Raw genomic sequence first — 144179 nt, 5'->3', positions numbered from 1 at the left:
CTTACTTCTCAAAGAAGTTGAATTGCCATCAAAAAGCCTATTCCACTGTGGAGAAAGAGGCTTTGGCCTTGGTCCTGGCAGTCCAGCATTTCGAAGTTTTCTTTCCAGTGTGGGTGGTCCTGTAGTGGTCTATTCTGATCACAGTCCATTGACATTCTTAGCAAAATTTCAGGTGGCAAATTCCAGAGTATTCCGATGGAGTTTGATCTTGCAGCCATATAACCTTGTAGTTCGGCATGTGGCTGGCAAAGACAATGTGCTGGCAGATGCTTTATCCCATCTGTGATGGGGTAGTTGCCTCTCTGGGGGGTATAGAGCTGAGCTCCCCTTCTTGGAGTAATGTTTTCCTGGTTTTTTCTTCTCTGTGTGGTCTGGGTTGAGCGCAGACTCCCTAGGCCAGGGGTTCAGCGTGAAACCCAGGGGCAATATTGTGCCTTTTACTAGGATGGTGGCCATTGTCTTGCTGGGACTCATGGCTATTATATTCTTTGTGTATTGTGGTGGGGTGCATGTTTCTTTTTTTGATGTGTAGTGTTTGTGAAATATAAAAAAGGGATAAAACAAAAAAAGTCAAATATAGTAAAATCCTTACATACTGTATGCTTACAACGATTAGAAAAGAAAAAAATAATAATTTGTGGGTGTTATGGAATTATTTGTGGTTTTTCTTTTCTTTTTAAGGGGGGGAGGACTGTTACACTGTTTTTTATGCCCACGTGCTAATAAGCGGGGCACCTGGGACCTGTGTGCCTGTCAGGAAAAGCTTACCTACCCCCATTTCTTTGTCCAGGCTGTTTTTGTTTCCATGGGTGCCTGCCGTGCTTTTAGAAAACTACCTCAAACAAACTAAACTAAACTTGAAAACAAAAAGACGGTGGAGCTCTTTGCCGGTAGAGCGGCGGCTTGGGCTGGCCTGGTGAGCTTACAAAGGACCTAGCGAAGGTAAGTCCCGGTTTTCCTTCCAGTTTCACCATTCCAGGCCAGCTGCCTTCTCTTGTAATCAAAGGTTATACCCCTAGACAAACATGACCGCAACATTGGGGAAGTGAAAACTCTTGAGCACCTATGCCAGAACTACCATTGGTATGGAATGGGTGAGGATGTCCGTCTGTTTGTAAGGAGATGCCAGCACTGCAATGCATGCAAAGCTACAGGACCGGTGAAACGAGCCCAGCTGCAAAGCTACCAAGCTGGAGCACCTCTGGACCGTCTCCACTTAGACATCCTTGGGCCATTCCCAGTATCCAACTCTGGAAACATTCTTGTTAAAATTGACCAATTTACTTTATGAGTCGAAGCCTTTTCTGTTCCTGACCAAGAGACAGAAACAACAGCCAGGAAGCTTGTGTATGACTTTATTGCTCGATTTGGAGTCCCCCTCGAGTTGCACACTGACCAGGTTGCAATTTTGAGAGTTCCCTGTTTCAGAGTGTATGCAAGCTTCTGCAGATCACAAAGATGAGGACCACCCCTTACCACCCTGCCTCTAATGGACAGGTGGAGCAGTTCAACAGAACCTTACTCCAGATGATCCGGTGCTACGTGAATCAAAACTAAAAGAACTGGGACGAGCACCTGCCACTACTCACCTCAGCCTACTGCAGCTCCTGGCATGCAGTCACAGGGTTCACATCTAACAGGCTCATGCTTGGCCGAGAAGTTCACCAACCACAGGATATCCAGTCTGGGGCTGCAGAACTCAAGTCTGACCGAGTGGAGGTAACAGATTTCCTTTACAACCTGGAAGAAGGACTCAATGAGGTGCAAAACACCGTGAGAGAGCATCTCCGCACTGCACAAGAACGTCAGAAGAAGATGTATCATGTTTGAGCACAAGGACATTCCTACAGTGTTGCAGATTTGGTGTATGTGAAGGATGACACCAAAAGGAAGGGACTAAGCCCCAAGCTTCAGGCACCTTGGAAGGACCCCTTTATTGTTTCCGCATGCCGTGGTCCTGTCCTCTACGAGATTCAAGGGTTGAAGTGCAGCAAGATAATGCATCATGATCGGCTGAAACCATATGATGGTGAAGTGGTTCCTGCTTGGATCCGACATCAAAGGAGCCGAGTGCTGCAGCAGTGCCAAGATCCAGCTGCACAGCTACCTGAGGAGGATGTCTCGTTGGTACCAGAGCTGCCACTACAAAGAGACAGTGATGGGGATCCAGCAGAGGAAAGAGCTTCTCAAGAGTCACTCAATCAAGAGGAAACGCCTTAGCCCAAAGCTTCAAGGTGTCAGCAGGGAAAAAGACAAGGGATCAAAGACATTCCAGATAAGACTGTTAAAACATCCAGTGGATGTGTAATTCATAAGCCAGAGAGGGTCAGGAACTAGTTGCCAAAAGAGAGATTGTTTAGTTAATCTGCAGATTTGTTCATTTATATAAATTTAAGTTAAGGGTTTACATTAAAATGTTTGAACAAAAGAGAGTAATTACAGAGAAAAGAGAGATGTGTTTTGCTGCCATTTAGCTACATGTGTTTTGAGTTGCCAAAACTGTGATGTAAGCTGACAGTGATAACTTAGTTCCTAGACATGTTCATTTGAGTCACCTGTACTGAAGAGACTCAGTACTCCTGGAGGGGTGTAGTGTAAGGCAGTTCACATAAGTTTGTCCTCTCTTTCCCTCCCCTTGCAAAATGTGTTGCTTGTTTGAATGAAGCATGTTGATTGGGCAGGAGCGTGACACGATCACGCAGAAGGGATGTAGCGAGATTCCACCAGTTAGTTAAGATTGAACGATGGTGCTCATGACTCATCGCATGGACAGTGCTAGCTAGCTGTTCTGTGCCCAAGTCAGAGACCGCAACCTGGTATAACTGCCTTCATTGATGTGTACGGCTGTAAGTTCTGTACCCACCCGCCGAAGTTCAGATAAGTCCACAAAGGGAAGATTCCTTGTCGTGTGAAGTGATTTCCATCCACACCATCCAGATGAGCAGCATAGCTCACTTCAGGTCCAAGCACAACAGTACTTTTCTATTGCGCTGGAGGAAAGCACAGACATCAAAGATACTGCCCAGCTACTTATATTCATTCAAGGGATCATTATCTTAAGCATTCTTCTTAAGATGTCTTCAACGTCCTTCAACGTCTGCAAAAAGATGCTGCAGATGTTCTACCAGTCTGTGGTTTCCAGTGCCATCTTCTACGCGGTGGTGTGCTGGAGGTGTGGTCTGAAAGCTGGGGATGCAAACAGACTGAACAAGGTCATCAGGAAAGCCAGCTCTGTCATAGGTGGCAGAATTGAGCTGGACTTACTAGGGGCGCTGGCGGAGAGAAGGATGCTTAACAAGCTGGTGAGCATCATAAACAACACCTCCCATCCTCTCCATGATGGGCTTGTGAAGATGAAGAGCACCTTCAGTGGCAGGCTGATCTCCCCAAAATGTTCCACTGAGAGGCACAGAAGGTCTTTTCTGCTTGCATCCATCAAACTATACAACTCTTCCCCTCTCTGCTGCAACATGCGATTGACTGGCACCTGATGCCCTGTGCTGCCCCCCCCCCCCCCCCCCCCCCCCCCCCCCCCCCCACACACACACACACATAATCTTTGCACATGGGACAATAACTGTTCTCTAGCCATCTGGTCAGGATTTGCACTATGCAGTTATCATTGTTTTGCATATTGTACAACAATAACTGTTTTTCTACTGCACTTCATACTGTATAATAGCAATAACCTCACCCTTGTTTATTCTTGTTTCATAATCATTTTATACTATGTATATAATCATAGCACAACCATGATAACTTCTCCATCTCACTATTCTCATTTATTTATTATATGACAGCTACAGAAGTACTGCACAACGCATAATTGCACAAACTTCTTTCTATTTGTTGTTTCTCAGGAACAACCTCTTGGACCCCCATCAGTCAGGTTTCAGAGCTGGACACTCAAAAGAAACCGCACTCCTGGCCGTGACAGAGGCTCTCCACACTGCTAGAGCCTCCGGCTTGTCATCTGCCCTCATCCTCCTCGACCTCTCCGCTGCTTTCAACACAGTAAACCACCAGACACTATTATCAAAGCTGTCTGAGATGGGCATCTCTGGAACCGCCCTCTCCTGGTTCACGTCCTACCTGACCGGTAGATCCTCCCAGATCTACTGGAAAGGCTCCACCTCTGCACCCACCCCCCTCACTACAGGAGTTCCACAGGGTTCAGTACTGGGACCCCTACTCTTCTCAATTTATATCAACTCTCTTGGCTCAGTTATCAAATCACATGGCTTCTCCTATCACTGCTATGCTGACGACATCCAACTCTTTTTCTCTTTCCCTCCCTCTACCTCCCAGGTCAACGAAAGAATCTGTGCATGCCTGGCTGACATCTCCAAATGGATGACATCCCACCATCTGAAGCTGAACCTCAGTAAAACGGAACTGCTCTTCATCCCATCCGGCCCTTCCCCCCTGCATGACCTCTCCATCACCGTCGATGGCACCACAATACCATCCTCTCAATCAGCAAAGAGCTTGGGCGTCATCCTTGACAGTAACCTGGACTTCAAGGAGTACATTGCTCGCACGTCACAGGCCTGCCAATTCCTCCTCCACAACATCAGGAGGATTCGTCCGTTCCTGACAACATACGCGACGCAGCTCCTTATCCAGGCCACAGTTCTCCCTCGACTGGACTACTGCAACGCCTTCCTCGCAGGCCTCCCAGCCTGCACCACCCAGCCTCTCCAGCTCATCCAGAATGCAGCTGCCCGACTGATCTTCAACCTCCCCAAATTCTCCCCTGCTGAAATCCCTCCACTGGCTTCCTGTCGCTGCCAGGATCAGATTCAAGCCCCTGACCCTGGCCTTCTCTGCAATCAACAGGACAGCCCCTGCCTACCTCCAAGAACTCATCCAGCCCTACACACCAGCCCGACCCCTGCGCTCAGCAGCAACTGGACGCCTCGCTCCTTGCATGGTCAAGGCAGGAGGTGCTCGTTCTGCCAGACATCGGCGTTTCACCTACATTGCTCCCCAGTGGTGGAACGAACTCCCTGTCTCACTACGGACAGCTTCTTCACCCCATTCCTTCAGACGGGGCCTGAAGACGCACCTCTTCAGACTCTACCTGGACTAACCCAGTACACAATTGCCCCCCCCCCCCCGCTGTGCTTTTTAAATTGTTTCTTGTTGCTGCCTTTACCCTGACGTTCATTGCGCCGTTTGAAGTTGTTGAAGTTTGCTCTTTGAAGGTGTATCGTATTAGTTGCCCTATAGGCTGTAATTGTACAAATCTGACAGTACTGTGTCCTCAAACAGACCTTGCTCTCAGCTGAGAACTGTCTCATTGTGGAACTGTACACATCCTGTCCCCGTACTGTCGCTATACTTGCTGTATGCACTTTTGTAAGTCGCTTTGGATAAAAGTGTCTGCTAAATAAATAAATGTAAATGTAAATGTATTTTATACCTCTCTATTTATTTTATTCAATTTATTCTTTTGTTGTTTTTGATGTGTGTCGGACGGTGCAGTTGTGACACTCAAATTTCCTTCAGGATTAATAAAGTATTTCTTATTCTTATTCTTAAGTTTCTTAAATTGAACTGTCCATAAATTGTGTTATATGACACAATGTATTAATTCATAATAAATATAAATATAATAAATATTAAATATCTGAAGATAAATATCTGTAAATATTAAAATGAGATAATTGTAAAACAGCTCATGTCCATGTATATAATGTAATGTATTTAGGCTGGCAAATAGGCTACTGTAATCTGTCATGTGTATCAAATTCATGTCATTTAACATAACAGCACTATGCGTTTCATGTTTCATTTCAATGGTCCAATGTGTGGTCCTCGGCTTACTTTATCAAAGTAAGTACGGCCCTCTGGAAAAAATGTTGCCCACCCCTGATTTAAGGCATATAGTGGAACTCAGGTTGAAACCGTTGTAATGAGGGACAATTATTATCGAAGGAACATATAGAAAAGGTGTTCTCCCACGTGAGTTATAAGTTTTCCAAAGTTTATTTTAAGATGGAATTCAAAGAGTATACTTTAATTTACCACGTTATGATCAAGAAGTTAGAAGACTTACTGTTCTCCTTTTGGTAACAAGCGGCCAGTGAGGTATGTTTCGCAATTTATTAGCACAAACGCTAATTAGTAGGGCGGTAAATGCAAATTGAATTACTGTTAATGCTAGATAGCTGAATGAGGCAAATGTGTGAATGGATTAGCCACATACTTAACAAGTCATTGTTTGATACATTGATCAGCCTGGGCAAAGCCAAGGAAGTCTGGTGCTCAGGCTGATTGGCTTATCTTTAGACAGTTAAGGAATAAATGTACTCTCTTGTCTCTTATTAGGAAGGCCAAATCTGAGTTTTATCATACGTAACTACAGAAAACTTAAACAATCCACAGAGATTCTGGAAAACTATTAAATCTTTCTCAGCCTGTGATAACTCTAATAATCTACCCTCCTCTATAATGAAGGACTCTGTTACTGTGTCTGATAGGTCTGAAATGTTGAACAGTTTTAATGAGCATTTTATGTCCTCTGGGTTTTTATTTGCTTCTGTCATGACTTCTCCTGTTGTGGAACCTGAGATCTGTGTTGACAATGCTGCTTGTGTTGATCAAACATTTTGTTTTACTCTGATTTCTGTTGCTGAGGCTCACAAAACCCTAAAGCACTTGAACCCTCACAAACCGGCTGGCCCGGATCACCTGGAACCAGGTTTCCTAAAATTAGCAGCAGAACCTCTGACACATCTTTTCAATCTTACTTTGGTTTCTAATAAAATCCCTAAGGTCTGTAAGGCTGCTTATGTTCTCCCCCTGTTAAAAGGGGGAGATCCTACACTGTTGAATAATTACAGACCAATCTCAAAACTGTCGGTTTTTTTAAAGGTTCTGGAAACACTTCAGGTTCCAGGCGGGTTTATTGAAACGAATGACACAAGCGAAATCAAAAACTCGCAGGGTCGAGACCAGGAAGGCAGGCGATCAGGCAACAGGACAAAGCGGCAGGCAGGCGGGCGAGAGAGCGAGAGCGAGAGCGAGAGCGAGAGCGAGAGCGAGAGAGAGAGAGCGAGAGAGAGAGAGAGAGAGAGAGAGAGTGAGAGAGAGAGAGTGAGAGAGAGAGAGAGAGTGAGAGAAACCGGCGGGGACGAAACAGGCAAAAAACACACTGAGACAAACTAGCAAACAAGACAGACACAAGCAGGGTAGAAATAGGGCTGGGCTGATGAGGGGATTGGAAACAGGTGTGTGGGCAGGCAGGTGGAACTGATCAGGAGGGTGGAGACAGGGCGGAGAGCAGGGCAGGGCTGGAACACAAGGAAAAACAAATAAAAGCACATGGACAGGGAAAAAAAAAACACCACAGCTAGGGAGGCGGAGTACTGACAATAAGTTGGTTTGTCAACTACCTTACAGAGAGGACTCAGTGTGTACAGTTTGATGGCCTTACATCTGACATACTTACAATTAGTAAGGAAGTCCCATGGGGTTCAGTTCTGGGTCCACTTTTATTTACAATTTATATTAATTGTTTGGGATCAAATGTAAATAATGCAAATTTCCATTTCTATGCTGATGACACTGTTATTTATTGCTGTGCTTTCACTTTAAAAAGCTCTGGAGTACCTGCAAGCTGCTTTTAATTTAGTGCAGGCTCAGCTTTGTCAACTGAAGCTTGTCTTAAATCCAGATAAAACCAAAATCATGTTTTTTTCAAACTCCAGAAGAATGCTTGTAAATAGGAGCATTGTAACTTTTCAAGGTAAAGAAATTGAAGCTGTTACCACTTACAAATATTTGGAAATTTTAATTGATGATCGCCTTTCTTTTAAGCCTCATATTCAACACCTGGTTCAAACGCTTAAGTTAAAACGTGGGTTTTATTTTAACAACAATGCCCGTTCTTGATTATGGTGATTTGTTATACACGAATGCCTCAAGTCATATGTTGGATACTGTTTATCATGGGGCTTTGAGGTTCATTAATAATTGTAGAGTCCTCACTCATCATTGTACATTATATTGCAAAGTCAACTGGCCTGCTCTGTCTATATGAAGACTTAGTCATTAGCATGTTTTTATCTACAAGGCCATTTTAGGAAAACTTTCAGTTGAGTATTGTTTATAGGATATGGTTGAGGAAGCGAACACAAGAAGCTCAAGTACGCAGACCTTGCAGAGGAGGCAAGACAAAAGGGCTGGAAAAACGCATGTGTTTCCAGTTGAAGTGGGCTGCAGGGGGTTTGTAGCTATTTCGACCACCAGGCTACTGAAACAAATGGAAGCATGATGATGCACCCTATGGCAGGCGCCCTTCCGAAGCTGCAGAGAGAAGCAGCAACTGGCTATGGCTTAAAAGAAAGGATAACATCTGGGCTGCATGCTGACCAACAGCAAAAGGGGTAAAAGCAGAGGGGGGTGATCTGTGGCCACAAGGTTTGCCGTTGAGCCCTCTGGAGATGTTGTGGGCTCGTCAACGAAGCATCAAGGAAAGAGGGTGCCCACCATGATGACCCCAATTATGTTTTTACCCCTGATCCCCCCACTCAACACCTTAAGACTGCCAATTACTCAGGGATTTTAACATCTAGTCCTATCTGCTCTGTATAAGTTACATAAATGCTGTTAAGTTAAAGTGAATTGATCGCATTTAAGGTGTGTAAGGAAGTACAATGAGAGTTTATTTTTTGCATTTTATTTTTCATGTATTTTATTTCCCATATCTTTATTTTGTAGTTGTCACGGCATCGTGAGTTGAATGGTGATCATTACAGTGAGCCTTTCAATAAACTGCCAGTCAACTAAGAACACTTTTGCTTGTGAAATTACTGAAGGGAGCTACAGACTATGAGATTGTATGAACTCTGGAAAGACCAAGACAGAAATCTGACCAGTGATGTATGACTCAGTAATGGTAATGGGTTAACTGAAATAAATTGCTGAATTTTGCAGTACATTAAGGAGGTGATAGATAAATTTTACCACAAAGTATGCTTGATACATACTTAGCAGCTATTGGTTTGGGGGTGGGATTGGTGGATGTAGCTGGCTTTCTGTGTGTATTTCATTATTAGGTATATAAATACGTGTATATGATATATATGAATTTTATATATCTGCACTTCACTTGAGCATAAAAAATGCGACCAAAAACATAAATCAAATGATGATCAAATGAAGTCCCATCAATATGGGAGCTACACAAGAACACCCCCCCCCCCCCCCCCCCCCCCGAACACACACACACACACACTTTTTTTTTCCTGTAACTCGGAGTCTGACATCATATTAACCTTGTTCCTCATACAGAAAATGCCCACCAAGTACTGTTAAAATGGCAGGTGGAAAAAAATACAATGTTCATACAAGCATTGTGTCTAAAGCAGGGGTCTCCAACCTTTTTTCATCTGAGAGCTACTTTGAAAACATGAAAGTGCCCGAGAGCTACTCATGTCTTATATTACTCACACTTAGTCACATAATGTATTAAAACACTCACATTAACCAGCTGAATTAAGCTACTTAAGCTATTTTGTATATACATGTATGAAATGTCAGTATCCAAACCTCACATTTTGGATCAAAACTACCTTAAACTCACATCAATAGCATGTCAAATGTACGTTCTGTTCAATGTGTTAAGCTCACTGTAGCAAACGGCGAAAGCAATCACCCCAGCCAGTCTCAAACTCGGGTCTACTGGATATCAAACTGCAGCTTTGATCTTGACACCAGTGAGTAGGCTGGTTGGCGTTGTACTCAGAACGCGTACTCAACCGCAGTGACAGCACACTGTCAATATAATATATCAAAACTTAAATTCACATCAAAGTCATAGAAAACATTACTACGTGTTTATGACATGAGATGTCAGACAAATTTGGTGATCATTGGCAGCTATTTTGGAACATTAAGCCACGTTAAGCCTTTTCCTTATAACGGGCGTCAATAGAGAGGAAAATGCTTAATGTAAGATAACGTCCATACCCAGGATTTCGGTTTTTTTGACAGGTGAAAGTGTTTATGACAAGACATGTCCGAGAGAAATTTGGTGATGATTGATCGCTGTTTTGGAACATTAAGTCACATTAAGCCTTTTCACGTTAAGAGCTTTAGAATATGTCTGAAGTGGCGCTGAACGGTGCATCTTTTACCGACTGAAACGCTGGTACCGCAGATGAGGAACACACATACACACTTGTCCTTCACATTCATGGAAAAAAAAAAACTCGTGTTCCCATTCCTCATAGAAATAGCATGTTTTTTTGGCCTGGCCACTTTCTTTGTTCATCATAAGTCTGGCTATTTTATAAGCTAAACTGGCTTGCTAACACCACCAAATTCCTTGCTTTAGCTCAGTAGCTACCTCAGTAGCTATCCTACAGGGTAACTAACGTGACGACGTGTTGGCAAACTTGACAGTAGCCTAAATTATTTGATTGACAGGCGATATCATTTTGTGTTGGAGGGGGGTGGGACATCTGTGTATTTGATTGGATTGAAATGGGAAAAGGTTTCCAGGGTGCATTTATTTGGTGTCGGATTTTTTGTACATAATCTTTGAACCTTTTGGCGAGCTACTCAACAACAAGCAGCGTGCTACCGGTAGCTCGCGAGTAGGGTTGCCACGTTGCCGGTGTCACGTACAATTCTTCCCAGCGTAAAATTTTTCCAGGGCATTTCTGATTCCGTCGCTCGCCACACGACGTGAACACCTGTTTAATGCCTGGGAATTCCAGGTTAGGGGCTTTATCACACCATTTAGTTAACAACTAACAAACCTACATCCATAAACTTTATACTTCTTCTATTATTTTGCTCTATTTTTGTATGTCTCCTTTTAATTCTATGTTCTCTTTTGTATCACTTAATGCTAGGGGTTTACAAGATTCTATGAAAAGGAAATCAACCTTCTTGTTTCTTAAAAATGAAAAAGCACAATGCTATCTTCTTCAAGAAACTCACAGTAATGACACAGATGGAAAGTTTTGGTCAAACCAGTGGGGAGACAAAATATTTTTTAGCCATGGTACAAATAGGTCAGCAGGGGTTGCTATACTCTTAAATGGCTTCCCTGGGAAGGTAGTCGCCACTAAGAAGGATTCTTTTGGTCACTGGATAATTTGTGTGTTTTAATTTAATGATAATTTTCTGATCTTAGGGAATATATATGGATATAATAACCACAACCAAAACAGAAATTTGATTACTGAATTGACAAATATTGTAATAGATTTATATCAAAGGTACCCAACTTGTGACATTATTTTTGGAGGAGATTTTAATATGGTGATGGACGAATGGCTTGAAAGATGTCCTTCAAGGTTTCAGGGACATCATTACAATCCTATTTTGTTTGAATTTTGTAGTGTGTTCAAATTGAGAGATGTATGGCGCGCTCTAAACCCAGATGCCCAAATTTTCACTTGGTTTAAACCAGATGGTTCAGTTAAATCTAGGTTAGATTTCTGGCTTGTGTCAGAAATTAGGCCTAGCCTGGAGACAACCTCCACAGTTTCCACTGCACCTCTAACAGATCACTGCTTGATTAAACTTACTTTGACACCCACGAATGCATGTCAAAGGAATAAAGGTTATTGGAAATTCAACTCAAGCCTTCTTAAACATGATCCATTCTGTCAGAAAATTCTAACAACAATCAGAGATGTAACTAAAGATTCCTCTTTTACAAATTATAGGGATAAATGGAAATACTTAAAATTGTTGAGCTAGTAAACAAAAGGAAACGGAAATTGTGAAAGAAATTAACAATGTTTGCTATAAACCTTTATTAAACGGAGATGACAAACAAAAACTAATCCTTTTGCACTCTTTACTAGACAACATTTACATTAATAAGACCAAAGGAGCGTATATCAGATCAAGAGCGAAATGGATACAGGAGGGGGAAAGGAGTTCAGCATATTTCTGTAGACTGGAGAAAAGGAGACAAGAACGGAATACCATCAAGACGTTGTTAGTTGATAACCAGGAATGTTCTAAGGAAGGAATTCTAAGGAAATTTTCCAGTTCTGCAGCAAATTGTATTCTTCCTCTTATTCACATACAGCTGCTGAGGCTTTCTTTGAGTCTATTAAAGAACGGATCCCTAGAGTGGATGAGTGCTTCAGAAATATATGTGATGCAGAAATCAGAATGGATGAAGTAGAAAAAGCCTTGAAATGTTTATCTTTAGATAAAATCTCCAGGTTCAGATGGCTTAACAAGCAACTTTTATAGGCACTTCTGGGAACATTTGAAAGGTCTTTTATTTAATATGTTAAAAGAAATTTCTGAAACCCTTATTCTACCAACTACAATGAAGCAAGGAACCATCACCATTCCCAAACCTGGTAAAGACCCAAAATTAATTGACAATCTTAGACCTATAACTCTACTTAATAATGATTATAAATATATAACGCAAATAGATTAAAAACTGGTATCACGCAAATTATTACAGACACACAATCGGGTTTCATAAAAGGACAATCAATTCACAACAACATACGACTTGTACTTGACTTAATTGACTACAATTACTTAATTGAAGAAGGCGACTTTATTATTATTTGTTTCTAGATTTCTTTAAGCATTTGATACGATTGAGCACAAATTTATGTTTCGCACCTTAGAGTTATTCGGATTTGGTGAACATTTTTTTAAATATAGTTAAATTATTTTATAAGGATAGTAATAGTACAGTCTTACTACCACAAGGTGCATCTCCAAGATTTTCAGTTGATAAAGGTATTAAACAAAGTTGTCCCATCTCTCCTTTACTCTTTATTGCTGCAGCAGAAATGCTTTCCATTTTTGTTAAAAATTCAGATTTTGAAAAATTGACAGTGTTAGGCAAACAACTAACAATCAGCCAACTGGCTGATGACACAGCCATATTTATGAAAAATAGTAACCAAATTCAAAAAATCCTTGAAACAATAGATTTCTTTTCTAAGGCATCTGGCTTAAAATTAAACCTTAAAAAATGTGAATTACTACCTATTCACAATTCCACTCTAACAACAATTCATAACATCCCTGTTAAGGCAGCTGTTAAATACCTAGGCATACACATTACTAAGGATAAGGACTCCTTAAATAACCTTAACATTTGGAATAATCTGGATAAATGTAAATCTCATCTAAATTCTTGGTCTCAAAGAGACATCTCTATCATAGCTCGTATTTTTCTAACAAAAATGGAGTGCATTTCCTGATTCATCTACCCAGCTTACTCTTTATCACTTCCCAAAAATGCAATAAAAGCCATAAACCAGGCTAATTTCAATTATATCTGGAAAGGGAAAACACACTATGTAAAGAAAGGCACTATGATCCAAGTATATGAGGGAGGTGGACTTAAGGCTATTAATATTGAGTGCATTAATGTCACTATTAAGATAAACTGGTTAAGATCATGTCTAAAACATGGAAAAAGCTTTTGGTTTCATATTCTCAATGAAATTTTTATGAAACTAGGAGGCATCAGTTTCCTTCTTACATGCGACTATGACCTAAAAAAGCTCCCTGTCAAATTATCCTTGTTTCATCAACAGGTTTTGCTATATTGGAGAATGATATACAAACATAACTTTAGTCCCCACAATACCCCACTATGGAACTGCAGATATGTGTTACATATAAATAAATCCATATTTTTACAAAATTGGCTAGAAATAGGAATATGGTCTGTGATGCATTTATTGGATAATACAGGAAACATTCTACCATTTGAGGATGTGCGTTCTAAATTTAACCTAGCTGACAAAAATCAGTATAACAAGGTTGTCAATGCAATCCCTCAAGCTGTAATTGTGATGGCATCTAATTTGTCAAAATAATGTAAACCCAAATCTCCCCTCACTTTTGGTGAATGGTCACAACTTCATTAACTCAAGACTACATAACTTCACTATTTGGCAAACCTTTACTAAAGAATTGTATCCGTTCTCCTCATCCAGCAATTCAATTCTAAAATTATTCTCTAAAGAAGATGCTGAAAGCCTAAGATCGAAATTTTTCAGATTTCCTATTGCACCAAAAGCGTAAGAGATTCACTTTAAGATTCTCAATGAAATATACCCCTCTGCTGATTTTTTAAGAAGTTATTTTGGTTTTGATCACAATAATTGCTCATTCTGTGATAAACATATTGAAACTACAGAGCACTTATTTTATGACTGTATTTTTGCTCATGCTTTTTGGGATGATTTGCATTATTGGCTGTCCAGATATATATAAATTTTCTCTGATTTAACAAAGGAAAATGTTATATTTGGTACAATTGTGAAAGATCCCTTGCGTGATCTGGCAATCAATTCCATAATCATTTTAGGAATGTTTTTTATAAAAATAGATTCCTGAAGTCAAGACCTAACTTTTATGTTTTTCATAAAGAACTGTGTCTTTTTTTTCATCCCTGAAATATATGAAGAAAAAGTGCTGAAAAATGCTGTGGAGCTTTCCAAGTTAGTAGAGGACCTTAACCTTACAGAGAGCCCCTAGCACTATTCTCACATTGCGATACTCCCCACGGAGTTTCCTTGTTTATGTTTGTGTCTTAAGTTTATTTATATTTATTTCATTTAAATTCACTTATGTACTTTTATTGTTTATTGTTTTTTTCCTCTCGATTTTATTTTATTATACTATATAGCTTGTCTGTTGCTTGTCAAATTTGTACTGTAAATTCTGTCTTCAATAAAAAAAAGGTTTCCTTCTACTGCTATTCTGTTTTCTTCCTGGTTATGTTCATACACCCAATCCTGTGCCCGTCAACAGGTAAAAACGGGTAAAACACAGCGACGATTGGCCATGTCTATACTTTTATTTGATTGGTAGCGGAAATACGAAAGCTTACCTTATTGCCTAGCAACTGCCCCGGCTGTCGGTCTGCCGCGAGCATTCACATCCACGACCCCACCGTGAGTTCAGTTGCCAGCTAGAGGAACGTTATTATACATCTTTTTTTAACTTTCTATTTATTTTGTCGGTTTTGTGAAATGGGGCGAGAGACGGACGAGGAGGACCACAAAACAAAATCGGACGAGCCACCAGCGTCAAAGAAAAAACGATTTACAATGTACAACTCAGACTGGTCGAAAAGAGAAAACTTTTCTGAATGAGTAGGCCTAAGGCCCACCCAAGGAGAACCGTTCTCCGCTGCCTGTGTTTTGTGTCGGTAACGGCTTTTCTGTTTGGTGCTGAGAGAGCTCACCTATTGGTTGTTGACAATGTTAACGTCAATACCCTCTGTCAGTTCTTGTTTTTCTTGCAGGCCTATTCACGCTCCTTTCTGCTTCCTTGCTACTTTTTATGTTTTTGCTTGGACGGCGGTCAAAATTTAAAGGTTTCTACACTGATGCCCTCTTGTGGTAAACTATAGTATAGTATTACAAATAAAATATCTGTGTAGTGACAAGACGTTACACTCCATAAACAGTATATGTTTTATATTGAAAAAAAATGTTCCTAACAGGATCATTATACCTCGTCAGTCAACACAGCAGGAATACAGAACACAGCCAAACAACCACAACCGTTTCTACACTGCTCTCCTTTTGGGTGTGACGTGGAAAGGGATTTATTTTACACCTCTAGCATCCAGTTGGGAAAGCGTCACTGAAAGACATAAATCCACAGCAGTACCTCCCAAACCTGTCTTTTTAAGCAAAACTGTTTTTATCTCAACATGTAAAAAAGTGCTGTATAACCAATTACATTTGGAAAGTGACATCGTCAGACTGAGCAGCTTGTAGTAATTAAGAAGTTGTTGTTCTTTGTATTTCAAAGAGGACAAACAGGTAACGTCTTTCTTTCCGAGGGACTACTGGACTACTTAAACGGCTCGATCTGCACTCCAGGTCGATAGGCGGCAGTAGTGCACCTGAAAGTTGTATCAGACCGCTAGTAATCGTCATCACAAGGAGAAAACGTTCCGCTGTGACTGACGGAGTGGAAGATGGCGGAATACTTGGCGTCCATTTTCGGTACAGAGAAAGATAAGTGAGTAAATGTTTGTGTGTATTTATGATCTCAGAGTGCAGAACGACCAGTCGTTCACCCTTACTGTGTAGTATTTCCCTAAAGTGATGTTGAGAGGAGTCGATAATTTACTGCGCGCGGGGTTTTCTGGCCAGTCCATTTACTTACTCTGGAAGCCAGTGCGCTTGAATGGGGATGAATTGTGACATGTGCGCGAAGTTAGCTTGTTAGGCGGCTGAGAGTCTCCTGAAAACCACAACGTATGTCCCCTATTTTCTGTGCAGTAAAGCATTTTTATTTTTACGGGATTGGTTATACTGATACAAAATATAGTTTAATTTGGCGGGCAGAAACCTTCGGCAACAAGCTAGGTAGGTGACACAGCTAACACGCTATCCAGCTGTTAGCGCGCAAGCTACGAGGTGAAACCGCTGTTGGCCTGTGGATCCATTGTTTGGAAAGTAGCTGGCAAGATACCATTATGTAGCTGTCTGACGGCAAGCCTTTGTTACACTGTCTTTTGTGGAAAAAAATGCCTAGCTGGTTAATTGTTGTTTGTAACTTTGTCAGAATAGAAATTTTACAAGGAAATTCATGATGCAAATTGATAGTCATGTAGCAGCCTAGTTAATTGATAAATTTGATAAATTGTTTAGCAAGCTATGTACATAAGTAAGCTAAATCTATCTGTCTTAGCAAACAACAACCGTGGGCATTGGCGTGGCGGCGGCGGCCTGGGCAGCTGCCGACTTTACTGTCCATTTAAGATATTGGATGTGGGGATATTTCATATCAGTCATTTTAGTAATTTAGTCATTAAGGATCTTCACGATTGTACTTAAAATTCTGAGACATTATCACAAATAAGGTGTACGCATTGCTATTTTGAAGCAATTCTTACCCCACCCACTGCCCTAACCAGTACGTCAAAAACTGAAGGTGATCGAAGGGTAATGTGAAGCGGGAGAATTTGTCTAAAATTAATCAAGTCTGTCTTAGCTAGGGCGATGCTTTTGTCCAGGAAAAAGTAGCTCGGGCTGTTAGCCGGTAACCCCTTTGCCAGTAGCTGCAGTTGTCTTTCTGCACATATGTCACCACCCCTGCTCATTTAAACACAGCTTTTTTTTTTTAATTTTGTCTTTCAACAGAGTCAACTGTTCTTTCTACTTTAAAATTGGAGCTTGTCGCCATGGAGACCGGTGTTCCAGGTTGCACAATAAGCCAACTTTCAGTCAGGTAGGTGTTCATAAGCACAGCACAGTGTCTTTGGGAAACTATTGAGCTGTACTGTACTGGCTGAAAGAAATGAAGATATTGTGTGAGAAACAAATTTCATATAACCACATTTGTGATTGCTGTGTTGATACAATTTTACAAATGATGTCACAATTTTTTTGGTTATGTGTTTTTCAGGAAGATAAGTAATTGATTCACAAGAAGACTTTTATATTGTGGACACAAGTTTCAAAGAAAGTTGTTTTTAGTCCAAGTAGTTAAGTATTAAATATTTTTAATTATCATGAAATTATTGGAAGAAGTGGATAATTTCATGACATAATTTATTTGGAGCTCCCAGACACTCTAAAATCTGCCCACACTGGTAAAAGTGTATAATACGTATATATCACATTAATAGTCACCCCAGTAGAATCACTTGTTGACACCTCAGGGTAATGCCACTGTTTTCTGACACATTATTTCTTTGCTCTAATTGACCTGTATTCTGCCAGTTGAAATGCAACTCTTTGCATCTCACAGTGAACATGTCCCACGTGAGGGGTAAATGGATTTCCATTGTTTGACAAATGCATGCATATTTTCTCTCTGTCTCTGTGCTAACTGTGAATTTGGTCTGTTACTGCAGTGTTCATACTTGGTTGAAGATATTTAAAGTGTACATGCTGTGAAATTGACTGTTTCCTCCCAGAACACGCTTTTTATACAGTGCATTTGTCAGGTCAGCTGTTTATAGGCCTTAATGTCCAGCGCAATAGCAAAGTGCAAGTACACATCAAAAAATCTTTAAGTTCACTAGTAATGCTGCTGTCATAGCCCAGAAGTTTTCTGGTTCCATTCCCCAGTGGGCCTCTGCTGTATGCTTACGAAAGGGTCTCAACCTTGCTTCAGCAAATATGCAGCTGGATAACTGTAAATGATAGAAATCATTATGGATAAGAGCTTCTGCTAAATAAGTGTAATGTAATGTCTTAAAATGGCCACTAGCAATTAATATTGTGCTGTATTATTTAATGAGAGCAGGTAACCTTAGAAACAGAATGCTGTAAGGTCGTGATCCAGGGATGAATGGTGGTTGAATGCTGCCTGTTGTAGCTTTAACAGAAGTAGGTCATGTTCTGCCTGTGTACTGAAAGCCTTGTCTCTGCTCTGCTGTGTGGGCATGATGACCAAGAGGTAGAATTAGGAAATGATACATTTATGAAATTGGAAAAATAGCCAGTACCACTGATGGTCAGTCACATTTTAATACAAATCCTGAGATTAAGATGTACAAGTCAAATAAAGCATCTCTTTACAGTGCAGTTGTGACAAATACAAAGCCCTGGAAACTGTAGAACACATTTGATGTTCATGCATGGGAACAGATAGCATGCTCATAGATGAAAGCTACACAGATAAGAATGGTACCATATCATGGCAGTGTTCCTGATGAGAGGGAGATGCTACTGTTCAGCCAGTATGCCAGGTCTTGGCAAGAGTTCACATTTTATAGTGACAATTTGGGATGTGTCTGCTATTTGCTCTTCCTAAAACTAAAACTATCAGAGCATTCATACCAGTTGTTGCAAGAGCTTTGGTTCCAAGGCAGAAAATGGTCAGTTCTGATATCCGTGTCTGTGGTAATGTTCTTTATTGCTGTCAGTCATAGAGAGAGCTGAATTCTCTAGTGCCAGGGGTCTTTTTTCTGACACACCTGAATGTTTCCCAGCTGCTGCTCTATTGTGGGCCTGTTTCTTGGCACCATTTGTCCTCTCTGATTGCCCTGTGTTATAGACCACTGGAGGGTGAAGAGAAATAATTAGACCTCTGACCTTCTGTTCTGTTTCCTTTGAACTGCTGCCCATGCTCTCAAAAAACCAAAACAAAAAAAAAAACACAAATCTTCAGAGGATTCTTCAGCTGAAAAACTTATTGACGTCAGGGGATAAAATATTTTTGATAGAAAGATTAACCGTTGAGAGCCACAGTCTTTATGGTGGCTGACTTTTCTGTTAGAAACACAGCATTATGGACAATGTCCATATGTGTAAATTTTTAATTAATTTTAATGTGTATAAATGAACCCACTCAACAATATGTAGGAGCTGGGAATGTTTTTAAAACTGAGTTGAAATTGGGGTTATTTTAAATTATAAAAGCATCTGTTACATGTGTGTTGTAAAAATAAGAGCCAACCATTTGTGGTGTGTTAAGATTCACTAAAGCCAGCTTTTATCCAGGCAATATGCCATGCTGTTGCACTTCCCAGCAGCAGGCTGCAGTACTGAGGCTGTGTGGGAAAAAGAGATGTTTTGCTTTTGCTATGTTTTTCCCAGATATACTCTGGCGCCAGTTAGCATCCCTCTCTTAAGTTAAAACCAGTGTGCTCCACACTTTAATACATAGCTGAGCCTTCCTGACTTTATGTACCTAAGAAACACAACAGTGGTTGTTCTGTTGGTGGGGGGAGAGTTTAAATCACGCCCTTTGTGCTGTTTTGAGAAGTTTATCCACCAGCTTTGTCACTTTCTGAAACACACAAACAGAAATAGACTTCCTTGCATTGTACACTGCGTAATGTTGCGTGTTGTCCTGTGTTAGGCTGGCCAGCCTTGCTGCTATTTTTCCCACCCTCCACAGATTCTAGGTTCTAGGTCCTGGGATATATTGGATATTTTAATGTTTTTATTTTTTAGTTTTTTTTCTTCTTTATTTAATATGAAACATCTCGAGCGAGAAGACCCAAATGATCGGCTGCTGCCGGCGCGGGGTGAACTGAGCCCTACTTAGCAGTGGAGCCACTGGGGAATTTCATTTGATTTTTATTATTTTTCCCTCTGCAGACCATCTTGATTCAAAACATCTACCGTAATCCCCAAAACAGTGCACAGACGGCCGACGGCTCTCACTGTAAGTCCCAGAATTCGAGAAATCTCTTAGACATAGGGGTACAGAAATCCCTGTTTTCCTCCCCCAGAATGTAGGTTTACGTAAGAGCTGGGATCCGGCAGAATTTTGTGGGCCTGCCTCAGCCCTGGTAGTAGGGGACCCCAACACCTCAGTACATCACACATGCAGAACCCCCCCACCAAAAAAATGATTCCAGTTCCTCTAATGAACAGACTGACCGCAACAGCTATTAAAGCACTTTGCCTTATGAACCGATTTTCTGTTAACTGGATTCTTGTTTTGAAAGATCACCATCTCCCCAGTTTAGTTCAATCTTTGTTTTCATGTGCAGTGAAAGATCTGCTGGCTCCTGCACTGTAGCCATGAAGCAGTGGGATTTATCAGCAAATTTTCATTATTTTGTTGTTGCTCTCAACTGGCTGAAACGCAAAATGCAGTATGGCATTTCTGAGCAGCATGTCAGCTGTTTTAAATACATTCCGGTTAGATCCTCTAATTTATAAGAAATGCTGGGCTTGAAACATTTTAAAAACATTTTCGAATTTTTGTTTCTCAGATTCCTGAATATCACTGTTCATGGAGTCCTTCATTGTATTAGCAGAGTTATTCTTTAGATATGTGCTGTATATTGTTACCGTTTGTTGTTTAGTCCTGACTGCGCTTGTTACCTAAGCTCATTTTCAGCAGCTAGCTTCACTGGTAGATTCACAGTGGCAGCTTCGCGCACACAACACCATGCTTACTCTCTCCCTGACAGTGGGTTCAGCCTTTCATATTTTAAACACGTTTAGGAGAGTGCCGTGGCCTCCACGGTGATGGCTCATGCAGAGAACCAGTCAGCTGTTTGAAAAAAGGTGGCTTCCGCATTCAGTTGGCGTAATTTTTTCCAAAAGCATTGGTGAGACCAGAAAGCATACTGGCAGCCCTGTTTAACTCAGCACAGACCTCTGCAGTCTGCCTTCGTTCTGGCTTTTCGCAGACTTAAAAGGAAGGGACTGCAGATAGTCAGTGTGTAGTTGTTGAACCCGGCTCGCCCCTGTTCGGGACTAGCTTTCCATCCAGTTGAGTCGTGTGAGACGTACCTGACTGTTGAGCCCCATCTAGCAGAGCTGAAACACTGCCACTCACTGCCGCACAGGTAAGTTGCGCCGTTTATGGGCAAGGCTTTCTCTGGCCACCTTGTCTAACCCTGTAAGAATGTGTCTCTAGTCTCCCATGAGGACCTCAGAATAAAAGCGTAGCTCTGTCCCCTCAAGGCTCACACTTCAGAAGTGAGAGCCTGGCAGCAGCATATATGACCAGCAGTGGAGGCAAGACCTGTCCAGTCATCTTCTAGTTAAGTGTGATTTCTGAGTTCCTCATGATGACAGCTCCCGGGGGCCGAGGGCCAGACCTGTGGATTCTTCTAAACTTTCTCTTTTCAGCACTTTGGCGCCCTGCTTGGCTTTCCCAGGGAGTCTGACGTCCTGGTAACGTAGTCTTGCTGCCTTTTCAGTTGTCTAAAAAGGATTTGATCACAAAAAATGTACATTTTCTATTTCAGACCATTGCCCTCTTGAACATTTACCGTAACCCTCAAAACACTGCCCAGTCCGCAGACGGTTTACGCTGTAAGTGCCCTCCCGTTTGCAGGATCCTACGCCATTTGACTGTCATGCTGGGTTTCATTATTGTGCCATATGCCAACAGCACCGTGTGGGTGCTGGTTTGTCTGATTCTGACCATTCTAAACCATGTGGCCATTTATGCTATGTTCACACCGTCAGTCCAAATCCGATTTATGTGCATATGTGATTGGAATCCGATCATATGTAGCAAGTCTGAACAGCCAAAAATCACAAGATCAGATTTTTACAAATCCGTTTCAAACCACATATGTGGTATGTATGTGGTTTGAAATACGATTCAAATCACATTTTTGCAAATCCATTTAGGTCTGACTGCTTTGACTGGATTTCAGGTATTTTTTTTACGTCTGACTTTTGACGCCACGTAAAGTTCACGTGTACATAACGTACAGGAAACATGGAGGGACCCATTGATGAGTGATACCGATGGTGACGGCTGCACGAAATAAAGCGGAGCAGGCAAGCCTCCTTCGTCTCTGATGCTGTCTCATTATTTAAAACTTGCGCCACGGCTCTACATTGCCATGTTGTATTCTGATCAGATTCTGATCAGATATGCAAAAAAATTGGATTTGGACTGACAGTGCAAATATAGCATTAGACTGGTCAGCACATAGATATGATTTTATACACAGCACTTTTTTGGGGAGGGGGGGGGGTTAAACTGATGGGGTGAAGACTTGATCTCTATTTAATGTGTCGCAGTCTTAGGGTTTTGCCATGCACAGCGCAGTCATAAGTGAAAGAATACACAGTGGAACATTTCCCATTTAACCTGGCAGGGTGTTTAGTCTTTGTGCATTTCGCCTGTGTGTCAATATCTACACCTGAAGAACTACTGTAGCATAGTGCTGCTAATAGGTGTTAGCTTGGAGGATGGGGCATCTTCATGGCCAGAGATTTTGGGGAAGATCACCATGATGATCTTTTTTTGAATGGACATTGTTGTGTAAACCTGAAAAGAGACATTCCACTGTGATTCACACTTTCATGACTAAGAGGCACGGTTTCAATCCACAAGGGGATGTTCTCCACGGGGCCCTCTTCCTCTGTGTGTATTTAGCTGTGGCATAATGCTGGGTTTGATGGCCTCTAAGTGCATGAATAAACATGCTGTGCGGCCTTGGTATGTTAGAATCCATGTCAAACCCAGTTTTAATGAACTATTTAGAAGAGGCTGACGTTATTGTGATTTTGTTTCCTTTGTCCTCCACTTTAATGCATGAAAGGAAATTGGGCGAGGGGTGCAAGGAGTGCAGGCACCCCCATTGAGAGCACCCCCATGTGGCAGGCACTTAAACAGTTGTGACATTTTACTCTTTAACAGCAGTGATCTGTACTTACTGTATGCACTTTTGTAAGTCGCTTTGGATAAAAGTGTCTGCTAAATAAATAAATGTAAATGTAAATCTGTTTCACAGAAAGCAGCTTCCTGTTTGTAAATGCAAGTTTAATGGGAGAGCTCCCATGTCTCCATGCCGGTCTCATATTGTGCATCCTGCTCTGAGGGAAATGGCCTCCTTGTTCTCCTCTTGTTCTGGATCTCATGGATGTTAGACCAAGGTGCTTTATTTTGGGGTAGAATGGCTTTGTCATTGCAGATGGTCCATCCACACCACCAGAAGATTTATTTTTGTGTAATATTGATATCTGCAACCCTTGTGTACTATACTGTGGGAAATTTATATCAGAAAAACTAGATGCTCATTTTTGCAGTGTGTGTATGTGAAGTGAACACATGTTTGTATAGCAAACTGGAGTAGATTTTCAGTCATTGGTTGGTTCTCTCCTTTCTGTTGCTAGGCGCGGTCAGTGATGTGGAGATGCAAGAGCACTACGACGAGTTCTTCGAGGTAAGCACAGCATGACATCACCAGCCAACATCCCGATTCTGTTCATAAATATGTGTTTGTGCCTATACGGGTGTGAGTGGGTGTGGTTCTCCTCCACTGTAGAGCCGGCATTGACCCTGTGGTGTTTACCTAAAGGGCAACATTGGGATGTCCACAGCTGCCATCAGCTACTCAGGGTCAACACCCTGATAAAGATGTCTTTCATTTGCTTTACCTACATCCCTTTTCCTATAGCATTCCACTGGTCTCCAGGAAAAGGAACTGGCATGATTCTGAATGTTCCAGAATGCTGTTGCCATTGTGCTGTCCCTGTATATTGACATGTCTGTCTGCCCCTGTTTGCAGGAGGTCTTCACAGAGATGGAGGAGAAGTATGGAGAGGTGGAAGAAATGAATGTGTGTGATAACCTGGGGGATCACCTTGTGGGGAATGTGTATGTGAAGGTGAATGTCCTGGGTGCTTTTTTTACACAGTGGGGGGCTGGGGGGAGGGTTAGTATGTGCCAAAAATGTTATTTTGGGATGTAGCTCGGGTGCAACCAGTTTTGTTACACTGTAGAACACTTGCAAATGGTTACGTATAGAATCACATTCAGTAATAGAAAGTAATTTCATGGCCTTTCCAGGAATTTGTCTAACTTAGTCTCTGTCCACATCAATTTCACAAATGTGTAGCCCATCATGATGAGATCTTTGGAAAAATGGTTGTTTGTTATGGAGGAGGAGTTGTGTTGGTCAAAGCTGTAGTTTAAAGGTGCCATTATGGGGCAGGAGTGTTGTGTAGTGGGAAGGGGCACGGTTCATAACTGAAAGGTTACGGCTCCAATTCCCTGCTAGGGTACTGCTTATGCACTCTTGGGCAAGATACCTAACTCAGAATTGCCTCAGTAAATATCCAGCTGTATAAATGGATAACATGTAAAAATTGTAACCTATAGTCTCTGTGGCCAATAAATGGCAATAATGTCATCACTCAGTGCACAGGCAGGGAGGAGCTAGGTGCTCTTTAAGCCAGGGCTCAGCATAATGGCAAACGCTTAATGTCAAAAAGTAATGTATACCGATACTCTAACTCCGTCACCTCACTTCTCTTCCTCTGCAGTTTCGGCGTGAGGAAGACGCTGAGAAAGCGGTCATGGACCTCAACAACCGCTGGTTCAACGGACAGCCCATCCATGCAGAGCTCTCACCCGTCACCGACTTCCGGGAGGCTTGCTGTCGCCAGTATGAGATGGGGTCAGTGCCTCACCCTCACGCTCTGTGGCTGGGTCTCGTTTTGGGCAGGGACCAGGAGAGAGCTACCCCAGCAGAATTCCATGGTTCTGATTCCTGTCCTTTAACGTGGGTGGGAGTGCATTGTGATCATATCCCCACCTGTGCAGTGCTGCGCTCTAGGACAACAACATGCCACAGAGGGGTTGGGGCTAGCTGCATAAAAGGCTTGTATTTTCAGCTGTGGGTAGCACCTGCAGTTCCAGATAGTGAGAAATAATGGCCCATGGAATTTTGGTTAACGGCAAGATGCAGTTTCACTTTAATGGTGGAATGTTTGCCAGAGGGGCAGGGTGCAGGGCTGGCTGTGCTGTCCAGCAGGTCCTGCACCAGCGCAGGGATTCCTGGTAATTTTCCACTGGCTGGTGTGTTTGATTTGGCAAGGCTTCTGTCCCCTGCTTAGTGCAGTGGCAGAGTGCATTGAACAACCCTTGAATGCCAGTGTGTTTCACACTATTGGCCTGCACAGGTTTAGAGGCTGAAGCTCTTCACACACACTGCTGCAGCACTGAGAGACCAGCTCCCTTTTGTATAGCAAGAATGGGCTATAAAAGGAGAATTTAAAGCCCTATTCATCTGTGTGACATGGTAGCTGGGTGGATGAGGAAGCCCATGTCTACAGCAGGACTACACCAGTATGCTTGCTTCAGAGGGTGTTTCTGGTGGCCAGTCCCAAAATGCTATTTACGTCATTCACTCACTGAGCCATAAAAGGACATTAACACAAGTGGCTGGTAGGGGCGTCCCCTGATCAAATGTTGCCTCTCTCTTTGGTCTCGGATGTACTTCGGTTTGTGAGTAAGTAATCTGTAATCGTTTGGAGGAGCAAATACAACCTTTGAGATCTGTATTTTTTGAGTGAGTCTTCTGTTATATATATATTCCCAAATCTTAGGAAATGAAATATATAGACACCTGAATATTTTTGGAAGTTAACATGGACATAGAAATCCGGTATACAGCAAATGTCTGTCTAGGAGAGAGGGCCAGAGTCTAAACTTGAGATTTGGTCATATGAATGTTTGAGAGGTATTGAACATGAATTTGAATGAAGCTTACTGGAACACCCGCAAAGAGCCATATACATGCACTATGCAATTAGAATGTGCAGTAACCCTGGAGGTCCATATCTAACCTCTAAGACAGGGGTGTCCAAACCTCTCCTGGAGGGCCACTTGTCTTGCATGTTTTAGATCTCTCCCTGCTCCAACACAGCTGATTCAAATGATCAGTTTGTTATTCAGTAGCTTCAGGAGTTCGTAACGAATTGATCATTTGAATCAGCTGTGAGGTTTGGACACCCCTGCTCTAAGATGATGTCAGGTACAAGAAATGCTTATTTCCATTATGATGTTCAATGATACGTACAGGTTTAGAAAGTCTGAGAAAAGTCAGATGATGTCTAGTTGTCAGCTTGGAGTTGATTTATACTACTGTCTGAGGTTTCGAGAAGGGTCTGGGACATGTCCTATCAGTGGAGGTGGAAGTGACTTAACGTGTGACGTGTTTTTTCCGGTGTTTTTCATTGGCCAGTCGTGTTCTGAGGCTTGAGACACTCGGTTTGCCTCATAATAGCCAATATTTTCAATGTTTGGACCTTACAAATGCATAAGGCAAACAACATTGCTAGGCTACCAATAGCCATTGCTAGGCTAGCGACTATGCTCCTTTTCCCCAAATTAACCGATAAAAACATTGGAGACTATCCTTCTTGTCTAGCCAGCAACTATATGAGACATGACATGGCTAGTCAGGCTGTCAATAGAAATTAAGCACAATTACTCTTCATTTTCGATTAAAAACATTGAAAATATCGGCTATTACGAGGCAAACCAAGAGTCTCGAGCCTCAGAACACGACTGACCAATGAAAAACATGGAAAAAACACGTCACATTACGTCACTTCCACCTCCACTGGTAGGACATGTCCAACCAGTGGAGCCTGCAGCCAGACTCTATTGGAGGTTTCTGCACCAATGTCGAGTGTCTGATTGCAGTATCTTATCTGTCCACAGGGAGTGCACTCGAGGTGGATTCTGTAACTTCATGCACCTGAAGCCCATCTCTCGTGAGCTTCGCAGGGAGCTTTATGGAAGGCGCCGTAAAAGGTAAGTCCTCTGTCCGGCACCAGACTTACCATATGGCCATATTCTCCCCAGCATGTCCACCCAAGCAGGATGGGTTCTTCTCTGGATGGGATGTGTCCTGAGTAGATGTGTCTGTTATGCTCTTTGGTAATTTAAGTTGTAATATGTTAGTGTGTTTATGTAATGGGAGCTATAACTTTTGCTGTCTGGAAAAGGTACAGTTCCTTTGGCTTTGTACACTGTGTGACCTTGTGAAGTCTAATCATACACTAAGTAAATTGCTTTGGTAGGGCTAATAAACAGGTGTTAGGACAGTTGTAGTTGACATGAAAATTTCACAATTTTGTTGTCTGTTGTGCTGCAATGTTAGACTTTAGTTATTGAAATGGGGTCATCCACATTGCTGTGCACAATGTTGTGTGACTACAGTCTGTCAGTTTGCTCAGTCCATATTACCTTTGGTAGCACAAACACCCCTGAATAAACCCTTTTAAGAAACGTTTGCATCCAGCATGACTTGTACATTAACCCTGTGCTGCATTTGAAATGGCTTTCTGCATACTGCTCCACGGTCCTTGAATCAGGCACATTCAACATAGCAGAGAGGTCAAAGAAAACCATGACATCATGCTATTGATAACAGCAGGTGACGTGTGGGCTTTTCGGGGTGTCAGTATGTGTGTGTGTTAACTACTCTTTCTGTTCTCTCTCCCCTAGGCATCGTTCACGCTCGCGCTCCCGTGACCGCCGCTCTCGCTCCCGGGACAGAGGTCGAGGCAGCGGTCGGGACCGCGAGAGGCGGCGGTCGAGGGACCGCGAACGTTCTGGCCGATTCTGAGCTGAACCAGGTCTCTCCCTCCATTGTCCTCCCGTCCCATGTGTAGAGTTGTCTCATAAAGACCATAATGTGATTGAAATGTTCCAGTTGTTACCTTTACTCTTTTTGCCTTTTTTAAAAGAAAAGAATACAAAGAAAAAGCTTGCTTTCTCAATAAAAAATAACTTTATACTGACTTTGTAGTCTTTTTTGTTTTGCTTTAATGTCAAAAAGTACTCTCCATGATTAAGCATTTTGCTGTAGTGTACCAAAGGGTGTTGTAAATCTTGCAACTGAGCCACTTCTGTTAGCCGTTGATCCTGCTAGCCTGAAAATATGTATTTTTTTAGTAACTGTAGTGTTTCACGTCAGCAAAATGCCTGATATATGAGTGTTTCAATTATGGAGTGAATTCTGGCCAGTCTCAGAGAAATGAAAGTATTGACTTTGGGCCCAACTGAGAGTAGGGCTAAATTAGCGCTGTCCCAGATGCTTAAGGCAGCTCACACCATATACAGAGCTCTTGTTTTCATCTCTGATCTAAGCGGTAAAAGAAGAACCCAGGATGCATGCACTTTGGCAAGGCTGTTTTCTATTGCGACATAATCTTTAATCACAGAAAAAGTCTCAGGATATTTTTGGAGAAAATTTAACACAGGCCATATTTGCATTTGCTATCAGTTTTTGAAAACATCTAATACCACCCAGCTATAACTCAAGTTCATCAGTGTCTGAGGTAGTAAAGGCTCGTACAAGAGCTTATACAGCATTTAAATTTGGACATTACACTGAACGTCCAAGGTGCTGTTGGGCTCCGGATTGGAGAAAAATAGCTAGCGTGTTATAAAAGCCAGCTTCACAGCTTATCTACTTAAACTACTGTAACACACAGACGAATATGCAGACAGTCAGTGATAACATTTGTAGTAGGCCAAGAAGCCTCTATGATTTCACTCCACTTCACTTACTTTACATGCTGCAGAAACCGAAGCAATTTTGATACGCGGTGCTATTCATTCCGCTTATCAGGTTTGTGCATCATATGTAGAGGGTAAGTAATCCAGGTAATTTTTCTTCAGTTAGTGGACACTCCAACCCTGTGCGACGTACGAGATGCGAGTATGCTCACATTCTTTCTGCCAGTTCAGAGAAAATCTGGAAACACGTTTAATATGTTGCAAAAGCCAATTCATCGCTCGTCTTTGATGACGCTACCCTGCGCAGATTCTCAGACGCACTGCCATCCGCTTTACTCTGCCCATAACCTAAGGTGTTGTCGAAGACGGCTATTGTGTGGGTATATTTTTATCACATGATAATGCATAAAAGGATTGCATCGTGGCAGGTACTTTGGTGTTCTCCAGTGTAATTTTGGAGGCTATTTAGTTCAGAAAAGCCCTGTAAAATTATCCAATAATGATAAAGGCTGAACAATCGCAAAAAGCTTTTTTTTTTACTTCGTTTTTCCATGGGTCAGTTAGAGTAGAGCTAGTAGCTGCTACAAGCAAAAAGTAAACAGATTCGAGGCGCTCACGGGTTTGTGTCGGCGTGTCAGGTTTTACTTGACCCAAATCGCCATGTCATTCTGATGCGTCTATCTAATGAATAGGAATATGCTGAGTCACGTCCCAGGTGGAACATTCGGGTGCATTCTGTGCTGTGACCAGCCATGGTTGAGGTTACGCCAAGATTCTCAGACCGAATGGGGATTGATTACCAGTAGTATTAGCTAGCCAGCCCGTTAACACAATATTGCGTTTTTGTATGATTACCATTAACATATATCATAAAGAACATTTCAAGCTCTCTTGTGGGACATTTCAAAGGCTCTTGGAGGCCCTCTGGTGGCCACGGGAGCCCTAAGCAGGCGCTTAGTTTGCGTATGCGTCGGGCCAGCCCTGCCTATCTGTTGAACCGGTCCGTTCACTAACTGTGGGACAGGAGCGCTTCCGAATGACATTTTGTATCAGCTAAACGTTATCGAGCTAGCTAGCTAATTAGCTAGCGTTAGCTAATGTACTCTAATGTTAGCTAGCTAGTAAGCTAGGCTTGCTAACTAACGCTCACTGTTGTCAAGCGCTAATTATAACAGGCTACTACATTGTATGGTTTACTATTTGACAAAAATGATTCAGGAAGAGCCTGCGGTGGGGGTGGGGCAAATCAAAATCTGCTTCGGGCCCCCTAAAGGCTTGGGCCGGCCCTGATTGATTAACTCAGTTTTAAACCAAACAATTCCACTATTTTTCCTAGACAAAATAATTTATAAATAAAATGTAAAAACTCAATGTTTTTCCGTATAGCGTACACGTGTTTACTGTAAGGTGTAGTATGAAAAAATGACTGAATAATGATTGGGCTATTAAAATGCACTATTGTAAACAGCAACCTCTTTTGCTAGCTAAACCACATTTCACCCAAAGGCATCTAGGTTTCGGGCTGCATTTGATCCCCGCCCTCCTTCCTTGATATCACAAGGTGACGAGAAAGACTGGATGTGTTCCCGGGTTGAGTTTGGACAAGGCGAGGCCGGTATGTGACAAGTTGAGACAAGCTGAATCAGTCTGCCTTGTGGCACTTGATAATTGTCTGTAGAATCTTCTAAGTTAGCTAAACTCAAAATAGGGGACTTAAGTTGCTATAGCCCCGGCCCGTTCCGTAGAGTAACAGGGAGAACGTTTTAAACGGATGCCAATGCCTTGGTTTCGTGCGAAACATTCCATGTAATTGTACAAAACGATTGAGTAAGTCCACTAGTGACAAATCTACTTCCACACGGTTTATAACGAGGCATCTCAAATCATTAACAGTAAGGAATGAAACTCAAGTAGTAGCAACAAGGGATGCGTTTGCGTTTTTGGAAAAAATAGGACTGTTTGCACATAATCATTATGAAAGTAATACGTAACAGTGATACCCGAATAATTGTAAAGCTTTTCCATCGACTAGGAGGTCGTCAACAACTATTAGTTAGACCCTCGCAGGGGAAGTCGTGGCCCATGAAAATGTTTCTATGTAATGTTTACCATGTGGGAATATGTCCGTTCTGCACAAACTTCAGTTCAGTGCAGGGCGGAGAGAAAAAGAAGGCTTGCTCGAATTCTGACCTCTCATTGGCGAAGAGAGTGAAACAGACGCCCTCACTGCGGCCAATCAGTGTTCACACCAAACATGGCTTACTCCACAATGATTGGTCAGTCTCCTCCCTCTTACACACATGTGAGCGCTGGCAGAGCTTGTACGAAGCATATTCATCCCAAAGCTACTCCACAACAGTACTTGGAACACGTTGCATCGTATTAGCCGCAGTTTCCTATTAACAGGTAAGTGAGAATTGACTCTGTACTTGAAACACATCGAGTCCTATGGTGCTAATCACATATGATTCCAGGGTAGCAGGTATCGACTTGAGAAAAAACAGTGCGCCTCTTTCTTTCCTGCGCTACCAGTATGCCGGTAAAAGAAGACTTTGATGAAAGAACCTATGATTTTAAGAACTGGCTGTCATTATCAAGATAATGCTACCAGGCTGAAATGCAAAATGGAAATGGTACCGAGCTAATTTTAGTGACTGGGATCGGATAACACGAAGCCAGTCGCTACACTGACATAAGCCTCGAATGAACATGATGAAATAGATTGTACGTCACAGCATCACCACTAGCAGGGTCGGCACGCAGATTAGACATGTGGTATTTCACCATGCCGCTAGCTATTAGTAGCCTAATATAACAGCTATTCATATGAAACCTATATAAACCATCACATGTAGTACCAATGGTATTTGATTATTTGAAAGATCATATGAAGATGTTTGATGCCATATCTAGTCGCTTACCTGGCTGGCTAAATGGGTTATTTTTAATTGGCATGTTAGCTGTCTGATTATTCTTGGTAGCGGTTAGATCTCTACCTAGCAAGCTCCCTTTTAGCTACAGAGCGAGCTACATCATCAAATCGGGCATCTAGGGTAAATACAATATAGCGTTCAGCCAATGGATTAAGACTGAGAGCTCCATTTTAGCGATTTATGTGTAATTGTTTACATGTAGCTCGGTAGAACCAATGAGCTATTTTATTATCATCCATAGCTACCACTATGCAACAGGCTAATCAAGTTTAGTCTTGATTTCACATTGTATATGGATATTATGGGCTGGCTAACTAACCTGTCAGTTTGGTTAGAGAAGTGGCGAATATGTTGATAGAGTGGCTCAGCTAGCTTTCGCCTTTGAAAGGGAAAAGGGGAAGTGTAACTGCGTTTCCGTACAAACGCCAAGCACGAATTCTTAATTTCTGCTCTTTCTTTGGTGGCTGTTTGTTTTGTACCTACTCGGTCAAGCTTTGGTATTAACAGTACTCGACAGTCTACGCGAATGTTCAGGTTTTTTGTCTCCTATCATGGTCGGGTTTAACCTAATTACGCCAGAGGCTTCAATTGTTCAGAAGGACTGGTTAATTGATCGGCTTATTCTGAAGTGTGTCGCTAGCTGATTGGATATGATGCAAAGGGTACGTGTACGTCGTACTAGTGTGGGAAGTGTAGGCAGCTAGCTAACTATACGTAAACATTGCACTTGGTTGCGGGTATATTTCCGTCGGTTAGTTTTCATAAGAATTTTCCAGGTGGGAGAATGCTGTACAGATGATCACACAGCATGTGTTAAAGCGATTATGGCAGTCTTTGTTAAATGTCTGCTCTCCCGGCCTCTGTCACCGCCCCCGGACGCAGATAACACATCGAGTTATCAGGGGTTTTTTTTTCCTCAGTCCTGGAGTCAGCACTAGTGGTGGGCAGTTCGATTCATTTTAGTGGACCGTACAGTCCGAGAAACTGAACCGGGTTTTTGAGTTTTGATTTTTTTTGCACTTCCGGTACGTTTCCTCACTCGTTTCTTCAGCTTACGGCGCTCGCTGAAGCTGTACGTTAATGCTAAAGGCCGTGTACAAATCTAATGTTAATAAAATAATTACTCAAACTTTGCATAATTTCAATAAAGCTATTTATTTCTTCTTTGCTAAGTTCCCTTTATATTTAATGTGTTTCATGTACATTTACATATATATTTATTCAAGTTGTAAATATGTATTTAAAATATCATTGTGCTTATTTTTGTTTCTACATTTAGTTCATACTAAATTCTATTTATATATTGTATTCAATTTTATGTGCATTATTTTATTCAAGCTATTTTATTTTGTATTGTTTGTTAATTCAAGTAGGCCTAATAAACTCATTTTGTTCTGATGTCATTGTTTTGCAAGAACTTTTTACCGTTTTGAGCCTATCCAGTGATTGAAAATGAATTGGATCCGTTATTTAGACAGACCTAGATAAAAACGTTCGGCTTTTCGTCATGCCACAGCCTGGATTTTATGAGGCGAAACAGACCAATTGACCACATCAGTTAAGCATACAATTCGATTTCATTATGCAACAGCCTGTGCGTCTTTAAGCCTCGTAAATCCTTGTTTTCGATCGGGCAAACAAAGTATCTGTGCGCCAATTAAGTTTGAAAAACACAACAACACGAATAGTTAAGATATGTATAGTGTTTAATTCTGGAATATTAAAAGAAGTGCATGTCAATTGAATTGATTTTATTGTTTGTGATTAACTACACAAAAGTTTCTATTTTTCACACAAAAGCAAGCCTGCGTGCCTTTTAGCCTCTTAATTCCTTGATTCCGAACAGTCAAGGAAAGTATCTGCTGGCTAGGCCCTATGGGATACTGAAATTGTTGTATCCACTGAATTGACTGAACCAGAGCCGTTGTTTTTTTTTCTACCGCTCTGCACAGAACAACCCTTTTGTTTGTAATACAAAGATTAAAAATAATTACTTAACTAGGGTAAATGTAAACACTTGTCAAGTTAGTAAGATAATTAGTCTATTTTCTTAACGAGGTGGATGTTACTGCCACCTATTTTTTGGGCACATTATTCCACACTTTCTTGCTCTTTGTTGATTGTTATTAGCCAATTGCTGTGCGCACTGCGTACCGATTGCATGCAGTTGACTGGGAGCATCTGAATTATTGTCGTTCACAACGGTAGTGGCGAGAGCATCAAAATTCGGTTTGGCTGCCCTGCCAACAACGCTGTCGAAGTGGACGTTCTGACGTAGATGAAATAGGCGTTCGGAATATCTGCGTGAAGTTGGCACCCCAAGTATTTAAAAAGTTCGAAATGGTATTACTGTTCGTTTGTGCTACGTTTGTGCCGTAAAAATTTTCGTTTGTGCTGCATTGGTTTTTTAGATATAAACATTGCATCTTTTGGCGATGACGTCACCCAGCACCCCAAGCTTCTCCGAATTGCTCCAAAATGGTCTCGTTCGTTTGTGCTACGTTTGTGCCGTAAAGATTTTCGTTTGTGCTGCTATGGATTTGTAGATATAAACATTATATTTTTGGGCGATGAGGTCACCCAGCACCCCAACCTTGTCCGAATTGCTCCTAAATGGTCACGTTAGTTTCTGCTACGTTTGTGCTGGTTTGCGCCATGATAATTTTCGTTCGTGCGGTCATGCTTTGGATAAACGCTGTACTTCATGGCAAGAATTTTGTGACAACTTCCAGAACGCTGCTTTCTCCATAACGAAGAAAGTGGCTTCTACTGTGCAACGTTTTGCTGGTTGGTGCCCTGAAAAAACTTACATTACATTATTTCCTGATAGGCCTATGTGAGATACAGGATATTTCATGTCATGTAATATTTAATATGTTTAATAAACATAAGCCATACGTGTGTGGTCCTGCAGGTGTACTGGTAATCTTGAATGTCTGTAGACACCGCCCCATTTCATTTTTTTCCTGTACTGTATTTTAACTGCTCTATTTGAGTGTAGAACGCACGAGACCACCTGTGGGTATTTAAGCTGTGGGAACGCGCTGTGTTCTTCAGTTGGCAGTTAACATGAACTGAAGTAAAAAAAAAAAATCAGCCGACCCACAAATATTTGTTCATTCATTCTTTCAGGTGGGTAGATATCACCATAACCACTGCTACACTGTATTATTAGCGTACGTCGTCTGGGTAGTGAAACTGTTACTGTCATGTAGCTCGTTGTTATTACTATTATCGTTTCTATAGCAGAAACGTTAAAATGTTACCGATATGCGTATGGTAGCTTGCTAGCCACTAGCTTGCCATTTACGTTGTCACACCTGGGATCAAAACGAGTAGGAGTGAGTCAGATGTAAGGTTTGCCTGGCTCCACGGATACCAATTCAATGACAATAATCCAATAACAGGCTGTTTTTATGTTACTTACAAGGCCTGAGTTGCATTTGCTAAAAACATAGCAGCACGAACAAATATGTTTAGCCTACGGCACAAACGTCGGGGTACTGGTGACATCACAGACCATAAAATATAATGTTTAGCCTATGTCTTTAAAAAAAATGAAAACATAGCAGCGTAAACAAAACATACAAACGTATAGTTAGTTAGCTAGCTATCTATTTTGGACAATTTGTGAATCATTATACACCTACCCTTACGTTTTACAACATAATTAGCTCTCTCTGAGCCGATTAGGCCTACAACTTTGTCCAGGTTCTAGTGCTGCACGAGCTGCGTTATTCGCGTCAAATCTGAGCTACTGACTAGATGTAAGTAACTTAAAAAGTAGTACAAATATCAGACAGACACCTTTAAGTTATATATAAAGCGCATTTATTTTTGTGTGTTTTATTGCCAGCGTTAATGTATTATTTTTACCTAACGTTAATGACACAACGTTAATTACCTTGACGGCTACTATGTAACTAACGTTAACCAGCTAATTAGCAAATGCAGCTCAGGCCTTGTAAGTAATTAGCTGGCTTAAAAAATAGCTACAAGTGCTTGTCATTGTCAAGTGTTGGATATTTCCAAATAGCGCTGCAACGTAAGTTTACTGGGATCCCGTGTAATGTTATTGCTCTTGGCATTGAAGCGCTCTGTGTAGGTGTTACGCATATGGAGTGTGAGATGACTCCACAGGTGACATATTTTTAATAGGTGGATTCTGAAAGAATGAATGAACAAATATTTGTGGGTGGGCTGATTTTTTTTTTTATTTATTTTTTTTTTTTTTTACTTCAGTTCATGTTAACTGCCAACTGAAGAACACATTGCATCAAAAATGCATTTAAAAGCTTACCTTTAAGACACTACTTGGTCTATGATTTAAAAAATCAAACTTCTCTATTTTGTTTTTCATTTAACAAAAACAGTGATAAAACAGTTTATTCTTCAACATTCAAACAAAAACTTTGAATAAAACAAAGACTTTCTTTGCAGCAAGAGAGAGAGAGACAGACAGAGATAGAGAGAGAGAAAAAGAAAACTGGTGACTGGCAAGTGACTCACAGGAGCAATACATACAGAGCCATTCAGATTTGCTCTAATTCTTCTCCTCCCTATTCAAACTTGGCATTTTTTTTCTCTTAAGGCCTCACCTATTCCTTAATGAGTGAGAGAGAGAGAGACCAACAGTGAGACAGAGAAAGTGAGAGAAGAGACAGAAAAAGATAAAGGCAAAAAAGAGGGAAAGAATGAGTGAGAACCAGGTGAGAGGATTGCCATTTTCACAAGCAGTGAAATTTGTCACATAGGTTTAAACAAAAATTTAGAATAAAACAAAGACTTCCTTTACATCTGAAAATCATCCAGGTCTTCTGATTCATTTTTCTACATTTTTAGGTTTTTTTTTAGAAACAGCAGCATGTTTACATTTTTCCCCTTCAGTCGGTTTCTCCGTTGGCTTATCAGTTCTCCCATCTTGGAAAAAACTCCCTCTGCGGGGACAGAGGAAGCAACGATGCCCAAGTATTTTCGCTGCAAGTCTACTTAGGGATGGGAAAGTTTGTTCATGCTCTTTCCACCAGTGTAACGGGTCTTGGTCTCGGAGAATTACCCTTTCCTCTAAGTAGCGACGCATCTCAATGAGCGCATCAGTGCCTGCTGAGCGGTACTGTTGGGCTGACAGAGCTTGAGTGTCAAAATGCGACCATAACCCTCCTTTTGCTGTGGATGTGGTAGAGCTTGATGTAAGTACAGAAGACACTGGGGAGGCAGAACTTGGCACAGACATGGAGGCAGTGCATGGTGCTTGTGACATAGGCTCATGAATTTCTTGCATTTCTGTCAGAATTTGTCTTTTTACATTTTCCACGTTGTCTTGGCTGTGAAATGCAAGGTTTTTAAAACGGATGTCTAGGAATGTGCAAGCAGCAAGACTGTGAAACGTCTCAATGCCACGGAATCACCGTTGGCACTGCTATAACGGTTCTCTGGAAAGTGTGTTTCCTTGACACTCCGTGGCTGCAGCTGCTCTCAAAAGTAGAGACGCAAGAGGGATCACCTTCGACATGGACACATATTTTGCTGCAGAAGTTTCTCGTGTTGCCTCTTCGAACGGTCTCAGGGCCTCAAAGGTTGGCTGGATCAAGTCCAGCTCTTCAGTGCTTAAGCAGAGGGCATTCTTTCCAAGTACACAAAGTGCGGTGACGACTGCTTCCCTCTGCTCCTGAAGTCTGTCCAACATATAGAATGCAGAATTCCACCTTGGTTCTGCTGACTGAGCCAGTTTATGCTCTGCCACGTTCAGCTGCTTCTGTATGTCTGTGAGTTTCTGCATGGCTTTCGTGCTGTGGTGGAAAAATGATACAATGCTACTGCATTTTTCCAAGAGCTGAACAATTGCAGGGACAGCTTTAATGGCATCTTTGACTACCAATTTCAAGGTATGGGCGAAGCAGGGGTAGTGCATCCACCCAGCGTTGTGTACCGCAGAGACATTGGGACCATTGTCTGTGACAGCTGCTAGCACCTGAGTTATGCCCCATTCATCTGTGATTTTTTTTAGCTCTAAACTAACTACTTCTAAAAGAAATTCTTCCATTTGCCAGTTGTCAACAAAATGACATGTTACAGCCAAATCGGCCTCTGTGGACCTCGATGTCCACATATCTGTGGTCAGAACCACGCTGTTCGCATGCTGTGTCTTCACAAGTGCAATGAAACCCCTGTCCTCTGCAACTGAAATAGGCTGGAGGTCCTTGCATATCATCTCTCCAAGGCGTCTTGTAATAAGTATGGCTCTTGGAGAGCTATGCTACATGTAGTTTAATCTTTGTGCCACTAAGCCTTTCATAAAAGCTTAAATAGGCCTAGGCCTAGTTTCACCAAGTAGCCACAGACAGTTAGAATAGGCCTACTTAATGACACATTTTGAATGAAACTACAGTCATTCCAAAATCTCTTAATATCCACCATTAGATAAAATTGATAAAAGTGTGCTAATGATGACTTATAAAAGAGTAATATTCATTGTAGATGGCCTTTTCTCTTCAGATATCAGCAAGACGTGGCTTTAAAACATATTTGTTTTTCTTTTTGAAAATGTGTCCTATATAGGCCTATAGCTTCACATAGCCTACATCTAACAGTAGCCTAAAGCCTACTGACTGCAAAACATGGGCTTATATGTAGGCCTAAACTAATCTACGCCAATACCATGACTAGGGTTTCATACAATACATATCCTGCATTTTTCCTTAGTTTACATTATCAGTAATATTTTTTTAAAAGCACAGTACTGCCTGTTGTAGCAACTCAAGCATTAAGCAGTAGTGGTGTTCAAAATGATTCTTTTTAGTGATTCGGTTCCTTTAGTTCCGTTCAATAAAATGATTGGAATCTTTGACTCACCGATTTGTTCATTCCCATATCCGGTTGGGCAGCCTACAAATCTGTAAATAGTTTTATTGCTTTTTAAAAATTACTCCATTATTAGCCTACTCTGCGGCAAAACAGTACGTGTGAAACCAAATGTCAGTGAAATTAATAATTAAATTGTAATATTCATTATGTGACCTGCACCATGCTATTTAAACAATCATGCAGCCGTAAAGTATACTTCGTCTTTAGGAAGGTGATAGAACCCCACATTTTAACATGTATAACAGCCTAAGTACATGTCATTTGCTAAAACTAAAAAAAAAGCACTGAGGAAAAAAGAGCCACGCTTATATCCGAAGCGAAAAACTTGCGTAGGCTTATGCATCACATTTATGTTTTGTTTTGTAGCCTACTATGTTGATTTGTCAGCATTTAGTAATAAGGACTTTATTCACATTAAAGGGAAATGTGATGTCAACATTAAATAAATTGTAGCCTACATAAAATTGCAGTTAAGATATGATAAACAAGAACTGTGATACATTATCTGCACCTAAAATATGCTGCTGTTAAAAATGTAAATATAAAATAATATTCCAAGTAGTTCAGCAAAATAATATTTAATAATATTTTTAATTCCTATAATAATGTCATGGAAGTGCTCTGATTCCTTTTGCATCATCACAGTCAATGTCGGATGTAGCCCAAGCTTGTTATACTGAGAACTAGTGATTCTGGCAACACGTAGTCACCAGATCTTCATAGTCAGTGACTCTTTTGAAGGGAACGGAACTGGTGCACTGGGAACTTGTCAGCATAGTCAGTGAATTTTTGGAGTCTGAAGGAACTGTTGTACTAAGAACCTGTCAACAGTTCATCAGGTCAGTAGGGGGAGTGTAGAGTCTTCGTAGTCACCTGATCTTTGGTATTGTCCCACATCGTCAGCTGTGCCGAGATGGCCAGTGGGAGGTGATTCGAGTGTTTTAGCATTTCAGCCATTGGCTAGTTGTCGTCATGAACGCACTGCTGATACAGTTTTGTGATAGGCTGCTTCATGGACAGACCGCATAGCTAATATCCACTGGAGGGAGAGTTATAGCTGCTATGCCAGTTAATCAGTGCGCATGTTTGCAAAGAGGAAGGAATGAATCTTTTAGACTAGTGATTTAGTACACTCAGTTCACCTCAAAGATTTGTTCAAAAAGATTTGTTCGTTCATGAACTGCACATCACTATTAAGGAGTTAATTTTACATCAGAAGTGAAATCACTTAAATAGCTAACCAGTAAACCTATATAGTTAAGTTGTACGCAGCGGCAAGTTTTTTGGAACAAACGGAAGCAGCACCTGCTAACTCGGGGTTCTGGTATCGGGCCAAGTGTGTGGCAAAAGGTATTTTATTGTCTGCACTGGAAGCGGCCCGATTCGTAAGCATGTGGTATACCACACTCGGGCCACATTCAAGCCGAGTGTTCAGGCCAGATCTGGACCTAGATTCAAAGCCAGAGTTTGGCTGAGTCGGGTGGCTGTAATCGAGCTGCATTCGGCCCGCGTATTTTTTGCTACTTGGGAATCTTTCAAATGTGAAGGTAAGAAATCGATCGATGAAGGAAAGAAATGAGCAATTACATGTTTGGGAACAAAATAAACTAATTAAAAGCCATTTGCGTTAGGGGTCGACCAATATGGTTTTTTTCAGGGCTGATACCAGTATAAATTATTAGTAATTAAGGAGACCGATATTTGGAACTGATGTACATTTGCAGTAAAATGAAAATCTTGGTGTCAAATTTTAGAATAACACAAACTCCAACACAAAACTTCATTGAAATGCCTTTAAGCATATGTTTAATTTAAAGAGAACTTTTCAACGTTGTCTTAAAACAAAAAGTGCAGGGAGCTCCCAGCAACATTTCTTATAAAGTTAACTGAAAATTTCAATAAAAAATAAATAATTAAATAAACAAAATAGATGCAGTTCCATTACGTCTAAAGTCTCTAATAACAATATCCTGCACTTCTCTACAAGAAACAGAGTCAGAGACAGGTTCAGGACACACTTCAGTAACGTTACAAGTAGGGATGGGCATTTCAAGCAAAAATACTATTCGATATTCACTGGGAACTATTCGACCATTCTTCGAAGACCCCCCCCAATTGCACTGGCACCAACGTTACTCAAAGATAGATCTATCGCTACATAAATAAACTCTATTATCTTGTTATAGTTAACTGTATATCACTGCAACAACGTGCATTATTTGGGCATTTTCAGTGTAACTGGGAAACTGGGCATGGTTGTCATAATAGATATAGATCATAAGATTGTGGTGTTTTTGCAACTTCAGCATAGAGGATTGTGATGTTGCAACTTCGGCAATATCTGCTGCCTTACCTTTGAAACACAGCTCTGCTTGCTCACCGCAGCTGCTTCAGTCTGCAAATGCGTTCTTCTGTGCCCGTCTGTGGTACAGTAGTCTTCAGTGTTGATAGACTATTACTCATGACGTGTAACCAATCAGATAGCGCTGTGGACGGGACATTGCTCGAGACCACAGAGTGGTGATTACAGACATAGAGAGATGGCTGCATCAGAGCCAAAGTAGCGCATTTTAAAATTAATTTATTTTATCGGATATCAGATTAAAAAAAAATAATGATGCCGATAATCGTAAAAATGCTAAATATCGGATCCGATAATTGGCCAGGCAGATAATCGGTCGACCTCTAATTTGTGTGATGTGACTTTTGTATTGATGCTAAGTACTAAGTCAGATTTTAACATGCAGTTTATACAACACATTTACTAGTCTTGGTCTTTAATTAACATAACGTTAATTTGTGTGTAGCCTACATTAATTGTCAACCTCTCCTCCATTGTGCTTTGGAAATAATGTTTGGTGGGAACAAAAGTTTACATGGTTGTGTTCTCTAGAATTCTCTAGAGCGGAGCACTTCTATTCCGATTGATTCCCACCGAACCGCGTCAAAGCTCATTACCATAAAGTGGCCTGGACTTCAACTTTATTCTGACGCCCACACCGCCCAAGACGCGCCACCAACGGTCATTGCTGCTGCTCGCTGCCGAGAGACACTGGCTCACATGAATGAATGACTTCCAGTCGCTTTGACGCCCTCGCCGCTCCTGGTGTGAACCTAGGGTTAGAAAAAAAAGAATGACTCAGCTGGTGAACCGGTACAAACAACTCACTAAAAAGAGTCGTTCAAAAAGAATGACTCGTTCGCGAACTGTACACCACTAATCAGCACCTCTCCCAGTTTGTCTGGTAGAATTGTACATCTTTAAAGGAAGTATGAACCACATTTGTTTGAGTATAAACTGAGATGTCTTGGATGAAATTATTAGTTCTTCTTGTGCCTTTTACTCCATGAACCTGGTATTTTACTTTTTCCATTCAACATGGAAACAGTGGGATTGTTGGATTTAGCTTTAGGGATTTCTGTGTGTTGTGCAAGGGGAAGTGGTAGCAGGTGAACATGATTCTGGTATTCCAGATTTACTGAACAAATCTCTGTAGTAGATAGTAGATTAAAACTCGCCTAAAGGAGCCGAGTTGGCAAGAGTTGGCAGTATTGACCCATTATGATGAACTTTGTTGCATTTATGTAACCCAAGCATGTATCAAGTACAGCAGTAAATGGCATGTTTGATATCTGATGCAGCAAAATGACACTAATACTGGAAACATATTTTATGATATAGCAATCATTTGTTCTCATGGAAATGTTTAAAAATTAAGAGGTTGATGCTTGTCACTCAGGCTATCAGGCTGTGGTTGTTGTTTGCATTCAGAAATAACAGCACCAAGGAGGATGGTCAATTTGTTTTTATCAGATGAGACATGAACATGTGCACTTTGAATGAAACATTTGTGGAGCAGGACCTCTCGCTTTGCTGGAGAAGAGCAGCTCTACCTTGGGCCATTGTAGCTCACTGTATGAACACAGCCTGATGTGTCTGTGTCAGCCAGGCTCCAGTCAGTGTGTACTGCCCCTACCAGTCTCCCTTAGTTTTCTGTCTGCCTGTTTTGCGGGCATGCTTCAGATCTGGAATGGTTCTTCCATCCTCAGAACGCTGTCAACCAAAGTTGACCACAGATATCAAAACCCTCTGGTTAGAACTGAGAACAATGTGGGAAGTTACCAGTAGGCATGTGCAGAGAGCCCAGTATTTGTATTTGTATCTGTATTTGTTGAGGCAGCAAAATTATCTGTATTTGTATTTGTATTCGAATAAAAGTGGAAATAGGTGTAACAATCCTGTTTTGTTGTTGTTTTTATTATACTTCTAATTTTAGGATGTTAAAGTGTTAATATAAGTGTTCTTGAGCCTGTCAAACTATAGATCTTGCTGTCTCAATCCATGTTAAGTAGGGTTGGGCCGATGGATGATGCCATCGTCCATCGCCGATGGCTGACAGATATCACAGCGCACCCTGCCACACACACACTATAATTCCAGTGTCTCTGCTATAATGTAGAAAAATATATCTATTACTTATTTGTGGGGATTTCCCGGGGATCAACTTGAGCCGTAGAACTGATTCATTGCATCATAGGCACAACCATTGTGGAAAGCTTTCTTTTCTGCAGGTCAACACTGGGGCACATAGTTCTCAGAGATGTGTGGAATCCTCTGCTTGTTATAAACTGTTAAGACACAATTGATCCAAATGATCTCTTTGGTCTAGGTGTACTTGTTAATTTCAGTTCAATCCTAGAAAACCAGTAGGATCTGAACTGGACTGCATGCAGCCCTGCTTCAGCCCTCACAGCAGTGACACCCATCCCATGCCTTCGAGCCTGTGTCTTTGCTTGAAGAAGGCTCGAGGCTGTGTCTGGGTGGGGTGTAGCTGCACGTATACCGAGCCCCTTTAACCTCTTTTCCATTATTAGAAATGGAATGCACAGGAAGTAACACTTATGGCCTACTTTTTCCTGGTCTTGCCCTACTCAAGTGTAGCATAGTGGTTAAGGAGCAGGACTCGTAACCGAAAGGTTGCCGGTTCGATTCCCGCTGGGGCACTGCTGCTATACCCTTGGGCAAGGTACTTAACCCACAATTGCCTCAGTAAATATCCAGCTGTATAAATGGATAACATTGTAAAGAACTGTAACCTATGTAAGTCGCTTTGGATAAAAGCGTCTGCTAAATGAATAAATGTAAATGTACAGTGAGTCAGGCTTAAAGGGAGTACCAGGTCCTGTAGTGGTGAGAGGGCCATTTAGCTCATTCTAGTTTCAGTAACACCTCTGCTGCCATGGTGAGATGCTCCCACTGGTGTGCAGCATAGCTGCCCCCCCCTTATGTAGATAATCTGCAGCTGGGGTGACATGTGAACCACCTGCTGTCACACTGTCTCCCCACTCATAGGACCCATTTGGCATCTGGAGGATCGTGTTGCAGACGTCTGCTGACTGATTTTACATGTAAATAACTGTCAATAGTAGTCATGGACAAATTAGATGTAAGAGTTCTGGGAGCAGCAGTAGCAGAAGTAGTGGGAATGGCAGAAAGGCTAATTGCAGGGAAATCCTGTTGTTATTCTATTGGCACAGTGTGGGCTCCAGCAGTTTCATCGTGCTCAGGATTATTCCATGACCACTCAGCCAAGCTTGCTCTGATTTTTCAGAGACATTCTTAAATGGCTGCTTCGGTCTGGAATGAATATAATGGGTAAGTTAGCCTGTCTCTTGTCAGATACCTCTAAGCATACACTTGGGCGGGGACAGCATGCTGTCCCAAAAGGGGGTTTGGGTGCTTTTTCGCGTAGAAAAACGCAAAGGAGGTACATTCTTAAATTGTTGGCCTGTATCCATCATATCTGGAGGCAAGCCAGCATCCAATCCTGTGGAGCTGAGACTGGTCTTAGGGCTTTGAGTGAGACTGGGTTATGTGTGGGTCATGGACCATGTTAAAATGCCACAAAATGTCCATGATGGTTTGGATTTTCCTGAAATTCAGTCCATAGAAAGGTCCTTTGGAGGAAGGATGTTTGCTATATTTGACTTTCATATATAAAAGGCTTCTTCTTCACCAAATTCTGAAATACAGTCTCAGGGTTCCAAATAAATACCTGCCAGGTAGCAACAGATTTTCTCTTTGGTGGCATGCAAGGATGCTAGCCACTCTGGTATGTGAGTTTTTGCATTAATAAATATATAAAATGATCATGGCTTAAACACAAGCTGCCCAAACACACACCCTTTTCAGCAAGAGTTAAAACACAATACTGTTTGGTACTATTACTAGCTAGGTAGTTAGCTATGGGGTGCCAAATGTAACAGACCTTTTTTTCATGGACAGAATGCCTTCTGTGCTACGAAACGCATAAATTCATTACAAAACCATATAGCATCGTAAAATCTTTTGTCCACGAAAAACACAAACTCATTAGCATTGTGTCCATGAAATATTGAAAAGGCATTCCGTCCATGAAAGCAAAGGCTGCTGGAACTTTCATAGACATCAATGTTTTGCTTTCGCAGACAGAATGCCTTCTGTGCTAGAAAACGCATAAATTCCTTACGAATCCATTTAACACTGTAACGCGTAAAACCACGAAAAACACAAATGCGTTAGCATTGTGTCCACGAAATACTGATGTCTACGAAAGTTCAAGCAGCCTTTGTTTTCGTGGACGGAATGCCTTCTGTAACTGCGGAGTCTTGAAATATATTGTGCTAAATCCCTTTCGTGCACATCATACTTTCAGTAATATAGCAAAACAGTTAAGTGAACAAAATGAACATTCGATGGCACGGAATGATGATAGTATAGCGCATTCTGCATTTCGTGCCACAGCAGCATAAATGCTGGCCTAGGACATTTGGTACGTGGACAGAATTACTTTTGTCTACAAAATGAGTTTCTTTTGTCCACATAGTGCGAAGTGCATTCCACCTTTTGTCCACAAAATGAAAAACACAATGGTCAATTCAGTGCACAAGAGAAATTTTCCGTTTTGTTTTCTGTGCACGAAAGTATGTGCTCTCTTCAATAATTCGTGGACACAATGCTAACGTGTTTGTGTTTTTCGTGGACAAGAGGCGTTACGGTGTTATATGGTTTTGTAATGAATTTATGCATTTCGTAGCACAAAAGGCATTCTGTCCACGAAAAAAGGTCTGTACATTTGGGGCCCCATAGCTAACTACCTAGCTAGTAATAGTACCAAACAGTATTGTGTTTTAACTCTTGCTTTTAGCTGTAATATCATCTTTCTGGCTAGCTAGGTAATTACCTGGACTCTTTGTAGCTTGTCTAACATTTTGGTTCTGATGGAATTGATTTTCAAGTGCTTAATAAACTACCACATAAAGAAAGATTAATATAAATTATCAATGAGTTTGAATTAAAATTGGTAGTAAATAACATAATAATTGAAGATGAAAAGAAAGGCGTTTGACTATGGAGCACTTTTAGGAATAAAAAGTATTGCTTGTTTTGGAAGATAACTGAAGAAAGTCATGGTTAGTTGATCCACAGTAATACCCCAACTTAAAATAAATGACAAGCTGTTTGATGCAGAATTTCAAAGAGAACTGTCTATTTTGAATATACATTTTTCAGTGACCTGGTCTGTGAATTTAAGATAAGTTGAAGTAAATAACAGTTGTGGTGTTGTGCAACAGCTCTGTACAATTCTAGTATATTTGAAAAATGCAATAAATTATTTTGGCTCATGAAAAATTCAACTTGCTGTTTTCATGTACAGAGAGGGAGCCACTTAGTGCTGATCACAGTGGAGTTCAGCATATCCCCCTTGCATACAATGTGTCTTAATTGAAAAAGTCTCTGGGATTCCACTCTGAAACCTGCTGCATCTGCACAATACAGTCCTTACTACAACAACAATGTTAAAAGTAGAGGTGCACCAATCCACTTTTTTTCAGTTCTGATCCAATTCCGATACCTGAATTTGGATATCTGCCGATACCGATACAGATCCGATACCAGAGCTCTTTTTTCTTGAATATTATTATTATCATTATTGTTGTTGGTATTATGTGTAAGGTTACATGAGGCTGTAGGAAACCACACAGCACTTCTTATTAAAAGAGCAAAAAATATACAAAAATGCATTAAATTTAAATGTATTCCAAAGCAATTTATTTGAACTGTAGTTTAACCCTTTCGCACGTAACTCATTCTTTATGCTATGTAGTGCGCGTGTTACGTTACATGGTTCATAGTGTTTTCATTAGCGTTATTAAGCTTCTCATAGTTTTCAGTTAGCATTTGATATACATTTTTAATGTTGAATTGCTAATTGCTTGAATTGCTTTTAATGCCAAAATTAGCTAGAATTTTAGAATTCTAGTTTTCTGATTGCACCAGTTTTAGCATACGCGCTAAACAGTTAATCACACTGGTATGACTGTATGTGCGAAAGGGTTAAATGCTCAAAAATATGTTCCCATGACTGTTGCATTTGACTATGTTAATGTCGTCAAAATCATCACTGAAACACATGCCAATGGATTTTCTGATTGGCAGATAGTATATATGAAAAAAAGGAAGGAATAGTCGAAACTTCATATTGAACAGCCAAATCCGATTTGACTGACAGATCGGGTACAGCCGTAGTATTATACGATGCAGCACAACTTCCACCTCTCAATGTGGCTTTGCATGCATTACAAGTTGCAGTCTTGCTTTTCTGTGGTTCGGGACTAAAATATCTCCGAACTAAGGACATGTTTAGTTGATAGCCAACTGTTAACATTACTAGCTCAGTTGCAGACTAATCCAGCACTCCGCCTGTGCATCTAACTCATAGAATTTTGGGAGAAAAAAAAAATATGTGGACTACTGGATATCTTTGTAGAACCGTTTAATTACGAATTAATTAATTTGTGCTACAGCATTTTGGCTATGGGCTTAAAATTGCATTATTAGGCAACATATATATGATTCATAAAAACATCATAGTATGGAATCTGGATCCTGATACCTTTGTCGTACCAGCATTCAAAAATATTCTTGCCAACACTTTTGTCTGCTAAAAATGCCAGTAATTTGGAATAGAAATGGAATAGAAAGATGCCTTAAATGTGTTGGGGGAATATATGCAACCCAAGGTGACTCGTTCTCCATACAAGTATCCTGTAACCAAAACGTATCTCCCCTCAGAGTCTTTAATATGTTTCTCTATTGTAAAGGGTAGCCTTTTATGAAACAGAATTGCTACTCCTTGGCTCCTGGAGTTGAAGGAGGAATGTAAGACTTGGCCAACCCAATCTCTTCTCAATTTTAAATTCTCAATATCAAATAGGTGAGTCTCCTGTAAGAATGTGATCTGCACCCTTTCCTTTTTAAGTAATGACAAAATTTTACACCTCTTAATTGCACTCTTAATTCCCTTAAGTTCCACATAACCATTTTGGTGACACTCATCTGAAGTATATTATTGTATGTAAAGCAATAGCAATAACGTAAATATAGCCTTGGTGTACATGCAAGTCTGTAGACACGATCGTATCACAGATACGTGGACAAATAACGTAGAAAAACACCCCAAGGGTATTACTAAGGCATGTGATGCCAAGAGTGGTCATCGCCAGGGAGAGATCAAAAACAACTAAAATTCTCCCCATCCCCCCCGCTCGCATATCTAACAGAAAAAAATGCTGATGGTTCAGTTCCGCTAAACATAGCACCAGGACTGCAAAGAAATAAAGATGAGCAAATAGCAAGCTAAGTTCTATATAAGATAGAGTAGCTTAGCATGTCAACAGAAAACACATTGAGTAGCTCAGATTTGGCACCACGGAAGTTAGCCTGCATATGAACTTATGCTTAACGCAAATTAGTCTATTGCCTAGCGTACATGGATTACAATACTGAAATCATAATAGGCCACTGAAAGATTACACTTTACACTGAAAGTCATCTATCCCAAAACGATCACAGTTAGCTTAGTTAGCTCATCGGGTTAGCCCAATGTGTCCAGAAAATGTTGTGCGTCCTCTGCTCTGTCAAATTTTTGTTCAGTCCCTTCATCTCACACGATGAAGTTGGCAGGGAAGCGCATTACGAACTTAATGTTCTTATCCATATCATTAAACGAATGTTGCTTCTCTCTGACCGCAGTGGATAGATCATGTTGAAAATATGTGACCCTGCACGCTCTATGTTCCGTTTCTTCGCAGCTGACAGAATCCTCAGCTCGTCTCTCGGATTGTGGACCTTGATAAACGGCGGCCGCGGCTGGTTGCTCCTCTGCCCAAGTCCCCGATGTGCTTGGTCAATCTTGAAGCACCCCTTTGTAGTGGTTAAACCTGAGCAGAGTTGGCAGCCAGGTCTCAAAGAACTGAATGGGGCGGTCGCCCTCTACACCTTCCTCTAGCCGAGTATTCTGATGTCTCGTCTGCTTTGGTTTTCAGCGTTATCTAACTGTTCCACCATAGGCACTTGCTTCTTCTCCTGTGGGGAAGCATAGTGGTTAAGGAGGAGGACTCGTGACTGAAAGGTTGCTGGTTCAATTCCCCAACTGGGGCACTGCTGTTGTACCCTTGGGCAAGGTACTTAACCCTGAATTGGCTCAGTAAAATATCCAGTTGTATAAATGGATAACATTGCAAGTCGCTCTGGATAAGAGCATCTGCTAAATGCCAATAATGTAATAATGTAATGTAATCTCACTGAGGTGATGTTCAAGGGTAGCTATGTGATCCTCCACAGTGGGGACATGCTGTTCTGTTTTGTCAGCAAATTTAGACTTTTTGCTCCATGACATCCATTTCCCGTACCATAGCAGACATGTCCAAAGAGCCAGCTTCCATTGTGCTAATGTTAGCTGGTGTAGCTGATGCCATTGAAGTGTGGTCAGTTATTTTTGGCTGAGTTTGTCTATGTTTTTCCTTCTGTGACAGACCCCCAGGCAAGTTGTTATGTTGATAATAAATTATTGGAAATGAAATTAGGCATTCTGAGCTGATTAAAGTATATAAAATAATATAACACTGCAAAAAATCCAAATCTCACCAAGCATATTTGTCTCTTTTCAAGTCAAAATATCTCTTTACACTTAATATAAGACACAGTCACCAAACAAGCAAAATTTCCTTGAGCTACAAGGACTTGTTTTTAGACGGTGCATGTTGAATATCTTGTTTGGTGAAACTGTCTTGAAAACATCTTACTTTGAGTGGTATATCAAATTAAGCAAGCCTTTTTGACAAGTCAGAAGGTTTTTAAACTGCATGACACAAAAACACTTCCTAATACCAGTTAAAAATGGATCAAAATTAGTTTTTTCCCACCTAATTTTAAGATCCCTTTCAAGAAATCTTAACAAGTGTATTTCCACTAGTTCCATTGGCAGATTTTTTCACTTATTACTAGCAAAAAACACCTTGTATTAATTATTTTATTTCTTATTTTTGAAGGGCTGTTTTTTGCAGTGAAGGGACTGGGAGCTCTGCAAAAACACAGCCCTCAGCCAGCCATCCTCTCATGACCCCCCCTCCAGAGGACCTTTCTATGTACTAAATTTCAGGAAGATGACATTTTTTGGGGGGCACAGCAGGTTCTGTAGAGCCACTGAGCGGGAAAGAACATTTCTGTGTCAACTTTCCTAGATTTCTGCGAAGACTGCTTTGGGGGCGTAAACTGATATGACAGCACTGTTCTTCTAGAATGGGCTGGGAAGCTTCTGTTACTCTCTTTGTGGTCGTGTGACTGAGGGATTCTTCACTGGCTTTTTAGAGTGTAATACATGGGTCTGCTCATGTTTCTCTACACTGGGTAGCAATAAGCACCCACCCATGGTCTGAGGCTATGCCTTAAAAAGACAAGTCTGTTTATGGGTATGTACTCAACCTACTGTCACATGAGGAATTGCTAAACAGTAGGTACACTCTTGTATGTGGGGGCAGAAGTCTACTGTTCCATTAGTTTGATGCTTTTTAGTCTTTTGGATTGGTGACTTTTAAATGCAAACATCTGTTGTGAACTGGAAAGTAATTAGTTATTCATGTCATCATACCACATAGCTGCTGTTTGCTCTGTGCTGATAGCACTGCAACAAAGCAGGTACCACAATGTGTGTGATGTGGGCCCTGTGTAGAGAATGCTGAAAGGCCACAAACCACCCTGGCAGGAATGCCAGTGCCCAATCCTTTGTCATCACTCAGCGGCTTAGTATTGCTTGATAAGAGTTCTGCATTGAAGCTGCAACAGGAGGATCAATCGCGCAGCTGCTGACCCTTTGTGTGAGCATGCAGTGCAGTGTTAGCCTTTAGCGGTTGTGGGGTTTGTGAGAGGCAAGCAGTAAGGGCCTGACCAGGTTTGACCTTTAGGTGTATGGGGGGGATGGGCTCCTGACACCTGGCGCTGCGGCTCAGAGCTGCATGGGACAACTGCCAGGAAGAGGAGAGCCAAACCATAGTGCAGAGGTGACTGCTCCTGTTGATGCTCCTCAACTTTTAGCTGGGAGGTGTTTAGCAGTAGCACTAGTGCTCAGGCGGTCAGCCAGAGGAATACATCAGTAATCAGGCATTCAGTCAGATGTTGTGAGATGTCAGTGGGGCTTTGATGCAGGAGGTTTTAAGGTGTCTGTCGGTTGTCTCTGGGATTTCTGTCAGAGTGAAGGCTTGCACAACAGGAAGGACTTTCCTTGCTTGGTCTACATGCAAGACCCGCAGAGAGAGCAGAGATACAGAGTTACACCATTCCCATCACTGAAACATGGGAAGGGCCCTTCCTCTTTTATCCTTCCCAGGTGCCAAGATAGGTACCAGGTATGCAGTGTCACCTGTTTGTGTGACTGATTATCTGTTATCTTTTTCCCAGCTTCCTATGGAATTTCATAGAGTGCCTTCACTCAGAACAGCACACTGCTGATCAGGCAAAGCTGACACTATCCAATATTTTATCACACTGTGGATATCTGTGCACTTTGAAATGTATTGTATAACTATTTTTAAGGGGTTACATTACTGCATGGGCTTCTTGAGAAAGTCATGTAAGCTGAAGAGGTGACTGTTCTCAATTATGAAACATTAAGTAAATGTTAGTCCATAATGAATGTTGCTGCCAAACAGTGAGACATGACCACGTGATGTAATGCATGCAGGGGCCTCATAGGGCTGAAGCCTGTTTAAATGCCATCACACAAGAGGCACCAGAGTGAGTCGTGTAAAATGGAGATAATCGATGGAGGGTGCTTCTTTTGTTCACATTTGCACGCTGTTCGCCTGCATTCGGGCTGACATGGTTGTTACAGTTCTACTGGGGGAGATACAGAGCTTACTGAAGAGTGCTTGGCATACTGTAGTGCACACATGAACTTGTGAGGGGGCACCCATGTGTAAACCCACCTCAGTCTGACCATGACAAACCTCTCAGTTTTGCAGTCATGCAGGAAATGGAGGGGTAACCAGAAATATGATTTGTCCTCAGAAATCGCTTGCTGAGGAAAAACATCCTATCTGAGCTGGACAGTACAAATTTAAAGGAATGGGTGAGATCAGTAAATGGATGCAAATGGATGGGTCAGTGCATGGAAGCTAAATACGTCCTACTATGGTGCTGAACTTTTAAATGTAAGCATTGGCCTTAGTTATAAATGTTTACTAGCAGTCCAGTATATTATATTATATTATTTATGTTAGAGATGTCCGGATACCACTTTTTCACTTCCGATACCGATACCGCAGCTTTGGCTATCTGCCAATACTGACATCAGTCCTTTGTTTTACTCTTGTACAAATAATAATAATAAAAAAAAATATATGGAAGCACTTTGCTCATGATGGCCAATTAGCCACCTAAAAACATCTCACTGAAATGGAGAAACAAATACTTCCCCAGTATATGGTCCACAACAACAGTAGGTTATGAAAGACTGCCACAGTGCAGCTATGTGCAAATCACAGTAGTCAAAATTCAATTCAATTCAATTTTATTTGTATAGCGCTTTTTACAACACAAGTTGTCACAAAGCAGCTTTACATTGATCCCAGGCCTGAGACCCCCTGAGAGCAAGCCTAAGGCAACGGTGGCAAGGAAAAACTCCCTATCAGGAAGAAACCTTGAGCAGAACCCAGCTCAGAGGGGGAGCCCATCTGCTTCTGGCTGGCACTGGGCAGATAGAATTAGAGAGAGTCTTAAAGTTGTACAATGTACTTTAAGACATTTGAATTTGATAGACAGTAGTAATTAACGACATAGTAATTATAAAATTTATCCTATAATGTCTGGTTGTTGGCACGCAGTTGGCTTGATGGGCAGGGCAGCGAGGTAGCAGGACTGTCCGTTTCTTGGCACACAGTTGGCTTGATGGGCAGGGCAGCGAGGTAACAGGACTGGAAATCGGGGTGTGACGCTTGGGCTACAGCTCCAGGCAGGAGCCCAGAGCAGGGATAGGAAACAAATAGAGAACAGTGATTAGTGGATTTTAAGTGTGGGAATGGAAACAAAAGGCATCAAGGCAAAGGGGGGAACAGAGGGGGGTAGAGGGATGCATGTGCGTAATAGGGAGATGTCCCGGCAGATAAGGTCTATGGTAGCATACCTAGGGGACGAGAGGCAAGGGGCCAGCACAATCATGAGGGTGACCCTAAGGCAGTCAACACCACACCACAGCCGGATCAGCTGAACACAGAGTACCCAGGCCGTGATGTAGTGACAGCAATGACCATTTAGTCCACCAGAGACTCTATGATCAATGTCAGCACCATGCCGTGTCCCTCAACTAAAGGATTTGAAATAAAGATATGTTTTTAGCCTAGACTTAAAGGTGGAGAGAGAGTCTGCTCCAAGAACCTCGGTGGGTAGATTGTTCCACAAAAGAGAGGCTCGGTACGAAAAGGCTCTACCGCTTATAGTACTTTTACCCACTCTTGGAACAATAAGAAGTCCCGCGCTTTGGGAACGTAGAGATCGTTTTGGAGTATATGGGCGGAGAAGGTCCTTAAGATAAGGAGGGGCAAGCCCATTTAAAGCTTTAAATGTAAGGAGAAGTATTTTGAAATCAATGCGGTATTTGATAGGTAGCCAATGGAGAGAGGTTAATACTGGGGTGATGTGCTCAAAGAGCTTTGTTCTGGTTAGAATACGAGCAGCTGCATTTTGAACCAGCTGAAGGGGCTTTAGGGAGGCATATGCACATCCTGACAAGAGGGCATTACAGTAGTCCAATCTGGATGTAACAAAAGCGTGGATTAGATTTTCAGCGTCGTGTATTGACAGAATTTTCCTGATTTTGGCAATATTCCTCAAATGAAAGAAAGCAGTCCTGGAGGTGTTTTTTATATGGGTGTCAAAAGAGACCTCAGGATCAATCATGACACCAAGGTCTTTGATGGTTGCACTTGAGGCCAGTGAGACACCATCAAGATTTAATGTAATATTGGTGAGTTTGCTCCTGACAGACTTTGGGCTGATAACCAATATTTCTGTTTTGTCCGAATTTAGGAGGAGGAAAGTATGGGCCATCCATGTCTTTATGTCTTTGAAGCAGGCTTCCATATTTGATATTTTCAGGGAGACATCAGGTTTGGCCGATATGTATAATTGGGTATCATCTGCATAGCAGTGGAAATTAATGCCATGTTTACGAATGATATTTCCAAGAGGGACCATATATAACGAAAAGAGCAAAGGTCCAAGCACGGATCCTTGTGGTATTCCATGTCTTACTCTGGAGAGTTTGGAGGACTTATTGTTGATGAAGACAAAGTGATGTTGCTCTGAAAGATAAGACCTGAACCATGATAGAGCCTTTCCACTTATGCCAATAAGGTTCTCAAGTCGGTCTAATAGAATAAGATGATCAATAGTATCGAAGGCTTAGGTCTAGGAGCACAAATAGGGAGATACAGCCATAGCTGTACAACTGTACAGCTGTCTAAATCCAGACTGAAAGACTTCCAGAATATTATTGGACTGTAAGAAGGAGCAGAGTTGCTTTGTTACAACTTTTTCTAAGATTTTCGAAAGAAATGGGAGATTTGAGATGGGCCTGTAGTTCGACAGGTCATTCGGGTCTAGAGTGGGCTTCTTCAAAATGGGCTTGATGACTGCTAGCTTGAAGGACTGAGGTACATGTCCGAACGTAGGGGAGGCATTTATAAGATTTAGCAACGGAGTGCCAATTTCAGGTAGCAGCTGTTTTTAAGAGTCTAGTTGGAATGGGGTCTAGTAGGCAGGTAGCATTTTTATACGAATTAATTAGGGACACCACTCAGACAGCCAGCGATTTAGTGACGATAATCTGCTGTAGATCTCGTCACCGTGCCACATAGGGATGGGACCAGAGAAAGTTACTGAGTCCGACATATGTTTTGCGAGTTTACACACCAATTTAATCGTTAACTTGGTTATTTCTGATTGTCTCATACAGACATCGTTTGCGTTGACATGAATAATGATTTTTGAGAATTTACTTTTACCTTTACCTCTAGCCAGCACTTTCAGATTTGCTTCTATGTCAGATGCTCTGCCCCGGGAATGCAATTAACTATGGTCGCTGGTGTCTCTATGTTCATGTTTCTCAAAATGGAATCACCAATTAGCAGGGCTCTTTTAACAGGTTTCTCAGTTGGTGTGTTACTGAGGCGGGAGAACCTGTTTGAAACGTGAACAGGTGGTTGGTGGTGCACCGTAGGCTTGTGTTTTCGTCTATTTTCCCGAACCGTAATCCACTTGCCTTGCTGCAAAGGCTCTTCCGGGACTGAGCTAGGGGAGCAGCTATCTGACGCATCCGGTGCCGTGAAAGATTCAATAAACTCCTCGCTAGCCTTAATCTTGTATAAGGTGCAGATGTGTGCGTCTAATTCTGCTATCTTCACTGTCAGCCTAGCATTTAACTCACATTTGCACAGGTGAAATTAGCGCTACCGGCGGAGAAGGAGTAACTATACATATTACACACCATGCAGGGGAGACAGCGAGAGGGAGGAGAGCTGAGAACAGGTGAGACAGAAGAATTGGGAGAAGTGTAGGTAGCAGCCATTATCTCAGAGATTACTTACGTCTTTAATTTCCTTCTTTAGATAAGCGTTGTAGTTCGTGTTGTAATTTCCTGTTTAGCTGTAACTTTTCTTATTGGAAACCACAAACACTCCGTTTGGGTCCTGGCTGGGTCCTAGCCGGTCGGCGTCTGGAGTTCAGGAAGTGCGTAGCAGGAAACAGGCAGGCAGGAAAATGGCACTGTAAAACATAAATAAATATGTATAACATTCCAAATAAATATCATAATAACAACAAGGTTCGAGGTGCTCAATTAAGTGTCAAAACCCCACATTTTCTACCACCATAAGGGTTGGTCGTCCAGGACACGAACTAGTTTCTCCGTTATTGATTTCGCCTTGTTGATGTCTGGGGGGAGTTTCTCTCGACTTTTTATTGATTCCAGCAATGTCTGCTGTAGGGGCGTTTTGCACTTCTTTGCAACCGTTGTTTGCAAAAATTCCTGTTGTTGGTCCGTGTGGTGTTTTTCCAAATTCTTAATTAAGTTTGTGGTGTTCAACCGACCAACAGCGCTGCCACCCCTTGAAACATTTGCGTTGAAAATTTTGCATTCAACTGTTGGATTTTTTGCCTCTTTAAGGTTGAAATACTTCCACACCGCTGACATGACTGTTCTACAGGTAGCTAACTCTCATGCTCATGTGACTAATTGGCTACTACTATTGTTATCATGTGACACACTGCGCATATCAGACCATATTTTTTTCTCCCCTCTGATATCCAATTCAGTGTTCTGGGCCAGTATCATCCCGATATCAATGTCATGGATCAGATCGGGACATCCCTAATTTATATTTAGTGAGAATTAATTTGCATTATTTCGCTCCCAGATTTACTGCTTCTTCCCATTTGACAGATGCAGTGTTCATGATTTATAAAATATTTGAACTCCATTCTGGCCATTTCTTTCCAGAGGTCTAAAGATGCTAAATCAATGGACATTGTTCAAAACAAATGGCTTGCACATCATCTTGCTCAGTTGGCAGTGCTAAAACATTTAGGATTGTGATTTGTGTTTTTTTTTTTTTTTTTTTTTTTGCCAGTGACAGCCTTAGACCACCACCTCTGTGTGAGCTAGTCAGCTTTTTATGAACTGAAAGAAGGATTCATTTAATCTTGGTAGGAACAACTGTTCTTTGTTAAAATTTCAATTTGAGAAAGATGTTACAACAGTTGCATACTGAATTCAAAATCAACCCATGCAATACCATAGTTTAAGATTAGCCCAACCTTAACTGGGTCATGTGTCTGTGTTAGAGACCTTGTGTGAGACCTCACTCTTGTCCTTCCTTGTTGTTCAGATGAGAACATTCTCCAGAAGCTTGTGTTTTTGGTTTACTCGCTCTTCAGTGTGCTGCTTTAGCCCCCAGACATGCTTGTCTTGACAGTGTAACATGTACACGCTGTACTCCCATAAAAAGCTTAAAGTAAAAATAAGTGTTACTGTGTGTCTAGCGGTTACTATAGGGAAATGCAGCATGGAGCAGCCAGCTGTGCAGGACTCAGGCCAGGGTTTCCACCTGCAGGAGTAATGCAGTAACTCCCTGACCTCTAACCTCTGACCCTGTCCACAGCACAGGTGAGCCATGCCTTCAGTTCCCTCCAGCACTGAGACCAGCAGCCTGGCCCTCCCTTGCCCCCATGCTGCAAAGATCCGCTCCAGTCTCCTAAATGGGGAGGAGAACAGCAAAATCCGGCCAACTCCCATCCAGATGAACGGGGATGAGAGCAATGTGGAGAGGAAGTGGATCCGTCCAGACCTTCCCAGCAAGTGCACCTGGAGACTGGGGATGTCCCTCACAGATTCTCCGCACACCCACCCTGAAAGGTGAGGCCCCCCCATACCACACCCACCTCCTGCTTCCTGCGTCCCTTCATGTCCACTGTGAAATGTAACCTGGTAATGCCCTGACAGGTCCACATCCCACACTGTGCGTTCTCTATGGCTATGGGCAGGAGGGACACTCCTCTATCCAATCAGAAATGTGTACAAATCACACTGCCAGCGTCTGCCCATTAAAGCCAAGTGTCAGCTTTCAGAACGACACTCTGGAACAGGTCTGTGGGTTTGGATCAGCATGTCATGGTGAAGTGTTGGTCTCACCAGCATTCAGCCATGCAGTAGACGCTACCATCAGCAGGAAGGCATGGGCGAAATCCTCTCCTGTTACCACTTGTACGTTGCCTGAAGTCTCACTCAATCACTATGCTGATTGCATAATGTATTGCCTGCACACCTAAAGATGTATAACCCCAGGTAACCTGCAGGGCCTGCCTCATGTCAACATGCCAGGCCTGTCTTCACCCCTTTCACATCCATCTCTTTGTAACCTCCACAAGGAGGCTGGGCTGATGGGACGTCACTGTTGGCATTTTCTTAAAAGCCGGTAGTCTTCATGTCTTGCCCCTTCATTTCCTGTTTTTAGCAGCCTTTATTGATTTGTTAGCTGGACAGAGTCTGTGAATGTTGCTTACTCCTGTAATTTTTCCAGTACATAGATAGCATTGGCTTCATTCCAAACACCTCAAAGCCAAAAACACACCACATATGTGTAGTATAACTGTGGCACAGAGCCAGTCAGAATTACAGCATTACAAATAATGGCTACACATGCAGTACAGACTGTTCACATGCTTGGTTGGCTAGGGGTGTGGACATGTTTTTACTCTTCTGGCTGTTGTGTGCAGTGCCATTTCTACCCTCCCTCTGACAGGACAAAACCCCCCAACATCCTGCCCAACATCCTCAGGAAGATTGGGGACACCCCACTGGTCCGCATGAACAAGATCCCCAAGGCCTTTGGGCTGAAGTGTGAGCTGCGTAAGTCTCACCCTGCGCCTGTGTCTGTCCCCCAGTGTCCCTCTCCTGCCTGTGTCTGCCCCCATGTCTGGGAGAAAGGTTGAGAAAGATGAGAGGCAGGACCCGGTTAGATGCAGTTAGATAGACCCTGGCCCATGCCTGCCACCAAACACATGTCCTCTCCTGCAGTTCTCTAGATTGATGAGCAAAATCTGGCAGTGTGACTGTGACAGCCGCATGTCTGAAGATCTCCATGCTGGGGCTGTGACCTTTACTATAAGCTCTGTCAGCCAGAAGGGCCTCTCTGCACACTCAACCCAATTAGTCAGCAGGGGGGTGGGGGCACGCTCTCCCCAATTACTCCCCCTCAGGAGTCAGAAAGTTACAGATGAGACTTATGTGAAGAAAGACTCTAGCTGAACCTGAAAGCCTTTCATTGTTTGCCAGGAGACTTAATCCTCCCAGCTTTGGTTAGGAAATAGCAGGGGGTGTGGTGGTGCATTGGTCATGGGTTTGGTATCCCTGGCCACTTCCAGAACAGCAAGTTGGGCAGAGGGAGAGGGGAACAGAATTGCAGACAGTGCACAGAGCCAGATGGGTTTGCAAACGCTGGCCCAGGCTTTCCCAAGTTGCCTCACAAGCTGCCTTCACACACACAGTCCTTCCACCTCCACATTGCAGCTTGATGCTTGAACTTATGGTCTGGTGCCTGTGACCATTCAGTACTGCAACATGTTTCCAGTGCCAAACATTCAGTTTCTGTTCCTTGCATGGGCTGTGATGTTAGTCCAGTTGATGAGCACATAATTGCATGATGTAGCTGTCACAGGCAGACCTCATAGCATTCACATATTGACCATATGGTGCTACACTGTCCTCACCTCTTGTAGTAGAGAGGTGAGAGTTGTAGAGAGGTGTCTCTCTGAGAAAGGTCCGGTGTGTCACATGGGATAGTGGCAGCAGCACTCGGTTTTAATGAGCACTTGAGCATGTTAATTCTTTTAAACTCAAACACTCATTGGTTCCAGTGGCTTAGGAGGGCCACAAACCATTCCCTCCAGAGATGTCTAGAGATTCACTTCAATCTGATTGTTTCTTTATTGTCTGAGTCTAGAGGATTTGAACGGTTTTGTGCCAAATGGTTGCAGTGTGTGAAATGGCATGTCTCAAACTGACCTCGCTGAATACTGACTGCTCTCCCAGCCGGCTGTGAGTTTCATTGGTTTAGCTTTCTAAAGCTAAACCAATCACAGTTTATGCTTCCTTGGAGCAATACTAGCTGAATCTGGTTCTGTTGTATTTACTGTGGTAATTCCACCAACCAAACCTGTACTGCAAAGCCTTTATTTCTCACAGTTTTTTAAGGATCCTTTACCTGTTCAGGATGGAGGCTACTTTTATGTCTGCCATTGTCATAGTTATCACTAGGCAGGGTAATGCTATGTTTTAAGGATTTCTTTAGGATGGTAGAATTCATGCTGTAGTGGGCAGTGTGAACACAGAGGAGCAGTCTATCTCTCTCTCTTCCTCTCTGTCACTCTCCCTCTTTTGCTCTCTCCTTTCATCTCATTCTATCCCTCTCTCCCTCTTTCTCTCTATCTCTCTCCCTCTATCTCTCTATTGCCCTCCCTTTCTCTCCATTTTGTTCCCTCTGTCTCTCCCTCACTCTTGGCTCCATTAGTTTCATAAAATCATGTAGTGTTGCCAGAGCATTGTATACATAAAGCTGTAACACCAGCCCTCCTTCTGTCAGAGTAAAACAGGACGAGTTAAAAAAAAAAAATACTGTATACATGTTAAACAGAAAAGTAAGGTTCTCCTTTATATGAGCTGAATGTGTTGTCTCTCCTGCCTGTGTGTGCAGTGGCCAAGTGTGAGTTCTTTAACGCGGGCGGTAGCGTGAAGGACCGGATCAGTCTGCGCATGGTGGAGGATGCGGAGAGATCCGGAATCCTCAAGCCTGGTGACACCATCATCGAACCCACATCCGGCAACACGGGTAGGTGCGTGTGCCTGTGTGCTTGTATGCCTGTGCGCATGTGTGCGAGCGTGTGCTATATGTACGGTGGTCTTTCGCAAAGACTACAGTCCTCTTTTTGCCATCCTCTCCAAGTGAGGCATACTCACACTAGGCCCAGTTGCCTTGTACTGTGCCTGAGCGCGATTATCCCCCTTCCCCACTTCCTCGCTGGCCTGCGCTCACATTGTGCTTAATGTTCCGGGCCCGAGCACGCTTACGTCATCACGATGCAAACTTTTTGTGTTGAAGAAAAGCGCTCTCGCACAGCACAGTGGAGTTCATAATTGTACTTACTTTGTGGCTTATTTGGAGTTGCTTTGGACGCGGTGACACACGGCCCTCTCACATGCCTTATAGATTTATTGATTATGCAATGCAGCGATTTTCAGTTAATCGTGCTGCACATATTATGAAGATTTTTACGGAGGCAGCTGACGTTTCAGTCATTATGCTAAGGGACAGGTCAATATTTTGTGTCAGATTACAGTAGCCTAATCGCAATAATGTTAGCTAATATTAACCAGTTAGGGCTACTACTTGTGTGTGCTCTACTGCCATCATTACAACAACAAACATCTTCTATTACTACTTGGATAGTACACTTTTCAATTCATTTGAGAATATTTGGGTTAATAACGGGTCTGGTTCTCACCTTATTGATGAACGTGAATTGTAGTCGGCGAGTAAAGCTCCAAATTCCTCCCTCAACATCAGCTGCCTCCGTAAAAATCTTCTTATATGTGCAGCACAATTAACTGAAAGTCGCTGCGTTGCATAATTGATGCTAACTAGCTGGGGAGCTAACGTTAGCTATCTAGTGATAGATTTGACAAACATAGGTAGTTAGCTAACAGGCTACCTATCTGAACGATTGGTGAAGACTAGCTACTTAAACAGGTTGGCTGCTTCATTTGTGATACTCTGACTAAGCCCCTGACAACAGTAATGCTTACATCGCCACATAAAGTATGGATAGTTTTGTTTCGCTTGCTAGTAATCAAGCTAATGTGGGGATCCACAGAGTTCTTTTTAGGTATAGATCTACAGAACTTACCAATCAAAGATCATTTTGCCAGCCAGCTTGTTATATTTAAGGAAGTCAGCTAGCTAAGTAAATGATGGTTTAACACAATAACTGCCAGACAGTTCTGGAACACTGACCCCCTACAGTGCCAAGCCAATATGGCCACCAACATTCTAAGTGAGAAAATGAACCTGAGAAAAAAGACAACTTCTAATAAAACAATGTATTTATCTTTCTACAGTCTAACAACATCAGTATGCAAAACTGCATGTATGAAGAGACGTGTACCTCCAATTCTAGCCACATTATTCCAGTATTCTGTGACGTAAAAAAGCCAAAAAAGGATATCTCATTTATAAAAGGTATTTCCAACAATGACTAACAAGATGAAGAAGGGGAATACACATAAGTAAAATCATTACAAATATTTATTTACTGTGCTTGAAAGTATTATTCTTTCATTACAGATGGCTTTAAAAGCACTGGCACAATGATTAACTTATCAGATAGAAAATATAAGTACTGTTCAAGTGCTAGTAAGTTAGCATGGAGTGAACATTCAGATAATTGTCAGTTAAAAGTGACAATGGTATGAATGTAAACATAATAACATAAATAACAAATACACCGCAAGTAAACAAAAGTACATATAAATGCAAATTCAGTAGTTATATATTCAAAGAGTAAGTGCAATATACAGTAGTGCATAAATAACTTATGTAAACATATACAGTTTGTATAATTGTTTGTATAGATTTGTGAAAAATGAACAATAACTGGAATTAATACTCAGAGTGAGCAGACTGGGAAATCTGAGAAATTAGGAGTGGCTCATAGATTGTAAAGATAAAAAATAACTATGATCTATGATCATTTGTATAGATTTGTAAAAACAAATAATAGATACAGCTTCCTGCCATTTGTGTAATTTTGAAAAAGTGAACAATAAACAACATCTCATTACTTGTATAAAATAAACAAACAACCACTGGTCATTTCTATAGACAACAGACACACTCTGGTCATTTGTATAGATTTGTAAAAATGAACAACAAACAACATCTCATCACTTGTATAGATTTGTAAAAATGAACAACCATTGTAACAATATTGGCTGAAAAAAAAACATTTGATTGAAAACAACAAAAAAACAACATTTGATTGGAGCTTAGCTATTATAAACTTCATCAACAACATCAACAGTCAACTTATTTTGTGTGTGTGTGTGTGTGTGTGTGTACACGCATGCATGTGCCTGTATGACGTGCATGCATATGCCTGCAGACTTCATGCTTTCCCTCGCAGATGACTGAATAGGCCAGCAGACAGTTGGAGAGGCCAGTGACAGCAATCTAAAGAGGATAGACAAAGAAAATGTCATTCTTACGGCAGAGATTACCTTACTATTCAATATATCATCATCCAATACAGAAAACATTATAAACTTTCAAACCAAAATAAATGGAAAAAGTGAAACCAATCACTGTTTGTAGACCATCTTGGTGTGGTACAGCTCAAAGCATGTGGTGGGGCACAGGGCAGGTTTGTCTGGGCAGGTCTCGCAGAACAAAGACGTCTGTTTCCTTCCATTCTTCCCTTCACTGGTCCTCTTCCTAGAAGAGCAGATTTGCAGTCTGGCTTAGATGCCGAGTTCTGCCCCATGAAGTGTCGCCCCACCAGACGTTCAGGTATTACTGCCATGTCAAGTGATGGCACTTGTACATCCTCCCTCTGCAAAAGCCCCTCCACCACTTTCTTCCTGAAATCCACAGCATCCAGTGGATTACCACACTCCTGGTACACAATAAAAGCATTCACTAAGGCCACTTCTTTCACATGGTGGTAGGGCGTGTCTTCAAAAATCTGAGCGTTTTTTAAACGCCGTCGCCGGCGTCTTTTTCTGCAGCTCAGGGCGTTTTTTTTTTTTTTTTCAGTTGAAAAAAGTTCAACTTCTCAGAAAAAAATGCCCTACGTCAAGAGCCTTTTTGACAGCTGACCAATCACAGGCGGAGATGGAGAAGGTAGCGGTGGAGAAGTTAATTGTGCCAGTTTATGAGCACAGTGAACTGCACAACATGACAGTTAAACGGTATCATAACATTCATCATAAAGATGCCATTTGGAGTCAAATCAGATGGATCATAGGAGTTTCTGGAAAGTGTTTGTGTTTACTGCTTGTCGTTAGCAAAACTAGCCTGTTACCTAACGTTAGCTCTGCAACGATGTATAGCCAGCTAGATTGCTAAAAACATGCTACTGTACATGCTACTGTTATTATGGCAACAAAAGACGCTCTCAACTGCTTTTTGGAAAAAAACGCTGCTGGCTTTTTTTTTTTTTTACTTGAAAAAATGCTCTGGCCAGTGTTTTTCATCAAAAAAGACGTTACGTGTGAACACAGCCTAAGGCTGCAGATAGGACATTTCAACAAGGTAGGACAAAACGACAGAACACACACAATAATTTATGAAAATCAAATCAAAGTTATGAAATGGTCCTACTGATCGTTACCAAGCCTTCTCTTTTTGGGAAGGGGGGATTTGCAAATAGGCAAATACAGTTACTTTGACAATTTATACAATTTAGTTATTTTACACTGACTTAACTAACGTTTGACTTATCAAAATATGCTTCCTATCGCTAACGTTACTGTTTCTATAACACATCAAAATTATGTGAAAGTTGATTCATTTTTTGACAAGGTAGCAATAGTTTGTAGACTACGCTATAAATTCCTGCGACCAGTAGCAAAATCTGATAAGGACGCAAAAAATGGCAGAACACCACTCCCTTTCTTTCTCTCGGAGGAACAGTATAGAAACATACAATACAATTGTGCATCTAGGATACTGAATAATTTAAAAAACGATAGAATTAAATTTTAAAAACTTTAATTTAAAAAAAAAAAACTTGCTTAATACATTCAGACAGAAAATCATCTTGCGACCCCTCCCATTTTTTTGGTGACCCCCCGAGGGGTTGCGCTCCCCAGCTTAAGAACCGATGGTCTAGTAGGTCTGACTCATCTCAGCACAGGAAAGGCACTGTAGTGGTTCAGACTGATCTGACCCCTGCTGGTGCACTCTTAAGCACACTGTTGTTCCCTCTGTTGCAGGCATTGGTCTGGCCCTGGCTGCCGCTGTAAAGGGCTACCGCTGCATCATCGTCATGCCAGAGAAGATGAGCATGGAGAAGGTGAGGGCACTGATGCCACAGGACCCACCCAGGCCGGGGATCCCTTATTTCTCTGTGCGCCTCTCAACGTGCAATGTTGTGCATGTCCCCCAGGTGGATGTCCTGCGCGCTCTGGGTGCAGAGATTGTCAGGACCCCCACCAGCGCCCGCTTCGACTCCCCTGAGTCCCACGTGGGCGTGGCCTGGAGGCTGAAGAACGAGATCCCCAACTCACACATCCTGGACCAGTACCGCAATCCCAGCAACCCCCTGGCCCACTACGACACCACGGCCGAGGAGATCCTGGAGCAGTGTGATGGTGACAAGGCCCCCGCTCCATCCACCCACTGCCCCGTTTTAGGGGTGTCTCCGTCTGTCCATCCATTTATCTGTCTGCTTGTATCTGCCTCTTTTCTCTCACTCTTTCTTTTGGTCTCTCTCTCTCTGTCTGTCAGTGTGCTTAAAGACTGTTCCCTTCTGTAAAGGAACTTGTGGGTGTAGGACCCCCTTCTCACAGTGTCGTCTTTGTCCCCGTCAGGTAAAGTGGACATGCTAGTGGCTGGTGCTGGCACTGGGGGCACGATCACTGGTATCGCCCGCAAACTCAAGGAGAGATGCCCCAACATCAAGGTGCGTCCCACTGAGCCCTAACTTGACTGAACACACTCAGTATAAGACCTGCGGGTCTGTAATTTAGTATGAGTCAGTGTGAATCTGCAGTTTAAATGGGGTGCTGGATTTGGACCTCAGCTCCTAAGCAAGGCAGGCCAGAGTGGTCTAGCTGCCTAACCCCCCCAGAGAGGCTGAGAGAACAACTATGTTTCCGCCATGTTGATTGAAGGCTAACATAAGACTGCAGGGTAGGGCTCAGTTATGTACTAACCATTGCAGATTATTGGAGTTGACCCCGAGGGATCAATTCTGGCAGAACCGGAGGAGCTGAACAAGACCGATAAGACCCAGTATGAGGTGGAGGGCATTGGTTACGACTTCATCCCAACTGTGCTGGATAGATCTGTGAGTCACCTCTTTGTCATAAAGAAAATCAGACACACCTGGGCCATATCTGTTTCTGTAGCGAGCTGCCTCAGATGGCAGCATTTTAAGGCACCAGGAGTCTGTCAGCCATTTTAAGTCACGTCCAGTTTTGAAGGTGTCTTAAAATGCTGCCTTCTAAGGTACCTGCTTTTGGGTGAATTTGAAGTACATAACTGATGGTTACTTCAAAAAGAAGGCAATCCCAGAAAGCATTGTGGGTCACACAAAACTTCCAGAGTATTTTTTATTTTTTTTTTATTTTTGAATATACAGCAGCTTAGGTGAGACACAAGGGAGAGTCTGCTGATAATGTTTTTAAATGTGTATAATGTTTTGAAGGCAATAATAAAAATGAATCTGATTTACCTTGAGTAGATGTTGGCAGTGGTATTGGCGTTAGCTAGTCGATTATAACTAACTAAAGGGTTCCAGGAATATTTATTTATTTTATATTTATAAAATATTCCAGCAATTTTTATTTTAGCTATTTTATTTTTATTTCAGTACCAGCAGCTGGAGGTAAGAACTTATTCCTCAGAGCAAAGATTAGGTCAGCTGGTCAGCTAGTTAGCCAGCTGTCTAGGTATTGTTCTCATTTATGCAACTACTCAATGGAAAACATATTGATTAGTAATATTCTCTCAGGCTGTCAAACACCTGAAGTTGTGTAGTGCAAGGTAGGTCTCCTGCATGCTGCACAAACTTAAGATGAAGTAGGTGTTGATGTACACCTTGCCTTGAAGAAGTGTCCACATTTGTAGTCTATTTCAGTTTTATGACCTGCTGATCCTCCCTTAGAAGGCAGCTGCCTCTGCAGGCATCAAGGCAGTTGGCAGCTCACTTTCCAAGTAGATACATCCACAGACCTCCCGGCCATAAGCTTGCACATACGAGACATAAAGATATCCCACTACAAATAGAAATGATGTGCTCATGAAATAATCCATCATTTATTATGCCTGTCTCATAAGTTTGGTAGTCTGAGTGGCTTTCTGATTAGCCTTTGCTTACTGCATGACTGTGAGCAGAAACTCAGAGCTGATGTGTTTGTGTGTCTGTCAGGTGGTGGACAGCTGGTACAAGTCCAACGACGAGGAGTCCTTTGCCATGTCGCGCATGCTGATCAGGGAGGAGGGACTCCTCTGTGGTTCGTTATCCAACCAACACACACCTGGCACCTGTCTGTCACCCAGTACAGCCGCAGTGTAGACACAGGAGAAGGCTGGTTTGGGACATGGGGACAGCTGTAGGAGCTGAGGAACGTTTAAGAGGAGCCGAGGGATGGTGGGGAGGGGTGTGTGAGCGGGGGCAAGACATGTGACTGGTGAGCGGGAAACATGACTGGTGGGTGGTGTATGTGATTACAGGGGGTGGAGTTGTGCAAGGTGATGTCAGGACAGTGGCTTTGTGTGACCACGTGTGACTGTGTGTCTGTCCTCTCCTGTGCCAGGTGGCAGCTCAGGCACAGCCATGGCGGCAGCAGTGAAGGTGGCCAAGGAGCTGACAGAGGGCCAGCGCTGTGTGGTTATCCTGCCTGACTCCATCCGCAACTACATGTAAGCACCTCTGGTTTGGTCCTGTCCAAATGAAACCCAGGCTGTGTGTGAGAGGGATTCTGGGTGCTTGTGGGCCGCTGTGGAGTGCTGTTCAGGTTCCCCTTAAGGAGAGCATTCCAGCCGCAGACTGCACAGGTTCTAAGCCCTCTGCTGTGTCTCGACTCCTCAGGTCCAAGTTCCTGAGTGACAAGTGGATGTTCCAGAAAGGCTTTCTGAGGGAAGAGGACCTCATGGTGTCAAAGCCCTGGTGAGTGAGTGAGTGAGTGACTCGCTCAAAAACATCAATTAAACAAATTGATACAACCATTACATTACATTACATTATGTCATTTAGCAGATGCTCTTACCCAGAGCGACTTCCAAATAAGTGCATCACAATTCTGAGTAGTTATTGAAAAGTACTACAAGAGGTCAGTAAAATACTGAGTTAAGTGCTAAACTAGTGTCAAGTGTAGGGCTGGCCGATATAGCTGTCGCGATGTAGCGAATAGCTATTTTTAGCGCAATAACAACTATCCCCTTATGTGGCGTTAGGTTTTTCCCGTATTTTTTTCCCGTTAGTCATACCTGATGTGGGGGCACACCTCCAAAGTTCAGTGAAATGCTTCCGGGGCAGAAAAATATCACTTGTATCTATATGTTGGTTAACTTGCCTATTCGCTTTGAAAAACACATAGCATATGTTTTCACTAGGGTTGTCAAAATAGTGCATTAATTTAGATGAATTAATTATAGAAAGAATAACACGTCAAAAAAATTAACGCCCCTTATTAATGCCCCTTGACCCCATATGTCACTGTGCATTTAAGCATTTATCATACCCAGCTGTGGGCTAGCTAGGTTCTTTCAAATTGGAAAACTGGAGGTATGCTCCCGCATCAGGTATGGCTGTTATTGCGCCAAAAATAGCTATTCGATATATCGCGGCGGCTGTATTGCCCAGCCCTAGTAGAGTGCTTTTTTTAATAGAAAATAGGGATAGGATAGGTAGAGAGGAAGGTAGACTAGAGATAAATCTTGAACAGATGAGTTTTCATCTTTCTCTTGAAGACACCCAGGGAGTCGGTTCTACGAATCTCAGCAGGAAGCTCATTCCACCAGTGGAGCAAGTACTGAGAAGAGGCAGGTTCGAGAGATGCTGCCCTTGTATTTCGGGACACAGAGGTGACCCGAGGTAGCAGAGCACAGTGCTCTTACTGGCTTGTAGGCCTTGATCATATCCCGTACATTTACATTTATTTATTTAGCAGACGCTTTTATCCAAAGCGACGTACAAAAGTGCATACAGTAAGTATAGCGACAGTACGGGGACAGGATGTGTACAGTTCCACAATGAGACAGTAGTTCTCAGCCGAGAGCAAAGTCTGTTTGAGGACGCAGTACTAGCCAATTTAGACAACTACAGGGTATAGGGCAACTAACAAGATCCAAATTCAAAACAGTGCGATGAGTGCCAAAAACAAAAACACAGCAATTTTTAACAGCACTGATCCAGATGGGGAGCTGAAAGATGACAGCAGACAGGAGTTGGTAAGTGAGCGGTCGGGGGGGTGGGGGGGGGGGGGGGGGTTGTGTGATAGGTCAGTCCAGGTAGAGTCTGAAGAGATGTGTTTAGACCAAGTCTGAAGGATTGGAGTGATGGAGCTGTCTATAGCGGAACGAGGAGTTCGTTCCACCACTGGGGAGCGATGGAGGAGAAGCGTTGTTGCCTTGCAGAGTGAGAACCTCCCGCTTTGTCTGTGCGAGGAGCAAGACGTCTAGTTGCTGCTGAGCGTAGGGGCCAGGCAAGTGTGTTGGGCTGGATGAGGTCTTGGAGATAGGTAGGGGCTGTCCTGTTGACTGCAGAGAAGGCTAGGATCAGTGTTTTGAATCTGATCCTGGCTGCAACAGGAAGCCAGTGGAGGGATTTAAGCAGGGGAGTAACATGGGGGGTTGAAGATTAGTTGGGTAGCTGCATTCTGAATGAGCTGCAGAGGCTGGGTGGTGCAGACTGGGAGGCCTGCGAGGAGAGTTGCAGTAGTCCAGGCAAGAGAGCACTGTGGTCTGGACAAGGAGCTGTGTGGCATATGTTGTCAGGAACGGACGAATCCTACTGATGTTGTGGAGGAGGAATCGGCAGCCCCGTGATGTGCGATCAGTGTACTCCTTGAAGTGTAGGTTGTTGTCGAGGATGACGCTCAAGCTCTTTGCTGATTGAGAGGATGGTATTGTGGTGCCATCAACGGTGATGGAGAGGTCTGGCGAGGGTTCAGCTTCAGATGGTGGGATGTCATCCATTTGGAGATGTCAGTCAGGCATGTGAAAATCCTTTCATTGACCTGGGGGGTAAAGGGAGGGAAAGACAAAAAGAGTTGGATGTCATCAGCATAACAGTGATAGGAGAAACCGTGTGATTTGATAACTGCGGTGTTTCCCACACATAGACTTTACTCGTGCGGGCCGCCCAGGTATATTAGCGGCCGCCAAAGTATATTTGGCGACCCATTTCAGCATTTTTTAATTAAATTTTTTTTATCCGTCCGAGAACGCCATACATGATCGATTATTTTCTACTGCTCTGCGCTGACCTTTCCGAGTGTAACCAATGATTTTATAGTGCGACGTACTGGAACATGGGCGGGGCAACACCGGTGCTAAATATAAACATTGAATCGGACAAACTGGAGAAGCTTATACTATGTGTGTCAGGCTTTTCGGAGTTGTATGACACCACTTTTGAAGTGGGACCACTGTTATGGCCCGGTCTAGGGTCAGACTGTAACAGGGATAAAAGGGGAGACCAAAGTCGCGAACATCGGGAAAGTAACAAAATTTATTACATAAACATAAAAAAAACATAAAGTGGGTGACAGGGAACACAAACTCAGGAGTCGACAAAGCCAAAATAACACATAAAACACACTCTAACTAACGAGAGAGGGAAACTAACTGACCTAACACAAAATAAGTCTCAAAACAAAAAGATACAGTAAAACTTCCCTTTCTCCCTTCCTAACGAAACACAGAAGGGGGCAGCGACAAGTGGTTTCTTCTCTTACGCGGACTGAGCCTCTTTGAAGGGAGCGGGCCGGCCAGGAAATGATGAAAGGCTCTAATCACGGGCGAGGGGAGGAGACACCCAATGAAGGACACACCTCGGGGAAGGGATGAGACGGACCTGGGGAAAACGTAAAACGACGCAACACACGCAGCCGGAACAAAAATACATACATTGGGAAAACGAATGAATACACAAACGACCATGGTCGTAACAACCACGACCTTGCTTAAAAAAAAAACGATGCATGGCACAAAGTTAGCATCGACATGGGGCTACCAGGTTTGTAGATTAGGCTGTAATAATTTATAGTTAATAGCTACATACCCGGCATACTCAGAAGCTTGCCACGTCCCTGGTTATTAGCTAGCTAGCTGCTACCTAGCTTAGTTGTTCTGTCAAAGTGCCAAATCCAAACGTGAGTTTATAGTATTAACGTTACAGAGCTACAAAAAACTCGATAGCTAGCTAGTGTATTAGTATCCTTGTAAGCACACATACATCTCCGAGATGTCTATGCGATGTATGCCGATAGATCTGAAGAGGTATTTAAAAGAGCGTTTGCTCATCTGGAAGACGTCTCTGAGTGTTGTAAAAAAACACATTATATTTCTGGTCAAGACTTTTGAGCTCTGAACCTTGGCTACACATGGGTGATTAAAGCATTCAGAAATTTCATGTGGTTTGACTACTAAAGTGTTTGGACTGACACTATTTTTTCAAAGCCAGTGGCCTACACAATGAATATTGATGAGGTAGGTGTTAATAGTCCCCTCCCCATTGTCAAAGGTAATGGCCCATCAGTCTGGAATGTCATTGTTCCCCCCACACCCATCAGTTTGGAAAGTCAGTGTGAAATGTAAGAAAATAAGAGGCAATAAAAGCCTTTTTACAGTTTATTGAAAATGCCGTGTTCAAACCCATGAATAAAAATTTGGATATTCACATGTGGATAATGCTGTCTCAAATGAGTAATCATGTTCGACGTACTGCCAGCAACGTATCCAATTTCAATTTAACATTTTGATAAAGCTGCCTTCATCTTATCCACTTGTCTTTGCCCATTGCTACTGTAGTTCACTGGAAAACCGAAATATTCCCAAACAGGAGACCTGAAGGTTAGGTGATGGGAGTGTCCTCAAGCTCTGGCTTTGCGGTTGCCATATTTACAAGGCTGCATCACTGAACTTGTGCTAATTCAGTTGCTAAGTTATGGCTCCATTATGGAATCGGAGAGGAAACTGAGTTTTTTTTTTTTTTTTTTTTAGTTCCGCACACAGAAACATAGAAGAGAGGGCACACTGTATCTTGTTAAGTATCACTTTATTCGCTAACATTTCCGTTGACTGACCACCAGGGCATAAAAAAAGTTAGGCACGTAACGTGCGTGGTTAAAGCTAGACTATATTCACTTGGATCACAACGCGCACCAAACCGAACATCCTGTACCAAACGGTATGGTACAAATACGTGTACTGTTACACCCCTATTAAATAGAATGATAATATTGTGATTTATTTTGTTAATTGTGAAATGAAAAATGAGTTTTGTTACATTAGTAATGTAATAAGAGCTCCACAGGCTGCACCTGCAGTGGTGGTGGGAGGGGGGTGTGGCGGTTCCATCTTCCAGAACCGTGACACGAGACCGTGGTCGTTTGTATCGCGGTTTCAGTTTCAGTTTCAGAACCGTTACACCCCTAGTCATTAAGTCATTAAGATTACTTAGGCCCTCAGTTACCATGGGATTACAGAAACCACTATGAATTAAAGAAATGTTAGAAAATTAATCTGATCTGAATTTTGAAACATTTCTTCCCTTACCCTCCCTCTAAATATATCAATAAACATTAGGATATGATTGCTCTTGACTATCAGACAGGTTTAAAAACATAATAATAATAAAAAAAACAAGTCAAAGCAATAAACAACAGCAATACACTCTTTAACCAAGGTAACGTTAGCCTAAAATATGTCAACAAGGCAGGTAACGCTAGCTGTTCACACTAATCCTCAAATAGTACCAAATTTTACTTAAAAAAAAAAAAACACGTTGATGTAACTACATACACATGTCGTTGTGCTATATAAATATTGTAAATCAATGCATTTATTGACTATTAATTACCAAAAATCACAGTTCTGTCTCTCTGTATTTATGCATTCAAATTGCCCACCAAGAACTTCCTGGAACTATCTGAAGTCTACGTGAATCACGTGACGATCAAGCATTTTGGACTTCCGTTGACGCGACTCTCTCTCTACATGGCTCTGGTAGCTACAAGACTCTATAAGAAAGATTAAGATTAGATGTCAGATGCACTGACAAACAGTGCCATCTTTGTACACACTAAAGAGTTACACTTCTCCTGTGGGTAGATGGAGGGGAGGGTTGGGGGTTAGATCTGTGAAATATATTATGTGGAATTAATAAAAATATTCAATAAATCAAAACATTGTGTTAAAGGTCACACGTATTTGTTGTTTGTCACGTGTAGTAGACCATTTCTGTGCTGGCAAGTAATACCGGCCTTTTCCGCCAGCTACCACCACAAGTATATTTCAGACCTGTGGGAAACACTGAAGTGAGCCAAGTGAGTTGATGTAAATTGAGAAAAGTAGGGGCCCCAGTACTGAACCCTGTTGTGAGAGGGGTGGGTGCAGAGGTGGAACCTTTCCAGTAGATCTGGGAGGATCTACCAGTCAGGTAGAACTTGAACCAAGAGAGGGCGGTCCCAGAGATACCCATCTCTGACAGCTTTGAGATTAGCATTTGGTGGTTGACTGTGTTAAAAGCAGCAGAGAGATCAAGGCGGATGATGACGGATGACAGGTTGGAGGCTCTAGCGGTGTGGAGAGCCTCTGTCACTGCCAGGAGTGCAGTTTCTATTGAGTGGCCAGCTCTGAAATCTGACTGGTGGGTCCAGGAGGTTGTTTCTGAGAAGAAAAGGGGACAGTTGATTAAGTACTGCATGTTCCAGGGTTTTGAATAGAAATGAGAGGAGAGATACCGGTCGGTAGTTCATAATATCTGATGGGTCAGTGGATGGTTTCTTCAGGAGTGGAGTAACCAGAGCTTTCTTGAGGTGTGTGGGGACAATACCACAGATTAGTGAGGTGTTGATAATTGAAGAAATAAATGGGGCGATCTCACCGGATATAGATTGGAGCAGAGTAGAGGGGATGGGGTTGTTAGTCCACTCCCGGAGGCATGGAGCAGAAGTTCCACAAGTATAAGATTTAGTTCTTTTTTATACAGTTACAGTAGGTACATTTATGTATGGGTTACAATGACCAGAGGGGGTGCTGCTTTTGATTGGTTTCGTGGAGCTGTGCATTGCTAAACAGCTCCCCCTCTAATTGGGTCTCTCCTGAACCTAGTAACCTAATTGTCTCCGTAGGGTTCAAACTTCGGAGTCCATAAAGTCCATATATGGTCATGGGGAACCCCGTGTTCCGCAGACTGTTACCATCAAGAGGTGCTGTTTGGCTCCGGTCGGGTGTAGTGGCATCGCTTTGTATTCTAATACACATCGCTTGTCTCCATCATTTGTATTCTAATACACATTGCTTGCATTCCACGGAACTGTCTCCTAACAGGGTCCAGAAAGCAGGTTGTGGCATGGTGGTCTGAGAAAAGTTGAAGCACATCCCAATCGTTGAGCAGCATGAAAGAGGACAGGTGGTTGATGCAGTTGGTTGCAGGGTGATGTTGAGGGAGTGAGGGAGTCCTGGATGCTGGTCACCTTTTCCTCAAAGTAAACCCTAAAATCATTGGCAGAGAGGAGAGAGGGGGAGGGGAGGAGCAGAGAGGAGGGTGGAGAGGTGGAGAAAAGTTTTCATGGGTTAGTTATGTTAGAATTAATTTTGCATTGGAAGAATGAGAACTTAGCTGATCTTGTTGCAGTTGTGAATGCTGTTAGTAGAGAGTGATTGGTAGCAGAGGATCTGGATTTTATCCACTTCCTCTCGGCAGCTCGCAGCGCAGTCCTGTCTGAGTTAGTCAGCCATGGACAGGAGGGTGACAGTCGTGATGAACTGGAGACAGTTGGGCAGAGTGCATCTAAAGATTGAGAGAGACGTGTTAAAGACTGATGTAGTAGACTCAGCAGGCATGATGGAGAAGGAGAGAAGGGGAGGGAGAGTAGAGAGAAGGGAGGGAGCTCAGAAGAGTGTCAAGCTCCTCAATGAAGAGGCCGAGGGGACCTGGAGGACGGTAAAGAACAACAATGGTGAGTTTTAGAGGATGAGGTACAGATAAGACATGGAATTCAAATGAGTTAATGGAGAGAGTATGGAGGGGCAGGGGGGAGTATCACCAGGATGGAGAGAAGCAGGCCCGTGCCCCCTCCTCTGCCTGAGGCCCGTGGAGTGTGAGAGAAGAAGTATGAGGAGGACAGGGCAGCAGTGATGGCGGTGTTGTCCGGGGGGATCTAGGTCTCAGCGAGGGCACTTTAACTCTTTGATGCATACAATCACACAAGTATGATGATTCTAATAGTCCCTGCAACATATGTCTGCATTAAAACATTCTTGTTTATATTCATTAGTGGTTTCTATTGGAACAATTTTAACTTTCATGCAAAAAGGGGGAAATCGCAACCAAGTTAAATAAAAAAAAAAAAAACTATTTTGCTGCATATTTTGCAGATAACCGTTGTTTGTTCAACATCTCCCTTGCAATACCAGGGCTCCAATACTTTTCCACTGGTAACACTGGTGGTACCAACTTTTTCAGTTAGTCATACCAGCACATGATTTGGTTGCACCCTTTTTTTTTGGTACAGCATGGTATTAATCAATGACCTTGCATGTTGATGAATAGTTGTCTTAATTTGCATACCCTAGTTTTGCATTGATGTAAAGATTGACAGTGACTCGAGACTTGATATTTGCAAAATATTTTAATCTGAACATTAAGGCTTTTCACACTGCACTAAGGATAGCCCTGGGCTAAGAGTTGACCCTGGGATAATTTAGCCCCTTTTCACACACATTGTTAAACCAGGGCTAACCTAAGCCCAGGACTATATGATTCACACTGCACTTCTACTAGCCCTGGGTTAAATGTCCGGTGGAACTTGTGACTAATATTTGTATTCTAGAATGACGCGTGACTACTCTTTAACAGCAAGCAGCAACGTTAAAATGTCGCCATTATCAAGGCTTTATGTGAGAGTGGTGCTGAACCCCTAAAGCTTTTGTTTGAGTTGTTCCGTTGTCCTCGGCATAGCTTCACTGACAGATGGTGGAAAACTTCTCTGTTGCGGCATGTTCCATCTAGTTTGTCTTGAACGGACTTTTCCGACCACAAACTCAGGAGCAATGCTGTTTCCGCCTCCGACCAATTTGATCTTTTTTAAGTCTTTTCCGGACATATTATTGTTGTTTTAAGTTAGCTAGCTTGCTCTAACTACCCAGCAAACTTGCTCAACCTGCGTTGTATAGAATACTCTATCCCAACCACGGTCTGCTTTCTGTCAGCACAAGACTCACAGGATGGTGTAGTTTATTTAGCTGCATAAAGGGTCAGCAATCACAATGTTTGGGGATGGCATAAGACAGTCTGGTCCTCCTAAATGAAAGACATTTAAATGTACTGGATGTAATTATATCATATTAAAATTTTCGCCATGACAGCGTGCTTCGCGGTCAGTTGACAAAACAAAAGTAAATAAAAGTTACAATTTAAGTTAATTGGTCACAAAAACGCGAGTTCTAGTGCAGTTTATGCATATTACTTCTAACGAATGATATAGGCCTACAGAACATGCCATATGATGATAATATGATTTTAATAGGCTAACTTTTATTGCGGACCCGCTATTTGCCTGACCTACCCACAGCAGTCTCTCTTCCTGCTGCAGATTATTCACAATACATTTCCTACAGCACATAACGAATACAAAATAAAAGTTGCTGAACCCATTTATGCAGGACTTAACATTTAATATGTGAACTGATTAACCCCATTACACTAGGTAGGCTACGTCTGAATGTTGCCGGTTTTGGTTAGTAGTAGTTGTAATGACGTGACGAAGAAGTCGTGAGTTTGGACAACAAAAACGTGACGCAAGGTCCATTGTTTACTTTAGCCCCGTGTTTAGTCAATTTTCAGGGGATAACCCCGCAAACTCGGGGCTAACCCTGCTCCGTAGCAGGGCCAGCAAGCCCTAGGCTAAAGTCGGGGTTATCCCACTTTGGAATGTGCCAGGATTGTGCCAGTGTGAAGGCTTTCTTAGCCTGGGGCTAACAGCTCCCTTAGCCTGGGGCTAAGAAGGTTCTAAGAATGCTTTTAGCCCTGGGCTAAGTGCAGTGTGAAGAGCCTAATTGTTTCCCTCGTATGAGCAAAAGAAGTGAAACGCCAAAGCGAGTTTATACGTGCTGAGTTCGGAAACAGTAATGGAAGATGGAGGCAGATGAATTGGTTCCGAAAAGAAACAGCACTGCATCCATTGTCTGGCAGCGGTCTGGGTATCCAGGACTCCAGACTGCGACCAAAATGGTTGCATATGCGACCATTTTTTGAGACTGTGTGAGTTAAAATTTCACGTGGTCTCGTTCGCGCGAGCGCATGATGATTAGGTTGTTTTGGTGCTCCTCCAGCACGGGTACTGCATTAGCCATTGTGGTTGAAAGTAGTACTTTTTCTTCTTCACTGGCTCATTTGGTCTATCCTTGCCTGCACCTGCACTCTCATCATCAATTGTGTCTGAGTTGGGACTAGGGATGGGCGGATCGATACCAAAATATCGATATTTTGATCCTGATGGTTCAGTTTTAAGGATCGATCCTCATATTAAAAAAACACTCTGATTTCATTAATTTAATTTAATAGTATTTTTGCTTATTTTTTGAATGGTTAGTTTGGATAGGAACTACTTTTCCTTCCGCTTTCTCACTCAGCTCCCAACAACGTCTGTAATAAGGCACACACAGAAACAGACTCAGTCACTCAGCCCCAGAGCCGGTTGCAGAATGGCAGAATGTAAACGGAGCCTCGTGTGGAGTTATTTTGATATGGTAAATAGCAATGATTCGAAATGTAGCATATGTGACAAAATGGTCAGATATTGTGGCAATACCACAAATCTCATGAAACATTTAAAAAATTGCCACCCAAAAGAGCATAACCAGTTACAGTAGAAACGACGAGAGGTGGAGAAAATGCAGGCAGATACCCCCACTTCATTGAGTTCTTTAGCAGAGGCATTTCAGAAAGGCAGGAATTATCCAGGTTACCGGTGATAATAAAATTGTTAACCATGTAAAATGTAAGTAGGATATTGATGTGCAGGATATGTATTGTATGAAACCCTAGTCATGGTATTGGTGTAGATTAGTTTAGGCCTACATATAAACCCATGTTTTGCAGTCAGTAGGCTTTAGGCTACTGTTAGATGTAGGCTATGTGAAGCTATAGGACACATTTTCAAAAAGAAAAACAAATATGTTTTAAAGCCACGTCTTGCTGATATCTGAAGAGAAAAGGCCATCTACAATGAATATTACTCTTTTATAAGTCATCATTAGCACACTTTTATCAATTTTATCTAATGGTGGATATTAAGAGATTTTGGAATGACTGTAGTTTCATTCAAAATGTGTCATTAAGTAGGCCTATTCTAACTGTCTGTGGCTACTTGGTGAAACTAGGCCTAGGCCTATTTAAGCTTTTATGAAAGGCTTAGTGGCACATAAAGATTAAACTACATGTAGCATAGCTCTCCAAGAGCCATACTTATTACAAGACGCCTTGGAGAGATGATATGCAAGGACCTCCAGCCTATTTCAGTTGCAGAGGACAGGGGTTTCATTGCACTTGTGAAGACACAGCATGCGAACAGCGTGGTTCTGACCACAGATATGTGGACATCGAGGTCCACAGAGGCCGATTTGGCTGTAACATGTCATTTTGTTGACAACTGGCAAATGGAAGAATTTCTTTTAGAAGTAGTTAGTTTAGAGCTAAAAAGAATCACAGATGAATGGGGCATAACTCAGGTGCTAGCAGCTGTCACAGACAATGGTCCCAATGTTGTCTCTGCGGTACACAGCGCTGGGTGGACGCACTACCCCTGTTTCACCCATACCTTGAAATTGGTAGTCAAAGATGCCATTAAAGCTGTCCCTGCAATTGTTCAGCTCTTGGAAAAATGCAGTAGCATTGTATCATTTTTCCACCACGGCATGAAAGCCACGCAGAAACTCACAGACATACAGAAGCGGCTGAACGTGGCAGAGCATAAACTGGTTCAGTCAGTAGAACCAAGGTGGAATTCTGCATTCTATCTGTTGGACAGACTTCAGGAGCAGAGGGAAGCAGTCGTCACCGCACTTTGTGTACTTGGAAAGAATGCCCTCTGCTTAAGCACTGAAGAGCTGGACTTGATCCAGCCAACCATTGAGGCCCTGAGACCGTTCGAAGAGGCAACACGAGAAACTTCTGCAGCAAAATATGTGTCCATGTTGAAGGTGATCTCTCTTGCGTCTCTACTTTTGAGAGCAGCTGCAGCCACGGAGTGTCAAGGAAACACACTTTACAGAGAACCGTTACAACAGTGCCAACGGTGATTCCGTGGCATTGAGATGTTTCAGTCTTGCTGCTTGCACATTCCTAGACATCCGTTTTAAAAACCTTGCGTTTCACAGCCAAGACAACGTGGAAAATGTAAAAAGACAAATTCTGACAGAAATGCAAGAAATTCATGAGCCTATGTCACAAGCACCATTCACTGCCTCCACGTCTGTGCCAAGTTCTGCCTCCCCAGTGTCTTCTGTACTTACATCAAGCTCTACCACATCCACAGCAAAAGGAGGGTTATGGTTGCATTTTGACACTCAAGCTCTGTCAGCCCAACAGTACCGCTCAGCAGGCACTGATGCGCTCATTGAGATACGTTGCTACTTAGAGGAAAGGGTAATTCTCCGAGACCAAGACCCGTTACACTGGTGGAAAGAGCATGAACAAACTCCCATCCCTAAGTAGACTTGCAGCAAAATACTTGGGCATCGTTGCTTCCTCTGTCCCCGCAGAGGGAGTTTTTTCCAAGACGGGAGAACTGATAAGCTAACAGAGAAACCGACTGAAGGGGAAAAATGTAAACATGCTGCTGTTTCTAAACAAAAACCTAAAAATGTAGAAAAATAAATCAGAAGACCTGGATGTTTTTCAGATGTAAAGTCTTTGTTTTATTCTAAATTTTTGTTTGAACCTATGTGACGAATTTCACTGCTTGTGAAAATGGCAATCCTCTCACCTGGTTCTCACTCATTCTTTCCCTCTTTTTTGTCTTTATCTTTTTCTGTCTCTTTTCTCATTTTCTCTATCTCAATGTTGGTCTCTCTCTCTCTCTCTCTCTCTCTCTCTCTCTCTCTCTCTCTCTCTCTCTCTCTCTCTCACTCATTAAGGAATAGGTGAGGCCTAGGTGAGGAGAAAAAAATGCCAAGTTTGAATAGGGAGGGGAAGAATTCGAGCAAATCTGAATGGCTCTGTATGTATTGTTCCTGTGAGTCACTTGCCCGTCACCAATTTTCTCTCTCTCTCTCTCTCTCTCTCTCTCTCTTTCTCTCTCTCTCTGTCTGTCTCTCTCTCTCTCTCTCTCTCTCTCAAATTCAAATTCAAATGAGCTTTATTGGCATGACAAAAACTCCATTTGTATTGCCAAAGCATTTCTACATACATTAAAACAAACAAACAACAAATACAGAAGTGTGTGTGTGGTGTGAGTGTGTGTGTGTGTGTGTGTATTTATTTCTTGAAGTGTTTTACCGATGGAGTGACTCTCTTTCTCTGTGGCAGGCATCCACATACCTAGCTGCGACTCTGGCACTATCTTGTTCCTCTCCTAGTAATATTCTTAGAACCATACTGCCCTCAAACTTCTCAAAGTCTGGGTAGATGGTTTTGAATTCAGGAAAGAATTCCTTCCGGATATCTTTGAATTTGCAGCATTCACTCAGGAAGTGGAGCTCTGTTTCTATCATGCCCTGGCTGCAATGGGTACATAGTCTCTCTTCTGTGGGCAGCCAGGTTTGCCTGTGTCTGCCTCTTTCAATAGCCAGGTTATGGTTGCTTAGTCTGTACCTGGTCAAGGTTTTCCTTTGTTTTGTATTAGACACTGTGGACAGGTAGTCTGCTACAGTGTATTCTCTGTTTAGGGCCAAATAGCATTGAAGTTTACTTTGACTTTTTGTTGTTTCAATCCAATATGTCAGATACTTTTCTTTTTGTGTTTTTATAATTTGGTTAGGCCAAATTGTTTGTGCGAGGGTGGCATAGTCCTGAGGCTGATTGTTAGTTGTATTAGTCTGGTTATTCTTGTTTGTCGTATTAGTTTGTGTGAGCCTCAAGACTAGCTGGCAGAAGGGACTTATTTTTGTGCTCATCTCTTGGCTTTTCAGGGCTTTAAAACAATAAGCGTTGGGGTCACTTGATTTGAGATGTTTCCAGAATTAAATGGCTCATTTCACAATTTTAATTGATAGGGGATAGTGGCCTAATTCAGCCCTGCATGCATTGTTAGGTGTGCTCCTCTGTACTTTGAGGATACACTTACAGAACTCTGCATGCAGGGTTTCAACTGGGTGTTTGTCCCATTTTTCAAACCCATTGTACATGAGTGGACCCCACACTTCACTGCCGTATATTTTGAGCCAGATTCTAATTGGTATGTCAAATTGGATAGATTTTTTAATGGTATAGAAAGTCCTTCTTGCTTTCTCTTTCAAGTCATTCACGGCCAGGTTAAAGTTACCGGTTGTAGTAATCTTCAGCCCAAGGTATGTGTAATTTTTTGCATGTTTGATTGTATTTGAACCAAGGGTGAATTTTTTTCCCTGACGTCTGGATTTTTTCTGAAATGTTAGTATTTTTGTTTTTTGGGGGTTAATAGTCAGGGCCCAGATCTGACAGAATTTGTGCAAGAGATTTAGGTTCTGCTGTAGACCCTCTTCTGTTGGAGACAGCAGGACCAAGTCGTCTGCAAAAAGAAGGAATTTAATTTCAGAGTCATTTAATGAGAGACCAGGTACTGCTGACTGCTCGAGTCTTTTTGCCAACTCATTAATATAAATATTGAAGAGGGTCGGTGATAGTGGGCAGCCCTGTCTCACACCCCGTTCTTGAGTGAAGAATTCTGTTTGTTTCCAATTTTAATTGCACATTTGTTTTTTGAGTACATTGATTTTATTATGTTATATGTTTTCCCCCCTACACCGGTTTCAATAAGTTTAAAGAATAATCCATCATGCCAAATTGAATCAAAGGCCTTTTGAAAATCTACAAAGCAGGCGAATATTTTGGCTTTATTTTGGTTTACATATTTGTCAATTAGGGTGTGTAAGGTGAAAATGTGATCTGATGTTCTGCATTTAGGTAAAAAACCAATTTGACTTCTACTCGAGGCATTGTGTTCGATAAGGAAGTTTATAATTCTGTTGTTCAAAATGCTACAAAATAATTTCCCCAGGTTACTGCTCACACAGATGCCTCGGTAGTTGTTGGGGTCGAATCTGTCTCCGCTTTTGAAAAGGGGTGTAATGAGTCCTTTGTTCCAGACATCAGGGAAGTATCCGACACTCAGAATCAAGTTGAACAGTTTTAGAATAGTTTTATTCTAAAGTTTTATTAGTTTAGAATAGTGTTTTTGAGCATTTCGTTGAGAATGCCATCAGGCCCGCTTGCCTGTTTTGGTTGCAGGTCTTGGATTTTTTCTAATAATTCTTTTTCTGTTATTAGGTAATCTAAAGGGTTTTGATATTCCTTAATTGTCTTTTCCATATTGATCATTTTTTCGTATATTTGCATTTGTTCTGAGTTCATGTTATATTTACCATACAAGTTTTCAAAGTGGCCTTTCCATATTTCTCCGTTTTGTATGGCAAGTTCCTCATGTTGCTTTTTATTCAGTGTATTCCAATTATTCCAGAAGTTGTTTGAGTTTATAGATTCTTCAATTGTTTTTAATTGATTTTGAGTGAACTGTTCTCTCTTCCTTCTGAGTGTGCTTTTATATTTTTTAAGCTCATTGTAATAAGTAAGGCGTAAATCAGGGTCGTTGGGTTGTCTGTGCTTTTGGTTTGATAGTGGCCTAAGGTTATTTCTCATAATTTTGCAATCCCTATCAAACCATTTTTCCTTTTCTTGGCTATTCTTATGAGTTCTTTTTGTTGTTTTAAGATTAGAAATTGATGCCAAGTAATGGAAAATGTTACTTATGTTTTTGACAGCATGATTTACGCCTTCTTTACTATGGGGGTGAGTATTAATTAAAAACTTTTCTATCAGTGAACTGACTTGGGGCTGGCAGATTGCTCTCAGGTAGTTTTCTTTGCTGTTTTCGGCCCATCTGTATTTTTCTCTGATGTTACAGAGCTTGCTGGGCCTTGTGAGTGTGTTAGTATTTTTTGTTATTTTAAAATAAACAGTAATTTGACTATGGTCTGATAGAGGTGTTAGTGGTTTTACCGTGAATGCTTTGAAAGTGAATGGGTCCAGATCTGTAATCATATAATCAACTGTTGAGCAGCCAAGTGATGAGCTGTAGGTATATCTCCCAAAGGAGTCCCCTCGCACCCTGCCATTGAGCAGGTACAGACCGAGGCTTTTGCAGAGCTCAATAAGTGATTTGCCACTTTTGTTTATAAGTTTGTCAGAGGTATTACAGGCAAAGTTGACCAGGTCTTGTGTATAACTGCTGCCAAATATGTGGCTGTTGCCTTCATCTGAATTGTAGTCAGGTAGGGATCCTGTCCTTGCATTTAAGTCTCCGCAGATCAATACTTTTCTCTGGGCCTGGAAGTGGTTGATCTGACTGTGGAGATTATCAAAGATCTCCTCATTGTAGTAGGGATGTCATTTTCTGTCTGTGTTAGTTTTTTCTTGATTTTTAGCCAGATATGTGATTTTTTGATTGTAGTGATGTATTTCGCTATTTCTGTTTTGAACCAAATAATTATGCCCCCTGAATCTCTTCCACGTGTGACCTTTGGATGTTTCTTGGATGAAATTGCTACTTCGCAGTATCCTGTGGGACAGAGAGTCACTTCACCAGTTCTACACCATGTCTCTTGAAGGATTATTATATCCATGTTCTTCATGTTTTTCCTAAATTCCAGGGCTTTAGTTTTATAACCAAAGCTGGATGAATGAATGCCCTGGATATTCCATGCTGTAATCATTAAAGATTTCATTGTATACAAGGATTTAACAAAATTTAACAAGCTTCAGGAACTCTACAATGAACAAAACCCATACTGAATTCTTTCTTTGAAATCCTTTTTTTTTTTTTTAAAAAAAAAAAAATATATATTTTTCAATATTTTCACTATATTGTTGTGTTATTGTTATACCTTTGTATTGGTCAAAATCATGAATTATTGTAATTAGACATCATGAGTTACTCACAACTAGTCCATCAGTCGTGCGCATATGATGCCAAGTAGGTCTCTGATCTCTTCCAGTTTAGTATTGCTGGTGCTGTTTGTTTTACTGAGCACTGCAGCGTAGCTAGGCTGCCCCTGCTGCTCCGGCTTGCCGAGAGGTATCTTGAGGGCTGGTCGCCGGCCTGCCAGGGGGCTGGGGTGGTTACCCTGGCGTCCTGATGTTGGTGGATGCTGGTGTTCTTAATGCAGATGTCGAGGATAGCCAATATGATGCTGGAGTGGTGGCGTGGGGTGCCCATTCGGGTGCGCGGGGTGCCTCTGATGCCTTGTAGGGCGACGGGATGAGGGATACTGGAGCTTTTGATGTCTGTGTCGGGTTGCAGGGTTATGGGGCACTCCACATTGGGGACCAGAGTGTAGCTTGGGCATAGGATGGTGGTTGTGGTGGGATGGTATGTTTTGGCAGGGTGAGGGGCCATGGATGTTTTCTTTATGAGAATTTGGCCAAGGGCAACATCTTTTAGTGTTTTGGCGAATACATTGACAGTGTCTTTGCGGAGGTGCACGTGGTCGTGTAGGCTGTGGAGGCCAAGCCTGGGGTGGTGTGCCAGGTGGACGTTCGGCATGAGGGCACATCCACGGGAGATGGTTGCATTCACCTTCTCTATGGTGTCTAGGTGGATGTCAGTTCTGGGCAAGATGGTGGAAATGACTATCTTGGACATGGGGAATGTCTCTGTTGCTTTCATTGCCACTCTTATAACAGACTCTGCCACACGCTCTTGTTGTGTGATTATTTGTCCCCACATGTATGATGATGTGGCTTGGTTCTCCTAGAAGTTTGTTGTCTGGTTGCAGAAGCGCGTCATCTGTTTTTGGGCACCAAACCTTTGTTGCTTTTAGGCCAGGAAACAGCTGCTGTTCATTTATGAACTTCCCGTTGGAATCAATTAGGATGACAATGTCTGTAGTTCTCTCTCTCACTATCTCTGCCTGTCTCTCTCTCTCTCTCTCTCTGTCTCTGTCTCTGTCTCTCTTGCTGCAAAGAAAGTCTTATTTTATTAAGTCTGTTTTATTCAAAGCTTTTGTTTGAATGTTGAAGGATAAACAGTTTTATCACTGTTTTTGTTAAATGAAAAACAAAATAGAGAAGTTTGATTTTTTTAATCATAGACCAAGTAGTGTCTTAAATGCATTTAAAAGCTTACTTTTTTGATGCAATTTCATCATAGAAATTACAAGTATTTCCTGGATTTGTGTACACAACAAGACTTTAAAAAATATCGGTATCGGTATTGGGATACTAGCCCTAGTATTACTTGGTATTGGATCGAAACAAAAATCACTGGTATCGCCCATCCCTAGTCGGGACCTCTCGTTGGCTCCCCCTCTCCACCAGCCTCCTCCCCTCTCTCTTCATTTTGTTTTTTTGTAACCCTTTCGCGCGTACGGTCACACCGGTGTGATTAGCTGTTTAGCGCATATGCTAAAACCAGTGTGATTAGAACACGAGATTGGGGAAAAATAATAGCTAATTCTAGCTTTGAGGAAACAGCGATTAAAAAGTAAAGTTAAAAAGTATAGTAAATGCGGTGTTGAAAACTATGAGAAGCTTAATAACGCTAATGAAAACATAACAAACCATGTAATGTAATGCGCACTACATATCAAGTTACATGTGAAAGGGTTAAAATAATCAGCTATAGACTGCCTCATCTTTGGAACGCAGTAACAGCTAAATGGATTGTTTTACGCATTTCATCATCAGTGCGCGTGTACAGGCAGAGAGAGTGCAGGTAGGGAGAGAGACCAACTGAGCCAGTGAAGAAGAAAAAGTACTACTTTCAACCACAATGGCTAATGCAGTACCCGTGCTGGAGGAGCACCAAAACAACCTAATCATCATGCGCTAGCACGAATGAGACCACGTGAAATTTTAACTCACACACTCTCAAAAAATGGTCGCATATGCAACCATTTTGGTCACAGTCTGGAGCCCTGGATACCCAGATCGCTGCCAGACAATGGATGCAGTGCTGTTTCTTTTCGGAACCAATTCATCCGCCTCCATCTTCCATTACTGTTTCCGAACTCGGCACGTATAAACTTGCTTTGGCGGTTCACTTCTTTCGCTCTCTCCAGGCTCTTTTCCTGTTCCCTCCAGATACAAAAACACACGTCTCAACTATATACGTCACACACACATGCCCAGGAGAGTGGTCTGTATGGGCGGGCATTGTGTGTGACGTATGTATGTGAGTTTTTTCTTTTTCTGTCTGTGAGAGGGAGAGAGCCATAGAGGATAGCAAAAGAAGCGAAACGCCAAAGCGAGTCTCATGCCAACGGCTTAAAAAAATTACCTGACAAACGATGTTCACAATATTGTCATTTACTACATCCCACGTAGAACAAGCCGCAATACATAGAGTATATTCGATATATCACCCACTCCTACAAACAACTATATACAATTCTGAAAGCGATACACTTATCCTTGTCCTACACGAAGATGCCGCAATGCCAACTAGATGTACACCCATTTAAGGGACTGACCCATTAAGTCCCTTAAAGGTTAGTAACAAGGTCTTTACCTTGATCCTTGCTGCATCCGATAACCAGTGGAGGGATTCAAAGAGATGTGTCACATGGGCCTGCTTGGGGAGGTCGAGCGTCAGTCAGGCTGCTGCATTCTGGATAAGCTGCAGTGGTCAGATGGTGTATGCCGGGAGGCCAGCAAGCAGCAGGTTGCAGTATTCCAGACATGACAGGATGAGAGCCTGGATCACGACTTGGGCTGTGTATGTGGAAAGGTGTGGTCTGATCTTCCTGCTATTGAACAAAAGAAATCTGCAGATCCTGGTTGTGGTTGCAATATGCTCCCTGAAAGAGATTGCTGTCCAAGGTTACCCCTGGGTTTTTTGCAGCTGTAGCTGCCATCATCTTTGCATTGTCAACACAAATTGAGAGGTTCCTCCGAGGAGACATATTTGCTAGGACATAGACAATCTTGGACATCTCGGTCTTGTCAATGTTCAGTTTGAGCTGTTGCTTGTTCATCCAACCCAAGATATCAGTGAGACATGCTGATATTTGAGGAGTGATGTCCACCTCGAGAGGGAAGGAAGTATATGCATTCAAAAAGTATTCAGACCCCTTCACTTTTTTCACATTTTGTTATGTTGCAGCCTTATGCTGAGGTTCTGAGTGCTCTGGAGCAGGTTTTCATTAAGGATATCTCTGTATCTCCGTTCTGTTTGCTCCGTTCAGCTTTCCCTTAACCCTGACCAGTCTCCCAGTCCCTGCTGCTGAAAAACACCCCCATAGCATGATGCTGCCACCACCATGCTTCACCACAGGGATGGTATTGCACTGGGGATGAGCAGTACCTGGTTTCCTCCAGACATGACGCATAGAATTGAGGCCAAGACACCAGATAATCTTGTTTCTCACGGTCTGAGAGTCCTTTAGGTGCTTTTTGCAAACTCTAAGCGAGCTTTCATATGTCATATGGAGTGTTGCTGTGATGGTTGTCCTTCTAGAAGTTTCTCCCATCTCTCACATAGGATCTCTGGAGCTCAGCTAGAGTGACCATCGGGTTCTTGGTCAACTCTCTTACCAAGGCCCTTCTCCCCGATCGCTCAGTTTGGCCAGGCAGCCAGCTTTAGAAAAAGTTCTAGTTGTTCCAAACTTCTTCCATTTAAGAATTATGGAGGCCGCTGTGCTCTTGGTAACCTTCAGTGCAGCAGAATTTTTTTGTAGCCTTCCCTAGATCTGTGCCTCGACACAATCCTGTCTCTGAGCTCTGCAGGCAGTTCCTTTGACCTCATGGCTTGGTTTTTGGTCTGATATGCATTGTGTTACGGGTATGCCACATGACGTCAGGAAAAGGGTGCACTGAAGTAGGGGTTAGGGGTCACGTAACGTCAGGGTCACGGGTGCACGAACTTGTGCACCTCAGGTAATTTAAACGTCTATGGCGGCAAGCACAGTCGTCGGGGAATTTGAGTGAGTACCAGCGTGGTATATTGTGCGAATTTAGTTGTTTTCTAACTTCATGTTTAAGAGCAGTTTTATGTATAAAGTTCATGAGATGGTGGTGCATTTTTTTGTCGAGTTTATTTTCTAGGTTGGTTTTGTTGTTTTGGGTAGGACGGTGGAGCCGGTCCGACGGTCTATTGCAGACTGGCCGGTCCCCACTGTTTTATTTCACTCTTTTGCGCACCGATCTCCAGATCTCCATTTTTTCTTTACTCCACATTACCTTCTTCCCTCTTTCAAACCACTCTTTCTAAAACTCCTGTGCACTGCTATCTCTCCAACTATCTGTTCTCTGATCCGTATGAATACTGTTCAGCCAGTTCAACTGCGAAGCACTCGCCGCTGCATCTTCTGCCCGGCTGGATCAAACACGGAAGAGTGAGTAGCCGGGTTGTTGTATTATTATGTGCGGAGTATTTGTCCTGCCAACTGCCCTGTGACTGCCTGTAGTCACCTTTGGCAGGAGTCTGGCCGTAACAATTGTCAGCGGAGAGACCTTATATAGACAGGTGTGTGCCTTTCCAAATCATGTCCAATCAATGGAATTCACCACAGGTAGACTCCAATCAAGGTGTAGATACATCTCAAAGATGATCAAGAGAAATGGGATGCACCTGAGCTAAATTTCAAGTGTCATAGCAAAGGGGTCTGAATGCTTATGTCAAAGTGATTTTTAGTTTCAGTTTTTTATTTTTAATAAATTTGCAAAAATGTTTAAAATCCTGTTTTCACTTTGTCATTATGTGGTACTGAGTGTAGATTGAGGGAAAAAAATAATTTAAATGATTTTAGCAGAAGGCTGCAACATAACAAAGTGTGAAAAAGTGAAGGGTCCTGAATACTCTCTGAGTGCACTATAAACAGCTGTGTATCATCTGCATATGAATGATACAACAGGCCATGTGCTGTTATGACCTCTCCAAGTGTTCTGGTGTAGAGAGAGAACAAGAGTGGTCCCAGCACTGATCCCTGTAGAAGATCTGTCTTCAGGAACTAGGGCAAGGAGGTGGAGCCCTGCCGGGAGACCTGGTAGGAGCAACCTCTGACGTAGGAGAAGAACCATTCTAGGGTCGTCCCAGTGATTCCCAGGATCTGGTGGTTGACCGTGTCAAAGGCAGCTGACAGATCTAGGAAGATAAGAACAGAAGAGAGAGATGCTGCTTTTGCAGCTTGAAGTGCATTAGTGATAGCAATTAGGGCAGTTTCAGTAGAGTGAACAGCCAGATTGGTTAGGGTCACGTGAATTGTTAACAGTGGAAAAAGTGGGAGATTTGACGAAACACAGCACGTTCTAGTGCCTTAGAGAGGTTTGGGAGTAGGGAGACCGGTCTATAGTTATTGGCTAGTGAAGGGTTCAGAGTGAGTTTTTTAATTAGTGGGTGGACCCTTGCCTGCTTAAGGGACAATGCCAGAGGTTAGTGATGAGTTAATTACATGAGAGAAGTATGGTAGGATAATAGGTGCAATTTCTTGGAGGAGAGATTTTGGTATGGGGTGTAAGCACTAGTTCATGCGCTGAAATCAGACTGTGGATGTCAGATTCAGAGAGAGATTTGAATTCAGAAAATAGGCTAGAGCTTGGGGGTGATTTCAGGAGAGCCTGTTGCTCTGGGATTTGGTTGAGGGATGAACGGATCTTATCTACTTTCTCCTCAAAGAAATGACGAAAATCTTCTGCAGTGATCGTAGTGACAGGTGGGGGTTGAAGAGGGGAGAGGAGAGAGGAGAAGGTTTGGAAAAGCTTACCTTGGTCATTGGCTGCACTCTGAAACTTCTCTTGGAAATACTTGAACTTGGCTGAAGCTGTAGCAGCAAAGTCCACTAGGAGAGATCTATAAACTGCTTCATTTTTACAACCAGCAAAACAATATATGTTCAATATGTTCATTATTGGCAAGATGAAATTAAACTAATAAAAGTTAGAGTGCTATGTAACCCTAGAAAGAGATTTTACTCATCAGGGTAAAAGAGCAGGCAAAAAAGCACATTTTAACAATGTACTGACTCACTGACCAAAGTCTGCCAGTTGAAACAGGGCACCAAGAAAAATAGATGACTGCCCAATGAAAATGGGTTGTGCAAACAGTGTAAAGCAAGAGAAGTAGAAACAGAAGAACACCTCCTGCTCTCCTGCCCAAAATATAAATCAATTAGAGATACACACCTCCCAAAATTACACAAAATACACGTCATGACGCAACTGTGGAAAAAATTTAAATCTTCCCTTGAAAAGGCAAGGGACAAAACTTAATCCATTTCAAAATCTTCCTGTCCTGGTAAATGGATGAGCTGTTGGTGTTATTCTTGTTGTTCTTGTTAATGATGATATTAATAGTACTATAGTTATTGCTGTTAATTTGTGCTTAACTTTTCATTATTTCTTTATTGTAGTTTTTGTTATCCATCATTATTACTCGTTTTTCATTTCTATGTCCCTCATTTCAGTGTCATCCAATATAGAAGTGCTTTAGCAACACAGAAATTCTGTCATGCCAATAAAATTAGTTTGAATTTAAAATTGAGTTTGAGAGAGAGAGAGAGAGAGAGAGAGAGAGAGAGAGAGAGAGAGAGAGAGAGAGAGAGAGAGAGAGAGAGAGAGAGAGAGAGAGAGAGAGAGAGAGAGAGAGAGAGAGAGAGAGAGAGAGAGAGAGAGAGAGAGAGAGAGAGAGAGAGAGAGAGAGAGAGAGAGAGAGTGTGTGTGTGTGTGTGTGTGACTGACAGATTGTTTTTGTGTGTGTGTTTGTGAGGGAGAGAGAGAAGTGCAGGGCAAGTCAGTGTGAGTGTGGGTGTGAGAGAGACTATAAGTTTGAGAAACTGGGGCTGTCACATGGGCTATCTGTACACTGACTGGATATGGTTTCAGGTTGTGTATAAATGGCTGTGTACCATCGGTTTCACTCCCAGGTGGTGGAACCGGACCCTCCAGGGCCTGAAACTGTCGGCTCCACTGACCGTGCTGCCCACGGTCACCATCAAGAGGACTATCACCATCCTGAAGGACAAGGCCTTTGACCAGGCGCCGGTCGTTGATGAGTCAGGGTGGGTCCCCCGGAAGTGCTACACCCATGACAATGCCTTCTTCGGTCACCATGCACATACCTGTATTCAGACAGCATTTGTCTTTGCGACTTTCAGGATTTATTTCTCAACGATTTGGGTGACGTGTGATAGGAGTGCAGTGGGTGTGTATGGTAAGAAGTGCAGTGGAGGTGTGTAGTGATGTGCTAAAGAGCACCACAGAGGTGTGCAATTGAGATGTGCACTAGTGTCAGGGCTCCAGTTGGTACACGTTTTTGTACCGTTGAGTTAAATTCCTTCAGTAAATATCCATCCGAATAGAAGGATTACATGTGAATTATGCAAAATACTCTGGATGAGAGTGTCTGCTAAGCAAGATATTAATACCAAAATATTTTAATGTAACATAATCATTTGCAGTAGTACAGTTTACAGGGCAACAGGCCTGTGTCTGGCATTAATGCTCCCTTTCCCTGCAGGCTGATTCTGGGCATGGTCACCCTGGGGAACATGCTTTCCTGTGTGTTGGCAGGGAAGGTGAAACCCTCTGACCCTGTTAGCAAGGTCCTCTACAAGCAGTTCAAACAGGTGAATTCTCTGACTGCACCCTGAGCATTCCTTGACCACACACAGCTCAGACAGACAGTAGATGACATTAGTATTTTTCAGTGCACAGGGGTTGGGGTGGTAGTCCTGTAATGTGAGACACACACACAGGTTTTTTCATGTGTGTTCCCAGGCCCTGGTACACATTGACCTTGGCACCAGCTGCTCTTTTGTGTTTTGGTGTGGGGAAATGGCTCCTTCAGCCATCTGTTTACTGCAGACGTGGGCTGCCTTGAGCCTCGGAAAGCCCGCAGCTAGCTGGCAGCAGTCTGGAGGGGCCACCTGCAGTCCCTCACAGTTCATGTACTGCAGCTTTTACAGCGCTTTATTGAGTCTCATCAGTGCAGTCATCTTGACCTTCTGCTGTGGTGGGAAACATGGCCCTCAAAGTGCCATGGGCTGTGGTCAAAGTATGGCCTTCATTAGAGATGGCAGGGTGACTGGCTCCTCAGTATTGGGTTAATTGTGTATTTCAGTGGATTTAACTTGTGATTGGATGCCTTCAGTCAAAGAAACCCAATATTATTGAAATGGTTGATTGATTGTTTGCTGCATGATGTCCTGCTAAAGCTCTTGCACACAGTTTGGAGTCACTGTTATAATACCTTTTCCTGTTTGTTTTGGGCAGCAGCCACTTGACTGAGGTGTAGCTCCAGAGGCACAGGGAGAAATGTGGAAGCATTCCTACTGGTAGATTAACCTCTTGCTTTCCTTTTCCACTCAGGTTCACCTCACAGACAATCTGGGAAAACTGTCCCGCATCCTGGAGACAGACCACTTCGCCCTGGTCGTACATGAGCAGATTCAGTGTGAGTCTTCTGCTTCCCCTCTGGCCCTTCTTTCTCTCTCCTCTCACTGTCCTCTTTGATTCTCTCTTCGCTTTGCACTTTCTCTCCTTGCTGTCACAATTTTTCTCTCTCACCCCCCGGAAAGAAGGCGCTCAGGACAGTACTGAAAAACCAAATGACATACTATTCCATTTACCATGTGGCCATCAGGTGTGTTGCAGTAGACTTGCAGATACAGTCCTCCCTGGTTCAAGGTTCTTGGCTGAAGAGTGAAGCTGTGTTCCTGAGGGAAAATCCCCCTGTCTGAGATCTCTGGGCCCCTAGTTGTCTCTCTGTAGAGCTCCGACATGAGTTTATTTCCACAACATTATTACATCAGTTTGACCCAGCCACTTATTAACCATCTGACAGAAGGAGATTTGATAAGTGATTAATGGTTGAAATGTGGAATAAATAATGTGCTTTCACATGGCCTTGAAAAGCTGGTCCAGGTGTCTGACACTCTGGCATACTGCTTGTTTAGTGGAACATGTGTTTGCCAAGCTTATGTGGTGGTGGCAGCGAGAAGTGGTTGTTCAGAGATGGTGACACTATCCAGTCTGTGGGGCTTTGTTTCCTTCCCTTTCTCCATCCTTTCCCTCTCTCCCTCTCTCCCCCCTTTTTCTCCCCTCCATCTCTTATTTTCCCTCTCTACCTCTCTCCTCCTCACCCTCCCTCTCCCTCTCTGGTCCTGCTCTATTCCCTCCCATGTCATTCTGCCCCTGGTCTTGTTTGTGTTTCTGGATTCTTGCTCCCTCCTTTCTCCGTCCCCTTGCGTAACCCTTCCTCTTCTCCACCCTGCAGACCTGACCGATGGCTCCCCATGCCTAAAGCAGATGGTTTTTGGAGTGGTGACAGCCATCGACCTGCTCAACTATGTCACCGCGAGGGAGAGAGAGCGGTCCCTGTCCGAGTGCACTGATGATTCATAACCATTTTGGGTGTGGCTGGGCATGTGACTGCTGTCACAGAGAGTCGGACTTCACGCCAATTCAGATACACCATTAGGAACAGCAGCACAGAGAGTGACGATCACATCACAAGGGCCATAGGAATCTGGAATGAGGAACTGGGACTGGGTGAGAGGTTTGTCTTCTAGACATTAACTTTCCCCTGGTTTGATTTGCCTTCTTGTATTTGATCATTTACTGCTTTGACTATGACTACCTGTGTGGAAACTGCTCAAATTGGCTTGAAAGAAATTTTCAATTCATACACTTTTTCATTGTCAAGTCTTGGAAGATGAAATTAATGACCAAGAGTAATAACCTATATTTACTGGGGAGTTTGACAGAAATTTTTTAATTGTACAAAAATGGTTTTAATTTGATATTATTATTATTATTATTATTATTATTATTATTTTGCAATCAAAAATGCCAAAGCAATTTTACTTTTGAGCTTTAAACATTATTAATCATGATTATTGCATGGCGTTGTGCTGAGTCATTTAAAACAGAGGATTAACAGAATGTGGAGAATAGTGATTTTTACATCAGTAATTAAAACAGTTAATGAATCGCTGGTTAATCCACTGCAGCTGTTCCTGTAAAATTGGTTCCATTTTTGTCAGATTTGTATTACACTTGTGATGAGACTGTCAGCATATTTATGTAAGCTATCATTTTTTGTTGCAGCTAATTATCTTTTTTTTTTAGTAATAAAATCTTTTTGCAGTCAAATATTTAGAAAACACAGTGAATGAAAATAATTGCTTAAAGTAGCTCTGTCAGCCTTGGCCTGTATGTAGCTGCTTAAATATATGTAAATAAACTGCAGCTACAGTAGTTTTTTCTCAGGATTGTTAGTGACTGAAGAGCTAAAGAGCTGTAGGCAGTGGCGGTGCCTGAGTCACCTCTCATTGCAGGATTGAAAAGAGGGGGTGGGATGTATTATCTCCAGGCCTTCAGTCTTTGACCAGTAGGGCTGTGTGGCAGTGCTTGGCAGCAGCCTGTTCACCTGTTGAAACGACCCATTCCTTGGGTGGCTGAACTTCAGACTAGCGCAAGCAGCTTTGAACTACAGGTGAGATGTAGATGCATCCATAATTAGCAGGGCTGCATTACCAAACTTCAGTGTGATCATCTGGAGTTTTTTAACTGTTAAATGTTTGACATCCATGGTTTCTCTGTTCCTTGCTGAGTGATTGAATCTGTTCTTCTAACAGTATGCACTGTTATTATATGCAATGTTTAAATTCTCAAAAGCAACATGAGTTCATTGCTTTTCAGCTACACTTCTAATGAACATTTAAAGGCTACATTTTTACTGTAATATTTAGGTATGCCATTTGTAGCACTGCTCTGGTAACATGGACACTGCAAATATTTGATCAGTTAGCGTGTTCAGAATATTTTTCTCTCTCGTTTGTGTCAATTTAGTGCCCTCTACTCTCTGTAATAAAACAGCGAATGCAGTGCTTCCTGTCAAAACAGTAATTTGTCTAATTAAAATGTCTCCATGTAAAAGTACATTACAGTATGTTAAAAACCTTGCGTCATGCGCCAGCAAGAGACAGGACTTTATGCTGATCTTCAGTCGCTTCCATGGAGACCTCCAACTGGCATGTGTCTAGTCACAGGCCTCTCATAGGCAACCACTGTATCTGAAATATGAGCCACATCACAGCTTACTGCTTGGAATTCTGGGAGAGGGGACTGGCCCTGGAGACCCCATTTTAGTTTTTGTTGTTGTGGGACAAACAAGAGTGAATTTAAGAGATGGCACTCTGAGCAGGACAAGGTTTAGAAACAAGCTTTGTTTGGCTGAACCAAACACCCAAGCAAGACTTGTGTTGGGTATTTTCTTGTATTGAAACAAGATATAAAGTTGTACTTTTAGTTGGACAAGGTTATTTAAAATAGGGGTTGCCAGGTCTGCACAGATGGTCTTTTATACAGGCCCTTCTGTTGGGGGGCGGGGGGGGAGGCTTGGGTTTATGTAGCTATTTTTTCTATTTACTGTACTTTGTTTGTTTAAATCATAATGTGACAGTGAATGAGATTCCACAGTAGTAACTGAGACAATGGTGGATACATGTGCACATGCAGAAATATTCTGTCTGAAACATCACTTGTGATTGTGTGTACAAAACATCAGTGGAATGAGTGCATTCCATAACCATTTCTGTCTGTGTACTTATTTATCCTTGCTTGGGTTATTAGTGCTGTTGACTTGATTCTCTTATTTCATTTATTTTGGAGCATTGTAATGTAGGAAAAAATAAAATCAAATAAAGGCTTGTTTTCTGATTACAATACATGTGCCATTGTCATTAAGTGTGATGTATCTTGTGTGTGACAGATTCAGGTATTATGGTTAGTCCCTTGACCAATAAAGAACACCACAGTCCCAGTGGTCATTTATTGGTTTTATGCAGGGGGTAGACTAAACAATGGAGAAGTTAAATGAAAACCGACTTTTTTTGGACATCACATCAATAAAAAAGGAGTCCACATGTTTCATATCAGTGTCTACTAATTAGGAGCCAAGCACCGAAGGTGCTAGGCACCTATTGTAATTGTTAGAATTTTTCACTATTATACTTTCTCCTCTGGGAGTCTATGGCAGCCCATAGAACCCCTTGGTGGATTTTTATGAAATTTGGCACATTGATAGAGGACAGTCCAAAGTATCCAGGCCTCAAATTTGGGGTCAATCCATCCATCTCTGTAGCGCCAACAACAGGCCAAACTTCAAGGTACGTTTTTGCTTATAACTTTTCAACCGTTTGTCCTAGAGTTGTGATATTTTTTCCCCTGAATCTGAATCCTTGGGTCATGACGATTCGAATGCACCCATTGGCGTTAAAGTCCGCCATATTGGATTTTCCGCCATTTTGAATTTTTTGAAAAACCTACTTTTGCAAACTAGTCCTAGGCCGTTGATCCTATTACCACCAAATTTGGTACATATAATCTACAGATGGGTGTGACCAACAGTTATTCAAAGAATTTTGCTAGGGCAAACTATGTGTCATCCAATGTATTTCCATGCCAAAGTCACCAAAACAGGACGTGAGCCATATGTCAGTAATGCTTAGTTGGAGTCACACCAAAATTGGTATATTTTATTGCCAGGGGGAATATTGGGTACCCACCAAGTTTCAAGAAATTTGGCCATATGGGGGCGCTATACCAGAAAAACAGAGAAAAAAATTCAAATGCCTATAGCTTTGGAACCAAAGCAGATGTTTCAACCAAATTTCTTGTGCATCATCACAGTGACGGACCCTAGCTTGGAAAACATGAAACCTATGTGATGGCCATTTTGTTTTTCGGCCATCTTGGTATTATCATTTTTTCAATGGTTTTCTATGGCAGGCCATAGAAGCCCTAGGTGGATGTTGGTGGAATCTGGCACCCTCATAGAGCACAGTCCAAGGTATCCAGGCACCAAATTTAGAGTCAATCCATCAATCCCTGTAGTGCCACCAACAGGCCAAATTTCTGAACACATTTTTGCTTATTACTTCTGAACCGTTTGTCCTAGAGTTGTGATCCACTGATTTCCACTGAATCCCTGGGTGATGATGAATTGAATAGACTCATCCACTGTAATGGATTTTTGAAAAAAAAAATCATTTTCAATTTTTCAAAAAACCTACTTTTGCAAACTAGTCCTAGACCGTTGATCCCCAAATTTGGTCCATATCATCTACAGAGGGTTCTTAAATTATTCAAAGAATTTTGCTAGGGCAAATGATACGGCCGTTGTCGTCCAATGAAATTCCATGGTGAAGACACCAAAACAGGAAGTGAGCCATATCTCAGCAATGCTTTGTTGGAGTGATGCCAAACTTGGTACACTTTGTTGGTATTAGCAACACTGGGTATGCACCAAGTTTCATGAAATTTAGCCACTTGGGGCGCTATATCATTAAAATACCCATTACTCTGGCAGAAAAGCAGATATCTCAACTAAATTTCTTGTGCTTCATCAAAGTTACGGATCCTATCTGGGAACTTATGAAACCTCCACATCAGCCATTTTGTGTTTCATCCATCTTTGATTTTGTCAAAAACACATTTAACCACCTCCTCCTAGAGTTATGGCACTATGGGGTTTTGTGTATTACCTCTTTGGGCCATTGTCTTTAACAGTTGTTAAAGAATAGTTGCCAGGTTGAACAATGTGGCCGCAGTGTACCCACAACTTCGCCTGTGAAGTCGCCATAAAGGAAGAGTGTAGGAAGAGAGAGGAAGAGAGAAATCTCTGTAATGCTTTTGTTCATTGGCATAAAAGTCGATACACATGCTTACAATTAGGCCTGGGTGCCAGACAGCAAGTTTAGTGAAATTTGGCCACTTTGGGGTGCTATACTGAAAAACAGGTTTAAACACCCATGTGTCCATGTACTTAGTTTTAAATGACATTTTGTTCTAATGGACATCACAAGGCACAGACCACACAAAGAAAAGCAGATATTGCGACAATTTTTTTTGTAGGTCATTACATCATTACATATCAGGTCCTAACAGGAAAATGAACACATAGTTCAATGTCAAAATGGCATGGCTGCTAAGATACAATCAGTTTGTAGCACTTAAAGTAGGCACATCTCCTGCACCTTTTGACCTATTGCCACAACTAATACACTAAATACTGTTGAAGAAACACTTGGACTTTCCATATTGGCCTGAATGTTAGACAGTGTTTTTTTTCTACTTCAGAAATTACATCTGAAAAGCGGGGTTGTCTTACATGGGAGGACTAGACTTTTTAATGTCATTATACATTAAGAACAGCAGATGGTACCATTTATCTGAGATTGTTGAGTGGTATTAGAAATCCTAGTAGACTAGTTTTTTATTTTTATTTAAATGTGGTAATTTCATCTAATAGATGTAGAAAAATATATCAGAGTACCTTGTTTTATTCAGTGTACTTTATTAAATTGATTTCAGATTGAGATTTCCTTTATTGTCATTTGATCATGCACTTGCGTACAATCAAGAATGAAATGCGGTTTCTCCTATATCAACAGTGTATATAAATTACAAAGAGGATTAAAACAACATATATCCATAAACAATACACTCAGTTTTGTAAACATTTGGAGGGGAATAGCAGCATGACTCTATGGCGGCATGTCTTTATGGTATAGTTGGAGGGGAATAGCAGCATGTACTGTCAATAAATGATTTTTTTTTTTTTTGTCTGTACAAAAAATGCCAGGTGCAGCATGAAATGGATTACACTAGTGGAGAATAGTGTCTGTCTGGTCCTATGGGGGGATTAATGGTTCACATTGCCCATAGATGTGAGTGTAAGAATGGGTGTCAATGTGTCTGTTCACCCTGTGATGGACTGGTGTCTTGTTCAGGGGTTGCTCTGAGTAGTTGTCTACCTGGTGGCCCTGAGGTGCTTGGCCCCCTCTTTGCTGCTTGCAGCTATATTTACCAATATGTTCCTGCTGTAAAAGCAACATGAGAGATTTTACAGATATTGAATGAGTTCAGGTAGTTGGTGTCTGAATAACAGATGCGTCAGTCACAGAAATAGCTAAATTAATGTGTCCAGGGGAACAGACAGCATATGCCAAATGGAAAGGAACAGTGGTCTCAAGTCTTAGCTCACTGACAGGGACAGACAGGTGCTAAAAACCCCACAAAATAACAGCCTCAAAAATGATCACAGAAATGAACCAACACCTCCGTGACCCAGTCTCAACAAAAACTGTACACAATGAACATAACAAAGCTGATATCTATGGCAAGACTGCCATTCATAAATCACTTACAACCAAGGCCAGTGCACAAGAAAGCGTAACCTAGTATAATGAGAACGAAACCCGGACCTCTGAGCAGTGCAAGAAAATAATATGGTCTGAGTTGTCTTTTTCTCTTTTTTTTTCTTCATCTGGATGGGTTAATGTTTGGAAAAGCCAAAGGGAGCCATCACCCCACATTACCCATTCCCAACTGTTAAACATGGTAGTGGGTCTTTTATGGCATGGAGAGCCATCTCCTAGGAGTCATTGGGTTTGATCTACCTGATGAACTGATCTCATTTTAGGTGATGTGCAAACATTGTGTACTCAAGATCTTTTCCAATGCAATAACCAGATTATGGGGCGCCAAATGTAACAGACCTTTTTTCGTGGACAGAATGCCTTCTGTGCTACGAAACACATAAATTCATTATGAAACCGTATAACACCGTAACACCTTTTGTCCATGAAAAACACAAATGCGAAATATTGAAGAGAGCACATACTTTCGTGCACAGAAAACAAAACGGATAATTCCTTTAGTGCACTGAATTGACCGTTGTGCTTTTCACTTTGTGGACAAAAGGTGGAATGCACTTCGCACTATGCAGACAAAAGAAACTCATTTTGTAGACAAAAGTACCACATTGAAGAACTCTGGGTTAAGTGAATTATCACTTCTAATCAGCAATCGTAGGATTCATTCATGCTCCTTAGATGCCAGGTTAGGGTTACACACTAATTTTCTATCATGGTCTATGCACCCCCTAAAGTAGCCTTGGCCACCCCTGGCCACCCCATGTATAAAACTCTAGTTCCCCCACTGAATGGACCAATATCCCACTAGAAACACTTCAGAACTTGTATAAGTTGTATGAATTCAAGAGAACAACTGAAGCTTTTCTGAAAACAAAGCATGGCCCAATGATCCTATATTGTTTCCTATATTTTGTTTACCCCCTGTAAATAGCCTACATGTACAGTACTCTAAGCCAGTGTTTCTCAATCCTACTCCTGGAGGCCCACTCTCCTGCATATCTTCTATCTATCGATCCTTGCTCTAAACACACCTGATTAGTGTGATTAACATGCTCTTGATTAAATCAGGTGTGCTCAGCTAATCAAACGTGCCACTGATGAGTTTAGTCAGGTAGGTAGAGCAGGGAAAGATGGAAAATGTGCGGAGCAGGGGTGTAGCGAAGGGCGAGAGCAGTCACCCCACCCAGCCTCGAACCCAGGTCTACAGGGTACCAAACTGCAGCTTTTGACCGCAACGCCAAAGAGTCAGGCTCGTTGGTATGGCAGTCAGAGCTCATACTCAACTGTAGTGATAGCACTCTGTCACAAGGGGGCCCCCAGGAGCAGGATTGAGACTCAGTGCTCTAGTCTAAGCCACAGAAGAATAAGTAATTATAGCCTTTCACCTCTAGAGGGCAATAAAAGCACAATGATTTGCCTTTATTGAGAAGGAAATGAATGTTCCATGTTATTTTCAGAATTCTGCAAAATGGTTTCATCCATGCAAGTAAAACTTTAGTAAAGTTATGCAGGGAATGAGTGTTACTAATTTTATTGTTACCAGTGTTACTACTTTTAAATGCATTTATCTGATGTTAAATTGGAGCATGTATTTTTAAAACTTGTATCAGCAGAACAGTTAATCAATTAAGGTTGATTAACTGCACCTACACCTCAGTTGGCCTTCTCTGTAAATAGTAAGTGCCTCTTCTGTATTTTATTTGTGTCACAGGGCCCTTATAAGCGAGATGATAAGGTCCGTTTTACACGTTACCTCTGAGAAAGCTGAGTCCCCTCTTATCATTCAGACTGCCACGGACGTGACATAATGACTCATGAAACATATCTTTCCACACATATTTCAGCAAGTTTATCTCAACACCCTTTTGCAAGGGGTCATGAAGTTGCATATGGCTTTTTATGGTATGTTTCTTTGACTCCATCTGGGAAAAGCGCATTGTAAAACCCTCGGTGTCACTTCAATTTTAAAGGGCACTACATATCAGTTGAAAGGGAGATTGATCACAAGACTACAGGTTTAAGGCCTGATTTTGCTCCTGCTGCTGGAGCCAGCTGTCCCCTGAACAAGAGATTCTTGTTTGGATAATCTCAATGGGAATTACCAGTTGCTAGAAAATAAAGCACAATTGAATGGTATTGAGTAGAATACCTTCTCACAGGTGCTTCAGTTGCATATCCAGCTGCATGAATGAATGATTTGTAGGCTATGGAACTTGCACTGGATAAGGATGCCTGCTCATTTAGTAAGAAATAATAAGACATTTTATCTCACTGGATCTCCTTATCATTAGCTGTTCACAGTACAATGTGCACTCTACTTGCATGCTTTCAAAACCATGTATTTTATTGCAGTCCTCCAACTTTTTGATCCTTAGGCAACTTTGCAATCATAACAATCAATGAAAACAGCTCTTGGCAACACTCAGCCCTGCCACTTTCCCTCAAAAATGGCATTTGAGTACCATGCTGTCATAATCACTAACTCTTGCAAACAGCACATCAGGGCTTCTTGGGAGCTTTCTTGATTAATTAGACTCCTCAGCTCTATCCCAGCAGATGAAATGCCTGTGATTTATGATTTCAATATCCATTTACAAAGCCTTCAGTTGTATGGCTTCTTATCAATACTTCGCATATTCAGTTTTAGTCTGGGACAGACCTCCCCTACATAGGCAGGCAGCCATCTTGATCTCATATTCACTCGAAGCTGCGCCACTGGCTGCCTTGACCCCACTTCTGCTCTCAGGTCATTACTTTGCCCTCATCTCGCTCCCTCTCTTACCAGGGTCTGTCTCATCACCTCCTACGCTGAAGGTCATATTCCATTGTAATATGCAAACATATGCAAAAATATCAACCAGCTTTAGTCCTCTGACACATTTGATGTTGTTGCTGATGTTTTTGTTATGGCTGTCTGTTTACGTCCTGCACTGTTTGAACTGTGCTATTAAGTTATGCTATTTTTATGTACAATCAATATATCAACCAAGCTATTGAGTTAAATTGTTTTACTTTATGTATTTGCTCTAAATATCAACTGCACTATTGAGTAATGCTATTTTATTTTATGTATGTATGTATAGCAGAAAAGTATATGCATTCATAGACAAATGACCTGATGTGCTGTCAGGTAAAACAGCATTAAAATGTTTGTGCTTATGCTAAGCCATGTGATCACACTGGTTTTGATACAACTGTCCATCTGGTCTGCGTGGTAACTCTGGCTAAACTGGCCACAAGTGGTTTTTTCACCTCTCATACCTTTCTGAATGTTGCTACCGGGTATCTCAGCCTTTGCTGAGATACTTCAAGGGTCTTCCTTGGGCTCCTCCTCCTTTCCCTACTCAGACATTTCCATGGATTCTCTTACTATCTCTATGCAGATGATGCACAGCTCTTTCTCTCATCTCCACCACTGACAAGCATGTTGCCTCATGTGTCAAGACATGACTCAATGATTTTATTTAATCTGATGATCAACAAAGTGCTCAACATGCCAGCCACTAATCACCACTATACAATCTCCCCAGACTAACGAGAAACTGAGGGTAGTGCTGGTATTATCCTGTCCTTAGACAATATTGCAGCAGTAGAGACTTGGAGCTTCAGGATCCTGCTATACAACATCCGCAAAACTCACCAATTTCTCAGTAACACTTCAGCACAACTCTTGGTCTAGGCCCTAGGGCTTTCCAGACCAAGCTGTAATTCTCTTCTAGCTGGCCTCCCAGTATGCCCTAGCAGACCTCTACAACTGATTCAAAACACAGTAACTTGACTGATCTACTGGCAAACAAAACACTGTCATGCTACACCTTTCCCCAACTCTCTACAGTGGCTACCTGCATTGGCATGGATAAAATTGAAAACTCTGGTTCTAGCTTACCAAGAAGTAATAAGAGCAATACCTGGATACTATCTATCATTACCACACTCGTGCTATCTCCCTGTCTGATCTGGGGGACATTAGAGTCTCTCCAGATCTGCATATTGTCTCTGCTGGAGGAGGTGGCTCATTGTGCAGGGATAATACTACTGTCAGCACATCAAGCTGTTGTTGATGTCCATCCATAAGGTTTCCTGGACAATACTACTGTGTGTAGCATGAAGCTGCCTGTAGCAGGGCTCTAAGAAAGTACATTACAATACCATGGGGTACAGTGTACACCACAACTGTTGAAACTCACTCAAGCCAGTATTATATTTAATAAAGTCATATATAATGTAGCATGGTTCACAGTAAGCTATTTTTCACATGTCAAGGGCACACATTACACTGTGCAATCATGGCAGAGCCCTCACAGCTTCATTCAGTAGTATCGTTGAGGTGATGGAGTAGCATGTCAGAAGTGACAGCTCTGTCTTCCATTATCTGACGCATTGACAAAAACTCACACCAGGGCCTGTCCCCCCAGACCCGCTGACAGGGCTGAAATTTGGCCAGCGCAGTGCCACCCCCCCAGTGCTTCCACAATACCACTGGTGCATTCCCCGCCCTGGTCGGGCCTGTTTGTGCTGCACCCTGGATCTCCGGGCTGGAAAAAGGGCCGCGCTGTGGCTTTTTCCATAAGCCTCCTCTCTCAACCCTGTAAAAGCCAAACAGGATTACATTAATGCAGTTGACATCAGGCATGCGCACAGGTCAGTGGACAGAGAGGTTTCTGGGGCGAGGCGGGGCTGCATGGGGTATCTGGGGTCAGGCTCAGAATGGACTGCCAAGGAGGTGCAGGGTGCAGTCCTCCTTGAGGGCACCATTTCCCTATGATTGACCCCAGATCACACTACCCCTCCTGTGCACTTTACAGATCATATAAAATGTGGCAATGACAAACCACATGACTGGACATCTTTGCTGCATTTTTGCTGAAAGGAATAAAATGTGAGAATTAAAAGCAAAACCATGGCTGATACTGAATGAAATTTGCAAATAAGGGCCAAATAGCCCCATGAACAGCTTCACAGATCAGTGGATTTTATGCTGAGTGTAGAGAGTTTAACATGCATGATATGGATACAGAAAATCCAATGTTGGATATAGAAAGCAGAAGCACAAGTTGGGCCGAATTGTACCAGATTGCACCAGAGCAAGCCAGAACCGAGGCTTTCACAAATGACATGACAATCAAACTTTGCCAGACTCATAAGCTAGAGATACAAGAATAACCTAAAAACTCTCACCTCAGAATAAAAGCAGAGAAACTCTGGTGGGAGGAAATAAGCTTTCCTCCCATCCCTCACAGGAAGAACAACAAATGCGGACAGCCTTCTGTTCAGCCTGGTCATATTCCCCAGCTTTGCCCCCGTCCACCACTGCTGCTGTGTTTCAGGCATTCCTCTCCTCTCCTAAAACTCTGCCCCCTCTGGGTTCTCAGCCCTGATCACCGGTGTCCCCCTCATTGGCACAGTGCCAGCTAGCTTCCCCTGGGCATCCCCATGTGCTGCAGCACAAGGGGAATCTTTGTGTTCCTGCACTCTTCATTGTGTTGAGTATTTATATGTTTAGCAAAATGGCTGCTTCTAGAAGGACAAACACATGTGTTACACACAATCCTAGCTGACCACTGCATTGGTCTGGATAAGATCACTTGTAATGCAGCAAATGATAGAACAATGTATTGGGTGACTTGCATATTGTTATGTAGGTATAGCAGCGGATTTAATAAGAATATAAGTGAGATAAATTAAAAGCTATGGTTGCTACCTGGCTAAAGTGACTAATTAGGTCCATTCCTCTCTTAAAAAAGCCTCCTGGGAGTTGAATTAATGGCCTTACATCCAACAAAGCAGGATTTTTGGCCATTGCTTCTGTTGACTGTAAGCTACCTGCTCTACAGTGAAAGTAAGCACAGTCTCTTATCCCTTTCTCATGCATTTTCAGTTGGAGGTCAACATGTTGGTGTTCCTTTGAATATTAATTCTTCAGTCTGCATGAGTAGTGGTGCAGCTGAGGGCTCCTTGCATATTTAGGCCCTGATGTACACTGCCTGGTTAAAACCATGTTTGATAAAAAGCTGCCCCACCACGTACCCTCAACCCTCCTGGTCCTCTAATAGCCTGGTTTGTTTTGGCAGAGGGTTATTGTCCTGCCAGCACTGGCACAGGGTTCCCCTCTGAGCATCCCGGACCAGACTGTCATCTGCAGGTCACCCCAATTTCTGCTGACAGTCTGGCTCCCGGCATGAGATAATGTCATTCCAGAGAAATCCAGGCTAATGCCCCCCATTCTGCAGGACAGGTATATATAGCCGGGACAGCAGCCGTGGATAATCACTCACCACTGGAGCCTTGTCACCTTTCCTGCTGCCTCCCTCCTTCTCATACCTTCACAGTGTTACTCTGCTCCTCTCTGAAAGAGCCAAGCCAAGCCTAACAGTATGGAAATTGCCATTCAGCACCCCTGGTTCCGACGTGCACTGGGCTCCCTCTACCCCTCACGCCTCTTCGACCAATTCTTTGGGGAGGGCCTGTTTGACTATGATTTCTTCCCCTACGTGGCTTCCACCATTAGCCCGTACTACAGACAGTCTCTCTTCCGCAACTTCCTGGAGTCCTCCAACTCCGGCATCTCTGAGGTAAAAACCAAACTCACATTTTCCTCCCCAGCGAAGGCTTCCGGTGGCTCCGCAATGCTATGGAGCCAAAGGGCAGAGGAACCTGAGCCATTTCCTTTCTTTGGTCCCATTGTTGTTTTTGCTCATGTCAGCAAAGAAATTTGTGCTGTGTTATTCCCCCAGTAAAAAAGCATGGGTCAGCGTTTAATCTCCTGAGGTATTCTGTATATCCCCATTGTATCGCTAATAAATACTTCTTTGGCATTCTGTCAGTGGTTGTTTGTGTTTGGATGCTGTCCTCTCTTGTGGCAACAGTACAGCTTGCTTGGCCAGTGAGAAACAACACATCTGACCGCGGTGAGGGATTGGAGACTTAATCTGCCTTTAAGGGCCAGCTATGTGCATGTGGTTCCCAGGGAGAACAGGGATATTCACAATCTTCCCAGAAGTTGCAGGTCTACACTGGATCTTTAGAATTTAGAATTAGAATTAACAATGCTGCCGGTGCCTCACCAGGATAAAGAGGTGGATTGTGAGAATGCAAAATGTTGGTGATTGACCCTCATTGAGGGATCCAATCATTCTCAGTTATACCAGTTATACCAGATGAGGTTATGTGACTGCAAAAACTGCTCTCCTATAATCTGTTTAATTCTGCCTATTTTGTTTTCTCCTGGACAGAGGATGTGGTCCTCAACGCTGAAAACTGTTTCCTTGCATTAATAATTTCACAGGTTATATGTTGTGCTGTAGTTTCACAGCTGGGAAAACAGGACAGGCAAAAATGAAAAAAAGTGATGAAGGGAAGCTGACTTTTTATTTAATAGATCGCTATTCATTCTCTAGAGCAGCGTTTCTCAAACCTCTCCTGGAGTACCCCCTGCCCTGCATGTTTTAGATCTCTCCCTGCTCCAACACAGCTGATTCAAATGATCCACTCGTTATGAACTCCTGAAGCTGCTTAATAACAAACTGATCATTTGAATCAGCTGTGTTGGAGCAGGGAGAGATCTAAAACCTGCAGGGCAGGGGGTACTCCAGGAGAGGTTTGAGAAACGCTGCTCTAGAGGTCTTAATGATATTGCTGCTCTTTGAAAACTGAGAGAAAACTGAGTTAAAAGAAACAAGAGAAAGAGTGAGTGGGCAGACAGAGAGGGAGGGGATTGAATGAGACAAGTAGAGAGAGAGGAAGTGAGAGAGGCAAGAAGCAGAAATATGAGCATATGAGTGATTAGCTGGCAGTTTTTATAATGGTGGTGATAAAATATCATCAGTTCACAAGAGTGTCAGTAGCTTTGAAAGGAAATGATCACTGCTATCACACTGGCCTGATGCTGTCATCCTCTGTTATGTCACTCTCTGGAAATCAGGCTATTGACACTGTCACAGTTTCCCTGTCTCCCAGAGCTTTGTGACATCACAACACACAGCTGTTCATCCGATGGGGTGGATTGTCTTGTATTCAAGTGAAATCAGAGAGCTTTGATGGCTGTCTCTTACATGTGGGTGTACCTCTCCATTTTCAAGGTCAACTATTATGCAAGTCTGCCCATGAGGGATAAGGAAGGCCTTATTATCTACTGGACCATGACAACTTCCTGTCTGGGAGATGTCTGACATTGTGTTTGGACATACACTGGCAACATGGCTACTGACATATTGCTCCACCTCTGATCTGTGCTGTGTTGCTTTCTCCTTCACAGGTGAGGTCTGACAGGGACAAATTCACTGTCTACTTGGATGTGAAGCACTTCTCCCCCGATGAGCTGAACGTCAAGGTGGTTGATGACTATGTCGAGATCCAGGGCAAACATGGAGAGAGACAGGTGAGTCTCTTTGGGATAAGTGTTGTGTGATCTGTGATGAGTGGAGTAAGAAGCTTGGTTTAACATCTGATCTGAATGACAGTGCCTCCTATGGGACAGTGTCCCCAGCCCAGCCCCACCTGTCTTCAGCCACCAGGCAGGGGAAAGTTTCAGGGAGACACGGCCCCTGCCTTCTACCTGGACAGCAGTGCTTTGGTGTTTTGGGAGATGCAGGGGATCCCTTCAAGCTGTATGGCATTCCAGTCTGTTTGAGAGAGAGGGAAGCTTTGCAGAGGCCTATGACAGAGATCTGTGTGACATCAGAGCTGTTCCGGCCACATATATCCGCAGCATTCAATCATACACAACATAATATCTATTTAGAAGGTGTGTAGAAAAGGACGTGTAAAATCAAAAGACTTAAGCTCTCTGAAAAGAATTTCTTTTTGATGAAGCTTGGATATTTTTTTTCTTAAGAGAGATTTGTTTTGGGGTTATGTGTGTGTGTGTGTGTGTGTGTGTGTGTGTGTGGGTGGGTGCAGTGGCAGGGGGTAAGCTGGAAACAGGGGAAGCCCAAACACTACCTTTAAATCTATCATTACTTTCAACCTGTTCCCCTTTATCCTCCTTGATTAACAATAAAACAAATAATTCACTGAGTAATGAACACCTATCGAGTAATTAGAAGACATGATAATGCCCGCGAAACAGTGCAAATTGTCTGTAGTTTGTGTGCTTGGGAAAGCTACAACGTGAGATTGTTTAATTAACAAGGATGGCATTTACCAATTTAAATTACATTAAATGCTCATGACACATCACAGCTTTTGTGAGGTCTGTGTTATTATTCATTGCACTCAACCGATTTAAACTAAATTTAGCTTCGTTTCGTTATTTGAATTTTGTAACACAAGACAGCTATAATGTGAAACATTTAAGAGAAAGCTTTGCGATTACTTGCCACTTAATTATTCAAATTGTCATCCTTATTAATCTCATGCTGTAGCTTTCACAATAACAGACAAATTTCAGACAATCTGCGGTGTTTTGCGAGTATAATCATTTATTCTAATTACGCGATTGGTTTCGATTATTCTGTGAATTATTCGGTTGAAAGTAATGATAGATTTAAAGGTAGTGTTCGGGCTTCTCCTGTTTCCAGCTCACCCACTGCCACTGGGTGGGTATACCTAAATCACTCAGCTGAATGGTTGCGTGCTGGATGAATGCATGGTCATTAGTGGTGCCTTTTCAAAATAGCAGCTTCAGTCCATTGAGCACGTAGGCTGATAGACAAACAGCACACAGCCCAGTGGCTCAGAGACCTACATGGTGATCAGTGTATATTTACATGTGCAGGCAGAGCCCACAGGAAATGGCTCTTTAACAGACAGGAACTCAGCACAATGGAATCACTGTATGGAATAACTGGATTTTCTACGGCGTACGATTATGGGTGCAAATTTTCTCTCATTATGTCATTAACATCATGACATAAATCAGACATATGACATGAAGCTATACTCTATACTCTATCCTCTACCCTGCACCCAAAGTTTATTTTTACGTTGAACTGAAGAGAGGAAGGAGAGAGGGAGAGTGGCTGTTGAGAATTTTTGCTCTCTTACATCTTGTTAGCATCACCAGCTCCTCTCCCACTGGGGCTGCCTGCAGCTGAGGAAAGTTTGTGACTAACTTTTCTAATTGAGAGGCACACCCTGGGGAGCCTGGACAGCTGACTGTGCTCCACAATGTGGCATGATTCTGTCTACAACTCCTGACAGGTCACTGTCCTCGCAGACACAGAGGTCATGGCATATCACGAGTCGTGCAGCAGCCAGGGAACGGACTGTCTATGACCCGTTTGTACCTTTTGAGATTTAGAAGAGCAATTTTGATGAACTAGTTTACTAAAAATAATGACAGTGTATCATGGGGAGATCCAAACCCTAACCACAATTCAGAATGTTTCCATTACAGCTCAGTCTATATTGTCAGGCTTTCCAACATTAAAAACACAAACAACCAGCAGCAGATATTCAGTCAGTCACAACCTGAGTAGTGATTCAGTCAGTCAGTTGGTCATGTTCATGGTTTACAGAAGAAGTAAGTGCTACCCTGGGATTGTCAGTGCAGGGTTTTGGTGGGAGTTTTGGTTCAGGCAGAATCCATATAATATCTGAGGTATACAAATGTATAGACTAGTGCAGAAGAACTGGATGGGTTTTTAACAATAACCTTTGCTATAATCTTTATCATCTGTAAGTGAGTGCACACACACACACCCACACACACACACACACACAAACAGACACACATACTCTCTCTCCTGCAGTGGATGTTGTCACAGAGTGAAAAGCAGTTTGAATGAATAAATATGCGAGCATGACTCAAACAAAGGAGTGATGTCCCTGGTGTGGGATGACTCCCTGGCTGTTGGCATCACTCTCTCAGGGGATGTGGACGGTTTCTCTCACAGCAGCACTCTCTCCACCAGCACCCATGCAGTGCTTGCTGTAGCCTGTCACGTAATGGGCCCTGACCTCAACAGAAAGCCAGCTGGCCTCCAGCCTTCTGCGTGCACTCTCTGTGTGTACTTCGCATACTTTACATACGTAACACCAGTCATGACGCTGTGGGCCCCTGTCTAGCAGCAGTGTATATTTATACACCGACCATAGGAGCCCCAAGTCCATCAGCAGCTCATCAGTACATACTCACAGACCAGTGTTATAACACTTCAGTATCACAGTGTCTGGCCTTAGGCAGTAGGGAACACATCCCTCAGCTGAAACATACTAAGTACTTGTTTCATGCTTTAAAATAGCTGGATTGATGGTGGAGCAGAAGGGCTAGAAAGGCTTCTTCACTGTGTGGTGTATCTACACATGAAGTTGTATCATACCAAGAAAAGAGAATAAGCTCACAGACCCTGTGAGCCACCCAGGCTCAGTAATGGCTTATTAGAGGACAGCAGCCAAATGTTTCCTATTTACTCTCTCTTGTAACTCAGGGAGAGTCTCTTTGTTGGTTCAGTCACAGGTGTGTTGGTTGTTTCAGGTGATTAAGTGGACTGCTCCATCCCAGAGAGAGCAGCTGGGAATGGCATGAGCCAACGGACATCCACCCTACTAAAGGCGACAGTCACTGTCCGTCACAGTGTCTCTCATCCCATCTACTATCATTATGTCCTACAGGAAGCAGAGGGTGCTAGACAGGGAATTTTCAGATTGGCGACAGTGTTATGCTGGGTTTGCAAAGGAGCACTAACTGTTGGGGAAAAAATACCCACGGTGGCTGAGTGGAAAGATGTGTTTCAGCAGTTTCATTTTTGTTAAGATGTTAGGTCTGAGAGGCATTCACACTGCACATTCTGTCAGCCAGGTCGCTAGGGGTGTTTCCCAAATCCCCTCAGACACATGGAAACCATGTAAATGAGACAATGAACTTAACCCTTGCCAGCCTGGCTCAGTTCACTCTTAGTGGGGCTCCACGTTTGCTCAGTTGGGGAGTGCTTTAGTGTTAAGGCTCAGTCTCCTGGCTGAGGTGGAATGGATGAGGGGAAAGCTCTGGCCTTAACCCCAGAAAATCATAATGAAACTGCTATATAGCTGGGGGATGGAAAAGGTTGGATTTCCCAGCATTCCTGGTGTGTGTCAGTGACAGCATTATGTGCTTGGGTGTGAAGATCAGGTTTTTTTATTTACCAGAATTCATTTCATCATCTTAAGTTGTGTAAATGACAACAGCAGAGCAAAGCCCACAGAGTGATACCTCAGCAGAAATACCAATAGTGGAAAAAAAGGACAGTTGAAAACAGCCTACCAATGGAGATTGGTTCCATGGAAACGTCTCTGTCAGAATAAAGGTAAAGTATGCTGCCCACTCTTACAGGGGAGTGGACAGGTTCAGAGGTTCAGAGGCAGTGCTTTACACTGCTGCATGTGACACTGTTGCTTTCAAGCTGCAGGCTGGGCTGGCTCTCTGCTGCAAGAGCCATCTGTGACTGGATGTTTTCTGTGACAGAGAAAGGCTGAATGTTGAGTGACCTCCCTACATTCACTGACTCGTATCTATTCCTCCATTCCTGCCTTTCTGATGTTGTTTCTCTTGGAACACAGGATGACCATGGCTACATCTCGCGTGAGTTCCTCCGGCGCTACCGCCTGCCCTCCAGTGTCGATCAGACAGCCATCACCTGCACGCTTTCTTCCGATGGCCTCCTGACCTTGTCCGGGCCCAAGATTTCCATGGGGACAGACTCCAAAGGCAGTGACCGCAGCATCCCTGTCACCCGTGAGGACAAGCCCAACTCTACCCACTCCTCTTAAGTGGGCGCTACCCCCATGCCTGGGCGAGAGCTGGGGGGGCATGGAGGGGGGCGAGGGGAGGTAGTTGCAGGCGGGGCTTCGCTTTAGGGAGGTCACCAACAGGGTGGGTTCGTTATTAGTTGGAAGGGGAGGGGTCTCCATCCCCCAATCTTTTATTCCTCCTACCACCCCCCCCCCCCAGCCGACCCCTCTCCTCCTAACCCCAAGAGCCATCTCATAGATATCAGTGCATATGGAGTTCACTATTTTCTCTTTTGTAGGCTAATTATAGTCAATACTGATATAATCACTGTGATCACTCTTTCTTTCTATGAGGATGGATGGAAAGAGGTGGCTGGGGCTGAAACTAGAAACCAGCAGCAGATAAGATAATGTCCAAGATCAATAGAGCCAAAGTGGGAACTCAGCACTGTGATTTCTCACAACCTTGACCAGTGCTCTTGTGGAAAAAACTACAGGGTCACTCATCTCGAGGAACCTCACCATCTCCCTCATACCTGCTCACCCCCTCTCCTCACTGCTGCTAATATTGAGGCTACATCTACACACACCACTGGAGATTGCCCACCCTACAGGGTAGGTACAGCACTCTTTTGTGGCAGACACTTTCCTGCCCAAAAATTAGGCTTGTGAAAAAAGAGGCTTGTTGTGTAACTCTGTAAATCTACTGAGAGGGGGGGGGGGTCGGTGGGTGAGGAGGTGTTGGGTTAAGTGCATTGTGTTGTTCAGTCTGAGTATTTGATTCCAGAGAGATTCCACCAATGGGACCATCCATCCTCCTGGCTTTTTCCACTCTTGTGTCAACTCTTCAAAGCGCTTCTTTTTTCTTTTTTTGTAATAAATCTTTCCTGTCCTGTAGTTTTTGCCCTGTGATACTGATATCTGGCACAGCATTACAAGTTGACTAAAAAGGAAATAAAGCTGTGAAATTAACTAAAGACAAACACCTCTCCATTTTATCTTTCCTGCTTTATGTGTTTACTGCATGTTTATATATCTCCATCCATGATGTTGGTAAAGGTGTGTTTGAGTCTTTATGGTCTACTTTTCAGTCATATGTCAGTATTGATGTGCTGTCCCGTAGTGACCTCTCTGTTACTCAGACACGCAGACATGCATGCACTTGCACATGTACACATGCACACTCATGTACACATACACACACACACACACACACAAAAAGTCTGAAGTCTTTTGAAAAGAAAAATAGGTTAAATTTTTGTGTAGGCTCAGTGTTGTAAATGGCACTTAGCCCTTATACTATGGTGCTACAGCTTCTTGAGCAGTCTGGGGAATAGGGCATTCAGTGTTACTTCTGTCTGAGCAGTCTGGGGAATAGGGCATTCAGTGTTACTGCTTTCGGAACAGTGTAGGGAATTGGGCATTCAGTGTTACTGCTTTCTGAGCAGTCTGGGAATAGGGCCTTGTTTTAGATCCTGGATGGCAGCGAGAGTCTGTTTCCCTTTCAGAGAGTTAATTGTTGCAGATTTTTATGTATGAAAGCTAAATAGCAGAGAAGAATGAAGTGGAAAGGTTGACATCACTACATTCTTTTAGACAACATCACCACTTGTATGCCAAGGCCCTGCTTGTTCATCCCTCCACACACACACACACACACACACACACTCATGCATTTACCTCACTTCCTGATCACTTTGTCTCAGCTGCCCAGACTCTTTCCCTTGCTGACCTGAACATGCTGTGCCAGACACAGCTCTGATTGCCCACATCTAGCCATCTGTGTGAGACTGTACATTTTCCCCACACACACACACACACACACACGCACATACACAAAGACACACACATGCACACTATCACAAGAATAAGCTGGTCCCTGCATGATAGCCTCTTCCAAAAAGCATGTATCACTCAGACCCAAAACACAGGGGGGGGGATGCTGTGGCTGACCTGCTAAAAACAGGGGGAAATCTTCACAGCTGCCGAATGCATGATTTTTCAAAATGCTAATAAAAAGGCCCTGCAAGAATGTTGTGTGTCATGACAGAATCCTTGAACCAGTGACACTGACAAAGGCAGTGTGTGCAAGGGCTGATTCCCGGGCCCCATGCATTCATCTGACGCAACAGCTTTGGTGGCAGCGTGGTGACAGACAGCGTGCCCTGTCCCCTGGGAGTCCAAAAGCCAGCGCAGTCCCAGCTGCAAGCTGTCACAGACAAACTCCAGACGCATGACGCCACTGCCGCCTGGCTCCCTCCCGGCAAGTGTCACAGTCACTTCTCAAGAAGCTGAGGCCATTGTCAATGGCCACTTGGGCTTGTGCCTGCATCTGCATGGGGGACACAGGGTTCTAAACATAGGCTGGAATTAAATCAGCACTTAGCATCCCAGACACAGACACACATATCACCACCACCAAGAATTAACAAATAAACCTGGCTGCAACCAACACCATCTTTTGTTAGTAGATAGCTCCTTTGCAGACCACAGTAAATAAGATGTGAGACACTTACAGAGAAATGTCATTCTGTTCGTTTCTTTCAACATAACAAATATGCAACTGAACCTACTTGTAAGGTTGGATGACAGTGTAGCTTTAGCCTTGTAACTTTCCGTACTTTCCATACGTTCTTCATTACAGCTTTGCGTAACTGAAAAAGCTATCTTTTCAAACCAGGACAGAGTCTTAGTTTATGATACACGGAAGACCTGAAGTTATGTATTGACGTCATACTGCAAGATGTAAAATTTAGGCAGGAGCGTTATTCCGCTCTTAGCCATTCCAGTGAGCCAAACTTAAAATTTACTGCATTAGTAAATCCACAATCACAACCCCGAAACACGACTCCCTTAAACGCATGTCCTGTCAAGTACAAAGCAGACGGCTGTTTGTGACTTCGGCCCGTTATGAACTCTGTCTTGCACAATAGACCAATTGTTGCATGCCGCGGCGTAGCAGACCTAAGTGGAGCGTAATTTATCAAGACAGTTGTTTCGCCCAGGGAGCGCAGCTGCTAATGTAGCGGAATGACAGAGAGATCCACTGATGTGAGCTAATCTCAGGGAAGCGACTTTTGATTCGCTGGTCTTCTCCTGTCTGCGCAACGAGGAATGCGCGTTTGGCTCGGACCCAGCCTGTTATGAAAGCACTTGAAAAACAGAGAGAGTGAGCTCTGGCGTGGATTGAGGGCGCGAGGTCCCCTTGACAGCCATTCCGCCCTTTCATGTGCATGTGCGGTACACGCATCTGTTTCCCGTTTCACAATTCAACGCGTAATGGGATTCTTTTTGACTTGGGACAGGCGGGGACTTGATAGCCGTAGTCGCAAGCCCGATGACGCACCCGGCGCTTCCTCCTCTTTCCGCCCCCGTTTCCAAGTGCATGCTGCACGTTAGAACAGACACGACTCCACTTCCTCCACAAGTGCAATAACGCCAGTTTCATATGAGCCAGGAGAGTGGCGAGCTTCTTTCACTTTCACCGCCCTCGCCGTCAGAAAAAACAGCAATTTAGTGTACACATGTACCTAAGTATTTATGTTTAGTTTAACTGTTCACCAATATTATTATATGTGATATCCATCGCCAAAAGTAAGCAATAGGACTTAACATATGGCATTCTTTTAAAATCTCATTTTAATATTTTATTTTAATATGATTATTTAGGTGTTTTAATATATAACTGTATTATATATTAATATTGAAAATATATATTATATTATATTATATTATATTATATTATATTATATAGTTATTTTAATATACTAGTGTTCATTACCTCACCTCATTTGACCCCCATTTCAAGTATGAAGACTCTTGTTGCTAAGGCAGTTTTTTAGATGGTGATGAGCATAGGATTTCTGAGAAGCTCTCAATAGCAAGCAGGCCCAGTACACAGAGTTCTGAACGGAGACACAGAGTCTGAAAGTCACACTGTCTGAAAAGTGAGAGGGTGGGTGGGACGCGGTATAACTTACGGGCAGTCATAAGGTTGGTTCATATGGGCCCTCACCATGCAGCAGCTAGCCTTGGCCAATGATCAGGGTGCAACACAAACCTGCAATGTGACCAGAAGACCCGCCAAGTAATGCGAGAGCAGAGCACACAAGTGACAGGGAATCAGTGGCCGGGCTACTGGCCCCTGAGTCGAATAACCCCCACCCCACCCTTCGCAAAGGCTCAGCTCACCCGCTCCAACTGTCCAACACGCCTGAGCCTTAGCCAGTCTTTCTGTTTACCGCTTTGTGTGTTCTTCTCATTTGCTGTTTCCTGGCCCTGCTGACAGGTTCCTGAAACATTTAATTCCAGCTGACAATGGGGGGGGGCTGCCCCTCTCAATTTCAATCAACCTTTTTCACTCTGTAGCAAGTCTGTTTCACTATTTTTTACATTATGTGAATTAGATAGGAAAAGGGGTGTGTGTGTGTGTGTGGGGGGGGGGGGGGCAAGGAAGACATGTTCTCTCCCACCCTGTCTAGATCAGCAGCTAGCCCAGTGACATACGCCAGGCACCAGTTAATATTGTACAGGAGACCTCTGTTTGGCAGAGGATTCCATCAGAGGCCTTTGTGCTTGAGCTTGCTCTCCAGCTTAATGCCAGCTGCACTGGATGTCTCCCCTGAGAATCCATCAGAAAGGTATGTGCACATAGCACACTATGAAAGCCCTGGGCAGCAAACTGAACTGATCTGACAGAGGAGCTTTACTTTCTCTGAAACATAAGTAGATGCACTACCCCATACTCTCTGAATTTATGCAGAGAGATGTTTCCACGGGTCTCTCAAATTAAACTATGTCTGTGCCTCATGAACATACTGATCAGAATCGCAGTTGCTGTTTTATAATGATTAGGCCTCTTCATAAAAAGACAGTTGCCTGTTTAAAAAAAAAAACTTTTGTTGCCACGGTGCTGTGATACAAGCTGTTGTTGTATTGCTAAATGCAAATTAGCAATAATGTTGTTATAATAACAAGACAGTAATGTCTGAGTAATTCAGAAGTTGGCAATTTCTTTAGTTATCTGTTATATTAGTATCCTGACATATCCCGGCAAAGGCTATTGTCAAAATACAGATGTGTTCATTCTGCCTACTAAAGAAAAGTCATTTTATACTCCCTCTACAGGGGATGCCCTGATTTTCTAGGATCCTGTTCTGTCATATGAGACTTCATTAACTCTTAGTTCTTTGGATGGTCTGTCTTCTTTGCATGCCAATTAAAGATTAATTGTAGCACTGTACAAATGGATATTTCCTTAGAAAGCATGCAAACCAAGGTAATCATTGTAAGTGTTTGCTCTATTGTACTACGAATGAGTCAGAATGAATTGATGGTTTGAAAACCGACAGATTCTCAGTTGTACTGTTTTCTGAGCAAGCAACACTATGCCTGGCATAACATTTAAGACGCAGGCACAAAGACATATGGCCTGTTTCCACCAGCCTGTGTTCAGGTACTCCTGAACACAGCCAGCATACACAAATCAAAAGCACAAATCAGATTCAATTATCTGTGTGTTTTCAGGGCGTATGTTTTAAGGAACTACTAATAGCACTGGCACTAAAATGTAAGTTGTGATTAAATTCTGGCCCATATCACTGAAGATGTTCCTCCCTTGCAAGCCAGAGCATCAGCTTTATTTTATATATACTCACTGCCCATACCTTATTTTGCATTAAGAGGGCTATGGCTAAGTTATATTTTGTCTATTTATATGTTGGATTCTCTCCTGCCTTGCTTGCATCCATTTTCTTTGTAGTGTAATGGATGTCACCCTCTCAAAATCTTACCTGAACTATACATTGTTAAAGTCCTAAAAGAATAAATTGGCATCTTTATTCATCCTCAGATCTCTGGGATGGTTTCTTGCCAGAGAAGCGAGGATAACCAATGTGGAAAACTGAGAGAGCAGTCAATTTATAATTTCAGTGGAAACCATTTCAAGAGCAACAGCAGTGGAACAGTGCAATCACTGGGAAATCATTCATTCAGAAGAAAAAAAACACAAAACAAAGAGATGACAAAAGGGTATGATGTGATTCAATCAGACAAGGACAGACATAATGTGATTACAAAAGCCTGAATGGCCATGCTTCACAGATGGACCAATCTTGGCTCAAGTTAAGGAATGCAGTCAAGTTTACCCTAAAGCTAGCACAGACTTTTATGAGACACTATTGACTATTGACTGAAACATATTTCTCTCAAATATTTTAAAGAGTGCTTTTAAGAACGTCATTATTCAATGACGTTCAATCAAATTTGTATGATGTGTGGTCCCATAGCCTTCCTGTGTGGGGAACAAAGTGTGTGTTTGTATGTGTGTGTGGGTGTCTGTGTATGGGTGCATGTATTTGTGTGCTTGTGGTCTATGTGCTGTGTCACTCTGCTGGGATCCTGGCAGCAGTGGAGAGTGTGGGGAAGGAGCAGATCTTTGGTGTTCAGAGTGAAGGCCTCGGCCATCTCATAAAGGTCATGCAAGGCTCATCTCCAAGCCCCCACTTCTTCAGCTTCTCTCAGTATGATCAATCTCATTTGTATTCTTACTCTCTTTCTGGAGATCTGAACCACTGTGTCTGATGACAGTGATATCTATATTTGTGTCATGATGCTAGAGAGGTGAGAGATGTTAGAGAAGTGGTTTGCGACATACATACACATATATATCTTACTATGGCACTTAACAGAATATGACATTATGTATTGACTCCTACTATTGTTTAATCTCTGCCCTTAGATTAAGCTTCTTGTGTGTACCTTTGTAAGTAATTCAGGATAAGAATGTCTGTTAAATGTGAGTCAATTAAAAAATCAAATGCATAAATAAAATAGAAAATAAAAAAAAATAAAATTCCTAGTAGTTGATTAATTCGTAGGTCAATAGGATCATTTACATGTGTTCCTGTGTATTTTGGACACTCTGTGTACATTTCATCTGAGGTATTAAAAGAGTGCAATGTGTATGGCTTTTCCTGTGTTAATGAGTTAATTTTTGATGCGAAATCCTCACAGCAATTGAGGTGGTGAGGACTCTACCTTATGGATGTCCTAATGGCAGCACTGTAGCTCAGGGGACCTCTAGAGCTTGAGGCTCTGTCGTAGCTGTGCATTGTGGGAACCAAGTATACTGAACTTATTTCAGCCTTTTCTCAATTTTCATGTGTGGCCTTATGGTGAAAGAGGGCAGGCTTCGTAAAGGCATGCGTCAAACAAAGCCACAGCAATAACTAGAGCAGCCACCAGGCCAGGCTCAACTAGAAACATCATTTGAGAGGACAGAATTGATAACCTGTTGGGGTAACATTTGAAAGCTTGTGAGAATTGCCCAATGATTGCCAGGTAAAACTCTGTTCAGCAACACAAGTAACACACAGATGGGATATTTAAGAAGTGAATTTTATTTAAATAAATAGCAACATAAATAAAACCTTCACATACTCACCCACATTCACATACATACATTGACATCAGTCAAATTGCATATGCAAATAAAAAAAAAATTCACACATCAGCATGGAAAATTAAGCTGTAGTGTTTTAACAGTTATTCCTCGGTCAAAAACACCACCTAGACACACTTTTCTAAACCAATAAGAGAAAGATAAAAATCTTGGATGAGAAATATTCAAAATAAAGTGCATTCTTAGAATAGAAAATTAAATTAAAATATTAAAACTGGGATTTTGAACCTCTGGCCTGAGGCTGGACAATACCTTTTGTTTTTCCTCTCTAATGTGCTTTTCAAGTTCTCTGGACGTGCCTGAGAACATGCTAAGAATATCTGTCCAAAAACTGGAGCATCTTCCTTCTTCTGATTGTTTTGTTGGATTTGTTCAGAAGGCACAGGCATTAGCAGTCAGTGTGATTCAGCTAACATGACTTAATTTTTTTTCTTTGAAACCTGATGAAAATATCATGGAAGACTCAAGGAAGAAGTCACCACTGGGAAGGTGTGGTTAATAGGCCATCATTTTAAACAAACGACAAAGAAAAAAATATAACAGTATTTATACTATTGTACAAATACAGTGGAAATGCAGTGCGTAAAAAGTCAAGGTGGCATTGTAAAATGTCTCATCAAATACATAACAATAAATAAACCCACCAGGCAACACTGCTTACTGTCTCAAACACTTTCTTGAAAAACCCTTTCAACCTGACATACTGTACAATAAGTAGTCCAGGAAAAGTCTATTGCTAAGTGCAGTTTTCAACTCTTTTAAAAAAAGAGTTACAAAAATGACACATGGGTAAAAAAATGCTAACATCATTCTTGTGAGAGTGAAAACTCCACTTTTGCAAGTAGAGTCACTCCTCACCATTAACCCCAATAGCTGAGATCACCATTTAAAAATTAACCCTGTCTCTGTTCCTTCACATAACAGTGGGTCACACACACAGCAGCAGTACATCTCCACACCACTTCTCTTTGGCTTATTCTAATACTGTCATTTTGCTACAAAGCCAGCTAGGACACGAAGGCAACCTGTGTGAGAGAGGGAGATGAAGCAGGAAATGGTCTGGGACCTTGAGCAGGTGTTGACAGCGAGTACCTTTGTCTATGTTATTCTGCTTTTAACAACACAAACACGAGAATTTTTTTCTTCAGTTACTGAATTAAAAGAAATTTGGTGATACAGAATAGCAATTCCTATGAACACGTGGAAAAATTGCCTCAATTCGTACAAAAATGGAAAAATACACAAACACACAAGATAAATGATCATAAGCTTGCACAACTCAACAGTTTCCTATGTCAGTTTTTTCTTTGAATTTCAATGTGAAATATTGCACACATCCCAGGATCTTTGTTCTCTATATGGAAAGATGTCTACAGTAAAACATCAAAAAAGAAAAGCAAGGTGGGGAACTCAGATGAGAACAAACCAAGCAAACCAGTTCATTCCCAATGGCTGCATAGGTGTGTAAATCTTTAAATATGTGTTACTCAATCTCAACTATGAATAAATGTTTGTTAAATTATCATACAAGGGATTACATTAATTTGATCTTTATGAATCCTAATTTTGAGGATCCATTAATACAAAATTAGCACAGGTTACTGGCAGACATACCAGAGAAAGGGTGATTTGTACTGAAAGCAAAAATACTCCCACGATACTGAAAAGGATGTAGTCTCTGCAGTTTGGTCTGTATGTTTTAGTTAAAACCTCATCATGGTGGACACAGAGAGCATGGACTTCTCAGTAGGATGGCGGCACAGTGACAACATGAACATGGCAAGTGTCTGGTGACCCGCCCAGGAAACACGGCATGAGACCAATTACAATGTTGTAGTCATGACAACCAGGTATTCAGCTTTGTAAAGGAAGATACAGAGTGATGAAACACTCTTTCTGCTGCTGTTTTGTAGACTGTAGAGAGGCAGCAATAATTGAGTTTTTTCAAAATGTACTTGAAGCAAAACAGAAAAGGCTAGCTCTTAAGAGCCATCCTGCCACACCAAAGCCTGTGCCACATAATAAAACAAGTCCTCTCTGTCTCTATATTCAGTGACGTAAAGGTTCATAGCTTACCAATAGCCACCTTTTAAAATGAAACCCCAAACAGTACCTATTGTGCTTTAGTTAATAAGTTAGCATATCCTTTAGCTTCTAATGATGCAGCTGTGCCAGTGATTTATCATTGTTGTTTTCTGAGCAGCAGAGTTATGCAGTTATTCTGTTGCTTGAAAATAAACAAGAGCATGAATAACAAAAAGCTGCTATTAATGTTATTGTTTCAACTTGTTTAAAACTTTCTGAATTTCTTGACACTGCACATTTTAAAGATTTTTTTTTCTGCAGTGAATAATCAAACGGAAAACAAAACAAAGAAGCTTTGGTTTCTAACAAAAAAAAAGATCACTTCCAAATAAAAGAGGGCATGGTCCTGTCAGTAAAGGTGGACACTTGGCAGGAAGACTGGGCCATTCCTACAGAAATATGTTTTCGGGGGGAAACCCTCCAATCATGGTGACCATGTCTGAAAGGACTGAGTGCAGCAGCACACACTAGTCCTTGGAGTTTCAAATGAGACAAGTCACTCTCACTGTCCCATGACATGAGACAGAAAGTCCACAAGCCCCAGGCCAGGTCCAGTATTGCTTTTCTGAGGGTCTGGACTAGGCTGAGGGCCTCCACTGGAGTTTGGTTATTGCTCATCTCAGATTACATACACACCCATGTACGCAAGTGGACGCAAGGGAACCGAGCCACCAATGGAATGAAATGGGGGCACCTTTCAGTTTCTCAGGCAGACTCATCCGCTGTCCTCTGTATGGTCTCAGGAAGTACGCCTCTATCTCACCATCACGCAGCTGCTGAGCTGCTGCTGCTGGCTGGTGGCCCCCAACTCCTGCATGTCCACCTCTCTACTGGGCGTCATGCTGTTGCTCCAGCCACCCCGACGCGGCAGGAAAGAGATGTGGGGCTGGGTCTGGGGTGGAGCCTGGAGCTGGGCCAGGGTCAGGGGTGGGGCCTGGGGCTGGGTGCTGATGTGCAGTCGAGCTTCCAGAAGGTGGGCAGCCGAGGCCACCGGTGACAGAGTGCAGGACGTGGATGAAGAGCAGGAGGAAGAGGAGGAGGAGGACTCTGGAGGCTGCTGCCAGAGAACATGTTGCAGAGTGAGGGGGGCCTGGCCATGTGACAGAGGCTGTTGGGACTCAGGCAGCAGGAGAGAAGGGGGAGGAGGCTCACTGAAGAGGGGGGATGGGGAGAAGAGGCCAGAAGATGGGGGAGAAGGAGGGTGTTGCTGGCTGAAGAGGAGGATGGGCTGCTGCTGCTGGTGCTGCATCTGGAGCATCCTGTACAGACAGTGATAGAACCAGGGGTTATTCAGATAGAAGAGTTACACCAAAAACAGGCCCGGTGTCTGGGGAGGACAAATGGGGAAGTTGTCCCGGGCCCAGCCCAGGAGGGGCCCAGGAGAGAGAGTGATCCTAACTCATAAATGTTGGCCATTGATTGGTGGAATATGTAGACAAATTTATATGTTTTCAGAAAGTGTTCACATTATTTGCTTTGAATACATGATGCTTGCCATCAAATCAGTTATCTTCATTCTACAATATGTATCCTAAACATGTCCCCCCTATTATATTGCAAAATGGTTTGGTCTTAAGAGTAGTCCTACATTAATTTGTCCACACCCCCTTTACCAAATCAAGCTATAAAAGTGTCTACTCACAAATCTGGCTCTCAAAAGTGAAAAGAAAAGAGAAAAATGAAGATGACTAGCCTGCTAATGCATACTCATGCAAGTGAGCGCAGAAGTTTGCTGGCTCATTTCCTGTCACTGTTCATTTAGTGAGATTATCTGGAACTTAAAACTTGAAGTAAGGAATGCACTTTCCCCATTGCACAGCAAATTAGCTTGCTAGTGAAATGAGAACCCTACTAGACATTAGTGAGGTAGTTTAGCTATCTTGACAGTTGCTGAATTTGACTTGCCGGTTTCACATTATTTATTATTAGTGTGCAGTTGGAATAGTTTGCTACTTTATGCTGTTGTATTTTAAACTCTTGTAACTATTGAGTCTAACATGGTAGCTACCTATCTGCCCTTGGTTATGCCGGTGACTGTCTCGGGTAGTGAATCTGCGTTCAGTAAGATGAAACTTATAAAAAACTATTTGCCATGTCTCAAGACAGATTAAATGCTTTGGCACTGCTTTCAATAGAGAGCCAGTTGGTGCAGAATCTGGACTTTAAGAACATAATACATGACTTTGCTACCAATAAGGTGCAGCGGATGACACACAGATGACTGTTTTTTGAGTGTTTTTGAATGACATTTCAGTTGTCCTAACAATAAAGCATATTATATTCCAATATTCCAAGCGTCCTGTCAAGCATATTTTTATTTTAATTGGGGTGGGGGCAGGGGCCCATTGAAATAATTTTGTCCCGGGCCCAGGCATCATGCACACCGACCCTGACCACAAATACACTCCCCGTATAGACACCTAGAGATGAGGCTCAAAATGGAATGGGGGGGAGAGACTGTCTCACCTCTGCTGGTGCAGTACCTCCTCCAGCAGGCTGCGACGGTCCCGGGGGCCTGTAGAGCTATGGAGCCCTGAGGGGGCACACAGAGCTGGTCCGAGGGAGCCACGGCTGCCCCTGGGGCAGGAGCTCGGGGGGCACACCTGTCTGGCTAGGCCCTTGATCTTGTTGAGTCCCAGCAGGCCTTTGGTGCGAGTGTTCTTTCTTAGCTGCTGCCGGAAAGCCTTCAGACCTGGGGGCAGAGAGGACTTTCAGCTTATTCTCCCACACTAATTTCTTCTTCAACTGGATCTACATGGAAGAAAAAGCCTTTTCTGTCTTTGTGCTCATGATGTCCATAGCTGATTGAATCAGCACACTAACACCCTCACCCTAACTAGGAGATCAGATCAGCGTTTGAATAGGAGATCTCTGGCACTTCCTGGACATACCTTGAGTGAGGGAGGTGTCAGATGCCCTGCGTCCCTCCTGGAAGTTGGCGCCGGGGATGGAGCCCTTCGCCTGGAGCATTAGGGTAGAGGACTGCGTGAGGGGGGCACCGGCGGGGGTGAGGGTGCCGGGGCCTGCTGTGGATGCCAGGAGGGCAGACAGGCCGCCCATGGGGGTTGACAGGACGGGGCTTGTAGTGGAGGAGGACGACTTCAGGCAGCTGTCAGAGGAGGCGCCATCCGAGGGACTGACAGAGGACACCACAATACCTGAGTGGGAGTGAGAGGGGTGGCAATGTTTAGGCACATGTGGGAATCTCAATCTTTCTGAAGGAGTGTAGTCCTAAATGCAAGGACTTGTATGTTTATATAGTTCTTTATGTTTTGTACATTGACCATAAATGAAAAGTTTTTGAGAATGGCTGCAGTGAAATAGAAGATGAGGAGCATGCACCATTTTACACTCACAGGGAGGGTTGCACTGGTGGAAGCGGGCTGAGACCTCGGCCAAGGTGTGTCGGCGGGAGGTGTTGCTGGGCAGGTGAGGCGGGGAGGCTGCCTGTGGCCCCTCGTCCTCGTCCAGGTCACGGGGGCGCACCTCTTCGCTGATTGTGGTCTCCAGTAGGCTGTTCGGGGAGATGGAGCGGTTCCGTAGGAGCCCGTTCAGGCTGGCCTCCACAGGGAAGACCACGCGCTGGAGGAGGAGGGGGAGGGAGAGGAGTTCACGTTAGCCATGCCTCTCAGGGTGAGGGGCACACAGACACGGGTGGGGCAGGGCGGCAGAAGCGCACTGGAGCAGCAAAAAGCCTCACATGTTCACATCAGCAATCTGAAACGAGACCCAATTCTCACCCACCACGTGGTCTGGGAGCTGAGGCCAGGGGGAGAGCTAAAACGGCATCTGACGTGGTAAGACTGATGATGCTAACCGCTAACACTCCTAACCCAAATGAACAGCTAAGTGCGGCTACGTACGAGCGCCTGCAGGTATGTCTGCTCACCTGGAACAGGCCACCGGACTCACACTCCATCTCAGAATGTACGGGTATACTCTGCTTTGCCGGGAAGGGGAAGGCCGATTTGAAGCCGTCAGAGGATTCTGTCATCACCTGTGTGAGGAGGAATACGGATATGAGACCACACTGTGACTGCTCGGCCCTCCACAGAGCAACCACTGACCATGAGGTGAGTGCAGGAGGTGAGCAGATTAAGGATGCTGACCTCAGGAGCGGCCGAGTCGGAAGTGCTGCGGGGCCTCGTGGCCCAGGCCCCACATGGTCGGCTCAGCTGGTGGCTGCGGTGCTCCTTTACCCTCTCCAGGAGCAGGTAATAGATGGCAGAGAAGTGGTTGTAGCTGCTGTTCTGGAGGGACTGAAACAACAGGCAGGGGGTCAGTTTGAGCTGCGTTTTTCACATTCTGAGAATCAGTCTTTCAGAGGAGGTGCAGCACATCCCCCCAGGGAACACTTAGGAATCTAAACTCAGCCGGAAACCGAATTCAGAGAGCTTTCAATACACTTCCTTTGTCCTGGAAACTCTCACAGCAAAGCAACTTTAAGGTGTGGATGTGACTAGGGCCCTGATATGCCTGCCGTACACTAACAGGCCCCTCTCTGCCCACTCACCTCGATGGTCCTCTGCCTGTCGATGCCCAGTGTCTGCATGATGCTTAGCACGGGTTCGCTGTAGTCACCCAGGTTGGAGTTGTAGTCTGTGATGGACAGGGACAGTGTCTGGCATGGGGCTGCAGGGTCTGCCAGCATCCAGCGGTGCTGCTTGATCTGGGCAATGCTGATCCGCTTGGCTGGGTCCACCACCAGCATCTTTCGGATCAGGTTCTCACAGTCTGAGAGGGATGGATGGAGAGTGAGAGGGGGTGAAAGGGGTCAGTCGCAGAGTAGGCAGGAGTGTGTGTGCGTGTTTTGGTGCATCCGTGTGAATACGCGTACCTTGCGACATGAAGAAAGGAATTCGGAACCGCCCCTCTGTGACCCTTTGTCTCAGTGCAGGGAGACTTGGGCCATCAAAAGGCAGGGAGCCACACACCAGCACATACAGAACCACGCCCAGACTCTGTGGAGGAACAGAAAGGACCATCAGTCATCTCTCCTTCAATGCCTGTTTTTACACCATTTCCTCCCAGAGAAAAAAACACTGCTGCTGCAGTGCTGCTAAACCAGAGCCACACTATTCAGCACTAAACCATCACCCGCTCCCCAGGTCCTTACCCAAATATCCAGCTGGGGCCCCTCGTACTCCTTCCCCTCAAAGACCTCAGGTGCCGCATAGGGAGGACTTCCGCACCAGGTCGACAGAGGCTCTCCTGCATTGTAGAAGTTCCCAAAGCCAAAGTCTAGGGGTGGGAAAGGGACAGATGAAGTTTAATTATTGCAATGGTTGAAGATTGGACTCCTGGGATTTGATCCCACAGCTGTCCTGTAAGAGTGAAGTGCTCTATACCCACCTGCCAGCTTGATATTCATGTTGGCATCTAGAAGGAGGTTCTCCGTCTTCAAGTCCCTGTGCACAATGTGATGTCTGTGACAGTAGTCAACTGCCGCCAGGATCTGCCAAAACTTCTTCCGTGCCTCACCTTCACTCATCCTCCCATTGGATGTCAGATAATCTGCAGTGGGGGTAGGGGTGGGGTTAATAAAGGAATTCCTCTAGATTCTCAGAGAGTGCAGCCAAAAGCCACAGTGGGGAAGATCTTGTCATCAAAACTCTGCTGGCCTTGTCTTTTAACTCTACAATTTCAGTGTGTCAAAAACAATGCTAGCTCCGCCTCCATGAGACATTCTGAGTCATAACTAGAGATTAGTGAATGCCCTCTGAAATCTTCTTGCTTTGAGAGGAGGCTGCATTCATTCCACTAGCCTAATCAGCACCTGCTGCCCTGGGCTGCGCACACTTCGGCTGGACCACGTCAGACATGCTGGACGCTGGCCAATCCCTTTACAACAGTCCCCACAAACCAGCAGAAAGCACCATTAGGTGTAGGGAAAACTGGAACATTAGCTTACCAAACATCTCTCCGTTTTTTGCATATTCTGTGACAATGTACAGCATGTCTTTGGTCTCCATGACCTGAAACACACAAAAGAAACAAATGTGTCATTTTACCCAAACTACAGCTTCAGCTTGTTAAATACAATATTTCATTATACTTACAACTGTACTTGTACAACCAGACAGACTCTTAGATATGATGGTAGAACAATAGATGCAATTTCAAATAGCCCTTTTGTCAGCAAGTACATTGACTAAAACTAGAATGTTGGAAGAAATGCACTGGAGACATTTACAGACATATATTTTCCCTTATTGGTTAAATATTTCTCCACTTCTAACATAACTCCTGCTACTCTCATGTCATGAGATCATTTTCCATGAGATGCACTGTTACGTAAGTGAGTACGTGAGTGTTCATGGGGCAGTTCCTCAATCTTTTTCATAGCAGCATATGAATTAATGCCCCAGGTGTCTTGCCTGCACTTCCATTCCATTTCCGATGGCGCTACCACCAGTCTCCACTTTACTACCCCTTGAATATTCCATCTGGGCCTTCAGAAGTTCACTCATCACATCCAGCCTGTGTGCACATAGTAGACATTGTTCCAGAGTTGGAATACCACAGTACCACAAACATCATAATGTCTCCTGAAATTCTGGAAGAATAAACTTCCAAATTCTCCCGAGAATTTGCGCATGATGTCTGAATTGGCTAGACTGGCACAGCAGATAACAGAGGAGTTCTCAAGAAGAGTCGTGAAAACAAAGTCTTGCATGCAGGGTTAGTGAAACACAAATGACTGTGCCAAGCTGTAATTTGAAATACACAGCTGACAGCTGCTTTGGGAAGGGGGTGTCACAGGTCATTTTGGAGGAAATGTTGTGTAAAGAGGGCCATCAATCAGACCGGAAAGGATTCTGAAGTATTCCTTCTTTCTGGGAACATGACGGCATTCTACACAACGGCCTAATGAGGGCAGCCTGCGTCAGAGTCAGAGAAGAGGTGCTGATTTGAAGAGAACCTTTCAGGAATAAGTGATTGATTTTCCACACATTAATCTTGTATTTTTTTTTCAAAATATGCGAACAACATCAGACAGGGAAGGCCAATAAGAATGATGTGTGGAGCTGTGAGAAAAAAGCGGCTCTCTCTGGTCTTCATGCCCAATTATATGAGCTTTCCGATCACTGAAATAGGGGGTTTATTGTTTTGGTTTTAGGGGTCACTGGCTTCTCTTTTTTTATTTGCTATGGTTCCCAGTAATCAGTACGCCAGCAATGACAGAGAGCCAGTAGTGACTAATGTTAATTCACTGTGTTATTGGAAAAAAAGGCCAGGGGTCCAACCCTGGTCCACTACATTTGCTGCTTTCTCCACAAATCCCCCTGAGAGCCTGAAGAAATGAACATGACCAAAAATACACCCGCCAGGATGGGAATTGTACACTTTCCTCCCTCAAAGGCAAACAGTGCGACCTTGCATGGCCCAAGGGGACTGTGTTTGTGGGCAGAGAGAGAGTGGAACTGTGACAGTCAGGTTAAAGAAACACCCACGAGATATTGCTGTGGCAGCTGTGATCTATTGTGTGCTTTGTCACACAGACCTACACAAGAAACAAAAATGTTTCTCCCTTTCCTCCTCAGCACGCACACACAGACATGGACATTTTTAGAGAACCACTTCATTGTAAGAAGCATCCTCACCAAGGCCAGATTAATGTTTTTGGTTTGTTGATTGTTGTCCAGTGTCTTAGACAACTCTACCTGCGCAACTGAACTCATTTGTTGGGCAGCAACCTCTGTTACACTACTATTCTCTTTTAGGTACCATGTTTTACAGGAATAATCAAATTCATATACCATGATATCAGGTAAAATGATTTAGATTTATATCTGCAAGAAAAATACAGCTTTAGAGCATTCATTAATTATTAAGGTATCAAAATCAAATCCAGTATGAATGAATTATACAGTATCATGAACATTCATTTGAGCTGGGGTTGTAAAGAATGTTAAAGCAGTGCTCATCTGTGCTGATTTTTACATAATTTAGGTTGTTTGGGAACACTTTAGTAATGTCAATGCTCAGCCAAATCCTCAGTCTATTAATCCTCAAATCACAAAACAAAAACAAAACACATGGAACAAAATAGCATATAATAATAATGATAATAATAATAATAATAATAATAATAATAATAATAACTACGCACTTTCTGATTGTTGAACCTCTTAGACAAAAATCGGATTTATTTAACTAAATCTCATAGGCGCTACATGTGCAATGACTGGAAGCACACCTTCACGTGACTGGTCATGCACATTGCTCCTGACTCGATCTTAGTTGAGCCGAGACCCGTAAATCGCTGCTCATCCCTGATCAGTAACACTCTCTGTCTCACACACGGAAAACAACGGAGAGGTCAAAAGGGATTACGCTAATAGTTCTTAATTTACGTTTCTGAGCACCATGTCCAGGGAGCAGTAGCAAATCGACTGCCGAGACACATGGACAGAAAGCGGGTTTCGTGGCAACGTGAAGCAGGAAAATGTATTCTGTGTAATGAATCACCCTGTCAATAAGGAGTGATCTGTTTCTAGTAGCATGAGACACCAGCTTTACATTTATTTAAATAATATTCCATTCACAACTACAAGTATGAAAACAATTATGCAGAGCCCCTACTGTAAATTAATAATAAACTCAACATTTAGAACAAAACACTGATTAGTTATCTCGCCGTGCCTCCCCACGCTCCCGCACTTCCTAAACTGAACCTCGGTCTTACAGTAGGCCTACTACAAAACCTGCACCCGCCCTGTCACTGGAGACTTGCTCCTGCTTTCCCCGCACAGCAGCCACCACTCGTGTCATAACCGGTAGGTGTGCAGAGGATGCATATACTGTATGAAAAATACGTTTAATCTCAGAGCGCAGCGTTACCTGGTAAAGCTTGATGATGTGGGGATGGTTTAGGAGCTTCATGATCTGGACTTCTCTGTAGATCTTCTCCAGGTTGGAGGAGTTCAGTCTCGTCTTGTCGATGATTTTGATAGCAACCTGTGTGTGGAAAAACAAAAACAAAATGTAGGCCTATTCCTCTTTTCATGAGTTTACATTTGCAAAACTGAAATTTCCTTATTAAAATATACAGTAAATAAATGAATTCAATCACATCGTAATGAGGTAGGCTACTAATAAAATTAACAAAAAGGGAGTAGCGTGATGAATAATAATCGAAAGTTCTTTGTTTATGCAAAAGACAAATGCAAAGTAGATGTACCTGCGTTTTAGTCACTTTATGCCTGGCCAGTTTGACCACGGCGAAGTTTCCTTTCCCCAGCGTTCGTATGATTTCATAGAAGCCGACCTGAAGAGGCCTGACGTTCGGACAACTCGACTGAGACACCGAGCCACCCTCTGTCATGATCACCATGATGGCAAATGATTGTCTAAATACTCCAGGGGAATTTGTTCGTTTTCGTTAGTATTTTAAGCCTGCATAAAACAAGAAGAAAAATTCAGTTTGATCTTTAGGAAGATGAAGACATTTATTTATTTATGTTGTTATTTATAGTCTATTATTCATATTGATTTTACTTTAATATTAAAATTTTAAATGAAATCGACATTAGACAACGAAATATGACTGCGAAATCAGTTCCGTAATTCAGTAAGAAATGCTTTAGCTATAATCCAACTTGCCGGCTTTACTGTAACATCATGTACTGATATTTTGACAGAAACATCCTTACAAACCTTTTCCGCCGACGGAAGGTACTGGCTTTCTTACAATCGCTCCTAAGGCTTATTGTAATATACCGATGAAGTGAAAGTCGCATTAAAAGTACGATTTCAGCTAAATCATCTATAACTGCACCAAGAGTCGCCTCTATTATTCAACATAGCGAAAAGCAAACGCAGAAATAGTGGAACTCAATAGTGGAACTCAATTTACTTACCTTCACGGGCGATCCGAAGCTCATTCCAAACTTGTAATAATATGCTTCAGTTCATACAACAGTAGTTCCATTTGACAATTAACTTTGTAAAAAGAAGAAGAAAGTAATGCGGGTGAAACTCGTGAAACGTTTATATAGAAATACACGTTATAAACCAGTCGTATTTTAGCTATAAATGAAACTACGTACAGTGCATCCCTTCTGTCTACATCGTGCTCAGCACTTACTGTGCGTTCTACTGGCATGCAGGCAGCTACAGTCTGATACTCAGTTGGGGAACTCCACCCCCTCCTCCCTTCCATAACAAATTGATACCTACCTTATTAACGTCACATTCGCGTCAGAGCTTCTAGCAGGGCGCAAGGCCGGGCGAGCGCGCAAGGCACAAGTTGCTTGGCAACTGATCGGCTCTGCATGCTCTGACGCGAGTGCTGATGGAGAGGTTGCTTGGAGATGAAGACGATGACGCCAATCCCGGAGATGTGTCACCACGTGATTTTTCCTCTCAAGCTGTTATTGTTGTGAGCCCGGCCTGTGCCGGCTCCTCCTGCTGGAAGGCATTTGGCAGTTTCAAAAAATGTTTGCTCCGTTTCCCAGCTCCCCCTCCCTCTGCTTTAAATCGCTGCAAGGACAAGCTACGCGACTAAAGCGACTTCGCATCTGGCTGAAAGCGACAGCCGAAAGTGTTTCGACCTCTGTGCATGTTTATCGTGATAGCTGAATGCCTCCTTAGCATTCATTCAATTGGTCTGTTTCACATGTCTTTAATTTTATTCGGTTGTATCTATATGTGCAGATTTCTTTTATTTATTTAATTTTAGCACTGTATATCTGTGTTGTGTTTTGTTGCTGCGATATTATCGTTAGTTTGACCGTGCCAATGAATTTGTGTTGTTGTTTATGTGATTTTATGCTCCTATGCGTCTGTGTATGCATGTGAGTGTATGTGTTTTTGAAAGAAAAAGGGGGATTAGATTTATACAGCCTCTGCCCATAAAGAGGTGTTATCTCAGAGGAGCTATGTGAGAATTTCTTTACGTGAGTGTTTGCTATGATGTACTCTGACACCCTGCAACCTCCTTCAGATCTCACTGATATCATTGTTTCTGGCAACATGCCTTCCTGAGTGTGCAGGATTAACGCTGTAGTGCTGTTCCCTTTCCCTTCCCACAGATACTGTGAATATTACAGTGCATTTCATTCTCGCTGACCTCTCAATTAATGGTCATCAATATCAATTTATAAATTCCTGGTGCACGTCAACAATCCTGTGTAAACATGCACTGAATCCTGGGACCTCCTCTGCTCCAGACAGGGCAGACAGCAGAGCAGGTATTATGGGTAGCCTGAATGCAGGAATAACACAGTTATTATTTCTGCTATAATTATCCAAATTGATTGCAGTACTAAGTATCCAAGCCTGCTGAAATTTCTTTAATCCAGTAGCCCTGTGTGTCCTAAGGACTCCACTTCCTTCCTAGGGACTCCCTCCTGCTCTTGTTCAATATACCTCTGCCCATGTAATCATCTGGAATCAAATTTATAGATGTTTAAAGTGCACTGTTTGGCTACTGCTTATGATTATGTTATGAATTCTGAATATCACAAAACGGGGTGTGTGAGTGTATAGATTTTGTTGGGACTCCTCCACTTTTGTAATTTTTTGTTATGTGAATGCTGGATTTACAATAATTAAAAACTGCCTTCAATGTAAACTTAAACTTGGAGATGGTAATGCTACAGGATCACTGTGACGTAGCATTTTTTCAGTCTTGTCCAAAATGGCAGCAGTGCACTTGGACCATGTCATCAGATAGGGAAACCTCAACAGACCTATACCCTGTGAGAGATGGGGACAATCCCAGAATTTACAAAGATCAAAGGCACCCATGTGTCCTGAATCAAGTGGATAGTGTTTCGCACAGGTCTGATGAAACCATGCTGCTTTCCACCCAAGAGCTGCAAGTGCAGTAAGATGGGTTTACAAATAGTGATCTCGCAGGAAACAGACCAGCAGTGGAGAGGCAGAGAGAGTAAATGCCACGCTTTACCACAGAAGAAGAAAAAAAGGTCAGCCCACGCTGGCAGATAGCGTGTTTTTATGAGAGGAACGCAAATGAAAATGCAAAGACTCTGTCAAATGTCACACTGCCTTACCTGACCCCTGTGATTGTGTAGGTTTTAAGGCTGCAGTTAAAGGTCAGGTTTGATTGTCTAGAATGCAGTAAGAAATGCTCCACATCTTAACTCATCTTCAGAGGCCATGCTGCTCATCCTTTACTTTGAGCATGAATAATGCTGACCTATTACATCCTGTAACACATGTTGTAATGTCGGTTCCCCTACCCAGCCCTGTAATAGGGATCCATTGCCCACGGTGAGCAGTGGCATGCATGTAATGGTGTAATGGTATGGATCATGTGGGATGTGTAAGTGGGAACTATCGATGCATTGTGTGTGTGTGTGTGTGTGTGTTGGGGGGGGGGGGGGTGACACTGCGGACAGCATTAAATAGGATGTGGAGATCGTAGTGTGTCTGACAGGAGGATGTGGATAACCAGATGGTACCGACACAATAAATTAACTTGTCTGCATTATCTGCTGCCCCTTCCAGATAAGATCTAAGAAGTTTTTTTGACTGAGTGCAAAATGGGTCTTATTGCCATTTAGTGACACTGATTCTGATGCTGATATTGATACTGATTTCAAATGAAACTGCGTTTGCACATAAAAGCACAGTGAACGACATACAAAGACGCTGCTAAAGAGGACAGGGCAATCACAGATCACCAATATGTCACAGCAAAAAAGATGCAATTGGATATCTACATCCAAATCAATATTGATCGATTCTTCTACAATCATGTTTGTTCTCTGCCAATGTGGTGTATATCATGGATGCACAGTGGCACAGAAAAGCAGCAGACATGGCAGTGCTCTATAATGTTATTCCCATGATAGAACAGCCTGTATCTCTTTGGGGACAAAGTGACCTGGCTTCATCACAATGCAGAGTCTGCTTGAGTGCCCTGGGGGAGTATTGGCAGGAGGAGTGATTCATGTGGCTCTCTGAATGGAGAATCTTTGAGTGACATCATCACCCTGAGATATTAACAACATGTGTGTCATCCTGTGTATCCCCCAGCCCCCACCCCCAATGTTCCAAGCACAAAAAGAACACAGAATAGCACCGAACTGGACATCACACCCCGTGTGGCTCTCAAACATCTATTTTTCATTGGGATTAGATCTGGATCAGACAGCCCAGGTACTTTCAGCTCCCCTGCTTCTACAAGCAGGTGTAAATGCACATGTGTATAAATGGTGCGCACAAGTCCTTAAAAAACCTTTCTATTATTTATGATATCCAAACCTGCACGCATACAAAAGAAACTGTTTTTGATTTTTTTCTTGATTATTTCTGAGTACCAACAGGATAACCATTGAGGGAATTTTTTTTGTTTTCTCTTTTATTGTTAAAATTTATCATGTTTGAGACTGGTAAATAATTTGTAATGTTTTAATAGTACACTTCATCTTCATTTTTAATCTGCACCCCAGAAAAGTCTCTATTTAATAATCTCTGTATGAAGTAGAGTTTTGGATACAGTCATCCTCCCATCATTATTTATAGTTTCTTGTATTCATTTATTTTCAGTTTTGGTACAGTATATTGATAATAATTTTGAACTTACCTGTTACAAAACATGCTTATTTCCTTACTCTCATTATTTCAAAAGATGTCACAGAACACCAACAGTTGATATACAGTGCCATGCAAAAGTTTGGGCACCCCTGGTCAAAATTTCTGTTACTGTGAATAGTTAAGTGAGTAGAAGATGAACTGATCTCCAAAAGGCATAAAGTTAAAGATGAAACATTCTTTTCAACATTTTAAGCAAGATTAGTGTATTATTTTTGTTTTGTACAATTTTAGAGTGGAAAAAAGGAAAGGAGCACCATGCAAATGTTTGGGCACCCCAAGAGATTTGAGCTGTCAGATAACTTTTACCAAGGTCTCAGACCGTCATTAGCTTGTTAGGGCTATGGCTTGTTCACAATCATCGCTAGGAAAGGCCAGGTGATGCAAATTTCAAAGCTTTATAAATACTCTGACTCCTCAAACCTTGTCCCAACAATCAGCAGCCACGGGCTCCTCTAAGCAGCTGCCTAGCACTCTGAAAATTAAAATAATTAATGCCCACAAAGCAGGAGAAGGCTATGAGAAGATAGAAAAGCGTTTTCAGGTAGCCTGAGTTTGTGATGTAATTAAGAAATGGCAGTTAACAGGAACGGTGGAAAAAACTTTCAGAGAGAACTGCCTGTAGGATTGCTAGAAAGGCAAATCAAAACCACGTTTGACTGCAAAAGACCTTCAGGAAGATTTAGCAGACTCTGGAGTGGTTGTGCACTGTTCTACTGTGCAGCGACACCTGCAGAAAAATGACCTTCATGGAAGAGTCATCAGAAGAAAACCTTTCCTGCAACCTCACCACAAAATTCAGTGTCAGAAGTTTACAAAGGAACATCTAAACAAGGACTGATGAAGTTAATATAGAACTTTTTGGCCGTAGTGAGCTAAGGTATGTTTGGAGGAAAAAGGGTGCAGAATTTCATGAAAAGAACACCTCTGTAACTGTTAAGCACGGGGGTGGATTGATCATGCTTTGGGTTTGTGTTGCAGCCAGTGGCATGGGGAACATTTCACTGGTAGAGGGAAGAATGGATTCAATTAAATACCAGCAAATTCTGGAGGCAAACATCACACCGTCTGTAAAAAAGCTAAAGATGAAAAGAGGATGGCTTCTACAACAGGATAATGATCCTAAAAATCACCTCACCTCACACACCTCACACACCTCAAAATCCACAACGGACTACCTCAAGAGGCGCAAGCTGAAGGTTTTGCCATGGCTCTCACAGTCCCCCGACCTAAACATCATCGAAAATCTGTGGATAGACCTCAAAAGAGAAGTGCATGCAAGACAGCGCAAGAATCTCCCAGAACTAGAAGCCTTTTGCAAGGAAGAATGGGTGAAAATCCCCCAAACAAGAACTGAAAGACTCAAAAGCTACAAAAAGTGTTTACAAGCTGTGATACTTGCCAAAGGGGGTGTTACTAAGTACTGACCATGCAGGGTGCCCAAACTTTTGCTTCGGGTCCTTTTCCTTTTTTGTTATTTTGAAACTGTAAAAGATGGAAATAAAAAGTAATCTTGCTTAAAATATTTAAGAAATGTGTCATCATTAACTTTATGTCTTTTGGAAATCTGGTCATCTTTTACTCCCTTAGCTATTCACAGTAAGAGAAATTTTGACCAGGGGTGCCCAAACTTTTGCATGGCACTGTATATGGGTTACAGTTGTTTATTGCAAACATAGGCATGCTCTTTGATTGAGTGTGTAATTATCTCAGATTTAGTAAAGTAGCCATAAATATGGCACTGACAGCGAATACAATCAAGACTAACAATACAGCTCCCCCTTAGTAAACCTGGGCCTTTGTGTTCAGGTCTACATAGTATGGAGGTTCTCTGAAGCTGTCAAAAAGTAACAAAATTTTTGTTAAGGTTCATTACCATAAAATCACAATATGCCTGTGCCTTGATTTCAGCATAAATAGATGATAACCAAATGATCCATCCAATGAACCAAAGGAAATTGACAAATACAGGGAGCCACATGTCATATTCTTTCAGAAGTTTATAGAGAATAGAATGTGACAGTTCACAAGATAATTATCTCAGGCTTTTAACTCTACCTACTGGTTAACATTTGAGGGTTCAGAGTTGTCCAAATAATAAGTAGGTTGACATCATGAGATGTCATCTCACTATTTTAAGACATCAATGTATGTGAACTGTGGATTTCTAGACAGGAGAAGGATGTTAGCTGTTAGCCATCTAGCTATGTGAATGTCTCTTTTCGAACATATTATCTACTTGTTCAACTCAAAAGCTAGCCCAGTAATTAACACACATTAAAAAAAGGCAAACAGCTATAAATCAAACACAATTTGACATACAACTAAAGCATAGATGGTTTGAGCATCCAGTGTCACCTACCAACTGTGTGCCAGGCTTGGCAATGTGGGTGTTCTGTGCTTTGAACTGAGAGAATAGATGCACAAAATCAAAAGCAGATGATAACTGACCTGCTCAATCAGCACACATTAACCATTACCTAAGCAGCTAGACTGACGCCCAGCATAATTCCAGTATCCGATAGTCTTTGGATGTGCTGCTGCAGGATATGGACAGGATGATTCTTACATGGATCGTCCAGAGTGTCAGTGTTTTCTCCCCCTGAAATGTTTTCCCTGTTATCACCTGAGCAAGAGCCACATGCAGACATGAGTTATCGTGTGGTTACATTTAAACAAGAGTCCTTGTGTGTTTCTTTGGCCCAGCACTTTGTTTTCCTGGGGTAGGCGATGTGATGCTCTGCTCTGTTGAACCCATACTACAATCAATGTGTTATTGGCTGCTTTGCATTGTGTTCCAAACTTTTAAAGGCCTCTTTGTTCAAGCCATGCAAGTGGCAACTCCCCTTCACCAGCAGTTACTAAACATTTTTTTTGCAGTTCAGATGGCAAGGTTGTTCAGAGTGTTGTTGTCCTCAGCACGCTGTGACCTCTGTGATTTTTTTTTTTTTTACGTAAGTCTGGCATCCACATCCGTGAGCATCCCTGAGTAAGAACAGAGTGACACCCCTCTAAGTCACCTACCTGCAACAGGGGTCACAAGTAAGTGGGTCGGGGGAAGTTCAAGTGGACATTGGCGGGGAGGGAGGGAATGGGACTCTGGACAGGAAGTCCACTGGGACCCACGGTACAGTTCACTCTGAGGTGACTTTATTCTCGATCGATTGGAGCAGCACAATGTAGCATTGTTTTCACCGCCCATGTTTTTCAAGGACAATTTTATGTGGAGATCCCTTCGGATGGCTGGGAATGTAGTGTTGTAAATGATCTTGTCTCACGGGATATATTTATTAGGGAATTCAGTCTTAAATGCAATTGCAGGTCGGGTTGCTATCGATTTTGTGGCACACAGAGGACTCATAAGAAAAGATTACACATTTTTACAAAACATAATTTGTCATCCCTTGTGTATTTCAGACTCGTTATGGTCCTATGGGTCTCACTTTTTTTAACACGTAGGTAGGTATTTGGCTGTGAAACATGGCCTGTGTCAGCAATCCGTTACATCCTCTGTGACTTGTGTCCTCCCCATGGGCAGGCATGCTGTCGCACTCAGGACCAGATGTGGCCTGCTGCTGTGACGCACTCAGCAGGGAGAAAAGGTGCGGGGAGCAGCTGCCAGTGCTATGGGACTGTCTACCTGTGAGTTCCTGCAGAAACAGCAGGGAGCAGCAGTATGAGTGGGGTTTAACAGGTCAGAGCAGCAGTAAACACAACCCCTGTGCGAGAAAAATAGGTCAGAGGACATGCCCCACGCTATGTGTGGGAGTGTGTACTGGACTGGTTGTTGAGTGAAATGGGGGGGGGGGGGCATTGTCTGTGTGTTTGTGTGTGTGTGCATGTACATGGTGTGCACAGATGCTGTGTGCTACTCCTGCTGGCCTCTGTTTTTTTTTCCTCTGTTTTTGGGTGTCACACAGCTGCGTAGCTCTCTCTCAGCCAGACATCCCCATGCTGTCACATCCACTTCCTTTACAGGCCAAACTCACAAACAGCCTCTGTCTGCCTGTGCCTGTCTCTCAAAGTGTGAAGGTATACAGAGGCCTGGAACAGCCTCATACTCACACCAGTTAAACATGATACAGGGAACAGGCCCATCTACTTCAATCAACAGCCTGAAGACTGAAACTATTGGAAGTGTTGTTGAAGAGGTGGAACTACAGAGTAAACCTAAATCTTGCACCTTCAGCTCATAGGAGATTCCACTGAGCCAGCAGTGAGAGAAAGATTTTAGTTAATTTGATGGACAAAAGTATTCAACAGATGTTATTGTGATGTCATTGTGATGACTGGTGACCAGGGCTCTTGTCTTGACCGATATCGGAAATCTATTCTGACCATCTTGCTGCAAACATAGTGTGTACTTTGTCCTGTGATGATGTCACCGCAGCCCCTATCTTGCGCCACTTCCAGCAATGCCACTTGCATCACACCTGACCTTATCAGACGGTGCCAGTGGAAACAAGCCACTGCCACAGTGATGTGTCAGGAGAAGCATCGGTCATTGTCACATTCCTATTGATCAGCAAGATGCAGGAGAGGGTCAATGACCTCTCCTCTCCCTAAAATGGTGAGAATTAAGATTACCCTGCTACCTGGGTCTGGCCTTCTCCTTCACCCTCTTTTGCAAACATGACCTGCTGTGCATGTGTGGACTCTGCACCAAGAAAAAAAATGGAGAGTTAGCACACTGGTTTCCCCACCACAGGCAGCACTGCTCAGTGGTGCTGTTTGTTTTGGAGGAGCATCCTCTGCCTGTTACCTTTAAACCACTGCTGTGCCATGTCTGTGGGAGGTGACAGCCCTTTTCCCTCAGAGGGAAACACAAATTGGGCAAGCATTGCTGAGCTGGCAGACTGTGAGCATGTGATGTAAGAGAATTTCCTCGCTTTAATAACGTAATGGCCAAGATATGTAGGGAAATGAGTCTGCAGTGAGACAAGTGGGTATGGCTTTCGTTTTCCTGTTTTTCAATGTCCCACACATTCTGCTGTCCACAGAGGCAGCTAGAGATGGCTGTGCAAGCTGTTTTTTTATTGACACCCTGCAGGTACCGATATGTCTGAAAGGCAGACAGGGAAGCATTGTAGGGGAAAACACATTGACTGACACACCGTGCATAGAGCTTGGACAGATTGACACACGCAAAGTTCATACAGACTGACATACCAACAGCTCAGACAGACATATTGACTGACACACAGATGGCTCTGACAAACTGACACACAGACTGACATATGGACAGCTCAGACAGACTGACACACAGACTGACACACAGATGGCTCGGACAGACTGACGCACAAACAGCTCAGACAGACTGACACGCAGACTGACACAGAGACAGCTCGGACTGACTGACACACCCACAGCTCAGACAGACTAACACACAGACAGATATGGCAGAATGGTTCTAAGAGCTGTGCAGGCAGACAGACAGATGCAGGTTGGTCGATAAACACAGAAGCTGTGTCATATTTACAGTAAAAACACCAACAACCGCAAGAGTGACCCTGATGTGCCACCCCAGCCAGGCATCACCAGTCAACACTGGATCCAGTTACTCTAGAGGGTTGGCAGCTTTCTCAGGGTGGCTTTCCAGAGATCGCTGGCAGGTGTCCCAACATGCCAACAGGCCGCCACACCGCTAAAGGGGAACAGCACGGATGCAAGAGGCAGGCCCGCATGCAGCTCTAGTCCTGACCCATGGCTGGGGGAGCCATCAGCAGGAGTGCCTGACGCATGCCACAAGGGGTCCTGATGTCTGCCAAAAGCAACAGGGACAACAGCAAGGGGGTAGGAGAGGGAATCCATCCTGTCGGTACCTGTGCAGGAGATGGCCAGGTGGCAGGCAGATCGGATGAGAGCTGTGGCATGATGCTGGAGGAGATATCTGAGCCAGGGATGCACATAAACAGAGGATTAAAGGTGTGCAAGTTTCCACTGCAGATGGTCACATAGGGTAAATAGACTTGTTCTCAAGGGGCAGATTTGCTGCCTGAAAGTAAATGGGGAGCTGGATTCCCTCTATTGGATAGGTTCACTGCATGAGCTATGGGAATCAGGACATCACCACCATAGCCCCTCATGCCCCAGGGCTGCATTTGAAGTTGGCACCTCTGGGTTGGACATGGCCACAGAACACAAAGGCTCAGAATCTGACTGCTGTGTTTGTGCAATTTCAGCGTGACCTTTAATCTGTGACCTCCTCTCCTTTCCTTAGCAAAGAGTCCCAGTTTTGCTGGCTCTCTGGCTGAGGAGGCACGTGCCGAGACGGGATTAATCAAAGTTTTTCTTCCCAGATTGTGCAAATCGTCTTAGCTGCCCCTCCTCAACTCTTGCCCTAAGATCCACCCCCTGCCCACTGCCCCCCCCCTTTTTTTCCAGCTACCACCATGTTGGGCGGTGACTAAGAGCAGGAGGCGGGGGGATGAGCAATTGAGGGAGAGTGCGTTAGTGAAAAGAACAGCTCAGCCAGGATTATGGGATATTAGCTCTGAGGACACACCTGTCACCCTGCCCAGGGCCATGTGAGGTCTGGGACAGTGGGCGTTGCATCCAGGCTAGGGCAGCTCAGAGGATGACAGCATATTCCCCCCTTTGTACACCTGTATGGAGCTGCTGTCCCTCCACGGCCTAGCCAAAACTCAGCCTGTAGCAGCTCCTGACCAAACCCAAAGCCAACCATGTATAGCCTCTGTGCTGATACTGCGACACAGAAAGCAACGTTACATAAGAACATATAATAAAATATCATCATAAACCCATTGGGAAAAGAAAATGGGATTGGGATGGAAAAACAGATTCCTTTTACTCTTGTACCAGGAGTCCACGTTATGTTGTCCTTCTGTTTCTACAGTGCATCATTTGGAGATGTACAACAGGCATCTTACCAGCACACAGATGCAAGCAGGTGGATGGAGTATGACCTTTGGGATCTCCTGACTTGAAAAAGTTCACCTTCAGTGAGAGATAAGTGTCACTTTTCAAATCACCCTAAAAGTGATGCTGCAAAAGGCCCTTTTCTGACACCCACAGTGATCTGCAGTGACACACTGTGCAGAACCACAGGGGACAGGGAACATGCTTTTAACCTAATGAGCAAGAGACCATTTCACATGGTTCTTCCTCATGAGCAAGCACACCAGTTTAGGGAAACATCAGCCATCGGCAGCAGGTTCCTTTTATTCACCTGTGTCTTAGTGTTACCTTTGTCCAGGCAAACCATCATATCAGATACAACAAAGTAAGGAATTGCCTATACTTGGATTAGTATGGCTGCTAAAAGCAGGTATAGGATTCTTATCAAATGAAGGTAAGTTCTGTGCTGCCCCCTACACCCTGGTCACCACAGGTTTGGCTTTCCCGCAGTCTGAATGCAATGAGGAGTTTGGAGGTTCATTTTTTTCTAGGTAAATAAAGCACTGCTGGACAGAGGGAGATCCCTAGGAGGTGTGGCTTGCCTGTGGGGGGGGCTCACTGAGCAGAAGGAGGAAGTCGGAGACGGAAAGCGAACCGTAATTTTCATATGACATCGGCTGAGGGGAAGGAGAGGGAGGCCGCAAGGCTGAGGCCACACTGTTGCCAGGGCAACTGCAGGAAAGTGTCACATTTACAGTAAAGCATGACCGTGAGAGGAGAAGCACAGCAACCTCAGACAGGAAGCTGCGAATCAATGTGGTCACTGCGCACGCACAACAAGGCGTGCAGCAGAGGTTGCACCTCCAAGCAGCTCTAAAACCATGAGACTGAACTGCACAAGAATGCAAGAACCACCTTTATGGAAGGGTCAGGAAACCCCAGGTTATGCAAGGGGCTGCACCTGCAGACTTCGTGGAGATGCTCTGTGGTAGCAGCTGTAGTTCTAGAAAGGTGGGTGCCCTGTGATGCATGTGGGATGCACTGGCATTGTCAACATCCTGTGACATCAATCATGCTTCACGCTTCCAAAATTTGAATTTTAGCTCAGACTGGGTGGAAAACATGAATCAGTCACACATTCAAAGAACTAAGTATGGAGGATCTGATCTTTCTTAGACTGGACAAGAGCATCGGACTGTTTTCACAGGAATGCCACTTCTACCGCCCAACACTGGTTTATCAGGTTTGAAAATGATCGTTCTAAAAGTGCAGGGAGGGAGTGAATCATATTTTACACCTAGCCTGGCATCGGATCCACCACCCAACAGGCAAGTTAGCCATGATCTGCTGAGTAAGAGTGTGAGATGTGTGTATGTTTCTGAGTGTGAGATGTGTGTATGTCCCCCCCAACAATCCTACGTGTCATTGTCAGAGGAAATGAGCTGATTACAGTTTTTCACAATTGCTAAGACACATTTCTTGAAACCTTCTACCCTTTTCTCAAAACTTTAAGCACAAAACCCAATTTTCAAACTACATTCACAAAACCTCTGACTCTTCTTGCAAAATCAAACAATGGGCTCAAAACAGTTTTATCTGTGCTAAAAATCAAACAATGTTTTCAGATCATACACAAAGCCAGTCAAAATAAAAACACTACTGAGCATTCATTACACACTACATCAAAAAATGGAAAACACAATGTTCAGGGCATGTAGCTCCAGAAAAAAATGTTTATTGTTCATAACACAATGCATTTTGTGTTTTCCAAAAAAAAAAAATCACAACTCAGTAACACAGTTTAGATATTGCATACTGTAAGTACTTCAAGCAATACAGTATTGAATGTCTGTGGATTCAGCACTTGCATACAGTAAAAATACAGTACTGCAAAAGGCCAAAGGACAAAGACAAAATGTAAATGAAAAGCACATTACAGTACACTGTAAAGGTAACCGCAAAATCAAAATCAACAAGTGATCCATTCGGCCTCAGCGTCACGTCTTTGTGCTGGGTCAGGCCAGAGGACTTCATCTACATCACAGGCAACGTTCTCCCTAGCCAGGGAATGGGGGAAAAACCCTCTGGTGTGCCGGATCCAGCCTTGGCAAGACTCCACACCTGTGTCACCATAGGCTAATTCCATGGCCTGTAGGAGATTTTCCATGGTACAGGGTTTTCGGTCATATACCTTCCACCGCCATGCAGAGAAAAACTCTTCTATTGGGTTAAGGAAATGGGAGTATGGTGGAAGGCAAACATTTATAAATTGCTGGTTGATGTTGAACCGCTCCCATATTAAGACTCCATGGTGAAAACTGATGTTGTCCCAAACTATGACATAGACAGGATGCTCTGCCTGCTCATGATCCTGCTGCTCAAGACATCCCAAAGACCACCCAGAAATGTAAGAAGATGTTGGGTGTTATATTGCCCCAAGGTGACATGACGGTGGAGAACCCCACAATTACTTAAGGCTGCACAAAGTATAGCGTTGGAGGACACGGTCATTGGTGGAAAGGCTGACACTGTTGATTCCTTCAAAATTTGCATTGTCTTCAACAACTCAGTGCTGTATTTCACACAATCTAATGGCATTGTTTTGAAGGACCATGTCAACAATGAGAGCCTCTCGCTGTTGGGAGAGCACAAGAGTCCTTCCACCCGCACGTGGCAGTCTTGCAATTCTACAAAAGGGGAACATGCAGTTACAAAAATATACATGCAGTAAAAACAGTGATGGACTTTCCCCCCAGTCTCCTTTATATTGGCAAAGTGATGTACTGAAACATCTGTATACAGTAAACTTTCAATGACCAAAAAAGACAAATTACCTGTTCTCTTCTCTG

General features: G+C 42.8%; 4 protein-coding genes and 1 long non-coding RNA gene across 10 annotated transcripts in view; 3 read left to right on the top strand and 2 right to left on the bottom strand.

Moving 5' to 3' along the window:
- The first annotated feature begins 15157 nt into the window (after positions 1-15157).
- On the top strand, positions 15158-27881 carry u2af1 (U2 small nuclear RNA auxiliary factor 1). 3 transcript variants are annotated; one of them, XM_036545794.1, is made up of 8 exons: positions 15158-15999; positions 17127-17214; positions 20040-20106; positions 23538-23587; positions 23933-24031; positions 24690-24823; positions 26875-26967; positions 27664-27881. In XM_036545794.1, exons 1-8 carry the CDS (start codon positions 15956-15958, stop codon positions 27782-27784), a joined length of 696 nt encoding a protein of 231 aa, XP_036401687.1. In that variant the 5' UTR covers positions 15158-15955; the 3' UTR covers positions 27785-27881. The 3 variants fall into 3 exon arrangements, with proteins under 3 accessions (XP_036401687.1, XP_036401686.1, XP_036401688.1); XM_036545793.1 differs by lacking the exon at positions 20040-20106 and adding an exon at positions 21650-21716 and having other exon boundaries at positions 15159-15999; positions 27664-27879; XM_036545795.1 differs by lacking the exons at positions 15158-15999; positions 17127-17214 and adding an exon at positions 21650-21716 and having other exon boundaries at positions 20037-20106.
- Positions 27882-30990: 3109 nt separating this feature from the next.
- cbsb (cystathionine beta-synthase b) lies at positions 30991-93240 on the top strand. 2 transcript variants are annotated; one of them, XM_036545867.1, is made up of 15 exons: positions 30991-31086; positions 57017-57265; positions 58152-58258; positions 60102-60236; positions 64397-64476; positions 64570-64774; positions 64994-65085; positions 65347-65472; positions 66556-66640; positions 66944-67049; positions 67219-67296; positions 90414-90548; positions 91007-91115; positions 91858-91942; positions 92765-93240. In XM_036545867.1, exons 2-15 carry the CDS (start codon positions 57024-57026, stop codon positions 92890-92892), a joined length of 1713 nt encoding a protein of 570 aa, XP_036401760.1. In that variant the 5' UTR covers positions 30991-31086; positions 57017-57023; the 3' UTR covers positions 92893-93240. The 2 variants fall into 2 exon arrangements, with proteins under 2 accessions (XP_036401760.1, XP_036401759.1); XM_036545866.1 differs by having other exon boundaries at positions 57012-57265.
- Positions 92980-111398, top strand: cryaa (crystallin, alpha A). Of its 2 annotated transcripts, none has more exons than XM_036545870.1 (3): positions 92980-93039; positions 106966-107088; positions 111189-111398. In XM_036545870.1, exons 1-3 carry the CDS (start codon positions 93022-93024, stop codon positions 111396-111398), a joined length of 351 nt encoding a protein of 116 aa, XP_036401763.1. In that variant the 5' UTR covers positions 92980-93021. The 2 variants fall into 2 exon arrangements, with proteins under 2 accessions (XP_036401763.1, XP_036401762.1); XM_036545869.1 differs by lacking the exon at positions 92980-93039 and adding an exon at positions 105086-105283.
- Positions 111399-118806: 7408 nt separating this feature from the next.
- Positions 118807-131058, bottom strand: sik1 (salt-inducible kinase 1). Of its 2 annotated transcripts, none has more exons than XM_036544919.1 (15): positions 130997-131058; positions 130770-130851; positions 130091-130305; positions 129751-129867; positions 126818-126881; positions 126259-126420; positions 126023-126147; positions 125744-125867; positions 125420-125640; positions 125016-125165; positions 124796-124903; positions 124263-124488; positions 123798-124064; positions 123373-123598; positions 118807-122165 (listed from the first exon to the last, which is right to left on the bottom strand). In XM_036544919.1, the coding sequence occupies exons 3-15, from the start codon at positions 130241-130243 to the stop codon at positions 121661-121663; spliced, it is 2448 nt and encodes an 815-aa protein (XP_036400812.1). In that variant the 5' UTR covers positions 130244-130305; positions 130770-130851; positions 130997-131058; the 3' UTR covers positions 118807-121660. The 2 variants fall into 2 exon arrangements, with proteins under 2 accessions (XP_036400812.1, XP_036400810.1); XM_036544917.1 differs by having other exon boundaries at positions 130959-131044.
- Positions 131059-143345: 12287 nt separating this feature from the next.
- The window catches only part of LOC118788702, a 9879-nt gene continuing 9045 nt past the window's right edge, over positions 143346-144179 (bottom strand). Inside the window, exons 3-4 of the long non-coding RNA XR_005005426.1 lie at positions 144165-144179; positions 143346-144017 (exon numbers count right to left, since the gene is read on the bottom strand). The exon at positions 144165-144179 is cut by the window's right edge and continues 843 nt beyond it. This is a non-coding gene — a long non-coding RNA (uncharacterized LOC118788702). The remainder of the gene's footprint in view (positions 144018-144164) is intronic.

The sequence above is a fragment of the Megalops cyprinoides genome, chromosome 14, assembly GCF_013368585.1.
Source record: "Megalops cyprinoides isolate fMegCyp1 chromosome 14, fMegCyp1.pri, whole genome shotgun sequence".
NCBI classification, from domain to species: domain Eukaryota; kingdom Metazoa; phylum Chordata; class Actinopteri; order Elopiformes; family Megalopidae; genus Megalops; species Megalops cyprinoides.
This window is presented reverse-complemented; position numbering and strand designations above follow the sequence as displayed.

Excerpts from the sequence above, each read along its gene's own strand:
- u2af1 (XM_036545794.1), top strand. The coding sequence starts at position 15,956 with ATGGCGGAATACTTGGCGTCCATTTTCGGTACAGAGAAAGATAA. Across the intron at positions 23,588-23,932 it reads ACTACGACGAGTTCTTCGAG|GAGGTCTTCACAGAGATGGA; the intron begins GTAAGCACAGCA and ends CCCTGTTTGCAG. Across the intron at positions 24,824-26,874 it reads TGTCGCCAGTATGAGATGGG|GGAGTGCACTCGAGGTGGAT; the intron begins GTCAGTGCCTCA and ends ATCTGTCCACAG.
- cbsb (XM_036545867.1), top strand. The coding sequence starts at position 57,024 with ATGCCTTCAGTTCCCTCCAGCACTGAGACCAGCAGCCTGGCCCTCCCT. Across the intron at positions 67,050-67,218 it reads GACTCCATCCGCAACTACAT|GTCCAAGTTCCTGAGTGACA; the intron begins GTAAGCACCTCT and ends TCGACTCCTCAG. Across the intron at positions 90,549-91,006 it reads CCGGTCGTTGATGAGTCAGG|GCTGATTCTGGGCATGGTCA; the intron begins GTGGGTCCCCCG and ends CTTTCCCTGCAG.
- sik1 (XM_036544919.1), bottom strand. The coding sequence starts at position 130,243 with ATGGTGATCATGACAGAGGGTGGCTCGGTGTCTCAGTCGAGTTGTCCG. Across the intron at positions 129,868-130,090 it reads ATAAAGTGACTAAAACGCAG|GTTGCTATCAAAATCATCGA; the intron begins GTACATCTACTT and ends TTCCACACACAG. Across the intron at positions 124,489-124,795 it reads AGTCCGGTGGCCTGTTCCAG|CGCGTGGTCTTCCCTGTGGA; the intron begins GTGAGCAGACAT and ends CTCCTCCTCCAG.
- cryaa (XM_036545869.1), top strand. The coding sequence starts at position 105,086 with ATGGAAATTGCCATTCAGCACCCCTGGTTCCGACGTGCACTGGGCTCC. Across the intron at positions 105,284-106,965 it reads CCAACTCCGGCATCTCTGAG|GTGAGGTCTGACAGGGACAA; the intron begins GTAAAAACCAAA and ends TCTCCTTCACAG. Across the intron at positions 107,089-111,188 it reads GCAAACATGGAGAGAGACAG|GATGACCATGGCTACATCTC; the intron begins GTGAGTCTCTTT and ends CTTGGAACACAG.